General features: G+C 43.4%; 2 protein-coding genes across 3 annotated transcripts; both read right to left on the reverse strand.

Moving 5' to 3' along the window:
* Positions 1-32,069: 32,069 nt before the first annotated feature.
* Positions 32,070-74,376, reverse strand: EFNB2 (ephrin B2). 2 transcript variants are annotated; one of them, XM_026008878.2, is made up of 5 exons: positions 73,562-74,375; positions 51,015-51,298; positions 35,069-35,161; positions 34,221-34,334; positions 32,070-32,888 (listed from the first exon to the last, which is right to left on the reverse strand). In XM_026008878.2, exons 1-5 carry the CDS (start codon positions 73,681-73,683, stop codon positions 32,500-32,502), a joined length of 1,002 nt encoding a protein of 333 aa, XP_025864663.1. In that variant the 5' UTR covers positions 73,684-74,375; the 3' UTR covers positions 32,070-32,499. The 2 variants fall into 2 exon arrangements, with proteins under 2 accessions (XP_025864663.1, XP_072617084.1); XM_072760983.1 differs by lacking the exon at positions 35,069-35,161 and having other exon boundaries at positions 73,562-74,376.
* A 6,744-nt stretch (positions 74,377-81,120) lies between these two features.
* Positions 81,121-106,225, reverse strand: ARGLU1 (arginine and glutamate rich 1). The gene is made up of 4 exons (XM_026008877.2): positions 105,277-106,225; positions 96,901-97,126; positions 94,526-94,609; positions 81,121-81,990 (listed from the first exon to the last, which is right to left on the reverse strand). Exons 1-4 carry the CDS (start codon positions 105,621-105,623, stop codon positions 81,826-81,828), a joined length of 822 nt encoding a protein of 273 aa, XP_025864662.1. The 5' UTR covers positions 105,624-106,225; the 3' UTR covers positions 81,121-81,825.
* Between the last annotated feature and the right edge of the window lie 37,954 nt (positions 106,226-144,179).

Genomic DNA, 144,179 nt, shown 5'->3' on the forward strand with positions numbered 1-144,179 from the left:
AGAGGGAGAAGCATGCTCCATGCCCCGGGAGCCCGACGTGGGACTCGATCCCGGGTCTCCAGGATCATGCCCTGGGCCAAAGGCAGGTGCCAAACCGCTGCGCCACCCAGGGATCCCCGACATTTTGTCTTCTTATTGAGGCTGGAGTAAGGGTAAGGTCCACTCCGATGACTTCATCTTGATCCTGTTTCCATGCATCCATAGGTGCCAGGTTTAGGACTTTGGGAATATCTTACTGGGGGACACAATTCAACCCGTAACACAGGCCTTCCCCTCCTGGGAGTGCCCCATGCTTCCAAATGCCTCCTGAACAAGCATGATGATCTCTAGGATGGTGGCAGCAACGACAACTAACAGAATGAGAAGAGGGACTTCCTGATGATAATGCAGAACACCTTAATGTCTCTTTATTCCAGAAGTGCTCATTCTGAGCAAGTTTGTGCCCGACAATGAGAACAGGAAACAGCTCTACATCTTGATTGTATTCAAGGTAACAAATATTTCTCCTGTAAGGTTCCAATTCCCTAACTTTGGCTACTTGTTGCCAAGGAAAGATTGAAATTTGGGAAAACTGGTGTTCTTATCCAATGATGTGAAACTTTGCGGTAAAATGCTAGGTTTTGCAGCATGAGGCTGGATGGGTGTTTCAGGCACACACCTGGCATTCTGCTCACTATGCCGTGAGGTCCACCACCGAGTCGGCCTGTAGCTGAGGTCCGCGTTCGCAGTTCCTACCGGCTGCTAGTGTCTGAGCAGAGCAAACCTCCAACTCCTCTCTTCCTAGCCTCGTCAGTTCTACATTCCTCAGCAAGTTTAGGTGAGGAGGTAAGATGGCTTCAGGAGGCTCGTTCTACAGGCTTGGGGTACATAGGCTCCCGTGAAGACACAGGTAGTACTTGTCACAGTGTCAGATGTCACAGTTTTTATACATTGAGAACACAGCGAGAGATAAGTAAGCGATATTTCAGCCCCCACCTGCCTCTCTGCTTCATCTGACAATCATGAAGACCTCATCTGTCCCAGTCATATGTGACCCTGTCCTGGCTTTCCTGCAGAGTCCTATATGTGGAAGCTTTTCATATATATTAGCTGGCTTTCACCCCTGGTTGACAGGAAAATTCAGGAAGAAAACATTTTCTATTCCTTTAAAAGAAATTCTAAACAAACTTTAGCACACTTTTAAAAAGGTATGAGAGTCTAGAAGATTGAGAGCATTATACAGATGGGTAAGGAAGCGGCCGAGGCCCCCATCTAGGGAGGCTGCAGGGTGGAAGCCAGCCCAGTGAGAGTCGGGGGGAGAAGGAGTTCCCAGGCAGCTGCCCCGCCGGCCTGAGCCGAGTGAGGAGTGCCGGCCAGGCTGGCGCTGAGGCTCTGGGAGAGCGAGCTCCTGCCAGTGCTGAGAGTCGTGTGGACCTGTGTATCCACATCACGTGGATGTCTCTCCGATCCGATCCACGTATGTAAGAGGGCTGCAGGGAGGAGAGAACACATCACTATTTCTAAGTTGAAATAACTTACTGCTTTTGAAGGAGGTGACCATAAACACCATTAGGTTTTAAAATTTTTATTTTGTTCTGTTTTTACCCGTTTTTCTCTACGTGGGGAGAGCACAGGCCAATTAATATGTGAAAGAATAATGTTTTCACCAATTTAATTCATTCATTTATTCATGCACTGGATGCCCAGTCCAGGATGGGCTGCGGGAGAGCAGGTGGCAGAGCCCCAGGCGGGGAGGGAAGTCCGGGAGCAGCCCGGGGGAGGTCTGTGTCCCACGGGCCACCTCCACCTCGCCCACAGCAGCGTCCTGTGGCCATCCCCGGGTGCAGGGAGGGCCAGGAGACAGAGGGAGACAGAGCTGGTGGCTTCTCCTGCTCCCGCGGGCGTGCAGGAAGCAGGCGTCAGGGCAGGGGTCAGCGAACAGTGTCCCCGACAGGGCACTTGTAAGGAGGAGGTGCCTGAAACCGGCCTGGAAAGCAAGAAGGAAGCAACTTCTCCTGAAGACTGAGAGGAGGAGAGTTCTAGACAGAGGTCAAAGCAAGGACATAGCCCCGGCCTGGGCCTCCGCTTGGCTGGATCCAGAAACCCAGTGTGGCTGGAGCTTGGTGATGGCAGGGAGAGCAGAGGGAGCCGAGCTCTGACAGGTGGTCAGAGGAAGATCAGGAAGGGCTTGTGGGGTAAGGATTTCGGATTTTGTTTTTCTAAGTGTAATGGGAGGCAGCTAGAAGATTTTAAGGACCGGGTAAACTTATCCGCTCTGAGTCTGCGGAGTTCATCCTGGCAAGCTGCTGAGTGGATCGGCTTTGTCAGGGAGCAAAACTGAGGAAGAGAAAGCGATTAGGAGTCTCTCTCAGGACTGGGCTGGAGATGGTAATTCCATGGACTAGAGGAGGGAGAAGGTGCAGAGAGGCAGATGGATTTGGGACTTAATTTAGGGCCAAGTCACAGAACGTGCTGGTGGAGTTGAGTGTGTAATGGATCATCCAAACAGCGACGGTTTTGAGAATGCAAGATGAGCGTGCCTAAGCAACTGTCTCAGGCAAACCGAGACCCAGGGCAGAGGCGAGGAGGAGGGTGCCCATTGCAGGAGGGACAATCACTGGTGACATGGGGCAGGGAGTGGGCCAGGCTGTGAGTGTCTAAGTAAGGCCAAGTTTGAGGAGCCGTTTATCAGCCAGGACCCTCCATCCAGAGAACAGACCAGAAGGAGGTGGGTAGCTACATGAATGGATAGAGAGATACAGAGACAAGTAAACTTCTTTTAAGGAATTCAGTCCAGAGGGCAGGTTAGCAGGCTAGAAATTTAGGCAGGATTTCTATGGTACTCTTGAGCAGACTTCTTTCCTCTCTCAGAGTCCTCATTTTCTGCTCTTCAGGACGTCAACTGATTAGATGAGGCCCACCTGAAATATTGGCCTTCCTTTAGAGTCAACTGATTGTAGAGATTCACTACATCTACAAAATCCTTTACAGCGACGCCTATGTATGCATTTGATTAAATAACCAGGTACTGTAGTCTAGCCACAGTGACACAGAAGATTGCTGCACCTGTAGGGGGGTCAGATAGAGGTGTGGATGTGCCAGTGAGAAGCTAGCTCACAGAAAGGGCTTCAATGAAGACATCCAACCTCTTCTAAAGCCAGGGAAGAGCATGAGACCCTCTAGAGACAGGGAGCACAAATATAGAGAAGGATGTATGTGGTTCAACCCCCACGTTCAATGTCGGAGGCAAGAATTGTGAACCAGCAGATTAGATTAACCTAAGACTGGAAACAAGAAAGGAAACCGGGAAACAGGATTTCACAAAACCAAGGGTAGAAACGGTTTCCAGAAGAAGGAGGTTGGGCCACTTTGTTAAATGGCCCAAGAATTTAGCCTAAGATGGGAAGTGGCACTAACCATTGGATCAGCAACACAGAGGACAGAGAATGAGGAGTTTGTTCAGAGGGAAACAAAGAAGGAGTCAGTTATGGGAAGGGAACAAGACCAGCGCCCATGCCCAGCCCAGGGGTTGGGGAGACTTTCTGAATGAAGTGAGGTGTAAGAACTGTAGGAACGCAGAGGAATTTTCATGACAAGTTAATGATCACACGCCTTAGCCCCTGGACAGCGGGAACCCCAGGAAGCAGGCTCACTGTGGGCAAAGAGGGATCCCTGGTGCCATGGGGTCGATGGCACAATCTGAAATGGTGAGGACACAGCCCTGGCTACTTCGGGAGCTTTGGAGACACACACAGTTTTTGATCATCCAGGATGCAGACTGTGTGGCATGAAATCTGGCTGATGCGGGCAGTTTGGCTGGTTGATGGCAAAGGTACCCATAGGGGAAAATGATTTTGCCTCAGCCAACAGCTCACATTTTTAACTCTTTGTCCCCCAAAGCTAGCCAATATGTGAAGGAAGCATTTTTATTATGCTCCTTTTATTTCTGGCCTTCTGGCTGTGAGTCTTAAGTTACTGGTGACCAGCAGCAGTTTCTATAGCAATGTCAAAGCCAACAGGGTTTAATGCGTGGAGTGTTGCTAAGAGTCATCTACTAGGCTAAGCAAAGTGGATCGTCAGGTGACACACTCATTTTGTATTGCCAAACTAAGAGCAGCCAAAGAGTTGAAAGAATAACCGAGAGATTTATCAGATGGAGGTTTGTTCCTTAACCTCCACAGAGGGAAAAAATGAAGATTTTGATTAAAGTAGCACATAAGCCTTAGTTCTTAGCCTCTCGCATCCCTTCGGCTGCCTGTAAAAGCATGCTGAGAAAGCCACATTTGTCTAAGGCATGGGGATGCTTTCTTGGCATGGGTTCCAGAATCATCCCGCACAGTGTGCTTGGTGGAGAGGTTGGGAAAGTGGGTTCATTTACACATTTTAGAAGAGTGATGGGTACGAAAGGAATGGAATCATTTCTTCACTTGGGCCATGGATAAATGCATCTGACAAGTCTTGATGTTTTTCACTTGAGTCTTAAAAATGTTGCCGTGGATTTGATGGTAAACACGATGCAATTTGAGAATGAAGTATGGGGTGATCCAGAGGGTCGAGATGAGGGGACACTGAGCATTTGCCAGCCCTGACCGTGGGTGGAAGTCCTAAAGTTTCAGGCAATGGGGAAAAGGCTAGTGATACTTTCCAGTTAGCCAGTAGGAGTGAGCTCACTGATGACACCAAGATGAAAAGTTGAAATCCGGGGAGAGAAAAGGAGCTGTGTGCTTTGAAAAAAAACTTCAGGTGGAAGAGGCAACACAAAGGAAAAACACTATTACAAAAACATGGAATTTCTGCAACTATATGAACTTGCCTTTTACGTTAAAAAAAAAACCACCAAAACTTTAGGAAGGTACAAAAAAAGAATAAAACAAACAGGGATACAGCCACTACCCAGATTCAACAAATGCCAACAATTGTGCCTCCTAATTTTTTTTTTTTAGAGAAAATAAGACATTTTGATAATGTGAGCTGTCCCTTCTCTTTTGCATCGTGTGCCATTCATGACCTCCTTTAAGATGATCATTACAGGGATTTGATGTGTGTACTTCCCAGCCATGTTATATGCACACATGTGCACACACACAGGCACACACATGCACATATGCATGCACAAAGTAGACAGTGTTGCTTTTCTCAGTGTACATATGTGTGATATTGCACTGCGCTATATAATTCTACACCTTGCTCTTTTGGGTTCCGTGGTGTGTCTGAGATCTATTCATGATGCTACACAGCCTTCTTATTTATGGCAATGATTGTGCGCCCATTTCAACCTCATTGTATGCATGTACCCAATCTAGTTGTGTCACTGCAACTGTTGTACATTCTTTTTAATCCCATTAGATGAACATTAAAGGTTTGCCGTCTGTCCTCGGTGCCGTGGTGAATACCCGTGTTCACACCTCGTTCTGAGCATCAGCCTGGATGTGTCTAAGAGATACACCTCAAAGCACAACATCAGTATCTGAAATGTTAACAACAATCACCAATTTGCTCTCTGAAAGTATTGAATCCATCTAGCTGCCCAACAAAACGCAGCTCTGGAAACGCTAACAGGTATCCACTAAGCAATACATATTTGTTACGCACCTACTCTGTGTTAGTTACGGTGAGGCAAAGGAAAGTAAACCACGGTGCCCCGGCTTCCCAGATCTCAAAATACACATGGGCAAAATGGATATAAACATATGGAAAAGCCTCTACCAGCACTGATAAAACCAGGGGACAGGTACAGATGGAGAGTGTGGTCGTGGCTTGCCGTGGTCCTTGCACAAGGTCAGATGGCAAGTGGCAGAGACCAGAGTGGGACTTGTGTCCTTATAGCCATCAAACATGGCTTGGAATTTCGAGATGCAAACAGGGGGACCCTGGAGACCCTATGCAACCCACAGACACAGTTCCATTGTTTTTTGTTTGCTTTTTTTGTTTCATAAACACGAGGCAACATGCTAAATTAATTCAGAGCATTCCTATGAAAATTCCTATTTCTGGCGACTGTGAGCACCTCATTCCCGGGGGGCCCCTGGCAGGCTGGGGGAGCAGGTGGCTGCAGCAGACGGAGCTTGTGCCGCCCCATCCACCAACCAGACTCACTGATGGGATGACAGGCAGGCAGCCAGTGCAGGTCCTCGCTGATCCCCCCCACCCGTCTTAGGGGCCCCTTCTGACCAGCCGGCATGGGGATACTATACGGATGTTATCTGCTCCCGGTCTACATAAAAGAAATACCCCACTGGATGCCTAACACTATTTAGTTCCCAAACTGTCAAATGTCACTCAGCCCGCACCTGGCTCCTCGGTCCATTTCTCCCACCCCCTCTGCTACCGCTCTCTCTCCGCCTAATCTCTGTTTATGCCTTCCCTTGTCATTCCAATTTGATGCATGATCCACCTTCTCCTCATCTGTGACCTCAGCTCTCCTCCTGCCTCTGGCTTTCATCTCTCTTCTTCGACTCTTTGATAAAACAAACAACCTTCCCGTCAACACCCATCCCAGGCCAGCCCCCTGGGACCCAGCTCCCATCAACAGGGCCTCACAGGCGGGAGGCCTAACCCACTTTGCTGCCAAAGTGTAATTTGTATTATTTTATTACAACTTAACTGATTTACTTATTTACTATTTTGGCTCACCTATTTGCAAATTATTGTCTGAAACAAATATTCAGAAGGAATGCAGTTGCAGCAAAACCATCCAAACAAGAAAAATAGAGTATAAATTAACTAACGAAGAGGGCAAGAGATAATTGTACCAAAAAAAGCTAAGGCTGACCCAGAATTAGTTCTGAGCTTCGTGGAAAGCATGGCAAAAACAAAAAAAGAACAATAAAAAATAGCTACAAATTAATGTAAGTTAAGTGCCTTAGGCATCAAACAAAAGAAGCATATTAGTCCATTTGGAGAAGAGTTTTTTTTCTGCAATTGCTAAGAAATAAATGAAAGACTTACTGAAGAAATGACTTTTTACAGCAACGAACCCCCCTTCTCTGAGTATTAAATAAAGCAGACTCTTCCCTCTAAGGAGAATTTCAACCCACAAAAACAGAGCATTTTAATGAACTAAAAAGATGCCTTTCCTCTTTCAACCTAAAAGCATTCTCCAGTGTTGTAAACATCAACGAAGCTGGAATGTTCCATCCCTGGGAATGAATGCTCATCCTGACCCCTTCTGTGGGCTTTGACATGATCTAATTTCACTGAATGCTACTATAACTTGCTAACTTTAATTACCACTTAGCACCTGAAAATTGATACTTTGAAGGCCACTAAGGAGGGCTTCCAAGGCTTCCTCTGAAGCGACACTATTTTTCTTGACAGGTCCATTGTGTGAAATAGACTCATCATTTCATTACTTCTGGACATCAGATTGCTGGGAGCCCGCGCTTGTCCCCCTCTCAGCGTGCCCGGGCCTGACAGCTCCTTTACAATGGTTTTGAAATTCCATTATCGCCAGTGACCCCTCTGACCTGCTCTTTGCTGGGCTGGCATCTCCCCTCTGCGGGTGTGGGGCTACCTTAAACCTTTCCCTTTTGGGGCCTTTCAAATCTGTTCTTTTAGAAGCCAAACTAGCTCTGGGAGCCAATGAGCAATGTATGGAGAACGTCTTCTTTTAACTTTCCCTACGTTGTCCAAGTAGACAGCCAGCCACCTCAGTGAATGATTCAGCAGAAAGGTACTGGTTCCAATCAAAGCTTTTTCCTTCACCCAGGAACCCATCAGAATGGGATCACAGGAGGCAATGCCAGATATTCAGTGGCCTCGGGCACATGCCAACCTCATGGCCTTGCAACAAATGCCAGGCCCCTTGCCAGCATGAAGCGGGGCATTCCCGTGGCCCCGATTCCCCGATCCGGGCTGGCAGCATTGACTGATAATGTCATCAGAAGTATCAGCCATCCGGAGGAGGGAACCCAGAGTCCCGGCTGATGCTGGAGGCCTTCAGTAGCACTTCACTCTGGCCAGCCTGTCGGTTGGCATGGATGCCACTCTTCAGCCACCTTGAGGGGGCAACACAGCTAGATCCATGGAAAGAGACAGACCGTTTTATGAGAAGTTAACATGAACCAATGAGAGCAAGGAAATGGGAATCGAGAGAAAGAGGGGCTCTAGGGAAGCCAGCCATCCCCAAAGCTCCTGTCTCCGCAGACAGGTGAGAAGGCACGTTCAGATCCGTCTTTTCTATAAAAGTTGCAAACTCATCATTTTGTGTTCTGATCTTGGCCTTAAATATGGTTCCCTGCACTTTCCCCATATGCCTCTTTCTGAAATAATCACATGGATGCCTTGATAGTCTGGGATCCAAGACCAAACATATTTTAGACTAAAACACATTGATGCATTATTTTAAAAAAAAATTACCCTAACAACTGCTGACATGATTCTCCTCAATTTTCTTTTTATGCGTTGTCTTGGAGACACAACAATATGCATTGAGAGCTCCCCATTCTTCAGGAAACCTTGAAGGACTTTTGTCACTTTTTTATCAACGCACAGTGGAGGATGCAAGTAATCCTCACTCATCCCATAGAGAAAACATGGATTCTTTGCAGGTGTGTGGGCAGAATTCACAGGTGCTTCTGGAAATCTAATCTGGGCACAGGGCTTTCTCTGCGCCGGCACATGAAAGGCATGGGGCCCTTCACTCAAATCCACCTGCCAGCAACAATCCAGCCGTTGGCACCAGCCGAATGAGGACATACCCCCAACACGGGATGATTTTACCAAAGGAGAGATCACTCTGATTATGACTACCCCAATCCCATAATAGTGCGGAAGCTGGTCCTAGAATAATACGTGGCAAAACTTGTGTTTCTGACTTGGCACCAACAGAGCTTTTGAAACCCAGCATTCACCCCTTGAGGTGACATGTTCTGCAGCTGCCTGCAGAGGTGCAACCCTGGGGAGAGTAGAGGGATCCTCCCATATTGGGGGTGAAGAAAGAGCTGGTACTGACGAGGGGTGGGCCTTGCACTCATCAAAGCTGCTCCTGAGTATTCAGCTCTCCCTTTTGCAAACAAACTGAAGAATTGAAAGGCAGAAACCAGAAAATTCCAGAGTAGTAGTACTTATGTTTATTAATGTGAGCGCTCCACCTATGTCACTTAGTAAAAGCCAGTTTTCCTCCGGATTTTTTTTTTTATTTTTATTTATTTATTCACAAGAGAGGCAGAGACATAGGCAGAGGGAGAAGCAAGCTCCCTGCAGGGAGCCCCATGCGGGACTCGATCCCAGGACTCTGGGATCACGACCTGAGCCGAAGGCAGATGCTCAGCTGCTGAGCCACCCAGGTGCCCCTTTTCTCCAGATTCTACAAATCTATACAAATACATCCTTCCTTTTTCTTTCAGAAACCCTCAACATGCAGAAAATTAGTCTCTGCTTGACTGATTGGCTTTTAGGTTTGTTTTTACTCTTTTGAAGAAGAGCGTGGCCCTGGTCTTCCTGTGTCGTAAGGCAGAGGTGCGGGACACGTGCAGGGGCGCAGGAGCCCAGACAAGCCAGGAGGACAGAATCAAAAGTGGAGAAATGGGGACAACCAGCCAAGTTTTTAGTACATCTAGGTTTGATTGGACCTAGGAAATATTTGAACAGAGGGAAAAACCGAAGAAGAATTTTAAAAAATGTTTATTATATGACTTTTCATACACAATCAAAAGTAGAATGTTGCAATGAACCCCCATAGTCATCACCAACATTTAATAATTATCAAGATTTTGTCCTACTTGCTTTATCTGTACTTTTTTTTTCTTATTTTTTTTCTTTGCTCAAGTATTTTTTAGGAAATCCAGAAAAGCACATCACTGCTCTTTGAAGAGCACAGACTTTGAGTCTGACAAGCACATGGTACCCTAAGGCCATCAGGACACTCCACAGTACACATGTCTCTTGCCTCATCCACCGTCTCCCTTGTCCATAAACGAGTTTCACCAACTGTCTCAAAAATGTCCTTTTACAGTTGGGTTGCTCAAAAGAGGTCCAAACAAGGTCGATGCATTATATTTGGCTGTTATGACTAGTAAATCACGTGGCATCTGGGGCATCTGCCCTGTTTCTTCATTTGCTTGCTTTCCTCAAATACTTGACTCATGTGAAAATCCCTCGCTTTGCCTATGAAAGGTCTCACATTTTGGATTTGTGTTTGCTTCCTTATGCTGTTTTTTTTTATTACAGTCTTGAGCCTGGATGACTATAAGAATTTTAAATACATCGGCAGAAATAAGGAAATTTCAAGGAGAATATTGTAGGACAAACGTAGTAAGTTCTATTTTGTTGGTTTTCTTGTACAAAATTTATTTATTTTTAAGGGAGTTTTAGTTCCAAAGCAAAACTGAGGGAAAGGTGTGGGGATTTCCTATAGCATGGATGCCGAACCATGGATCTTTGGCGAATGTTCTCTCCCCATCTGTGCCTTGTCTTTTCATGCTCTTGACAATGTCTTTCACAAAGCAGCACTTTTTTTTTTTTAATGATGTCCAGCTTGTCTGTTTTTTCTTTTATGAATGGTGCCCCTGGTTTTGTACCTAAAATATCCCCGACAAATGACAAACCAAGGTCATCCAGTTTTCCTCCTTGCAGTTTATGTTTTTGTGTTTTACACTTACACTTATGTCTGTGACCCTTGGCAGGTTAATTTTTCTAAAGGTGGAAGGTCTGTGTCTAGTTTTGTGTTCCTGCACGTAGATGTCCACGTGTTCCAGCTCTTTGTGGAAAGCCTATCTTTTCTCCACTGTTTTGTCTCTGCTCCCCTGTCAGTGATCAGTCTGCTGTATTTGTGCAGGCTCCATATTCTGTCCCACTGGCTGTTTTGTCTGCTCTTTCCCTGATACCTGGAGCCTTGAGACTGTGGCTCCATGGGGAGTCTAGAAGCTGGTTAGTGTCGGCCGTCCAACTTTGCTCTTCTCTGATATTAGCCAATAGGCTGGGCCTATTGCCTCTCCATAGGAGTTGGGTTTTGAAAAGGGCTTTTCAGGGGCACCTGGGTGGTTCGGTCAGTTAGGCATCTGCCTTCGGCTCAGGTCATGATCTAGAGTCCTGGGATCGAGCCCCACATCAGGGTCCCTTCTTAATGGGGAGTCTGCTTCTTCCTCTCATGCTCTCTCTCTCAAATAAATAAATAATTTTTTTAAAAGGAAAGAGTTTTTTAGACCCAATCTCCAGAGTTACTAGCTGGTTTATTCAATTCCAAACAACATCTTGACGGCAGAATCATGAAAACAGACAAATAAGAACCCCGCCACATCTCTCCTGATGTCAATGCCATTGATGGTTGTAAATGGTTCAGCCGTGTCAATGTCAGGAAGCAAAAGCTCTGTGGGGCAGGGAGTCCCTCTCCTGTTCACTCCACGCCTTTGTGCCCAAAATATTATGAATTGTTTTGAGGAAAGTCAAATAAAAACACTTTTTCTTTGAATATGTTAAAGCAAATATAAAAAGAAACGGTTAATGCATTATCTTTATAAGCATCCTTTTCCCTATTGCCAGACACTGAGAAACAGAATTTCTCTCACCTCCAGTTATGCCAACGATGGCTGCAGTTTCTCCTCTGCCCTGCTCTTGTGCTCTAACTCCAAACACTGCAGCACCAGCCCCCGCGGATGTCTGAGGTTTCCTGGGTGTCCTTGCCCTCATGGGACCCATTCTCTTCTCAAACTCTCTCTCTGTTCCCTAAAGACCACTCACCCTTGCTGACATCCTCACTGTGAATACTCTAACACAGTTTGGCTAGGCCCATTTCTGTAGAGCACCCACCTAGGAGTTCATGAGCAAATTACAGCCCCTTAACATTCTTCCTCATTGGAATGCATGTGCTTAGTTATCTGAATAACAGACAACACAGTACTAAGACACATTGGGTAGGTAGCAGGTGCTCAGCCATGGGCCAGGCGCCTCGCAGCATGGTCCCATGCTCTCCTCAGAAGTCTTTAAGGGAGTCTCAGGTGAGGCTGGCGAAGGTGGAAGCTTACCTCTGGTCACATCGAGCTAAGATTCCAGCAACCTGTATGACTGTGTAGCCCTTACCTGTGACCAAAACCATGTGTTCAAGCCATTTTTAATATTGCCACATGGCAGCTTTCCTTCTCGAAGTTTTTAATTCGGGAACTGGTGTCTGTGACCCTCCAAAGTGCATCAGCCGCACCAGTAAAATCTCCCCAGGAAGCATCACACGCTCTAGGAGAAGCAGGGAAACTCCCCATCTTCTCTCTAGAAGAATGTGTGGCTTAAGTGTTGCTAATGAAAAGGCACTCATATTACTACTTCACACTTACTCTAATATTTTCATAGCTGTATTTCAAGATACTTGGTTTCCTTTGATACCTCAATTTCAGTATAATTGGTTTCTCTGGTGTCCTGTGTATTGTATTTTATTTTATTTTATTTTATTTTATTTTATTTTATTTTATTTTATTATTTTATTTTTTAATCATAAGATAGTTATCTAGTATATGTTTTTACAGCAACTTATTACTCACAGGTGTGCATCAGAGTGATGTGATATTTTTGTGCTCTATGTATTTCATGTTACTTACAGGTTTTAAAATACTGCTCCTTGTCGGGCCCCTTGGGCTTCACCAGATTGCTGAAGGAGTCCTTGACTCAAAAACTGGTTAAGACACCATCCTTCACTGCCTCTCCCGGGTGCAGAACTCGTGAGAAGCAATCTTTTCTTCTAGGCACCTAGCTTCTCCTTCACAAAGGCAAGCACCTGTCACAGAGATGAGGTGTGGCTTTGTGGCCACAGGGGTGGGGATTCGGTGTGCAATCAGCTGGGTGTCACCTAGAGGGTGGCCCTGCCTGGGCTGAGTCACTATGCCCAAGGCCGTGGGAACTGACCAGCTAGGGACACACGCCTCCCTTTCCAACCCTGGTACATTTCTCCATAACTCATTGTGGCTTCTGGTTTCCCAGACTCAGTTGGACTCCCTGCCCCTTTATCCCCATTTCTTATTCTAGAGTTTCCTTCTCAGCTTTGACTCAGCTTCTGGGGCCTGACTCCTGGCCACCACTGCTCCTGGTACCTGCTCCCTGATGAAGGCGTCTCTCTAGAAATCACCTATCTGACCCAGCCGACCCAACGTGACAGAGAGGGGCACTGGAATAAAGCCATCCTGAGAAGGAAAATGTGCTGCTGACGACAAAAATGCTTCTATTCACAATAGGAGGAAATGCTGTTTCTTTTTTTCTTTTCTTTTCTTTTTTTGATTGACCCCTCTACCTATCTCTCCCGCCCCCATCCCTGGCCTCTGGCAACCACCAATCTAGTGTCTGTATCTCTCAGCTTGTTTAGGTGGTTTTATTTCACAGGTAAGAAAGATCAGATGGTATTTAAAAATAAAGATACAGCTTTTGTTTGATCCCCAAATAATACCCATAAAACCAGCCATGGGCCCGGGTGTCAAACTCCAGCCAAGGATGACTGGAACGATGACTCATGTTACTGGGATTGCTAATCTAGGGTAAACGGGCTCCGGAGGATGCTCATAATTCAGTGTTTCTTGAGCATGGCTACCTCCCTCCTAAGTTTCTTTCAATTTCCCCTTTTGAGTGTAGTTCTCCGGGAGGGTCGTCTGATGTCTATTTACCAAATTCCTCCAGACAACGAGGAGATGATCACTATTTTCCTTCTTCTGTTCCAGCCAATTGTAAAACAGTTGCTGAGTGACTCGGTGTCCACCAAGGTTCCTGCCTTGTGATGGCCTTGCCCATGGTGGGGCCACTGAGGCTGCCGCCTGAGATGGGCCCGGGGTGCTGTCGGCCCTCAGCGTAGAAGGCTCTGCCGCTGGTGCCCGGGGGCTGCCTTCAGAAGCAAGCCTCACATGGTACTTGGCTGGTGGCGGGCTCACTTCGATTTTCTCTGAATTGGGGTGAAGCCTCGTGTTCTCACCAGGCAACAGAGATTTGGGGGAAAATTGCTCTTCTACTTTGTGTGTGGCTTTGACTACAGTCCCTTGCCGAGGCAGGACTCTGATGGGAGCTTGTGAGGGCTGGGCTCTTCAGGGGCAGAGTATTATGCCCAGAACGCACCTCTCCTGGCACCTTGGCACAGAGCCTAGATCACACTGGGGAGCCCACTCTCTTTCTGCTTCTCCAGAGATCCTTCCCCACAGAACTCCTCGGCTCCTCATAGACACGAGCATTGGGCAGGCCAGCACCCCAGTCCCCTCGGTTTCCCATTTTCCCATGCTGCCCAATGGCAGCAGTGACTCCGTGCTTGTCTGTTGAGTTCTGCATATAAATGGACTGTCATGCAGATGGCCCCTCCTCTCTCGCCAGCTGGTTCTCTTTCCTTCTCCCCCTGTCATGACCATGCATGGAAGCAAGCCCAGCAAAGGACTTTCAGATAAAGAAAAAAAATGCACCTAGGATGCATGGCTGTCTGGGATGGGGCTTGGGCACAGGCCTAGATCCGACCTCATGTGAGAGCAACCAAGTGCAATCCTGGATGTGAATTCCCAGCTATCCTGACATTCAGTCAAACAAGACAACAGTGTTGACTAAGCCTTTGGGGGAGGTCTTCATAACAGAGAGGGAGCTTGTGGTTCCTATAAAATAAAGCCATGTCAATATTCTTCCCATTGGGGTGTTGTGCTCACAATAGATTATTTGGAAATGGTGTCAGTTGTAAGTCATCCAGGCAAAAATTATTAAGACAAAACCTGTGCAGGCTGCTCATTTCATCTTATGCGTTATGACTGAAATTTTTCGTGGCTGCTCTAAAAGGAGGAGTCAGAGGAAGCAAAAACTTTAATTCTCCGTTATGTTTTTTTTTAATTAAAAAATCGTTTCAAAAACTGTAGGTTTTGCAATATATGCAAATATGGAATCATTACTTAGGTGAAACTAATACAATGTCACATGTCAGTTCCCAATAAAAATTAAAAAATAGAAGGTGCCTGTATCTTTTCCTCGTCATTGAATCTGCTGGATGTAAACACAATAGAAGCAAACAGTCTTACCATGGACACTATTGTCTTATGCTCTTTATTAGTCCCATCTAAACATCACAATGACCCTATGAGATTGGCATTCTTAGTTCCCTCACTTTACAGATAAGGAAACTGAGGCACAGATTGTTAGGAAGCTGTACTCATCCTGAGGCAAGATTTAAAGGAGGATAGCCACGTGGATGCAAGAATATGGCTCACTTTGTTAGCTGCTCCAAGACCTTAGCTTAATGCCCGTATGACCCTGAACTCCTTTGGAGAATCATATGACTTTTCTATCAGTGATTTTCAACTTGTGCATTTGGACCCAGGAGAATTAGAGGAAATTGTGAGATCATGTAATGAGTTAATTTTTTTTTTTTTAAGTGTAAGAGTAAATGTCGTTCCGTGAAACTTCTGTTTCCGTTGTGTGATGTGTGGGGGTGTGCTAGATGACAGTGTAGTGTGCAACTGGGTTACAGTCAGAGGGGCTTGACAAACGGTGTCTCCGGGGCTGGAGCTCTTGCTGAGTTAACTGGACCCTGCCTGAAAAGCGCTCAGTGGCTTCGTGATCCTGGGCTGAGCTAAGGGATCACATCCCTTGCCTTTGGAGCACAATGACAGCTATCTGCCTGCTTCATTCGTGGTGAGAGCTAAAGGAGCATGTGAGCTTCATGGTATGAGTTAAACACAGCCCCCAAGAGCTGAAGCTGCACACGCAGTGGGATTCGCTTCTGCTGATAATCACGAGGCAGCTATGGCAACGAGGCTTCTTTGGAGGGCCTCCTGTGAGCAGACCTGCACAGGCGTTTTGCCCAGGGTAACCTGCACTAGCCTGGCAGGGAGATAGCAGCTGTGGGGGGGCTCTGCAAGAGTAACCTACGGGGAGATGTTGTAGGAGCAGCAGCCGGAACGGAGGCCCTCCTACACCCTCCCTTGGGCACCCAAGGACACCTGTTCGGAGGTTTGGAATCCTCGTGGTGATCGGTGGACACATTGGCATGTGTCCCTCATGCTCCTGGCTTAGACATCGGCATAGTTGCAGGTCATTGTGTGTTCGTGGAGTTTGCTTTAGGTGTGTGCAGAATTTGAACAGAACCATTTAAAAAAAATTGATGATTACTTCAAAGAAATGCATACAAAGTACGAACGCGTGACCCTGCATGCTTTGAGACTTAGTGCATTCATAATCAGCAGAGATCTGACCTAAGAAATACAAAGCCACCCTGAAGAAGACAAAACTGCTGATCCCGTATGCCTTATTGTGTCAGCCCGATGTCGCCATCTGACCCTCACGCTCCTTTTGGACTCAGCAGTTCCTCCTGCCGCGCTGGCTGCGGCATGGCCTGTCCCTATCCCCAACACTCAGTGGAAATGGCTTTGTGACTTTGTTTTTGTTTCCAAGTTATCATAAAAATTGCAAGTATGAATCATTGGCAGAAAATTTGCAAGGAAATTCCCAGCTCTTATCAGGTTGGGAGATATGAAAGAATCAGACTTCTGGCCATGGCACCCCTTTTCTGCTCACTGTCCTCTCTAGAAATGAGATGTTGCCACCCAGACAAATTGAGGGTGGGGCAAAGCTTTTCCTTCTTCCTTTGTTGCATATGCCCCCAAACTCTATGTGTCTTCATTGTTGTCTTTATAATAATACCTGCCTGCATTTACTTAGCCAGCATGTGGTTCATCATGCTTTGAGAAAGTATGTCAAATCTTTCATATGCACCGCCTAAGGGAAGTACCATCGTCCTGCCTATTTTATGGTGGGAAAACTCAGGACGGCAGAGCTTACAGGAGATGCCCAAGTCACCAACAATAAAAGTTTCATCTGTCGTGCTGGCCAAGATCTGCTGAGTTCCGGTCTCTGTTCTAAGTTCTGTGTCACTCTCTTTGGCTGCCCACATTCCTGGCTGGCACCCATCAACCCAGGACAAAGGAACATCAAAACTTTATTACTGCCACATTAAAACCTTATTATTGGGGCATCTGGGTGGCTCAGTTGGTTAAGCATCCAATTCTTGATTTCAGCTCAGGTCATGTGGGCCGTGAGATCAAGCCCGCATTGGGCTCTGCACCAGCATGGAGTCTGTTTGAGATTCTTTGCCCCTCCGTCTCCCTCTCCCTCTGGTCCTCCTCCCTGCCCCCTAACCCCCGCCCCACCTAAAACAAGCAAATACAAAGCAAAAAATAGAAAGAAAAAAAAAAAACCTTTGTTATTCACTGCCTCGTACACTTGGGCTTCTCAGTCTTTCTGTAGGACAATATAGCCAATGTTTTAATCTGCCTGGATAACATAATCCCTTCACCCAGTGTTAAAGTATCATTTTCTAAAAATAGGTCCAATGGTGACTCTGAAACCAATACAAAAATGGGCACACATTAAAGATTACACTTGACTCATTAATAAGGGAGCTGGTAAGATGCAACAAACAGTTTACCAGAGAATACAAAGGACAGACACAATTTTACATCGGGAATATTGGAATGAGCATGCTGATGAAGGCAAAACCAGCCTCTTCCGCAGCCGAGGAGGAAAGTCCATGCAACTCCTGCCTCTACCAGGTAAAACTGGTTTCCACGTCTTTAGACAAGACTGCTGTGCAATCTGTCACCTACAACTTACAGAGTCATAAACCAGCCAAAAGCATGGGAAGGCATGAACGGGATAAGCTGAGTGGTGTGCTCTACTCCAGGAATCTGCAGACCTGGGTCCCCCCAGCTGTGTCTGGAAAGGTGACTGGGACACAGCCTCTGCCCTTTGTTCACTTACAGTCCACAGCCACTTCCACAGGCCAGCAGCAGCACGGAGGGGCACAGCAGAGAGCTCGCAGCCAGCAAAGCTGTGATGATGACTATCTGGCCCTGCACTGGAAACATTTGCCGGCCCCTGCCTGAGGTTATGTCTGGTTCTCTACTGAAGCATCTTTCTTCCTCATCCTGGCTGAAGCTCACAGCTTCATATGTTATAGAAAGCAGGTGACAAGGAGTCCAGGAATTTCTTTCAGACCAATAACTAATTACGGGACATATTTGGTATATTAGTTGGCTAGAGCTGATGTAATGAAATACCAGAGACAGGGTGGCTGAACAAGAGATCCATATTTTCTCACGGTTCCGGAGCTAGAAGTTCTGAGGTCAAGGTGTTGGCGGGGTCTGTTCCTTTCTGAGCGCTAAGAGGGAAGGGTTTATTCCCAGGCCTCCTTCCCTGACTTGTAGACGGCCGTCTTCTCCCTGTGCATGTGTGTCTTCAAATTTCCTCTTTGTAAGAGGACCGGTCATTTTGGATTAGGGCCCTGCTAATGGCTTCACTTTAACTTGATCACCTCTGTGAGGGGCCTGTCTCCAAGTATGGTCACACCCTGAGGTGCTGGGTGGTAGGACTGAATAGATGAATTTGGGAAGGGACACAATTTAGCATTTAGTTAGAAGAGAATTTTTTTTTCTTAAGATTTTATGTATTTATTCATGAGAGGCACACACAGAGAGAGGCTGAGACATAGGCAGAGGGAGAAGCAGACTCCCTGCAGAGAGCCCGATGTGGGACTCTATCCCAGGACCCCAAGATCATGCTCTGAGCTGAAGGCAGATGCTCAACCACTGGGCCACCTGGGTGTCCCATAGTTAGAGGGGCATTTGTACCCTCATTAAATATACTTTGAAGATGGTCAGATCCTATACCAAGCTGTGAAGATTCCAGTACTGAAGCAAACCCACCACCCACCCACTCATTCTGGAACTCAGTGGCGGTTTGTGAACACTTCCCTCACCTTTACTTATGTTTGGAAACGTTCTGTTCTCTAGCTGTAGCTCCAAATGTGGAATACAGGTGGATGGGCAGGCACAGTAACAGTGATACATTCATTGTACACCTTTATATTATTATGTTATAACTTATGGTATAAACCAAGAAAAACAAAGTCTTACTTTGTTCTGAATCAGTAGCACCTGATTATATATAAAGTATATATTGGTTTTAATAATAGAGGCACAACCGTGAGGGACAAACAGAGTTTGTTCTTTCCTTACTCTGGAAAAATTTGCTGATGGTTTTCCCTTTGTTTAAAGACATCTAAAGATGTTGTATATATAGTGTGACATTAATAGCAGTGCTTTGCATGTCCATTAAGAGGTATGGGCTTAAAATAATCAGCAACACAGGATTGTGTGTGGTCAGAGTAGAACTTATCACAAAGCCAAGACTTCAGATCAGCTATTTGAAATGCAGAAGCACCGTGCAAAGATCATTATTGAGTGCCCGTTATCTTCCGGGACTATTTATGCATGCTATTCCCACTAATCTTCACAACAGCTCTTCAAGGTGGGTGTTAATAGACCTCTTTTCATTGATGAAGAAACTGAGGTATCAGGAGGTTAAGTAGCTTTCTTGAGAACCTTTAGCGAATAAGCAGCAGGAGTACATACATTCCCCCTGCCTTCTCTTGCCAACGCAAACGCACGGTGTTCACCTATCTCTTAAGAAAGCCTTGACGTGATGGCAAAGAGCTCCTTTGCGTTTCAAACCCTGCGTGATTTGGATTGAACAGGAGGGCCACTACTTGCAGATGTTGCCCAGGAAGTAGGGAAGACCTGATGAGCAACATTGCATGGATTGCATTCCACTGGATTCCCAGCTCAGGGGGGGACTGCCCTGGCCGGCCAAGCCTGCTCTTCCTTGCAATGTGATCTTTTTCTAATGTGTTTGGATAATGCTCAGTTTAAGCCTCCTGTGGCTCACATCCACAGAACACGAGCCCTATGAGCTGCATGTGGAAATTGGCAAAAAAGAAAGGGAAAGAGCCCGAGAGAGAACAAATGGACTCCATTTTCTCTCTTCTTGGTTATCGCCATTGTTATTGATTGTGTGTTGGCTGAAATAATTAAAAGCCTCGCCCAGTTTCTCAGTGCCTTTCAGAAAAAGAATGGAAGCGTTCATGGTGTGAAAAGGAGGAAGGAAGAAAAGAAAAATAAATCCTGCTTGTCTTGTCCTCACAGCTCCAGGGAACAACAACCAAGGCCAGTTCTACATCTGGACAGAGAAGGCACAGGTTGCATGTTACGGAGGAGCTTTTATTGCCAAAAAAATAGTTCTCTATTGACTTGCTAGAAGCTGACATTTTATGGAGAAAAGCAAGAAAAATGGGCACAGTTGGAGGCAGAAGTTAAATAAACCATGTGTTTCCTGAGCAAAGCCTTCCAACCTCTAGAGTCTGCTCATCAAATTCAACAGTTGAAATTGGGGGGAAGAACTGAGATACTAACCAGGTAAACCCCAGTGGGTGTGGTTCATGCCAAAGCCAACTCTGTGGTGTGGCACTGGGACAGAGGGGGCCAGCCAGGAGGAATGCAAGCACAGTTGCTGGGGAGGCCCCGGGAGACATGGCCTGGATGGTTGGGAGGGAGGACAAAGCTGAGGTGCATGAAACCCGCTCAAATACAGCTAAACCCTTTTTCTAAGGGTTCATCTGTTGGTCAGCCCATCTGCATAAAGTCCCTGATGCGTTGACCGAATCTCTATTCCCATTTATTCCATTCTATTAACCATCTGGAATCTGTGCAGACAAGTGAGGCCCAGACAGGCATTGAGGAGGTCAACAGAGTAGGTGTATGTCCATAGACAGAGATCTCTTGAGCCTCATCCAAGAATAAGTGGACAACCACACACACAGCCCAATCTAGGGGGTTCCAGCTCTAGGGTCATGTTCTAGCTCTATGACATATATATATATATATATATATATATATATATATATATATATACTCCATGCCTAGCTCCTCGTACTCATTGCTCCTCTTTATCTGATAACTGGAATTATGTTAGAGGGTTTAGGCCCTTTAACTCAAGACACTGAGCCTAAGACATAGAAAACATCAAGCTGTTATCAGCCATGTGTTCGTCAGCAATCTTGCATGCCTGTTGGGAAAATAAGATTCTGGGGCTCACTGTCCCGTCCTCATGGAATCTGGACCTCTGGCTTGGGGTATACAGGAAGTGCTGTTTTAAAATGGAGAATTAACGTTTCTGGAACTGCTTTAGTCAGCAGAGAGATGTAATTCTTAGAACAATTCTGTGTTTCCCCGAAATTTTATTTCTCTTAATAAACAAAATTCATTTTCCTAAAAAGGGATATGTTTCTCTTGAAAACCAAGATTAAAGTCCCAGGCTGCAATTGCTCCTTCAATAGAAGCTTTATCTTCGGTGCTTTCCATTTCTCCCTCCAAGCTTCTAGCACGTTTTAGGCAAATGAGGAGTCATTTGGCGGGGAGTCGCTTAGGAAGGAAAGCCCATGTCTTGCAATTTTTCCATAGAACCATTAACACAACCTCAGACTGGTTCTGGATCCCAGTCCACCTGCCCATAGTAAGAACAAAGACAGAAGGAACAAAGCAATTCACGAGGGAATTACTGCCTAAGTCTTACTAGTTGAAGGTTATATTAGGTCCTGGATACTTAGTACAGTTGCATTAGCAAGGTAACTGACGGTTAGTACCTTGGAGTGTATAATAGCAAGGCATCTTCTCCACTGGGAGTGAAATATAAGTCTGTAGCATGATCTCAGCTCAAGACCACAAGTCTGGATGCATGCACACACACTGGGACCCCATAGTAGTATTGAATACACTAACGAACATTGACACACACACACACACACACACACACACATAGGGGCACCTGGGTGGCTCAGTGGTTGAGCATCTGCCTTTGGTTCAGGTCATGATCCTGGGGTCCTGGGATTGAGCCCTGTGTCAGGCTCCCTACACATAGCTTGCTTCTCCCTCTGCCTATGTCTCTGTATCTCTCTGTGTGTCTCTCATGAATAAATAAATAAAATCTTCAAACATATTTAGATATTTTAATAATCTATTATCTATCTATCTATCTATCTATCTATCTATCTATCTATCTATCTATCCATCTAGATGAGCGTGTGTATATAAATAAACATTTTTAATTCTCAAAGCTTGGCACCAAAGTAATATAGTGTCTTAACAATTGTTGCTTAAAGAGATGGTACTTTTAATATAGTAAATCACACAAACAAAAGCTCCTGTTGCTATTAATCTTTCTCATCCCATTTGCCTCTTGTAGGTTTTAAGGGCATCACAGAATACAAATGCAAACAAACTGGAGAAAAGAGGCAGTGGAATGGAGTTGGAAATTATATATTTAAACTAGAAAAAAAAAAAAGGAAAGAGAAAATCAGAAGGTAATCCAGTAGTGTCTGTCAAAACTCCAGAGTGCACTCCCTTTTATACAGTGACTCTACCACCAGGAATTTACTTAATGGATACACTGGGAAAAATACTGTAAGATATCAAGGCACATGCCATGGTAACAGACAATCCTCCCAATCTTCTGTCTTAACATGTAAATTTGAGTTCTTGTGCGAAGAGCACAGGAAGTGATACAGGTCAGCACGGGGGTGGGGGGTGCTCTGCTTATTCAGTTCCTCAGGGACCCAGGCTGAGGGAGCCCCGCTGTCTTTGAGCTGCACCCTTTGAAACGGAGTTGCAAGTGAGGCTGAGAAAAATAGGAGAGTATGTAAATTATCTGATGAGCTCCACTGTCTCTGCCACTAATCACAAGATACTCAAGATGTATTGTGTGTAGGAGCTTAAAAACCAGACTTTGCTAGTGTGTGATGATTTAAAAGAACTGTGGCATATTACATGGTTGTTAAAAAAAAAAAAAGGTAAATCTGAATGTACCAATGAAGAAAGATCTCCAAGATGCAGTATTTATTTAAAAAATATAATATAGAATAAGGGGTACAGCGCAATCTCTGTAGAGATTACTTTTTAAAAATACATGCAGTTATATGCAAGACTATGTGTAGAGTATTTTTCTGAACACACAAACAAGATTCTGTTTATCATTATTTGAGGGATGGAGGAAAGGCTGGGAAAGTAAACATACATATATTTTTTTTTCTTAAATTTTTAATTTATTATATTTTAAGGAAACATAATTTTTACCAGGTGTAGGTATGGTACTATTTTTGTCCAAAATAAAAAACCTGAAAAGATAAATTTAAGACTGATTTTATCATGAAATCTTGTTAATTTTCTCAAGATTGATAATAGTATTATGGGTACACGAGGGGGATTCATTTTTCTCAGGTGCTAAGATGTGGGAAGGGTCATGAAGTCTGTGACTACTTTTCCAATGCTCAGCTAAAGAATTATGTGATGGAGTGTGTATGTGTGTGCATGTGTGTGCATACATGCAAGTTTGTTGCTCTGGTCTTTCAATTTTTCTGTATATCTGAAAATCCCCCAAGCACCAAGCGAAGGAAAATAAAAGGAAACAAAGTGACCAAAAGCATACACTACTTAAGAGCAGAGAGGCTCAGAGATCTCCTGTCTTTCTACCTTAGGATTGATGTAGATGGAGTCCAGAGGCAGCCATATGAAAATGTCAGAAATCAGACTTCAAAATCTGAAATCAAGACACATCACAGAAAACAGTGGTGACAATGGTCTGTCCTAGAATGAGTTCTCCAAAAGGATTTCTGTTCAGGCCCATACAAAGCTGGGCGGTGTTACTAAGCAGAACCAGACTCTTCCACCTGCTTAATGACCATCATCATCGCAGTACCTGTTTGGCTGATGATGTCACTTAAAAAAATCCTGCTGCTGTATTTGAAGCACTTTTCCAAAATCTGAGTGAGCATCAACGAGACCCTTAAAAACAGTGCAACAAGGGGGCTGAACAGCCATCTGACTTGACTCCATTCTCTCGTGAGTCTTGAGGTGGTGGTGACTCAAAAAGTGTGTCCCTACAGGTCATTCTTCAGGAGGTGAAGTATGCTGCTGTTCTGGCTACAGCCACCTGTCCCTGGGTCGTGAATGGTCACTACACACAGAGCTTTATAAGTCCTGCTCAGGGCTTTATGCGCAGTCTCTGATCGGTTTCCCACACTTGCCAGTTCCTGCAACCCAAGCCCAGGCCCCATGCTGCACAGAGGAAGCTTGAGAGAAGGAGCCACAAGGTGTACTTCCCACTGCCTGATGGAGTACATCACAGCTTCCCCTCTGGAGATGGTGAACAGTGCTTCAGCCACGTCTAGGAGACATTTTTAATACACCAGCATGCGACTGCTACATACAGTGTGAACCTCTGACATCACAGCTGCTCCTGGAAAATGGTGTGTTCTAGTCTCTTCCTGACCATTGGCCAACAGCATGGAGGAATAAATTTGGTGACGTTAAAGTGAGATTAACACAGTCATTATTTTTATCTAAAATATTTAAGGGAGTTGGTAGGAGCTCCTTATCTTCCCTCTCCCCTCTGCAAGCACGACACTTGAAAGGCAGAGAGCAGGGTTTCTGCAGGAGCAGCCCCGCATCTGCTTGGCTGAGACGCTTATGTTGCACGTAACTTGTAGGACATTCTGGCAAACATCCCAGATGCTCAGACTTCTTTTTTTTTCCTGCGTTCTTTGAGCTCAGTGCTAACTGCTGTTCGCAGACAGAAAGCCTGCTGCAATTCTTTCCTCAGAACTGGCTACAAGAAACCTACCAATTATAGCCAAGAAACAGTCTTTCAAATACACATACACATTGTAATGTGGGCTGGTAACCAATTGGAAATGTTTTGATTTGCCCTTTAAGGCCAGAGGCAGGCACTTAAAGCAAACTCCTTGGATGTTTGGAAGAGCAGTTATACTAAATTTAGCATCCTAACCAGCCAGTTGGCATATATGTAGTGAAAGATTTAAAAGGGAAGAACTTCAACCAGCGGGAACAGAAGAGGCAGGTGGATGAAAAGAAGCCTACTAACAGACTAATAATACTTTTTTTAAAGAAGATGCTCCAGGAATAAAACCTGCAATGGTTAGAATCGTTATTCCTTCCTTTCCTATAGAGATGTGAGATGTGTCATCGCTATTCATGAAAGATTAGGGCTGCTTGCTGGAGCATGAGCTCCCCATAATGAGGGGTCTTGTCTTCCACATCACCACTATGCCCTGTACTTAGCACACTGCCATGCTAAGAGATGCATGTGAGATACATGAACAAATCGTGTGTGTGTTCACTGGACAGAAGCTTCTGGGCTTATAGATAAGCACGAGTCTATTTGCACGTGCTACTGGTCAGTGTCTTGCCTAGTCTGATGAAAAGGCTCCCGCTGAGGATGGTGGACACCATGCTCTTCCTGCCTCGACGTCCTTTCCCTCTCCAACCTGTGTGTGTTCACTGCTGAAGACCTACAGACACACTATTTTCTGACTTAAGGTGTTTTATAAGCTGTACCTCAAAACTAGGCACGTATAAGTGAGTTAAAGCACAGCGAGTCCCTACATTGCGACAACCTGGATGGAGGGGCAGCTGTGCGGTTGGCCTGGGGTCCTGCAAGGGCTGGGAGTTCCGGACCGAGGTGTCCCAGCTGCCACGGGTTGTAGGCTTCCTCTCAGAGTCAATGACACTTCATCAAAAGGAAGTAAAAGGATCCAAACTGTGCTAAAGTATACACATAAAACATAGAAACCTGAAGTTATGTTTATTGAAACCTCTCACATCGTTCTCAGCAGCTTGAGTAATATGCAGATTAGCCAGATGATAAAGAACCAAGACACCAGATACTTAGGGACCCAAGTGAAAGGTGTACCAAGCCAGGAGCTCCTCCTGTAGCATTTTGTTTTGTTTCGTTTTTTAAAAAGATTTTATTTCTTCGTTTGAGAGGGAGAGAGCACAAGCAGGGGGAGAGGCAGAAGGAGAGGGAGATGCAGAGGCTGAGCAGGGAGTCCCATATGGGGCTCAATCGCAGGACCCTGAGAACTTGACCTGAGCTGAAGGCAGACGCCTAACTGACTGAGCCACCCAAGCGCCTTATGTTTCATTTCATTTTTATTTTCCCCACTTGCTGAATCTTAGAACTAGACATGACTTTCTACCACTTTTTTTTTAAGTCTTCCTATAAGGTTGCTTTAAGGAAACCATTGCACACAAATGATACACCTGAAGAGCAATCTTGTTGGGTTTTGCTTACAATTTCAGTGAATTTTAAGCAATTGTCTTTGATGACATTTATCTCCCCTACTGTTCTTGGACTTTTTAAGATAGGGTCACCTATCTTTAAAAACAAAGCACACACACACAAAAACTCCAGTCATTATATTAAGTATGAATGGCACTTGGGAAATAATAGTTCTATTATCAAGTAAAAGATGCTTCTTCAGCCATCCAATTCTTTGCCACAGACAGAAGCAGAAGTGTAAGTAATAAGGAGGCATACATAACAAGGATGTCTTCCAGATACCAGCATGGAAAGAATCAAGTGCTACGTGAGCGAGTCTCAAGCCTGTGAGGGAGGAAGACGAAGTGAAGGTGGGCTCCGTTAGCTGGTGGAAGAGACTGCCACCCTTACCCACTGCTTGGCCTGTGGTGGCTTCCTTCAAAGTATTGAAATAGAAGTTGGGGGCCTGCTGCCAGTGACCTGAAAATGTCTATAAATAAAGAAAAAAGATCTACTTGACAATTATGAATAAAGGCTGAAAACGCAAGAGCACGGCTCCCAGTTCTACCAGTATGTACACATCGCTAGTGATTGGATCTTTTTGGATTTTCTTTCCATGCCAGGAAGGGGTAGGGAGCAGCAGAGCCCAGAGCCCCACGTGGGATCTTGTTGGAGGCGGTGGGTAGATGGTCAAGTGCAGCCCCAGGGGGGTGGGGTGTGCCTGTGAACCCCCACAGGTCTTCAGAGCTCAGCCCCCTGGGAAGCCAGGATAAAGAGCAGCTTGCATCAAGGCACTTCCGTACAGCTGAAAGGCTGGCGGCTTTGCTTCAAATCCTGCTGAAGTTAAAAGTGACCTTCTGTGTGTTGGAGGCCCACCCTCTCCCTTTACAGGTGAGGCTGCTGAGGCACAGAACGCAATGGGATGTGCAGAAAGACCAGAGAGTCTGAGGGAGCAGAAACAGAGCCGCGGGCGAGGTCTCTCGCCTTTCCTGCATTTAACACATTGAGCAGCGATCTATGGTCATGAACTGTGTTGGTATGACTTTCCTTGTGCCGTATGTATATATATATATGAGCTTTTTATTGGCTTTTGAGGGCGTTAGTTGTCTTGAAAAATATAATTAACTCTACATAGATAATTACTTAAGAGACTTCATTAATCAATGTATCACAGCATAAAAATCTTGAGGTGGATATATCTTTAGCTTCTGGGGCAGTGTAATCACTAAACAATTGATTCCTCTACCTGATGTGTTTTATTACAAATAAATATATTATTTAATATATTCCCCGTCACTGATAAATGCCTTTCTACCTACAAAAGTGAGTAGAATAGGCAAGACTCTTCTGTTACAACACTGAAAAGTTGTCTTCAAGTGCATCTATAGTGTAAATGCCACAAATACCATAATCCCAAATCAACTGGAAACAAAAAAGCAGCAGAACATGCAGGTTAGTATCCTTTGCACAGTAGTAATTATGTCTCCTTTTGAGCCACTTGAAGACCTACTTGCCACCCAAGCAAACAGGGTAATCATCACTTTGTACACCCGCTCGGAGGGGACTTTTACTCCCCTGGGTTGTTTTTGCCTTTGATCCTTTTCTGGGTGAGATCCAGAGAGACAGCAAGGTGCACGACTGTTAGCTAGCATTGATATTTTTATTTTTTCTCCTTCCCGCTGGGGACCTTTCTCCCACTGTTTGAGCAACAAGTGTTTTACCAACAAGGAAAGTTTCAATAGGGCGGAATGGACCATGGCAGTCTGGGGAGAGCACAGTGGCGCAGGGCAATGACTCTGCAGGGGTGGGTTTATCTTTCAGGCAAAGCATCTGAGCGTGACAACCTCGGCCATAAGTTTCTAGAAGTTTCCTTCTCACCAGTTATAAAAAGTAACAAGATGAATTTTCTGTCTTTTGTGCAGTATGGCCTACCTAATTTAGGGAACTGAGTTTCAAACACAAGGTGGGAACAGTGACACGATGTCTATGGTCATTTAAATTGTAACAAAGGCCACAGTGTCAGTTGAAAAATGCCATACTTGTCTGTTGTTCTCTTGTTTCAGCCCAGACTGCTCATTAGTGATATCAGTGTGGAGGGAGGCACATCCCGCTTAGTCACTGGGCTGGAAACTGCTCTGAAACTTGGACTTGCAGTGATGGGCCAGTTAGAGGCCTCAGAGTAAAAAGATGTAGTGGATGAAATTATCATTCTAGCATTGCCTGAAATTGTAGGGCTCCGGGATTTTTCTTTTTCTTTTCTTTTTTTTTTTTTTTTTTTTTTTTTTTGAAGGAAAGCATTTATTCCACAAACATTTCTTTAGGACAGTATGCCAGGAAGATGTTGCCTAGACTCTTGCTTCACAAACCAGCTTTTCATGGGGACCTCTGGGGGAAGGGCTAAACATAGTCTTCCCTTAGCTAGGGCTGTGATCAGCGGCAGGTCAGCCTGGCCTGGAACACCTGGCTCCTGGGCTCAGGGGCCTTTCTCATCACCCATCCCCAAAGTACCTCCCTCCCAAGGTAAGGATTAGCCGGAGGTAATAATGCAGCCAGCGCTCTGAGCACTTAGTTACCAGTAGCTGTTTCCGCCTAGACTGCGGCTTTACACTCAGTACCTGCAGATGAAGACCTCCCCCAAGGTTGAGATGTCAGGCAAGGGGAAAACACAACACAACCAGTCTTAGCAAGAGCAAGGAGACGCCATTCCCCACCCTCAGGGCGCCGGGGGGAACCTTCCCCAGGAAGACCAGCATTAAAAAGGTGGTTCAAGTCCCCACTGGCCTCTGGCTTGCTTCAATCTGGTTATCACAAAACACGGTTTCATCAGTGATGAAGTTTTACAGAGAACATTTGACTTCTCCCTTTCTCTTGGGATTATTCCGGGAAGAACAATGAAGCTGCCTACAGCTAAAGGCTGGGCTTGAATGGAAACTGGATCAATCTAGAATTAAGTGTTGAGATAACACAAGAGCATCTCCTTCCTTCTCTCTCAACTGAATTAGGTCACTGCTCAGAAGGTGTGATCTGGGTGAAACTAGAGACCTTTTCTGGTCAGGATGGCCAAGACTTTCTGAAACTGGACAATAAAATATTACTTGTGAAATGTGAGTTCAAGTTCTACGGGGAAACCAACAGGCTCGTGGCCCTTTGCAAGATTAACAATTGCATTACGTGCATGTGCCGATTTGAAAAATGGGCACACAAACACCCATGGGCTGAAGGCTCCAGATAACTGTCACTATAGAGAAATGGAGTAGAAAGCAAATGAAAATAACAAGCGAAAAAGAAAAAGGAAAAGAAAAAAAAGAGGAAAAGACTTTGAAGGCGCTTTTTCCATAGGAAAAAAATATTTTATTTTTTTAAGAACAAATTCAGTTTTGAAACAGACGTGGAATGTGACCTCACGGATTTTGTTTCTGGGAGCTGACTGCAATGTGGAAGTAAAGCATACTGAAAACCTATGACAGGCTATTAAAACGAAGAAAAGAAAAAAATATTTATAACTCAAGCATAATACTGTGTTACTTACAAATTGGACAACGAAATTTTAAATAAATATCCATGGTACATAATTACGGCACAAATATGCAGCAATTTGGCAACCTTTTATACCATTTTTTCCTCATTACAGTGCAAAGGGGGAATGACACTGCCGTTTAACAAGCTGTAGCTAAATACATTGCAAAATTCAGATTTTATACAAAACATCTTGCTTAGACTTTATAAAAAACCAACATTGCTCTATGTACACAATCTGGGTAAGAAAAGCCATTTCTGTCTTGTTTTCATGTGTATTTTTATTAAAAAGGTGAATAAGGCTACTGTAACACCCCAAATCCATATACAGTAAAATCTGAACCTATTTACAGCATCTTCACTTAAACATTATGGTGCAAATTCCAAAGTCAGGTGACTAGGGATGATAATACAAGCAAGGCATTTACAGTAACTTTCCAAAGCTGAACCAACTTCAAATAAAGGGACAGTTGGTAGATTGTCATATTCTGCACCAGACACAAAACAGACGCACAGAACACTTTTCAACTGGTTGCAGGTAACTCTTCATCAAATCATCTGATTTTTCACAGTTTAGCATATAACCAAAATGTAGCCAACCGATGAGACACACATTTGATTTCATTAAAATCAGACTATTTCCCATGTTTCCCCTTCTTGCCCCTCTCTCCCCCATCCTCAAGGTTACTTTTTGATGGCTTACAAGAAAATCTTGTATGGATGCACGGAAAGGAGAGGGTAGGGTGATGGAAAGAATCACATATGTACTGTGGCTGGTCGCCATGGCAACCCTCCACAGAACTATGATATAGATATATATAATATATATTGTAGATATATATTATACATATATGTACACGTGTATACCACTCACCCACTCATACAGACACACACGCACTTTGGACCAACATCATTTTCAGGTTCAGGAAATAGAGAAGGAATGATTTCTGTGACAACTCATTTTTGCAGGTACTCACTGGAGGTTTGAGAACCTTAAAATGCTGTTGCTACATTTTTTTTCCTCCCAATTCAGAAAGCAAAATGTTACCATGGTAACGGGACTATGTTAAAGATGTCTATTTTGCATAGCACATAAAAAGTAGGTTTCCTGTTTACTCGTTTTGTTTCCCAGAAGGGAGGGGGTGGGGAAAGGAAGAGGGAGGGGGCTGGAACCAAACTGGCCACCACAGCCCCTGCTCCCCGGGACCTGGTGGGTTTCAGCGAACACTTCAGCCAGTAAGGCAAGGGGAAAACACAACACAGACACGAAATGCCGGGACATCTTGCCACGGTTCAATATGTGGTGCGGTCACATCCATTTCCTGGTGTTTGGGGCTTGCATTTCCTAGTCTAGGTTCCGTGAGATGCCTTCAGAGGACTGGGTTATTTTTGCATTTACTCTCGTTATTGTTATTTTGGGAGGGATGTTGTTTTTCCCAGAAGTAGCTGTCCAATTTTTCTTTTTTAAGCATGGAGCACTGGGACCACGCAGTTGCCACGAGTGAATTTCACATCCTCTGGCGTGATTTGTGTGCAATCTTAAAATATATATTAGTAAAAATCTTTTGCTTTCTATCCCTTGTGTTCTATATACCTATTATAAATACGTGCTATCTTCCTTTTCCCCCTTGACATCATTTATTTCCGTTTTAAGGACTTGAAGAGGTTTGCCATGTGCTTCACCTAGACACAGAGCAGCTGCGCTGGGGCCACGCTCAGTATCACCCCCCACCCCCAGCCGGCACAGCCAGGACAAGGACAGCACCACCATAAACCCAAGTGTTAGGGGGCTTGATGGGGGAGGGGCGGGGAATCTGACCTACCTTTTATATAAGAGAATGCCTCAATAACATCAATGATGATGGACTTACAGCCTGTTTGACCTTTGGCTTTTCAACTTCTAGGTCAGATTTGGCTCTCTGCTATTCTCCTAAATGCTTTCCCTGTGTTTAATAAAATGTGATCAGTATAGCAGCTGAGTCTGCTTTAAACATCATCCAAAGCAGACCGACTCTCCCACAGCCTCAAAGCTGTACGTCTTATTGCCAGTACCACAACAGTCCTGCCCAAATCTGTCATCAGTGGCCCACTTGTCCCCTCCCTCCAGGCCTGTTCCTCTACCAACAATGACCCTTTGTTCTCCCCATTGAAGAGGAACTGTTTTGCCTGCACATTGCCATTTGATCAGAGCGGATTCCTTCAAAGGCACCCTACCCCACTGCGTGTGTTGTTGTGTCTCCTACTCGCCTCTTAAAATCTCAGCCAAACCAAAGTGCTGTGCTACCTAATTGGGTCTACACCCCCTCCTCCGGACTCTCTGCTTCAGAGGCAGTGGCGGCTAACTGCATTTGCAGACAGCTCTTTCCCCCTGGCCCACCCCCGGCCACGAACTCCTCGTCTTCCAGGGCTCACAGCCCAGCCTGGCGTCTGGTTGGGAGGCTCCTTGTTAGCAAACACAATTTCTAGAAGTGTGTTACTGATTCCACTGTAGCTGTGGTTGCAGGTGAGGGGGGCAAGAGACCCCAAACATGAGTGTTCCAGCGGTGATGCAGGGTGTGGAGGGCCAGGTGCTCCCCTGCCAAGTGTGGCAGGGCAGCAGGGGTGGGCCGCAGCGTGGGCTGGAAGCCTCCCCCAGCCAGAGGTCTGTGTAACAAGTCCGGGCGCTCCTCAGGAGGGGCACCCCAGGCCAAGGACAGCACTTCCGGGCGTGGCAGGGCCCCAGGGACACCTGTCTGCCCCCCACCCAGGCTCACCCACCCACCACTCGGCCCCCACCCCCCCACCTGGCCCCCCAACCCTCCCGCACCAGCTCCCCCCCGGCCTGAGTGACTGCAGCGCATGGCTTGGAGGTGGAGGGGCGGGAGGCGAGCTCCTGCAGTCCCGGCGGCAGGGGCACCTTCTCTGCCCGGCTCCCAGCGGCCCGGGAGCGTCCGTCTCCACCGCAGCGGCTGGGGCGCTACACACCAGGTAAGCTGTCCAACTCAACAGGGCTCTTCCGAGGAGACGCAGCGTCCCCCCCACCCCTGCTGCACTCCAGTCCAGGCGAGGCACGGGGGTCCTCACGCCCTCCTCGGGCAACAGCGGGACGGCAGGTTTCCTCCGGGAAAGCCAAGGCACCGCCGAGTCTCAGACCTTGTAGTAAATGTTGGCTGGGCTCTGGGGAGGCATCTCCTGGACTATGTACACTGGGTGCCCGTAGTCCCCGCTGACCTTCTCGTAGTGGGGACAGAACACACTGTCCGCAGTCCGCAGCGGGATGATAATGTCACTGGGCTCAGAGCCATTGTTGTTGCCACCGCGCTTGGGCGTGGCCAGCGTGCTGAGTGACAGGGTGGCCGTGTGCTGCGGTGAGTGCTTCCGGTGTCTCCGCCGGTACTTGAGCAGGAGCACTACCAGCGTGATGATGATGACGATGAAGATGATGCATCCTGAAGCAATCCCTGCGAATAAGGCCACTTCGGAACCCAGGATATTGTTCCCGGAATGTCCGGCACTGCTGCCGTCGGTGCTGGAACCTGGCGGACAGGGAGAGACAGGAGCAGAGTGGTGACTGGCGGCCCTGAGCAAGGCCACACCACAGGTGCCAGCGGCTGCCAGACCCCAACAACACCCGGGACCGGTGGCAGAAGGCAACCCCGGGTCGTGTGCCAGCTGCTCCCGACCACATGGGTTATTGGTCATCCACTGCAGAGACGGGGCTGTGACGTTGCCTGGGGCCTTGTCTTGGGGCCCAGGCCGCAGGGACCACATCAGTGACACAGGAAGGCAGTGGTGGCAGTCTCCCCCCGGCACTGGCTTCGTGGGAATCTCAAACTGCCTGTTTTCTAAAGACAAACCCTGCCCACTGGCACCCTGGCCCAGGAACGCCGAGGGGAGTGCTGGGGCCTGGGAAGACGTTCAACTCGTAACTCGTTTGTATTATTTGATTTACACCTAAAATATATTTGGAAGGCAGCAGAAACGCTCACACTGAACAGGCTGCCAACCCAAATGTTAAGCATGAAAAAATTGCCTGGCATCATTATATTATCCATTTATCAGTTTGTCACAAGAATTTGACACATCTTGTCACTGAAAGTTAGAAATAACAACTCCCCTCCTTGACGCTTGGGAAGAGGGGGATATATCGCTGCAGATGCTAAATTCACACGACGACCAACCGGGCGCACAGATCCCTGATATAAAACTGCTGACGTCTGCCCAGCAACCACCCCATAAAAATTTCATTAGCATGGAAACAAATACATAGCTATCTGCTCAAGGACTGTTAAGAAAATGAAGTTCGACGACAGCCAACTCTATCTGGTATTCTCTAAACTTTGGCCAAGGGATCCGTCTGGTGTTTTATTTTACACCGAAAAGGTGAAAAAAATTTCAATGATAACCACCTGAAAAACACGGCATGATGCAATATTTTAAGATGCTGCCACCTAAAATGTAGGAGAGGATCAATTGGGTTCTTTTGGGATTAGATATAATTAGATGAGGGATTAAGACATTAATTATATATACATTAACATTGGCTTTAAGCTAGTGTTGCAACCAGCACGATTAAGTGTCACCAATAAAAGTAACTTTGGTCTCAATGAGTGGTGCTCATAATTGGCACTGACATCTAATGAATTCTACTCTTCTGAATGCCAACCTTTCATGGGAATGAGTTATTCTGTTCTTACTGAGTAGTTAATAACAACTTACTAACAACTAACTGAGAACAAAGATTACCGACTTTGGAAACTACAAGTTAATCCCACTGGCATCCCAAGTGCTCAGACGCTGTCCTTCCTCTTAAGACATGAGGCGCAGGGGACACCCAGACCTATCCACACACACTCATGCTACTATACCTGGATTTGGTTTGACAAAGGGACTTGTTGTTGAACTTCTTCCATTTGTACCGGCTTCTAGTTCTGGGCGTCGTGTTGGATCATTATGCCTGGCTGACCCAGCGGAACTTGCATCTATATGAGAAAGAATAGATTACTTACAGCCCAGGGACATCTAATGAGATCTAGCTCTAAGAGCTGCTGGATATAGATATCAAGAGGCATAAATAGCAATGAACGTAAGATTCTTTATGCAAAGTACTGTGACATACAAGAATATAATTTTCCTTTTAAAACAAAACGGTTATACTAGTTATTTCAGAGGTTTAGATTGTGAGGCCATCTGTGCAAACTATAGGGATTCTTGCATTTGGCAGGCAGAGCATTGCAGATGACATTTCAATTTAAACGAGCAAGTTGATTGACTACTATACCAATTTCTAATTAGAAGAATAATTCTGCACAATAGGTTATCTGTATGTGAAAAGGCTCTGTGGACTAAAGTCTTCTGTAGTCAAGATGCAAAAATGGGCAAAATGGCAGAAACTTAGCTTTCATTCTGGATATCTTAATTGTTGAACCAAAGAGATGTTTCACTTTTAAGAAGAAAAAAAGTGTATATATACAGATACACATATAAGCAATGGACATCATACCTAGCTGACCTTAGTTTTTAGAGGAATCTCCAATAAAAGAAGTTTGTTACACTGACTTGAGGCAGTCTGTCAGTGGCTCAAGGTACAGAGAGAGGTCTGCTTTCAAAACTAAGCTATGAGTGAGTGAAGGCAGGCATTAACAGCATTGGTGCCACACTCGCTGGGGGCTGAACCAGATTACAGTGGCTTCATGAAGCAGCAGATGGTCTTTACCTTGTCCAACTTTCATGAGGATCTTCATGGCTCTTGTCTGGCACACCCCTCCCTCCTGGTTATCCAGGCCCTCCAAAGACCCATTTGATGTAGCTGATTAAAAATAAAATGGACAAAACAAAAAAATAAAGAAAAATCAGGAAATCAATAAGCCAAGTTTACATGAACATGAAATGTCTGAAAACAATTTGAAAAATAAGAATTCACTCTTAGTCACAAGTTTTCTGAAAGTATGGAATGCTGAAAGCCAAACATAAAAAAAAAATAAAAGAAAGAAAAATGGGTATTGTCAACACTGCTGCACATATGCTATCTGGTTTCAAGTTCACTTCAGTGCTTTCTCCTTCCTTCAGAACCCACTGATTTAGTATTAGTCCATACATAAAAGGGACAGCATCTTCCAAAAAGCTTACTATTTCGGAGTCCAAGTCAGAAGAGCAAAACAGTTAACACAGTCACTTTAAAACGTAATAATCATCCCACAACACCTGTTTCCTCGACTACAGATTTCCTGCTTCAAGAACAATTAGCTCGATGCTCCCTGTTTGCCAAGCATCCAAGTTGGGTAAACACTAAAAGAGGAGACTCCCCTACTTCCCCCTTCCTTCTTTCCCCAGCCTGTCTCGAAATGAAGAAGTATGCTAGTATTCAGGTCTTCAAATTCTGAGGTTTTCCTCCATTCTTCTGTACTCGACCAGAAATAGCAAGTGTGTTCTTATTACCAAGATGGACCTTGGTCAATCTCTCAAGCAGGCCATCCGTTGCAGAACAACGTGGTGGACCCAGGGGACTGCACACATCCTCTGCTCTGTCAGGGCCTGGTGACAACCTGGGGTATGTGGGGAGGATGTCCCCCAGCCACCTGCCTCCTGTTCAGCTTGATCGGCTTCCCACTTCAAGGGGATGGGGGTAGGGGCAAGGAGGAGGAGGAGGAGGAAGGACAGAGCACTGACCACTTTCAGTACTTTCTGAAAAACAGAGTATGCTCTGCTCTACTTAAACACGCTGCTGTTCTGTCTCCTTAGGACAGTGCATCCTCTGAATGGTAACTAAAGCTGTAAAAAGACAGGCTGAGGAAGAGGATTTGAGTTATGGGTCAAGTTCCAGAAGAGAAAAGAAGGTGGAGAGTGCTAGACATTTTCATTCCTCCAAAGTTCAAGGGGCAAGGAACAGAAGTGTTTCATATACATTTCTGCAGTGTAAGTCATTTTCTGCTTTGATTATCAAAGGTCTGTCTACTAACACTGTACTTTTCAAGGCACAGAAACAAGGACAGAATTTCTGGTAAAAATAAATCCAAGACATTCTTTTAATGGGCTGTTTTCCAAATGGCAAACAAGGACTACATGCACACAGAGGAATATGCATGCTCCAGATAATTATATTAGCTGCAAAATAAGGCACTTACTTGTCTTTGTATTGAGTTACCAACTTTTACTTTCACTGTTTTCCTTCAAAAACAATGGCTGCTGGTTGTGCATATAAATATCTCTTTGCTTATCTGAGTGTTTCCTTAGAAGTTTATAGTCTTACAACCATACCTCACTTCTGCTGATGCTGGCACTGCTTCTCCGGGAAAATAGGCAGCATTTGCCATAGTAATTTCTTGGGTAAAAAGTAGACAGTATCTTCTGGTAGACTGTTGAGAAAACGTCTGGACGAGGAGTGAAATACCTAAAAACTTCATACGCCTCAGTGAATCTAATAAAAAGCAAAAAACTTTTCTTCTTCTCCGTTTCTCCCTCTGCTTTCCCTATAGTTTCCTCTCCTCCTAAAGGCAGAAAACAGTGTGGCTATCTAGGACCAGGCACTATTTTGGGAGCAGTGACAGAGTCCTGCTATAATCTTCACTTAATTATTTAAAGTTTTCTCAGTTGATCTGTCTCAGAAATGAGGATATGTTTTCATGCAGAAAAACACAGAAAGCTGAGGTCTTTATTTGGTCCATGGCTTCAAAAGTTTCATTTACCTAATTCAAATGGAATCTCAATGTTTTCTAAGTCATATGCACATCAATGTGCCCACATGCAAAAGTGCCCTCAAATGCACAGTTATAGGACTTAACTTTTTCTGGCAACAGCTTAAAAAGATGTTATAAATAAGATCTAAAGGGTGGTGCACAGAAAAAGGGGAGGGTTCAGGTTTATCTTAACCTGGAGATAATAAGGTCAAAGACTAAGATCTAAAAGGAAAATAAAGAATGCATGAGTATCAGAACAGAGCAGACATGGTAAAGAACAGTCACCTGGGATTAGAATTCAAAAGTGCTGACTGCTTCTCCTTCGTCAGTTTAGAAGCAAGCACAAGAGGTGCATGTCATTTGGGTGATTTTTTTTTTTCTTTTCATTTTAATTGGTAGGTCAATGCCCTTTCTGAGTAGCAATTCTTCCACATAGAGCTCCTTTTGGTTTACCGTAAGTGCTGTCCAAATGACCCCCAAATGTAAAGAGCTCCCAAGTATTCAAATTAAATTGCAATCTATTAATTTAGCACCCAGAGACTATGAGATGGTAGGAGGGAAATTGTGTAGCAGAATGAACCTGCTTTGCATCTTTAACAGGTGAAACATTTTTATTCCTGGGGGTAGGGGTGGGGGGAAGCCTTCTGGCCCTGAGTTGCACAGAGAAAAATGGAAGGCTATGCCTTTGCAGGGTTCTTGGACTACAGAGGCCACTGCTGGTTGAGAGGGAGATGGGGGTGGTGGGAGGAGGGCAGGCCAAGAGGCAGGAGGCTGTGATGTGCATTCCAGACTCTGCTTCATTCCCCCTTTCAATCAGCTTGGGAGCGGCAAAGGTTACTGGAAGATATTGAAAAATTCATAATGTTCACATAGCATCCCCAATACCTGGTTAAGAAGGGGATAAACTATAAAATACAGCTAGATGTTCTGTCATGAAAGATTTTTGCCCTGCCCTACGTTAGGATGACCTGAGCGGTCACAGAAAACCCCCTCTTTGAGATGTCAGCAACCAAAGGAAACTCCCGAAAGTAAACTTCATAGCAAGCACAAAACAACTGAGAGTGACTTGAACTTCTTTTATTTTTGATCCCATAATGAAAATTAACCTCACTCTTCCCTCTTAATCTCATCAGAGAGTGTGGTTCTCATCCTGGAGGTCTCCCTGTCCCTGCCTTGAGCAAGGACGCTGACAAGTGTCCCATCCTGACTGCAACTCCTTATGACAGTGAGCTTTGAAACAAAGCCACAAGATGAACACTCTGATTTCTGCCATAACACCCAGTCGCCAAGAAGCTTTAAAAAAGGCTTAGCAGCTGACTTTGAAACACAACAAGGAATTGCTAATGCTTGAGGATAAAAATCTATTTCCATTTCAAAAAAAACAATGTTGCAGTATTTTTATTGTTGATTAAATATATTAGGAATTTTTAATTTAGAGAAAGAGTAAAAATAGTTACACCTCATTATACTTAGTTTTTCTTTTTATCTACCAGCATTATCTAATGCTCCCACAATTACAGTATTACAAATGGATGAGATTGCATTTATTTAGAAACAGAAAAACATAACACTGTTATACCTAAGCTTTTAGTGCCCAGACATTTATCCCCCTTTGGCCTAGAGAAAAAAAAAGACTTTGTAAATTAAAAATTACTAGAGAAGTTTCTCCATCTAGTTAGAAAATAGGTTTAATAAAGATACATGGGCATTTTATGGCTTGCTTTTAAAAGCTTCTGCTTTGGGGATCTAATTGCATGTAGTAAGTATACTGAAATCACTAGATTGCTCCCCTGGGGCCTGATTTCCAGTGGCTGGAGATCATTGCTCAGCAAAAAAGTACCCTGAGTTCACACTGCCTAAAAGTTTTTCACGTCTGCAAACTGCACCAGCCAACATCTGTGGTTTCCCATGAATTTGCGGGTCTGACTCACTGACATTTGTATGTTGGTTATTGGAGTAGGAAAAAGAGAACCAGTGAATAAAACTGACTAAAGGGGCAAGAATCTTCTGACTGTGTTTTCTAGACTGTGCCCACAGAGAGGAAGTAATAGCACATTTTAACATGGCTTCATCTGATGGCTATTGCCCTGCACCCCAGGGGGCTGCACGGCAGCATCAGATTCTGCCTGTTTTGGGTCTATCACATCGGTAACACTGTGATCAGATAGAGAACTTGCTGCTGGGTTTGTGCCGATATATGAGCTTCATTCACAAAGAGGTCAGGAATGAGGGCAGCCCAAAGAAATTCTCCAGGATAATATAGAGCATCACACTATGAAGGAAAATTCTTGGTTATGCTAGAAAGGATGAAAGACATACTCATGCTATGGAGGATTATTTCAAATTATTTTACAATGTAGCTTATTAGATGGGACTGGCAGGTACCCCCCCCCCCCCCAAGGATGGGGTAGATGATTGACTGACACTCAAAAGCAAGTATTTTTTATCTATTTCATCAAAGCAGTCGACCAAAGACAGACAGGTAATAAGCATATAGGTCAGGAAAGCCAGAGTTCAGTTGCCTAATAAGTATAAAAACCATAATTTATATAAGTTACATGGGGCATATTCGCTCTTATTTGATTATGAAATAAATAGCATTTTCATGACCATTCTCTATGCCCATCATCCTCTCTGTACTGTTCTCTTCCACCATGTCATGATATGCTGGCCCTCCTCTAATTTTGATTTCTTAGGGCCAGTCTTCCTACACATCTCTCTTCTTAAGCTCAACACGGACTCAGAAGAACCAGAAGCTTACTATCTGACAAACAGAGGAACTAAAGGAAGCAGAATCAAGTGAAAAACATGGACAGTGAAGCCATGACATTCAAATAAATACGGCACACAAACCAGGTTACTGCTTTCTACCAGGGCTAGCAACTCTCTGAGTGTCTAAAGGAAAAAAAAAAAAGGTAGAATGAGATCTGTAAGCTGGAAAACAAGGAGCCTGATAAAAATATCATCAGTTACTGTGAACATACAACCCAGGAAACTACCATCTATCTACTTAACACCATGACATCAATTCAGATTCACAATGTGTACCTTGGAAATAGGGATCCAATCTCTAGATCTCAATGCAGATTTTAATGCCTCAAGTCTGATGAGCATCCTTTCAGATACTGAGGAGAAAAATTCCAAACATGGAGATGATAATGTTCACTGAATGCCAAAAATGATTGCCTTTTTTCTGTAATTAATAAAACTTCTGAAACAGAAATAGTTGTATAATGTGCCAGAAGGAGGAAGAAAAATTCACTTCTTCTAACTTCTTTTTATGTATTTTTCTTTAGGATTTATAGTGTAAGAGATGAGGAATGTGTCATTGTGAGTTTCCAAGGGCCTTGTTATTTTCGTTTGGCAGAATGTTCAAAAAAATTCAGCATTATTTCAAAGCACGTGGCATCTCATCCCATAATACCAAATTTGCCTTATCTTTGCTATATAAACACTTCTTAAAATGGCCTCCATTTGAAAAAGGAAAAATGCAAAGGAAGATATTTTCAAAGTGAAATATATATCCACAAAAGCGTTTTGTTTTTGATTTGTTTTAATCTCTACTTGACGAGATAGCTCTCGCTGGCATTTGATTAACTGATTTTAGTGTGTGGGGAACAGGCCACAGTTAAAATACCGTCTAAGTGAGTGGGGAGGTAGGATGTGTGTATTTCTCACCCAAGGAAACATTTCTCCAGTATCATAAGAAGAATCACTTGAATTAAAACCACATAACTATGGTTGTGTTTTGAAATTTTAAAGCAGTAAATCATGCATTAAGAATTAATAACTGGCTTAGCCCCAGTGACTTCTACACAACACAATTAATTAGTTTCTCTGCTAGACAGAACGATTTGGAAAAATGATTTTAAAAATAGAGTCAAAATTTAGACCTTCTCTGTTGCATCCTGCCTTTAAAATATGAGTAAAGATACCAGGTATCAAATATAAATGGATGCTCTTGAATAAAATAGTATAATTTTATTTCCTCTGTTTCAAATGTTCATCATGAACAATGATAGGATATTCTCTTGGCAGCTCAGAAATAAGAGGAGTTTTAACAACCTTGAACAGTTTAGTCAACTGTCTTTGTGCATTTGCTAAAAGACGTAAGGACACATATTGCTTTGCTACATTTTATATTAATTTTGGGGGGAGACAGAGGGAGATAAAAGAGGACACTATGTGGAACTGCCAGTATATTCACTGTATCTCGTATTTCATATGTCACATGAGACTTGGACATCCAGGGAGGCCAGCCTATTGAGAGAATAGTAACAATATAAAGTCATAGTCACCACATCTAGAATATAAATTCTCTCACTCCTTCCTCATAAAATCTTTTAACCATTAAGAACTATATACAAAGATCAAGTTAGTGACAATCATTAAAGATTCTAAGAGCCATAGTTACCTTTGATAACACAGTCATGAAGAGTCCCTGATTACATACAACCAGACTGAAAAGGATGAAGGGAGAAGCAGTGACTGAGTGTGTTTGTGTGTGTGTGTGTGTGTGTGTGTGTGTGTGTGTTGGGGGGGCGTGTGTGTGCGTGTACACATAGGGGGGTGTATGTCAATGAAAGAAATACCCTCCAGGCTCCAGCAGTGCACTGACATTTTTCTGAGAGAGATCAAACAGTCCTAGCAATAAATTACCAGTCCCTCTTTTCTTTTGCTAGAGGCACGCTAACCACATGAGATTGATTATGGAGTGGTTTACTCTATTTCCCCTGAAAATATTGCTTGCAACACCTTAGTGTCCTGATTTTTAATGAATTCTGCGGAGGGAAAACATCCCTTTCTAAGTCTAAGATCTCACGGCTAAAAGTTAGGATGATTTATGCAGGTGGAATCTTTTATCAGGTAAAAAAATTTTCAATAAGATCTCATAAAAAAAGTTTTCATCTACTATGCTTTAAGGGAATTTATCTTATTGTCACAGCAATGCAGACAAAATTAACATCCTGAGGATGCACTAGGCAACAGTAAAGGAACAATTACCTTTATGCATGAAACTCAACCCTACTATGGGCCAAAATATACTAAAAGGAATTCTGTTTTTAAAAAAATAGGTGGGCAGATGACCACTTCAATAGAATGACCAATCTCATGTTTAAAAAAAAAAAATCATGGCAAAAATGATGTAAGAGTTCTAAAGATAAAGCGTTATTCTCTATTGTAATCAGCCTTACGTAAGCATTCAGATTTGGAAGACTGAGACTTCCTGGTCAAGGGAGGGTGATACTATCTCATGGAAACATTTTGAACCATGAAGAAGCATGAATTGGAGTGAATTATTTCTAGCACACAATCCACCACCCACTCTCCCTGGTTTTTAACAGTCCTAATCATTAAAGTATCTGTGAGGAGACATGGAAATGTCTAGATAGCAAAGGGTCGGAGTAAAAAGCTCATGGCGGGGAGGGCGCCCATCGCACAACTTCTTGCTCATTCCACTGTCACTAATCGCATGCAATGATATAAATGGCCCAGTAATTGGAAGTCGGCAGTACCGAAGTGGAAAACAGCCATCTGAGGCAGAGTTCATCTCTGGGTGGTAAGACTTCACTAGTGACTGAATTAATGTTTGCTGACAGTTTCGAATATAACACTGGGAAGGAGAAAATGCTCCACTCTCCATGGCATAAGAGTTTAGATGGACATGATGTTATTTGCTTTGACCATCCAGAGACCAGTGGTAACCCCAATAAAATGCCCTGTCTGAATTTGCCCTACACATGAACCTTATTCCATTCAGGGGACATGTTCTATACTCTAGGAATCCAGAGCAATTTTCCACATGTTTGCTTCAATAAAAGAATACCTTCATCTCCTGGTTGAACATCAGGAACAATGAAATTGGGCTACTTCACTAATGCAAAAGCCATTTTCAAAGCAGAAGTCTCATTAGTAACACACAGCCTGGTTCCCTCTGTAACGTCATAAATTATGATCCTGCCAGAGGTGCTGTCTGCCTGCCCATTCACCCATCCACCTACCTGCCCGCTCATCCATCCATCCATCCATCCATCCATACATCTCAACTGTAGCACTTGTATTTGAGACTAAGGAAATCTGAATTCTCATTGCCTCAGTTTGTATATTTGAGAAATTTACGATTTTTTAAATTTTGGTATTTAGTAACTTACCATGGAGGGGCTTGAAAGGATAACATTTTTAGAACCCCAGTAGCATAGTCTCATTGAGAAATGGAATTGATGAAAAGATCTAACAATAAAGAGGAAGTGTGGAAGACCTGACACACTGTTTACAACCACTTTTCCCCAGTGGCCTTTTCTCCTTTCTTCCTGCTCTGTAGGATTTTTTTTCTTTCTTTTTTAAAAAAGTATTTTACTTATTTATTCATGAGAGACACACATAGAGAGGCAGAGACATAGGCAGAGAAGCAGGCTTCCTGTGGCGAGCCCGATGCGGGACTTGACCACAGGACCCCGGGATCATGACCTGAACCAAAGGCAGATGCTCAACCACTGAGCCACCCAGATGCCCCTCCATAGGATTTTCTTAATTCAACTCTGGGGCCAACGTCTGAAGTTAGTTCTAGGTTAAAGGATATAAAACAGGGCGCAGGCCCAACATGTTTGAACAAGCACAGAGATCACTGGGTGTCTCAGTCGTGTGGGCTTCTGTGTACTGCTGTGTATGTGCTGTGTGTACACGTAACACTCTGCTGTCACTGTGTACAAAGCATGCATGCCTGCCAACTCCCTCGAGGTACTATACCAGCCACGTGATGGAACACATATGTTTGACCTTTTGTCTCACGAGGTATGCATCTGCATGCTTGCTGACCCTGGAGCACTGTCACAGACTAAAGATGCTGCTCTAATGGTCTCATAGCTCTGGCTTGAGTCTTGACTCCTGCATTTATTTCATGGCTGTGTGAACCAGACGTACATGTAGGAACCACTCAGACTTTCTAGTTCTTGTTTTCTTCACATTGACAAAAATTTCTCTACCACCCATTCTTGAGGCTGCAAAGTGACACACAGTATGTGAGGCCATAGCACTTCCCTTTAAGTGATACCTAGCCTGGGAGCTCAGAATTTTAGGAACAAATGTGTGACTCTTAAGGATCACACAAATATGTTTTCTCAGTGATCTTTTTAGGTCTGTCTCATGCCTTTCGGCTATTTTTTTTATAGTGCTTTATTTTGCTTAAGTTTTGATCTTCAAGGTGAATTTTTAAAGGCTATTAAGAAAGAAACTTGCTCTTTCTCATTCTCCAGAATTACTTGATTATTTATAAGGCTAAATGAACTTTTAAAAGGCTATAAATATGGGCACTAGTGATATGAACATGTATTTTATGTAATTGTAAGGGTAGTTTTATTCTGGGAAATTCCTAAAGAATACCCTTTTTTTTTTCCTCCCCTAAGTAATCTATCTTCATGTCTCATCTCCTCTTGCTTTGCTATTATTTGGTCCAGGTTTTAAGTCTTTCCTCTCCTTTGTCTTCCCTTTAAGAATTAGTCCTCTTATTCTTTCCTCAGTGATTTTGGGTAATAAGGAAGAATGTTCACAGGACTCTGTGTCTCACTTTAAGTGAGGTAAGCTGTCACTACTGCCTGGGTGACACCACTGGATGTGAAGAGAGTCTCATTCTATGAGAGCCACATCCTTATATAGCCAGAGTGACCGATCAGGGATAGATATCCCAATGGCCATGACCCCATCAGGATTGTGAGCTAGAAGTTTCTCATTTCTCACTACAATCTCCAACTAAGCAGAAGCCGAGACTTTATAACTTTCGTGTAAAGAATGTGAGCTCTATTGATAGGACATTCAACCAGGAATCTTATCGATACACTCTGGAAGAGCCTTCAGTACAGAGGAGGATTTCACATTATGTTAAAAAATAATAGAAACAACGCTTCTAATGATCAGACTAATGAAAGGTTCTTTCCCAGCTAGTCTCAGTGACAAGGCAACCCTGACACACTTTTCTCCACTACATTAGGATGATGCTGAAATTATCAATAAAAATACAGTGTTTCCTTTGTGTGCTGGGGAAGTGAGAAAAAGCCCTGGCAAGGTTGGGGAAATGACAAATGGGGAAATGATTATATGTACAGAACACTCTTCCCGATCTGTCTCTTTTGGGTCTTAAAGAGGAACTGTTAACAAGCTCAGGCAATTCCACCAACAAAAAGATACATAAATGCATGTTTCTTGGTAAAGGAAGCCCAAGGACAAAAGAACTTTTATAACACTCCAAGAAGACAAAGAGAAGAGATCTTATAATTAAGTTATGCAGCATTACTGAAACTTGTAAACTCTCTCGAGTTTCATTTTATGGACTGTTCGCAAATAAATTATGCTTTGCGAGTACATCATCCCCGCCCGCTAGCTTGCAGGAAGGCATTGCTTTGCCCTTGGTCTTTTGCATCGCACACTCTGCTCCAAGGAAACCCCTTGGGTGTACTAATTAGGAGCCAACTTTGGAAATGAGCACTTTACATGTATCACCCATTTAAACCCCTATCAACCTATAAAAGCAGGGAATGTCACCATCCCCAGTTTACAGATGAAGAGATCAAGGCAGAGACCGGCAAAGTTACTTTTGAAGGGCATTCAAGAAACCCAGATCTTCTGGACTCCAGACGCCCACCTACCACACTGATTTGTTGCTCTAAGTATTGTGTATAGATAATCCTCCAAACACCCAAGTCTCTGATGGATGTTTTATTAAAGATGACAGCTGTAGGTTGGATATAAAAATGTGTTTAAACACTGGAATTTGGCAATCATATACAAGGTATAAGACATAAATCCTCACCTCAAAGTCAGGGATATAACTGACAGGCTGATATTGTCGTATCACTAAACTTAATGGAAATGTAGCTTTTGCTACATTTATCACATAAATTCAGAAAGGGGGCACCTGGGTGGCTCAGTGGTTAAGCGTCTGCCTTTGGCTAGCTTGTGATCCTGGGGTCCTGGGATCAAGTTCTGCATCAGGCTCCCCGCAGGGAGCCTGCTTCTCTCTCTGCCTATGTCTCACTGTCTCACCTCTCTCTATGTCTCTCATGAATAAATAAATAAAATCTCAAAAATAAATAAAGTAATTCATGAAAGAAAACCCATAATCATTACACAGGCCACACATTCTTATATACCGTAGAAGAAATCTACATGTAAAGGATATTTGAAAGCTCCCACAACTATTTTTCCTGGGGAAAGGTTACAAGTAGAGTCAGTATATTTTATTAATGCCAGGTGCCATACCTACTCTCCAAAGTAAGTAAATCAGAAACACAAAAGGAACATAAACATAATCAAATAAATATAAATTAAAAAATATATACACACACATATATATTTGACAAAAATGCAGGGAATGGAATCTCTTCCTGTTTTGATTCTTCAAGAATAGTGTTTTGTTATATTTGTATGAAAGCATTTTAATTTATTTTGCAATTTTGCTCAGAAGTGAAGTTTATGCCTAAGAAACAGCAAGCAAGGCTGACTATGGAGCCTTCCAATTTCATATGCTTTGGTTTTTTAAAAATTGTTTTAGAGAACTAAGCCAATGGCCTAGGAAATTGTGACTCATTCAAATTCGTCCGGTGCTCCTCAAGGAAGACTTTCCCAAGGCAAAGAATGGGAGGGGCAGCTTGGAAAGGACCCCTGGGAATATGGCAGGGGGTACATTCAAGGACAACCTTTCACCAAACAATTGTTAGAAATGATGACTTTCAGAGGCACCTGGGTGGCTGGCTCAGTGGTTGAGTGTCTATTTCAGCTCAGGGTGTGATCTTGGGGTCCTGGGATGGAGTCCCACATTGGGCTCCCCACGGAAGCCTGCTTCTCCCTCTGCCTGTGTCTTTGCCGCTTTTTGTCTCTCATGAATAAATAAAAAAAATTTAAAAAATAGTAACTTTCAGATTATTACTATTCCACAAGTCCAAGTCTTGGCTATAGACTTGAAGGAAAATATTGTAGATATTGTATTGCATAAAGCTGACTTGGGAGGGGCCCTGTGCTTGTGGCTTTCTTTGTCACAGAGCCTGGCTGTGGCCACTGTTCACTTAAAAAGTGTTAACATAATGGCACCCATTTTTCATCCATTTCAGACTCACATAATTTTGATGGAGTGACAAAAACCTCTCTGTAGGTATTTTGCAAGGTTCTGTGCTGAGGTTGGATAACCAACCTGCAGAATCTTCATCAGGTTGGATGTTGCAAAGAGCCAGCACACCAAGATTGCCGATTCATTCAGTGCTGGGTTATCAGCTCTAAAGAGAAACTGTAAACCATGCACAGAAAGGGTCTAACAAATGAAGTCTATGACACAGATATGGATGAAGGCTGGGAACACAGTTAAGAATGCAATCCTCCCATTAACTGGAGGGTTTACTAAGGTAGACCTTCCCTTGCAAATGGGCACTTGAGAACAGATCGTTATTTCATAAGCTTTTAAACATTTTAAAGACAATAAAAATAACTATAGGTTATACAGAATGCTTACTATGCTTTTAAGACAATTAAGATTCTGAATGTCATAAAGAACAGCTGGTGGGGGGGCAGTTTCAGAGGAAATGGCACTAACCTCCCTACTTTTGGATCATTTAAGATTAGGAGGTTTGATGATGCAAATCAGGCCTAAGGTTAATTACTGAAATAGGTCACTTGAACAAGTCAATTCTAAACATTAAGAAAACCTATATATATCATTTTGCCACATGTCAAAGCAAATAATCATCTATGAGAAGAACTAATGAGGAAGCATATCATTTTGTCATGTCATTTTCTAAAGGAATTTAGTGGATACTTGGTAGGTTTAAAAATACACTTCCAATTAAAAATTAATATTTACTTCCTAAACTCCAAAGTATGATGGCTATATTCTAAAAATCTAGTAACCCTGTAAATCAAATTAAATGTCTTAAAGAATTCATAGCAGACCCTGTCCATTTCAATTGGCAAAGAGACACACTAATAAGAGATCCTACCCGGGATGTAAATACCCAACCATAAAATGGTTTGGAACTGCAGACCGCTATCATTGGCTATAACATCAACAATGATAAAAGAATGTTCTAGAAAAAAATTCAAAGAGCTATAAAGTGAGTTTCTCCTCAAGCACCAGCAACGGAACTAGACCTCAGGTCTCCAGGCAGCTGGCCAGAGCTCCCGGAATCAGTTTACCTAGGGAATTATCCAATACCTGGGCAGTCCACTGGAAAATCAGACTGTGCCCCTTGGGCATAGCACTACTCCACACCATCCTGTCTGTTTCCTTCCCATGACAAGGAATCAGCACACAGTGATGAAGGTGTTAATACTCATACTCCTAGCACTGCAGGTGCTTAGACAGTAAGATTCAGAGTTGGACACATGTTGTATTGTAGCATCTCCCATAGTGACACTATTCATGGTCTCAAAGTGAACTGATGACCTGAAGTGTTAAAAATAACATTTGTAAATCTGAGTACTCTCCACTATACTATCTTGAATCATACTATTTTAAGTCAAGTGTGACTTTTGTTTGGATGTATGTGAGGGATCATTTGATGTGGAAATCAGTTACTTTTAAAAATCTTGGAATTCTTGAAGAAGCAATGGAAAGACTCTTTAAACTATTTTAAAATGTTTTCTGCTCGTCTCTCATCTTCTTTCCAGGGAAAGCTGTCTATCAATGAGCTCTACTGGCTGGGGGCGGGAGTGAGCAATAAGCTTCTGACCATTCCCCGGTATCTGTGGTATCTTCCTCTGTCTGTGACCCGACAGGATTTCTCAGCGGTCTGTTGAGAGTCTCCCAGTTCCTGGCCAGCCCCTCAGCCCTGGACACTCCCCACACCAGCAGTGTTCCAACAGCCTCTCACGGTTTCACACTTGAAACTCTTGGCTCTATTTTCAGAAAGATTCTTTTGTCCCAGGCTACCACGAGGTTTTACATTAGGATTTAATAAATCCTAACTCTGAGGGCCAGTTCTGGAGGCCAACTGAGCTCAGCTACCTGCTACTGAAATAATGAGTTTTTACAAGAAGAAATCTAAGAGATGTCATTACTGTATAGGTTAATGTAAATTAAATCATGCTTCTAAATACATACCTGTCACATACTAATGCCATGTAGTTACTAAATGCTCATTTTGTTGAACACACAGATGTTAACATCAAGCACATGCAGTATCTGCATTCCTGAGTCCTACCTCAGATTGAAGCTAAACCCAGCACATTTACTGCAACACCACCTGCACTGGGGGGGGACGCAGAATGTGCGAAGCCGTCTTCATGAAATTATAAATGGAAAGAAGAGGACAGAATCTATGTCTATTGCTTTATCTCCATGCAAGCCAGCTTGTGGACTTGGGTAGTACACACAGTTCTAGTGATAGGACACCAAGCACTGCAGGAGAAGTGGGTGCCCTAGGGCGTCCCCCCCACCCAGGCACAGTGTGTGCTCTCTCTCCACCTACCCAGGGGGACACAGTTGTCCGTGTGGATTCATCGGGTCCCAACACTATACATCAGTGTCCCTGGTAAACAGTCTAACTTAAAGAAAGTCTTTCAAAGAAATAAGTAAACCACTAGGCTTCTAAAATCTCCATTTATTTCACCTAATAACTATTTTATATTTTCAAAGATTTCTCTATTATTTTGTATACTTTACCACCCCATCTGCTTGGTTCATCTCTCAGAATACTTTCACTTTCATTTTATGATAATTATTCCTTTAAGTCCATAATTTACCACTTTCTGTTTCTTTGTTGTACATACTCTTGCTAAGGTACTCTGTGTCAAACTGGCTTCAAAACAGGTTTTCAGGCTCTGGTGTTCCAGGTTTGCAGCAAGGACAGGATAATTAGACCACTATGGCCATCTCTGTTTTCATAGCTAATGCAGTAAAGAAACAGTGTATTATTGGGTACTAAATAAGTATTTAGTGAATTCCTGACTTTGTACTCTGAAGAGCGGCCAGTAAGCTGAGAAAGGCAGTTTCCACTGGGTCGCCAAGAGATGGGACAGCGTGCCCAAAGGACGGCAGTTCTGCATTCCCTGGTGAACTGAAGCCCATGGTAACAAACAAGTGGACACTCTGACCCAGTTATGAGCAGTTTTAAACCAAAGAAACTTAGAACAAAATATTTCACTGCTTGAGTGATGTAATCAAGGATGTCAGTCACCCAGACTGCACTCTGACAAAACCCTGGCCCTGGAACAATTGTACCTTTGTGCCAACCTGCTTTTTGCTATCCTAGTAGGCATGTGCTTGGATGTGTGCACCCTCTGACTTCACAGCTTTATGAAGTGGGTTGGCTCTGATATGACCTGTAAGACATATAGTATCAGCTTCCTGCAACAATGTGTCATATTATTATGTAGATTTAAAAAAATGGTAATTCACTGAACAAACCCAAGTTTTTGTCTTATTCTTCTAAATCTGGTTTTAACACATGCCAGTGTGTAATTGTGGGTTGCCTGTAACCCCCCCTATCCTTTGGATCTAATGAACTCCACAAGGAAAGGATACCATTACACTACCTTGCTCACTGTTGAATCTCTAGCACTTACACACAGTTTCTGGCACAGAGTAAATACTAAATTTCTAAATGCGTGAATGAACAGATGGACAGATGGACGGATGGATGGATGAAGAGAAAAGTCATCGCACAAGATTTACCTATGAGATCTCACCAATGGTCCTTAAAAATGTTTTTGTCAGTAGAGATGCTGAGTGTGTGTGTGTGTGTATATATATATATATATATATATATATATATATATATAGTATAAAAGTATAAAAACTCTAGGAGGTTTTTTCTTCTTTGGGTATTTATATTATTGAGTACTATTGGTACAGGGTCCCTCATTCAATTAAGGTTTCATAAAAAAAAAAATCAATTTTCAGCAAAGATTCTCACCAAATTATTTGCCACAGTAATAATTTAAAAAATTGATACAAACCTATTTAGCTTATCCTAATTTCTATAAGATAAATTAAATTATACTTACATATAATGTAATAATCTCTGTTCTTCTGAAATTCTAAACCCCAGAGGTTAGGGCTGAACTCTTGAAACTTGATAGTGAATTTTACATCTTGGTCTGGTCTGGCACAGTTGAGAAGAGGGGTGTTTTCTTTCTTAATAGTACATCGGTCTGCTTGGTCTTTATCAACCATATAAACTTTATAATATTCATACTGGCCAACAGTTTTAGAGTCCACTTTGGGGCAAATAATATCCAATTTGTCTCCTATCTGTGGGTATAGTACCAGTCCTTGTCCAGGTAGAAATCTAAAAGCATAAAAAAAAAAAAAAAAAGCCATTGAGTCGATTAACAATGAACAGTTTTAATTAAAGATAATTACAATATAGCCAGACAACATCAATCATTGCAAAGTACAATTTTATAAATCCACATTTGTATTTGCCACGAGTATCTCAGTTCAGATCAGCATGGGATGAATGTATTTAGGAATCACGCTTTAAAGAAAAAAAAAAAAAAAAGAGAAAGAAAGGAACCACTCTCCTTACTCTATGCAGTAGGATCAGTCAACCTCCTGACACTGCTTTCTACCACCCCCTCGCTTGTAATATTTCAGTACTCCTTTGTATAAGTTCACAGTAACTTTTCCTAGGTGGTGAGTCAGACCTTCACACCTGTTTGTTATTTTTTTTTAACCATCGGCAGCTTTAGTTTATTGGGCATGTTGCAGAAAGACGGCGTCAATGCCAGAGAAGAGTGGGTGCACTCACACTTCACTGTCCTGTTAGTTTCCATTTGCTGCTGATGTTAATTAACAGACAAGTTTCATCAAGAATGTTTCAAATTACTTATCATAATTAGTCAGCCACTGATCAGACAATGGATTTTTTATTACACCGAACAAAAGAAATGTCTTACAAACCCATAAAAGATAACCAGAAATAATTCCCTGTAGTATTGATTCAGCTGCACGATGAAGAGCCCCCAAGTGCAAGGACAGCAACTATCATCCCTGCTCCACAAACCTTTTTTTCTGCCTTGTGATGTGTTTGCTCCAATTAATTCTCAGAAGCAAATCTTTAGAACTAGGATGACTGATACAATATCCCCTTAATGCTTTACAGCTAAAAGCTTCCCTCTCTCTTTTCTCTCCCTTGCTTGCCATGCCGCTGAAAGATCTTTCCTAATGGGGAGTTTCTTTGAGAAACTGAAACAAGAGCTTTCTAATGAACATCCATCTACAAGCGCTAACACTAACAACACACTCAGAAACCCAATCTCCGTCCTCCCTCTGTGAGCAGCCAAGCCTGCAGGCTCATTAAAATATTAAAGCCCAAGAACAAAGCATCACGTCTGAATCTTTCCAATCCTATCCCTTTATTTAACCAGGGAAGCCCACCAGCCATGACAATTAATGGGTCATAATTCACTGAGAGAGAGCAAGCGAGCTCCTGGATGATGGGGCACCCCCAATTTCAAACACAGACCGAGGAAAGAGGTTATGATTTATGCTAATGAATAGTATTAATTTTCTGAAAAGTGCATGAGGTTGTGATGAACTGTCACAGAACATAACAAATCATAGTATAGATTTATATTAAAAACCAATACTCCTTATGGTAGGAAAAATGCATGCTGCATAGTGGTTTGTGATCTTCTATGGGAATATATCATTTATAATCCCAAAGAGAGTGTGGTCGCCTTCTCCCCCCTGCCCCCACAGCAGCTCCTTTAGCAAGGACACATTCACTGACAGAAAAAAAGAAACAAAGAATCATTTAAAAAATCCTTCTCAAAATGAGTATTTTTTATAACAATGACAAATTTCAAACAACCAAGTGTGTACCCTTGAAATCTTTTCTGAAACTTTTGACAAATGAGGATCACCACTACTGAGAGCCTTTCTGTGACTCTCTTGGCCATTTATACAGTTTTGTGGGGGGAGAATGCTTCAAAAATTCAACTCCCAGGGTTCAAATCCCAGACTCCACCCCGAGTGCCAGTATAGTCTTTCTAGGCACATCTGTTTTTCTTACAGGTAAAATACAACTCTGGGTTCTGAGGGATGGACTGAAGACTGAATCAGAACATTTGTGGATGAAGCTTTGTCATCTTTACTCCTGCTCCTCACAGTGATTCTGTGCATCCTTACGGTTAAGAAGTGGGGACAGGATGCCTGGCAGTCAGTCCAAAGGAAATGTGGTGGACATTATACTGCTCATCTTCCTAACATATCCTTTCCCCCATGTTTTATTCCTTGACCTTCTTAGGAAATCTTCACTGCATCTAAGAACCAGAGGCCAATTCCTCCCTGGGGGTGCCCACCCCATGCCACACATTTTCTTTCTTAAATCTGTTCCTTTGGGAGCTGGCAGCAGAAAAAGCAGCACATGTGAGCTGTGTTAGAAGTATTCCTAGACCACAGCTGAGGTCTGCAGCCTGCAGACCTGCGTCTGCCTCCTCTCAAAGCTCTGATCTTCACACCCATCAACTTTTACCTTGGACCTTTTCTCCAGGGGCTTGCCCGGGCTTTAGAGATCAGGATCCTTCTCAGCCAGATGGACCCATTTTCTTGTGCATCCAGTCAATTTCCTTAAGGAAATGCATCAGACCTGCCCCATTCCCTCCCAGCCACATACGATGTCTGCATATCTTAGAACTCTCCCACATCACACCCCATGTGTTAACGTCTGGCTCCCTAAGCTCTTTCTTCATTCAAAATGCTCCTTAGATCCTGTTTCCTTCATGAGAGGGCTCCCCCGCTCCCGCCCCCTGCTCCCGCCCCCTCCTCCCTCCCATTTAACCAAAAGGTTCACAGGAGATCTCCTCCCCACATAGAAGTAACTGCTTATGACTGTCTCTTCACTCACCAAATCTGCGTTACAGCTTCTGCTGCTGCTGCTGACAGGGCTGAGGTCAAGAATGTCTGACACATCGCCAGCCCGGCTAGGAGGACCACTATGTTTTAGACTATTTTCAGAAGACACAAATCCCTTAAAAAGCGATAACTGTCAGTGATGGGGGAGTGATGTATGGGGAAGGTAAGCCATGGGGTGGCTTAGCAAAATGAAAGGGAAGAGGAAAAATCTCAAATTTCAATAAATATATATGATATGCTCATAAAATAAATCCCAATGAAACCCACTGTTTCAAATGCTTTGCAAAGTGTCTGTTTACTTTTCAGAATACATTCTGGCAAAAAGTAAGGCAAAGATTTGATGCTTTCCCCTGAAAAAGTAATTGTTTCAAGAATTCCTTAAAAAAAGAACGAGCACTTGAATGCTTTAAAGGTTTACTTAAGCATATATATATACATATATATAAAACATACATGCTTACATATAACCTGGTTTACATATGCAATATGATTTACATATAATATATAAAATATATATAATATATAAACACACACGTACAAACTTGTAAGCACACCAGTCATTCAATTGATGAGATTATAGTTTTTCAGCAGATAAAGACTGTGGCTGAGCTGAGAGCCTGATTCATGAATTTCTTGCCTGCCATTACCACTGTGCACAGTCAAACCCCTTTGCTTCCCAGGAACCTTCAGTTTCTAAGGCAACATGAAAGCAGAAAGACTCAAGCACGTAATAACAACTAAAGCAATCCATTTTGTGCCGGATGCTCTGAAGGACCAAAGTATAAGATCCTCATCGTCAAGAGCGTACAGTCTAGCTCCTGAGGGCAGGCAGGTCCCATGTGTCTGGTTCAATACTGAATGCCCAAGGGCTGACATATGGTAAATGCACAATAAATAATGTATTCATTGAAAAAAATATGGAAGAACAAATGGAAGCTAAGATATACACAGATACATTTAAGTCAAATTATGTGCTATAGGCCATTTGCAGATTATAGGCATGTAAGAATTCTGTAGACAGGACCATCTAGTGTTGGGCCAGGGGTGTGGGGGAAGAGACAGGATTTCTAAGACATCACTCTAGGGCATGATGGGTGTTTCTGGAGAGCAAGGACCAGTGCAGAGCTCTTGACCGATTCTCTCTGGAAGGATCTGAGAGTATGGCGGTTTTCTACAATCCCTTCCTATCTAAAATGCAAGGCAGTTAGCCCCTCCAGAACCACTAAGAAAAACACTGCTGCTTCAGAGAACTTATTCTCAGCTAAGCACTGATCAAAGCCCCTTCTACCACATTATCTTGATTTAATCACTGCACACGTACATAACATGCAAAACAGATGAAGACCCGCTGTGCCAAACAACAGGAGACACGAAAGGAAAAGCCCCCTTTCTTTGCACACTTTTCAGTTCTCACTGCATCACATTAAAGCATAAATCTGGTTTTGTGAAATGCAATTTTTTTTTCTAAATTGAGCTTTGCATGGATAAGCCATGACGTTAAGGAGAATGAAGAGAAACTCAATGGACATGCAGGCTTGCAAACATCACATAGAGTCTAACTCTATGCCAACCATGTGCCTACAGTGGAGGCTGCTCCAGAGACAGTCACCTGAGACCACTGCTCACAAAGGTGGCCATCTGGTAACCCTACCTTGCCCCAGGAGGCTGAGAACCAATATGTGAGGAAGAAACTGACTAACTATACAAAATCTGTATTTAGTGCTACAGATGGTCTTCTGACAATTTATGAGAATTCAAAATGTAAATGAAAATAAAATGGGGTGAATTTCTTAGTAACACCACTTTTTTTTTTTGAGTGGAAGACCGTGTGTCCTACCTATGTTGTTAAAACCAAGTCAGTAACCACAGACCTAAAACATAGACAAATCATAACTGTTTTTGAAGCTAGGTCATTCATATTGGGATTTTATTACCTCAAGATTACTGAGAGACCTTAATAAGCCAACTACACATTATAACTATGCCCTGAATATTTTGTAACATTTAGTAATACACGTATCCTGTTTTGACTTAGGAAGTATAAAAAAAAAAAAGAATAATTATGGTGGTGACTACTGGCTAATTTCAAATTATTAACCTGGCTACCCATGGTGGGGGTAACATACATTGAAATAACATTTATCTTCTAACCAAAAGGAGCAGAGTTACAACCCATACCACACAGGTAAGGTTGTTTTTGTCAAATGCTACCTAAACAAAGAGCAGCAATAGGCATCATTTCATAATATCTGCTGGTTTCCAAAACAAAAACCAAAGAAGACTTAACAGTGCTTCGTGTCCTGTCTAGGCCAGAGAAAAGAGCCAGGCCAGTTTCCTTTCAGAGCCAGACTACTGGAAGGCAGGGCAGTCACCCTGCTGCTGTCCTGAGAGGGAGAAGCCATATCCTCCTCTCTCTATCAGGAGATGGTGGCTGAGGGCTGCTTCCTGGAAGTTAGTGCTGTGACTTGGCTGCTCACTGCAGGGCCTCCCCTGAATGTAAGAGAGAATTAACTCCTATGGTTTTCCCCAGTGAGTCATTTCCAAGCAAGACAATAGATGGGATGACTCTGAATCAAAATATAGAGACAATGTGAAATAAAACAGTTAACCTGCCTAAAATCAATTGATCGGACATCAGAATGTTTTTATCTTCTGATTACCTATCAAGTATAATCCAAGTTTTTAAAAAAGTTATTCACTACACCACACTCTAATACTTCCCCCGGGGAAAACTTTGAATCAATCTAATAACCTAAATTAGACATTAATATTTAGTAATCTAAATTAGATCTCAAATAACCTCAATTAGACATTTCAACTTCATATTCATTATTGTAGCAACTATTTATAATACAGTCCTTATGAGTGATATTCTGTAATTTTTTTTTTTTTTAAGATTTTATTTATTTACTCATGAGAGACACACACACACACACACACACAGAGGCAGAGACACAGGCAGAGGGAGAAGCAGGCTCCATACAGGGAGCCCGACCCGGGACTCAATCCTGGGTCTCCAGGATCACGCTCCAGGCCAAAGGCTGCGCTAAACTGCTGAGCCACCCGGGCTGCCCGATATCCTGTAATGTTTTAATCCATACTAGGAATCCATGCTGTACAAAACAAAAACAATAACCTAGCACAATGCATTTAAAGCATAAACTAGCCACTGAGGAGTTCACAGATCATAATATATAATTTTCTCTGACAGACCAGAACATCACACGTGTGATCTCAGGTCCAGATTCCTCTGTTGACTATCACTGCATTACCAGGTCTTGGGGTGCTTGAGAAATCTGATGGAGGCAGTGGGTGCTCCAACAACTTCTGACCCTCGAGCCAGAAGCACCCGTACACTTTCGAATGTGTACTCTTTTCAGTTCTCACTGCATCACATTAAAGCATAAATCTGGTTTTGTGAAATGCAATTTTTTTCTAAATTGAGCTTTGCATAGATAAGCCATGATGTTAAGGAGAATGAAGAGAAACTCAATGGACATGCAGGCTTGCAAACGTTACATAGAGTCTAACTCTATGCCAACCATGTGCCTACAGTGGAGGCACATTCCACATGTGTGGAGGCACATTCTCCTCCTCACAGGAGAGAGAATCCATAGGAAGCCAGTAGCTGAGGTGTTTAGGGATCACGGTGTAGGGGGGGACCAGAACTGCACTCCCAACCTCACTAAAAATGCCCCATTTCTTCTCCTACCCACTCCTGCACCTCAGGACATTCAGTGACTTCTTATGCGTTCCTTTAAAGTTGTCCAAAATTAACCTAGAAGAATGGCCAGATTGCTGAGGGGCTCCCTGGATGCTTGATGCAGTCAGTGAAAATGTACAGGAGAAACAGGAGGCCTGGTTCTCCTGAGGAAAGGGATACACGTGGAGGTAAGTGATTGAAAGATAAGCCAGATCACCATATAAATAGGAGCAGCTCAGTTAAGTGGTAGCTGAATGCAAAGTATCTTGTTGACACAGGATAAAAAGAGATCAGAAGAAGACCTGGACAGGAATGACCCATGTCTGTGTCCAAATGACTGAGTTGGGCACACTCCCCTTTAGCCAGGCATGATGACAGTGCTTCTAAGTGTCAGCTTAGATCCAGAGCCATTTCTATTTACTACTAGGTACATAAAAATCTAAGTATCTAATATTTCTGCAAACTTATGGCGGGTATCATGCATCTGAGAATAGGACCCTGGTCTCCTGTAATAGGACAGTGCAAATCCAGCCAATACGGCAGAGACAGGAGACTCACCCCCATGTTCTACCTGTGGAGCAAACTGTAGAGCAAAATAATTCATAAATGAATAGACGCTACTTTTTTCCATGGAGGATTGCTTTTATTTTTCCTTTTCTTTCAAAGTTTCATCAGAGCACTATTGTAAGTACGTGGCTAATTTCAACTGAAAACATACACATATAGACGATACGTGGTGACTGCTTATTTTCCCCATGACACAGAAAAACATACACAGATGATCAAACTTGAGACCTTTACCTGAGACTGCTTTGAGCTACTGGATGGTGGACGTAGGGTGATTTTTCACTTTCTGCATTTTTCAGAATTTTCTACAATAAACATTAAATGCTTTTGTGATAAGACAGAACAGAATCTTTCATGTACAATTTCAAGAACAAACGATACCACGTTCCTGAGCAATCTTTAGAAATTCTGGTTTTAAAAAGAAGCACTTAAAATAGGTAAAACCTGTAGATGTTTTAACTTTTTTGCTGCAATTCCTTAGGAAGCAACTAAAGTGATTATGATTGAAACTGTGGCCTACTTAACAAATCAGCTCCCGAGTTCACAAAACCCTAGTAGATTACTGTACAGCTAGTTTATTTGAATAAGTGAGAAAATATGGGATGGATACAGTTTAGGCCTAATCACTGCACTGCAAAAATCTGGAAATTGGCTAACATTTCAGGGGATCTGAATTCTAGTTCTAGGAGCAGGTTTACCCTAGCAGTTGGCACCAAAAATCACGTCCTACCACAGAATGGGTTTATTTGCAAGCCAGTGTTCTATATTAAGCACACTCTGAGTTTACTACATTTTGGAAAACATGCACTTTTCCCATAAAATGCTTCTATTTTTATTTTAATTAAATGTCCAAGGCTGCAGGGAAGAGGAACAGTCGGTCTGTAAATCAGTCCGAAAATTATCAATGAGGAGGACTCTGCAGGCTTGGCTGTCACCGGTTGGGTTTTCTGGTTTCCTCCTGACAAAAGACAAACATTGCTCTGGATAAGCCCAGAGCCACGACCAGAACCTCATCATGCACTGGGGGCCTTCCTGTCTCTACGGGGCTAGAAGAGAGCATGAACACAGAAGCCCAAGGTTCCTTTCAGAAGCACCCTGTGCACAGGGGAATTAGAAACACTGCAGAAGCAGGACTTGAATTTGCATGTGCATATCATAAACAGACAGGATACCCCTCTCCTCTTACTTCCGTTGAATGCTACATTGCTGCCACAGCTTCTTAAGATCATCTAAGTGCCCCCAAAAGAAGAGTTTGTTATAAGAGGAATAAACAGAAGCACGGCCCACAACAGACACAGGCAGTGTCGACCCTGAGAAATACTTGGAAAAAGTTTCCTTTTTGTGGATAGCACTTTACTGCCCCCTTTTGCACTTTCCCATCAGAACAAGATTCTGCACAAACTTTCTCTGAAACCAGAGCGAGAGTGGGGTGTAGCTACAGGGTGTCAGCTGTATCCAGAATCAGGTCACCAGATACCACTGCTTAGAGTGGCAGGTAATTACCTGAAAACTTGAAGCCAGGGCACCACCATCTTCTGAGTGGCTCTAAGAAATAAGGTCATAATTGGAGCCTTTAACTGACATTTTTTGCTTTAATTCGAAAGTGTACGGGTGCTGGTTTGCACAGGTGCCCCTTCTTTCACACTCTTCACAAACAAATATCTGCAACATGAACCTGATTTATTCAAGGGAAAGAAAAGGGGCATAAAAGCAGGGTATAGAATCTGAGACCATTAACGTGTTATAAATCTGAGAACTAGGGGGTGTAGGGGGGGGTGCGTTTCAAGCTTCACACCAATGACAAGCAAACTCTTCCACAAAAAGAAAGATGAGAAGCACAGAAATTCAGAATGCACTGTGAGCAGATGGGTGCTCAAACCAGTTTAGCAACTTTGCAAGGTGAGGCGCGACAGTATTTGTGCCTCTTCACCCAGGCATACATTTGAAGAAGGTATTAAACTCCAGTCTAAAGGGAAGTTTTATTTATAAAATCCTAATCTGCAGAGCCAGAGGCCTCACTCTGGCCAATGACCTCGACTTGCAATTGACAGTCTGCGTGTAGCTGCTGTGTACACTTGTATTTAAACTTAATCCATTTCCTTGTCATTCTATAATTACTGTACGAGTCAAAATAATATTAAGTTTCACAGCCTACAACGCTGCACAACTGAATGAAAACTGACTCCTTTTGATGTTAATCTTTTTTTTTTTTTTTAATTTGCGACATAATGCTCAAACATTGTTGGCTTAAGCAAGTTTTATTGTAAAATGCTCAGAGACAATATTCTCAGTAGTTTTAAATTTTCATTGCCACTGTGGTCCATGGAAAACAACACAAGTTCTTTAAGTTTTATCTGTTCTGCTGTAAAAACAAAACAAAACAAAAAACAAAAACCCCTCCAATTCACAGAACAGCCTACAGCAAGCTGAGGTTGAAACAGCTTCAAACACTGGTCATGAGGAGCGCCGAGTGCTCTACAGAACTGTTGAATCACGACGACAGTGTACACCTGAAACCAATGACACTGATAACTATACCAGAATTAAATAAAAAACTTAAAAGAGCTTTGCATCTGTAAGTCAGATGTTCAGTGCATGATGTACATATAGCACTATTTTCTTTGCACAGGTTCACAGAGACTAGGTGTTCTCTGCTATGCAATTAAAAACAAAAAACAGAGGTTTTTATTTACGGAACCGATCTAAGCAACCCTCTTTCCCCTCAACACTTCCAAAGTGAAGTTCATTGCCACATAAGGCCAAACCGGGGGCTTAAAGAAGAAGGCTGGGGTGCTAGAGGCGAAGTGGGACGGCAAGAGCGAAGTGAGCCACTTGGGCCAATTCCATCATGCTGGCTCATCCACGCTGGCCCCATTATCAAAACAGATATTTCATAACCCGTGGAGGCTAGAGACGCTGCGAACTTCTTTCCCAACTCTGAGTTGTTTGCACCTGTATGGTCTTGTTCCCAGCCATGCTTTTAGCAAGAGTCTATAAAGGAAGGTGGAACTCTTGTTATTTATAGGTGAGGCACCAGAGAGAGAAAGGTGGCTTTCATATAGCAGGAAATGCAAGGGGCACTTCCAGCTGGTTCTCTGTTGTTTCAGATAGAAATGAGCAGATCCCATTTGCTCATCTGCCTGAGTGGGAACATCACAGGGCTGAAAGGCACACGTAACTCACAAAGGGAGTGGGCTGGCACGCTTACACGCTGGAGGGAATGGCACTGTGATCTCCATGCACAGCAACGTCACACTAGAGTTTGGGCGTCTCTTTTCTAGCCAGTCTTCCCATTCCTTTCATTCCTATCATCACATTTTTTTTTTTTTAATTCCAAAGAATCTTGCCAGTTTAGAAAAACAATTCAGCCATGTTTTATGGGTGAATGAAACCTCTCCCCTCTGGTGGGGAAGCCAGCACTGAAATAAAGAGGCACACTACAGGGGTCCAATTCCTGCTCCTCAGGCAGGTGTAGATCCCTGGGAAGGAGCCTGAGTGCTCCCTGCTGGACTCCAAGGTCCCCAGACCTTGCACACAATAGGTGGTCCGTGGATGTTAGTGCACTTATAGAATGAACACTTTGATAGGTAAGGTTGAAGAAGAGACCAAACTGTTAGTTCTCTCCTGATATAAGAACAGATTCTCCCTGCCAGTTGAGGATACATCTGCCAACATAGTTTACAAGGCTGTGTGCAATCCCTTTATAACCAACCACCTAATCGCCTGCATCCCCCACATTTCCTTCTGGCTCAGGGACGGGACTGCTGTGGGCATAGGACAGAAGACATTATTCTGCACCTCTCATGGCTTTGGGACAGCCCAGAGAGTAGGGAATAGGAGAAGGACGAAAATTAAGGAGGCTATACAACAGCCAGGTCAGCCCTGCTGACATCACAAGAGTCAAACCTAGATACTTCCACAGAGATTGACCCAAAGCTGTATCTTATAAAAATGTGCATGGTGTACCACTGTAACTGTGGACAGTATAGCTCCTGCTCGGTCACCAGAAGCAGCTTTGATAGTTTCACCAAAATGCAAAAATGCACAGAAATTAACACTCTTAAGTTATTCAAACAGGCTGTTACACAGATGTGGAGAAAATAGGAGGAATGCTGTGGGTCCTGAGCTCTAAAAAGAAGGAAGACCTGGTTGAGCCCTCCAGCTGGCTCCTTAGTCAACAGGTAAGCAGACACTGAGTCCCGGAGAAGATGCAAGCAGAGAGGCTCATTCTGGAGTCCAGAGAACCCCAGGCTGCCTGGCTTCCTGAAACAAACTGCTCCAAACTTGCAGAACATCAAAAGCCAGATGGGATATACTGAATGAATCCACAGGCAAGAAGCCAGAATCCCAGTTTGCTGTAGAAATAGGCCTGGACTTGATTTGAGTCTTCTCAGCTCTGACAAGCTGGAAGCTGGCAAAGATCCCAAAATCCAAAATAAAATGGCATTTAATTGTGACTAGACTCTAAAAAAGATGTCATACTATCTCCTTAGTTTGACACATGCTCAGCACCTAACCAAATGCAACTGTCCTCGAAAATCTGACCTTTCTTTCTCCCAAAGAAACGATCAAATATCTAAAAATTTAAAATGAAAATGTTAACAAAGGAATCATACTCAATAAATGCATTAATACTATATACCTTTATAACTGTCTAGTTCCCATGGGGTAAAACCTTGTTATCAAAGATTCAAAGGATCCATTTAAAATTGCATATTCATCATAGGAAAGGTTATAAATCACAATTGACAAGGAAAGGATAATACCTCAAGCCCCCCTTTTTTTTAAACCCACTTGCTTATGCACCGTTTTCAGTAAACCATATGCTTATTTTAGTTATTCGATTTCTAATTACTCCGTGCAATAGCATAAGAGAGAAAGGCAAAGAATTAAGAAGACGGCTCCTGGAAACAGAGTAATCAGGTTCAATCACAGACTGTACCACTGATTAGCTGTAGGACTTTGGACAAGTTAATTAATATGACTTGGTTTCCCCATTGATACTTCTGGAAACATAAAAGTACCTCCCTCAGATGGTATTTGTTAAAATGTTAGATCAGCAGCTGGCATACAGTAAGCTCTCTATATGACTTGCTAAATAGTGTCCACCAGGTGAGTAGGTTTCTATATAAGAAATAACATGTAACGTTAATACAAAAAATGCTACTATGCCGATCCCTACAGGCCGCATTCATATAACTATTCAACACCACAATCTCTCACCGTATCCCAACTATAACACACAAAGTGGATTCAGCCCAGGCTCTCCTCAGTCCATGGTGGAGAAACAGATCTCTCCAGTGTTATGTCACAAAGCATCGGGGGCAGTGAACAGAGCGAGAGCGTCCAATTTGTAGCAGAGGGGAAAAGAGAAAAGTGCTTCACCTAGCAGAGAACTCTTAAAGATTAAGTGTGGCAGCTGAACAAAATACAACACAACAAACTTTAAAAGGTGAACATGCCATGTTGTAATCTTTATTAACATGTCATTTTTATTTATTCTGCATCCGTATATGGTAGGCAAAATGAACCATAGCCAGGTGCACAGATATTTAATTTTATTAACAATAGCTGACATTTATTGCTTCACTACACCAAGCACGGAGCTAAACTCTTTTAATCCTGACCACAATTTTATTACTCTTTTATTCAATGCTGTTAGGTTACTGCCCCCATTTTAGAGATGGGACAAATAAGACCTAGGAAGTAGTCCTCCTAGTTACACAGTAAAAAACAAAACAAAACAAAACAAAACAAAACAAAAAAAACAGCGATGCTGGGATTGGCCTCAGCCAGATTTCAAAGCAGGTACTCTTCATCAAACTAAAATAGCACTTGCCTGGTCGTCTTTGCAAATCAAATTGCCTGACCTTTCCATTACCATCACGTGCATCTTAAAAACCAATTGGTACTGCTAATTCTCAAGAAAGGTAGCTGAGATCACTGGGTTAGCTATCCCACAGGATCCATCTGCCTCATTTGTGGGATCTGGCTTTTGAGCTATGCTCAGACGTATGAAATAATGTGGAAGCTTACCGACATGACATACACTTGATAGACACAGACTGCTCTTCGCTGAAATGTTACTACCTTGAGTTGCTTATTAATGTGCATTTCAGAGATCTAGTGTGATGGTAATTCCACCAGGCCTTCCCTGTCCCCACCTTAGGATTTAAGTCTCTTGAGGGTAGAGATTCTTCTTCTATCATCAGAGCCTAGTAACCGGCCTCACAATTAACAAATGCTTGTTGAATAAATCAATGCTTTATCTGCTGTCAATGACCTAGATGATCCCTTATGGCTTCCAACAAGGCAAGAATGGGGCAGAAAAAAGAGACCACAGACTTCTTCAGAGATCCCAAAAACAGCCTTACAGGTTGATGAGCTAATGCTGAGCTGTTAAAAAAAAAAAAAAAAAAAAAAAAGTTAATTTAGAGCAGTGGTTCTCAAGGTGTGGTTTCAGAGCAGTAGGCATCAGCTGAGAGCTTATCAGAAATGTCAATTTCAAGTCCCACCCAGACCTCAGGAATCCGGAACTGGGCGGGGAGTGGAGCCCACCAAAACCGTGTTTTAACAAGCCCTCCAGGTGATTCTGTGCCCTAAAGTTCTAGAGCCACTGATCTGGGCCAGGGAGATCTCTAGTAACTGGTGACAGGTTAACACACCATGGGTAGCCATAATTATACATCTAGATTGTATCTGTTCACCAGACTAATTTCTACTGGATGTTACCACTACCTAGTAGGAAGAGACTGGCAGAATGCAACAGCTCCTATCCCTGCTTTTTAGGGACAGGACGGCAATGATGGGGATTAAGCCTTGCATATGAATCATGACGGTGCAGTGTATAATGTTCTTTCTATACTCTAGGTATTTAACTAAAGTGCTGGGGGATTACAGAAAAAAGATTTAAAGAAATTATGTTTGATCTATGTCATAAAGAGGGCACTTATCTAGGGGAATCTGTAAACTTTATTAGACAGTCCATTATAATGAAGATTCATTTTCACCAGACAAGAGGGGACATGTGGCTTACAAGAGCTTATTTTCATCTAAAATGTACCCCAACTTTTGTCCTGGTTATGTGAAAACTGGCACTTTCTAACTTGTTTGGCAGGAAGATACATTCTGAGCTGGCCCTGAATATGATTGTCCCAGGCCCACTCATACGACAGTTCTGGTTCAGGCCAATGTTGTCAGGCTACAGTGAACCAGCTTAGCTCACAGGAAGAGCAAGAACCAAGATTCAGAAGCACTTCATCATGCTGTGCCTCAGGTCCTCAGCTGAAACAGAGGAGGCTGGAGAGATGCTGGAGAGGAAAAGGCACACTTGAGACACTGATAGGTCTCAAGAGGTTAGGTATCCTGCAGGGAGTGTGGCTGGGGAACATCAGGACAGTGGGCAGACAGTGGGTGTTGTACCTCACACACACACACACACACACACACACACACACACACACACACACACACAGTAGGGCACTGCACCTCACGCACATGCCCCAAACTCCCAAAGAAACCAAGCCTTAGGACCATCCGTAATCACATTCCTCCAATACAAACACGTTGACTCTCCTGGTTTCAAAGACGAGAGTAGCACTCATAATTATTCTGGGGTGATATGGAAGGAATCAGTACATAAAAAGCACAGGGTAATGCCTTCGAGGCAATAGGGACTTGCCCAGCAAGTATTGGAAGACCTATATAACCAGGACTGTAATCAAAGGATGCAGCTGAACTTAAATTGAGAAAATATACTGGATTGTTTAATCACTTTATACAGGAAATATGAAGAATCTATAGTACTGAAGAAAACCAAAGTTTTCAAAGCAAAGCAGATCACCAATGGTTCATCTCAAGCATCGTGAATGTCTGCCCACGTCTAAGTTGTTAAACCTTTACTTATCCATGCGTTTAGAGAAACAAAACAGCAAACTATGAATACTGCACTAAAATCCCTTTTCCTTCATATTCTGCGTAGAGAACTACCAAAGGCAGAAACAACTTTTCTTTAATGCAGCGTTCTCCTACTATGTTTTGTTTTGGGCTGTGTGTCTGTGTGTCCGAGTGTGTTTTAATTGAGCAAGTATGGACTCACCAGCCACAAAATGCTGTGAACTAGAATTACATGTTTGAATTTATATAGGAAAAGTAAGAGAAAGAGCCACTACTGATTCTCTGAGGGCACAAGAGAAATAGGTTCACCCAGCATCCAGCGTACATGGAGAACACTTCACCGCCGATCATCTACTTTTTCCACTGGTGCCCCAGATCCAACCATCCTTATCTCCAGCACTTCTGCAGTACGTTTCCGCAGGTAGAACGAGAAGCTGAATGCTGCAGGATGGCTGTAAACAGGAGGCAGAGCTCCCCTGCTTCTTTCTCTAATCACTTTAACCCCGTTCCTAGTAGAAAGCGGGAGGCCAGGCCAATTCAGCTTCTTCTTTTGTCATTTGCCTGCCATAAATATGCACCAGTCTGCATTTGAAAAGCTGAAGGAGGCCGCAAGCTTGCTGGACATTTATCATGCTCTGTTCCCTGTTAACAAGCAAATACTTTAGCTGAATGGGCCATTAGCAATCATTGTCAAATGTAGAATGCAAGGTGCTTGGATGTGACCAGCTTGTAAATTAGGGGGTGTCCCTTCTCTTTGGTGAATCTAGATCAGTGCTATGGATCTTTTGATACAGATTACTGAATCAGACTCAGAAGGAAGGTAACGTCGCAGGCACTGGATGTGGCTAGTGCATGTGCAATAATTTTTAAGTGTTTTTGGATCTATGAAAGCTACATAGTAACGAGCAGAAAAGCAGGCAACAAAGGCGCTAAGTCCTAGCACCAGAGGGTCCAGTCAGCAAGTCTACAGTATTAGGAACCAAATCAAACCAACGAGTCTGCAGGAGAATATTGAGGTTTTGGTGAAGATCTCACTCACTGAACAAGTTAGTCTAGAAAGGCCCCATGTCACTGTAAAGAGAACAGCATGGAACTCCCATGGTCTACTCTATCAAGAAAGATCCTGGGGGTGTTTGTAGCGTTCAGTGTTGTCAATGTCTTAAAAGAGTTTCCAGGCTCTCCTAAAGAAATGCTGAGACTTTTTTTTAAATGCCAAATAGGAGGCAATAGAGCACATATTTCCTTTCTGGCTTGACCTGATGGCGGATGTCACTCCACATGTAACCCAATCGGGTTTCGATGGCTTGTTTTGCTTGATGACTAAAATGGAAAACGTGGAAGGCACAAACAAGTCTAGTTTATTCGAAAGGTTGTTGGAAGACAGGAGGCTAATCAGTAAGATTGAAGGGCACAGTGATTCTTTTTTTGCCTTTTTTTTTTTTTTTTAAAGTGGAGGCCGGGCAGTGCTTACCTTCCACAATCCTGTCTTTACGTGACAAGCACCCAACCCATCCCACTCAAAAGTTAAGACTCACATTTATGAGTAACGTATTATCTAAAGAGAGCCCATTGATTTGGTCATACTGCATTACTGCTGATTGGAAGAACAAAATCTCCCCCTCAACTTTATTTATTTTAGTATACATTCTTTTGCAGGGTGGGAAGGACAATCCTCGCAGAAGAGCTCTCTGGTGAGAGGACAGGTAACATTCAGCTTTGCTTCTCCCACGCGATGAGAGTGCTGGGTCTGAAGCATGACTACCAGCCAAAGGTCTCTTTCTCTCTCTCTTTGCATGTAGCTCCAGCCCTACCTTCCCAGCATGGCCCTGCCCAAAACCCAAAGAGATTAAGGCGAGGACCGCCAAGTGCAGTTAATCCTACAGAATGGTTGTCGCTGTCAGGCCAGGAGTTAAAAAGGAAAATCTTGCAGGCCTTAACAACCACAGTGATCTGAAGTTTTAATCAGCCCCCATATCTCAACCTCTAAAAAAAGGCAGCCAATGAAATCCACCTTTGCCATATTATCCGCCACCAATGAGCAAGAACTGAGCAGCTTTTCTTTCCCGCTTGAACCATCCCGGGCCACAAGTAGGGCTTTCATACTTTCTAATCCGAGTTTCCAAGTCTGTGTGGTTCTCACATAATAGCCAAAAGCCCGGAGCAAGGGCCTTCGCTCCTACCCCCTTTTCAGAGACGTGTCATTTCCAACATCAAGCTAATCTATATGTTGCCATGGCTTCCCCCCTTTATCTGCCTTTCCATCTTATGAACTGCATGGATTTACCGCATTATTTTTATCTGAAAGACAGAAAATGGTGGTTTTATTGCCATACAATCAGATTACTGGTGCAAGTTTCTCTATGCCTTTTTACCATACTTCAATCAAAAGGGATCAGTTTCTTTATACTCTGCCCTTGATTTACATTACATCTGTAAAGACGTAGTCTGGGTTGTAATCCCCTTATTAACTATGACCAGGGTTGATTTGCCTAAAAATAAAAGCAAATTGTGTCAGACCCTTTCACTTTGTTTTTGATTCGGAACTACAAAATGGATTACTAAGGAAATCTTCAGAGTTCACACGGCTGGCGTAGCCCTGAATTTAAAACAAGAATTAAACAAGTTAAACAGGGGGCCATGTCAATGGTTTACGTTTTCCATCATGGGAGAAGGGCTGAGTTGCTTATGTCTTTGTATTCTTTGGCTTTGCAGAGACAATGAAGCCACAGGAGTTTTTCCAAGCTGTTCGAACACTGTCCCATTCGCCATCCTCCCTTCTTTCCTTTTCTTCTACCCTGTCCCAGCCTCATGCTAATCCCACCCCTTAAAAAAAAAAAAAAAAAAGGGTAGTGTGTGTGTGGGGGGGGAGCTCTTCTCTGAAAGAGCTAATTCCTGGCCAGAAGCTTATAGTTCTATGGGTTCTGCATATTTTAATCAAAATATTTTAAACAGTTGAACACTCCCATTTAGAGCTCTCCTCCGCTACACAAAAGCTGAGCTCATAAGCAAATCTATGTAGATGTATGATAAGTGACCTGAAAAACAGGCTCTTTATGTCAGCAGCTAAGGAAAGCAGAGATTAGGTAGACAGGAGTACCATTTTCATCATTATTTTTTTCTTACAAGAGCCCCGCTTTGTGTCTACTTTGTGGTGGAACAGTTTAAGAATAAAGTTTTCATAAAATGTTCAAGGAATAACCCTCCCTACAGGAAAAATTATGTCCCTTTCGTTGAGGGTCTACACTCCGTATTTCCTTTCTCTGCCACTCCCATTCCTATGACGCATCACTGCAGTCATGCTGGGATCTCAGACCGTCTCCCATCAGGCACACGCTCTGGGAAACATCACAGTACGGTAGATGCCACACTCAACCTCCTGGGAGCCACCCCCCCACCCCACCCCCGACCAAGTTGGTGGAAAGCAAAGGTAGCAAGGATTTAGTTGCTCCGACTGCAACGTCCCTCTGAGCATAATCACCACACTGATCCACCAACCAAAGGATCTCTCTCAGTAACTTTACTGACAAGAGGTTTTGCAATAAGTAATCAAAATATACTGATTATTCTTCAAGCTAACTCCATATGGAGAAACCATTCCAATCTGTACTCTTTAGATGGTCTGGGGATGATGGCTAATTCACCTGTCCTAACACACTTTGGCCTAGACACCAGCCAGAAACGGTTCAAAATTTGCAGTCATTTGCATTTCTTTACGTCTGTAGGACAAGTGTCAACAGCTATGCTTTGTGAAAGATTTAGAACCAAGTACTTAACAAATCATCTTAACCTCCAGCTCCCGTTCCTGAGGCTTGAAGCTGTAATTGCCGAGGTTAAAAAGTGCAGTCCCTAGACACACGATTCCCAAATAAATTCTCTTCTCGCCTGAAAAGAGGGCGAACAAGCCTGTTGTGAGATATCGCTTTAGCTCCGTCTTTGTGCTCTCCCTGGCTCGGTTGTCCTCTGAAACAACGACAGTCCATTACCTCTAGTTTATCATCCTGACAAAATGTGAGGAATGTGGATGGGAAAGCAGTAACAATTCCACCCCTGGTGCTTTGTGCTTTTTTCTCTCTATATTAAAACCGACAAGATTAACCCAAACGCAAACTGTGGAGCATAGTTCAAGGGGCTATTCAATCAGTGCTGAATGTGCATTTGTTTACCTACAAAAATAAGAATTTCAGACACAATGGAAGGCAGGCTGGCTTATATATGGTGTTGAATGGGCTGTTTAAACAGCACTATCCATTGTAGTTTATTTTATCAATCTCTGACAGGTCCGTATTTATTCAGAGCCTAGCTGTGGTGGGGCCCACGTATTATAGGTTATCTGGATATTATCCAGCCATTCTTTTGTATCAAGTCAATCAATATCAGGAATTCCGTATTATGCAGGGAAAAAATGACATGGGAAAAGCAAAAACGCTTTGTTAACTAACTAGTATATGGTGTACAGGGAACAGTACCCCCAGACAGAAGAAATTAACGCTCCATTGAAATTTCCAGCAAAGTCAGTGCAATTCGTTGTAGAGCATCATACGAATACAGCCTTGCTCACTCGAAAATGGATTTTTTTTCTTTAGAAGGGGCAACTATTCATCATGCTTGGAAAAATTGTTCTACTGAAATGTTAATTGGAAATGAAAGCCAGGCTTTGCTATTCTCTACTGAGTTGAAAAGTGGGGCGGGGGGGGGGGGGGGAATAAAAAAGAAAACAGCTTCGGCAACCTAGGACTACAACTGAGGCAACACCACCGGAGCCCGTGGACGCGATATGAGTAATCCACCTCATAGGGTAGTTGCTAATGTTTCAGCACACAGAACTTCTTTTGATTGCTGCATCAACTCTCTGGGATGGGAGCAGCAGACAGTGTGATTAAAGTAGTTATGGAGACGGTGAATTTACAAAGGATTTTCTGGACGCTGCATCCAAACATCTGCTCCTGTTCCCTACATCGACCACCTGCTAAAAAAGCTGACCTTTGAATGAAACAAATCTAATTACTGATGGCTGCTTCATTACAAATGAATTGTTCCACAGTTCCTATGAACTGGTGTGAAACCTCAATTGCCTCTGATCACCCTCGTGCCACATCGTATTCACGGACTGCAACTTTTCCCTGGAAATAAATATGCAACTTCCCCAAATAAAGCAACCCCTTGGCACTAGGGGTTTTTATTCATTCTCCAACTTAGAAAAGGCTCTTTCATATCACTCCTCCAGGAAGAAATCTTTCTGATCTCTCAAGCTAGCATTCAGCTGCATACTTTCTTAAGTAGACCTTTTCCAGGGACAAATTATCCAGTCCTCCGCGCAAGTCATTATCATGAGAATTTTAAAAGAAATTCTACTCTTGAGGACCAGAGCAATCACAGCAACAGAAACCTCATCAGTGCAGGGAGGCAGCCGTCTCCAAAATGCAGGCCTCCAGCAGGTCTTCAAATCTGGGGCCGCCACACAGAAAAACGGAGGAATCCTGATCATCAGGATGGCAAGTAAAACATCAGTCTCCCCCCCCCCCCCCCACACACACACCACAAATGCATTAGGAAAAGAAGATACTAACGTGGTGGAAACAGTTACGGCTCTACCTCTTCTTCCAAGTGGGTATTTCTAATCTTCCTCCTGATTACACACCTAGTAGTAAGTAGTTAACACAGAGATACATATACTGAGTTGTGCAATGGACGGGTTAATGGGAATTTCTTCAAACAAGATTTAAATGTAAATATTAAATCCTGGCGGAAGGGGTGGGGGCAGGGAATCAGGCTCCCTAAACAATCCGTCAGCGAAAGTGTAAAGTGGAGCGGAGCAGACGGCGGCGGGAAGAGGTGAGAGCGGGCGCCGCGAGCATTGCGCGTGGAAGAGTGACCTCTGTAGGCGCAAAGCGAACACTGGCTGGCCCCTCGCAGGCCCGCAGGCCCGCCGGCCCGGGAGCCCCGGAGCCCCGGAGCCCCGGAGTCCCGGAGCCCCGGAGCCCGCCTCGCCCGGACGTGGGCTGCTGCGCGCAGGTCCAAGCCCCGCGCTTCCCCGCACCAGCTGGTGCCTCACAATTCCGCATCGGCGTTAACGATGTCACTGCAACTACTTTTTCGGCAAATACAGATCTTACACCAAGGAAAAAGGCTAGTCCATGCGAAACCGGGCTGCACGGAAGGAGGTCGCATTAAGTAACTTTTAAATATGAGCGGTGGTGGAAAGTACCATCCAGCATCATGCTAAGGCTGCATTTAATCCGATTCAAGACTGGGACGTGTCTTGCCCCTAGCACAGGGAATTCTCCGTAAAGCATGTTGGTGAATTTGAAATTTACAACTTTTTAAAGGATGGATATAAGTCTTTAATTAACATTTGACTTGTAAATCAATTCCCCGTCTCTTTACTACTAAATCCATGGCCAACTTACTTGTCCTCTAAAATTAGGCCATTGATTTTCCTTCTGATCTCCAACGCTTACTCGAGGAGCCAGCCAATGTCTGCACACTTTTTCCAAGTTTCTCAAGTCTAAAATTCCACGAGTCCGTAAAATATTTTTGGACCTGGCTAAAACTGTATTCCAACAAGGAGCCAAGATGCAAAACTGAATGCACAGGTAACTAACTAGAAGTGACGGCCGTACACACTTAAGGATGAATCGCCTGTTCTAAATGTTCCACGTATTGTCTGGGTAGCTCACACCGAAAGTTCTTCTCCACAGGCCTGGCTTTCCCCTGGCTACCCTGTCCGATAAGCGCGAGTCAGACCCAAGGCTCCCATTCCCGCCCAGGCTCCCCAGACGCCAGGCTCCAGCGGTTGCGCGGACCGGGCGGGCCGTAAGCTTCAGCGAAAGCCGCCCTCAAAATCCAGTGAACTACGCGGGCCGCACGGAGTTCAGCGCCACCGGGTCGAAGAGAGAGGCCGACGTGCAGAGCGCTCTCCGGGGCACCCCAAGGCCCGTGTCCCCGCCCGGGGGGGGCCGCCGCCCGAGGTCTCCCCGCGCACACTGGGGCGCCGAGGGCGGCCGCGGCCCCGGCCCCCCCCCCCCCCGGCCGCCTGCGGGTCGGGCCGCGCTCGGGCGCTCCTCGGGAGCGCAGCCCCGCGCCTCCCCGCGCCTCCCCGCGCCTCCCCGCCGCCGGCCCCGCTCGTGGCCCCGCTCGTGGCCCCGTTCTCCGTCCTCGAAAGGGAGGGAGGGAGGGAGGGAATCGCCCCCGGACACCTCCCGACAGGACACCCGGGCCGCCAGGGGCTTTTAATTAAGCGCCCAGAGCTCGCGGGGAAGGCAGGCGGGAGAGGGCGCCGCTTAGAGCCCGCGCTCCGGCCGGAGAGCTGGGCGCAGAGTTTCACCAGGAAAAACGTGGCGAGGGTGGGGGACGGGGAACCCGGGCCGGGGTGCGGGCCAGGGTGCGGGCCGGGGGCCGGGGCGGGGGCGGGGGCCGGGGCCGGGCTCCAGAAACGGGCTCCGAGGCTCCGCGGCCCGGGCCTTCCTCCCACCCGGCCGGCGCGACGGGCCCAGGCGGGGGCCGAGGGGCGCCGCGGACGCCACTTACTTGGAGTTCGAGGAATTCCAATAGATGGGCTCCAGGACTATCGACCTGGAAATCGCAGTTCTGCATAAAACCATCAAAACTCCCCAACAGTACTTCCACACGGAGTCCCTCCTCGCGGCCATGGCCAAGCCGCTCCCGGCTCCGCACGCCCCGGGCGACCCCAGTCCTCCGCGCAGGCGAGGGGCGGACCGCACGCAGCTCCGGGGCGCGCCGAGCGGCTCCAGCCGTCGCCGGGGTCGGGGTCGGGGCCGGGGCGCTCCGCGCGGGGCCCTCCGGGCGCGGGGCCTCAGGGCGCGGGGCGGGGGCCGGGGCGGGGGCCGGGGCGGGGGCGCGCGCGCGGGGCGCGGCGGCGCGGCGGGCTCGGGGCTCCGGGGCGCCGCGCCGGACGCAGCTCTGGCGGCAGGCTCCCGTGCGACTCCAGGGTGCCGGGCGCGGGCGGCAGGGAGGGCGCGCGGCCGGGACACAAAGACCGGGAGACGCGTCGCGCGGGCGGCGGGCGCTGCGCTCCGAGCGGACCGCCTCGCACTATAGATCCAGGGGGGCGGGCAGCGGCCCGAGCGCGCGGGCGCCGCGTCGGCGCGGTTCCATGTCCCGGGGCGAGGGGCGCAGAGCGGCGAGGGGCGCCTCCAGGCGCGCGGGAGCCTCCTCGGTCTTCGCGGCTCCCGAGCCGAGGAGCGGGCGGGGGCGGCTCGGTCCCCGCCGCGGGCGCCGGACGCGCGCGGGCCTTTGTGTGCGGGGAGGGCGCCGGGACCCTCTGCGCGCGGCTGCTCGCTCCGGCCGGCGCCGCCGTCCCCGCCGAGGAGAGTCAGCGCGGCCGGCGCGCTGTCAGAGCACTATAAACGCGGGGCCCCGCCCCGTGCCGCGCCGCCCATTGGCCCGCCGCAGGGCAGCCGCACGCCGGTTGGGCGGCAGGCCCGTCCGTCACCCGCCCCCGCCCGACATTGGGCGCCGCGAGGCGGGGCGCCGGCTGACAGGTGAGCCCCGCCCCCGGCCCCGGGCCCGGCCCGGCCCCCGCCCGGGCCCCGGGCGGTGGCGCAGGGGGGAGCTCGGCCCCGGCCGCCGCCGAAGGCGGGTGGGGGTGGGGGTGGGGGCGGGTGGGGGCGGCGGCCAGCGCGTGGCCCCGGCGCCCCTCCGGCAGCGGGGTGGGGGTGCCGTGCAGGACGGCCGGAAGGGCAGCGGGGACACGCGGGGCCGGCTGCGCCCGCGCCCGGCCCGCGCCTGCACTGCCCGCCAAGCGCTCCAACTTCGGCAGAGGGACCCCGTCGAGGGCGAAACTTTCCCTGCGGAGCGGAAGGCGGCGGGCGTCCCCGCGGGTCCTCCTTTCCGTGCAGCGTCCCCTCCGCGAGGCTGGCTCACAGCCCGCACGCGCACCCCCGCGCTGCCCGCAGCCCAGCAGGCCTCGGAGCGAGGTGTTCGGCACCGGATTTCGGCTCCTGAGCGCGGCGGGGCCCGGACCGAAGTCAGCGGGCCGAGGGACGCCCGGCTCTGGCGGGGCTGCCGACACTGGGGCGCAGGCGTCCCGGCCCCGCGCCCGCGCCCGCGCCCGCGCCCGCCCCACCGCGCCTCCCGGAAGGCGGCACCCCCGCGCCCGCCGCGGGGCCTCCTGGCCTCCTCCTTAATTAGCCCCGGAGACACGCTCCCACAGCCCCTAGCCCCAAGGTGACCGGGAGTCTGGGGGTGACGGTGACAAATAGCGCCCAAAGGCAGAGGTGGCAGGAATTCTTCACTTGGCTTCTCGGCAAGTGCGGCCCAGAGGACGCCTCGGACGAGCGCCACGCGACGGCGGCTTCCGCGGACCCACAGCGCCCACTAGCGGCCGGCCGGCCACGCCTGCGCCCAGAGCACCGCGGGAGAGCACCGCGGGAGAGCACCGCGGGAGCCCACCCGGGACCCAACCCGAGCCGGGAGCCCACCCGCGCCAGGTCCCGAGCAGAGCCTTCGGAGATGACGGACAGCGAGAGCGTCTGGCAGAAACAAGTTGCTGCAACTGTTTGTACGTTCGCACAGTTCAGTTTGAAAAAAAATAATAAAGCACGTCGTATACACTACAACATGCTTGGGAGAAACAAACCAAACCAAACCTGTCCCCTCCAGGATTTAACGTTCAAATGCACTGAACCAGACAGTATTCCTACAAAGTGTATTTCTTTAGCTGAATTACCTAGCTAAACTTAATATTTGGTAAAATATCTCATTTAGATAACTTGTCTGTAGAACGTTTGAAGATTTTTATGGCTAAGTATTCCGTTGTGGAAATCTTAAACATAAGCTAATGCACGTTTCAACCGCGACTGTTAAAATTTTGGCCGGACTGGTTTGCTGTGCTCACAAACAGTGAGGCACGGGAGGTACCCAATACATTCATACGAGTCCAGGTAAATCTTTGAGAAGAAAACAACTTCATTTTCCCTAATTGCTGGTTTAAAAATAAGCGGCCACTTTTAGGAAATAATTTTTTTAAAAGGCTCAGATTGCAAACCCGTTTGAAGTCAGGGACAGATTCCCAGGACAACACCAGGAAGGGGGGCAGGTGGCATTATTCATAACTGTGTCACAAGGGTAAAAAAAAGGAGTGGCTTTTAATACGCCTAAAACATTTAAGGAATTCGTTTGAAATTTAATGTAAAGCTAACTTAATGAGGTTTTAAAAGAAATAAAATGGAGTATCTCAATACCGTGTTTCATATTTAGCAAACTTACTTTGTGAAGTTTAAGTTGTGACCTCTAAGCTCCTACATCCTCTAAGTAAGCTAGAGGAAATAAAGGAAATTTGCATTGTCTGAAAATAACTCGGCTTCCATTTTTAGTAAGTCAGATATTCACACACCCAAAGCTTTTTTACCTTGAGGAAAATGTAAATGTACATGCAAAAACTGCTTCTTTTTAAACAAAGTGTCTATTTGATCAAAAAGTAAAATCCTACACAAGGATTCCTACTGTATTAACTTCAGTGTGAATATTCATCAGCTTACTTCCAGTAAATAAGGATTAATTTATCTGTAAAAACTTGGTGAAAAACAGCAGCAACAACTTCAAGATGATAAAATGTTCCACTATTGTTTAGATAATTTCAGTTTGCCTGACCTGTGAACTAAGGAAAGAGGGAAGGAGCACCAACCACTCCAGTCCAAATACCGGTAACTTCAGACTCCCCCCAAACTTAACTAAGTCTGTTACAGAACTCTTACCAATAATGTAAAATCAACACATATTTTGTTGTTATAGGTGTATCTGTATTCTTAAAGCAAGCTCAAGAAATTGTGAAAATCTAAAAATATTTACAATATTGTATTTATTGAAAAAAAAATCCATATGAAATGGAACCACACAGTTCAAACCCACATTCAAGGGGCAACTGTAATTAAAAGCATCACCTCAAGCCATTTATGTCTACTACTGCAGGTATAATGCCAGGCAAAAACTGTTAACGTCAGCATGTACAAGACAAAGTTGAAATTTTAATGTGTGCCAAACCAAAACGAACCTATACATCAGTTGAATACGTGTTTGCTATTTGGACTTCATTTTTATGACTAAATTATCAGGAGAAATGTGGTAATTTCTAAAAATTCATAATTTTACCAGCACATCTTTAACCACACATTAAAATAATGGAGTTTCATTTCATTTCAGCTAAGCAAGTTACTTCAACTGTTTCTAAATTAAGGAAATTTCTAAAAGTCAGATTAATAAAAATTTGGGGAATTTCAGATAATAGTTGATAGAAATATAAATTTGAATAAATGTATAATGAGGTAGCAAATGTAGTGAATTTCAGTTTAAAAAAATAAGATGGCAACCAATTTTGCCCTACTAAATGCACCTTACTGAAGTCATACTCCTCCCCCTTTCAATTCCTAAGCATGCTTTTGGTCTTTAGACCTTATGGTTATTTCTTATATGTTCCTTGCACAGTAATGCAGTAATTCTTAGATGTACTTTGAAAGACATCTTTAACCTAATTTTTCTGTAAAAATAAAGAACAAAAGCCTTATCTAAATGCAACATTACAGAAAAATTACTGAAATTTGATATACATGGTAGATGTTGTCCAAGCCATGAGTTATGTAGCTGTAAGACTACTGTTTCCTGGTATTGCATGCAATTTATTTCATAAATCACTGAAGTTTTCAGGATTCTCCTGCAAATGCTACTGCTCAAATTCCTCAAAGGGAAAAGTCCTTTTAAAAGAGTAAGTCTTTTCTTCGTAACCTTTGCCGTACACTCCTGCATCATCTTTCTGCTTCTAAAATTCAGGTTACACGTTGAAACATTTAAATTAGCATCTACTTATACTTATGAGTTTGGTAGGAATAGTATTAGTTACCACTTTGGGCTCTTGGTCAAAAGAACATTTTTCCCTTTGGGGGAAGTTTGGTGACAAGTGACCTTATAGATTCTAACGAAGTATTTCTTATGAAACTAGAATATCATTTTCCACTACAGTAATAATTTAAATCTCTATTTTTATAATCCATTGTTACTTCTGTATTATTAATGCAAAAGCAGCATCTCTGGAAAGAAAGTTATGGCTCCAACTATCTCAAGCACTTGGCATGAGTCTCATTTCCTTATTTACAAACCAACAGGTTTTAGAGGACTAGCCAAACTCCCATCTCCCCTCCAAATTGGTTTAGGTAGTTTGGTGGAGATAAATAGGTAACAGCTGTGCAATTGTGGTTTTACCACTCATTAATACTAATACTTCAACCTCCCTAAACAGGATTGCCACTGTGTGGACTGGTGATACAGATATACTGCTATTATAAGAACATATAAGGTATATTGCTAACAGCATCATAAGGAGATTAACAGATAATGGGCCATAAAAACCATTTTTGTTCCCTGTATCCCACTTTATATTTATAGTACGACATCCAACACCTCTTAGAAGATGCCCCATTATGTATTCCTTTGTTAATTCCTTGCTACCTGTTTTTCAACCCATATTGCATTTCCATAAACCTGGAAATGAGAAGAAAACAATGATCATCCAAACATATACAAAAGAACCAACCTAACCTGTTTCATTCAAATGCCTGTAAGCCAGGTTTAGTTGTACTGACATTCTTACACACACAACACATAATCCCCAACCAGGAACTCCTGAGTGATAGCAAAATTGTTGGATCACTGAAAATTTTACTCTTTAACTTACTGGATTCAAAGTACATATAAAAAATACAACCGTTCCAACATCCTCTGATCCAACCACTGGATGCGCTGGAAAAGAACAGTTACTCTAGTAACTACATATATAAAATCACACAATGTGATCTCATCATCTGAAAATCAATGACAAAATCTGCTTCAGAATGTATCGTGCAGTGCATGAGAAAATGCAAATCTTCTACATGACTGCACCAACAGCAACTCTGTAATTACGGACAACTGATTGTTTTAAAAAAAAAAAAAAACAAAACCAGAGGAGTAAACAAAAAAACAGGACTAAAAAGTTGATAAAGACTAGGCTAAACGGTCAATTCAACAAATGAGAAAAAGCAGGACCTATTGCTTGGGCTTCAACACCCACTGGAGACTCCTAGTTGAGGCCTTCTCCCTTCCGTGATCCTTGCACTAACTAATAACTTTCTGGCATGTGAGTGTTCCTAAAGCTCCTACAGAGGGGCAAGTCTCAAACATTAAGATATCCTGTCTTCAGAAATTCTCATGGCCAATAATCCGAAACGGATGGTTCTGTGTGTAAAGGAATAGAAAATTCAGATAACTGAAATCAGGAGCTCTAGTTTATAGTGTATAGACATACACTAGGCACAACTACATGACAGTTAGTTACTAGAGAGAGCTGACTTTACAACATCTTCATAATGGAAACGAGTGAGCAATAAATCTTTTAACTACAAACCCCTTCCCCTCTTTGCAAGCATTAAAGAGTCCTCACACCAAGCTAATTTAAAGGTTTTGTTTATACAATGGATAATTCTGCAAACTCCACAAAAATCCAGTAACTACATATTTTAAATACTGTAATAAAAATGAACAAAGTCATTGGTTAATTCTATGATGTATAAGAATAACCTAAAAAACAAATTCTGAATAAAGGCATAATTAATAAATTAGGGAACATATGAACTGCTAATAAACTGGGAGAGATTTTGAACCTTTATAATATGTACAAAAAGGCAGCTGGAAACAAATGAAGAAATCAAACTACTACACATTGTTGCAGCACAGAAAAGATTGGGTGTATTTTATTAACAATTACATCCTCTTTCCTGTAGCCCGGCACAGGAACAATTTCGATATCTGATGAGAGTTTCCAACAGCAAGCAGATACTGTGATGTCACTAAGCAACTTACTGTGATTTCACACCATATGCGGCAGTAAGAAATTCTTTAAAAATTAAAAGGCACGCATAAGCTAATTTCAAATATTAAGTCCAGGCTACTCTCTTAGATACAATGTTTATAACACTTGTAGAGCAAAACAATTTTTAAATAAACATTTCCCAAAACTTGAATAACAGAACCTAAGAACAATGGATCTGCAGCAAAAAAAAGTTACATCAAAAAAAAAAAAAATTAAGAAATAAGAGCTAACCTATAAAGGTTTTTTTTTTTTTTAAAAAGATTCATAAGCAACCTATATTCTTTAGGTAAATAAAGTGATTGTTTTAGAGTAATAGGTATGTTTATAAGTCCGTTCTCACTATAGTTCATGCCTACTTAAAATTCTATCTTTAAAGATATTTAAACTCATAATTTGTTCCTTACCACAATTAGACTCACTGAAGAGCTCAAACTAAAGCAACAGCATTTTTCGCAGCATGCACACACAAAATAATCTACCATTTAGTCATCTCATTAACTTATGTTTTCACTTGGAAAGATTGATCAAATGGTCTCAAAAATAGTGGAGAACATTTTCTCTACTCTGATGACATGTTTATGCATCTCAGGTAGCATTTTTATATCCATATCGTTTTCTTCAATGTTTTAATACCAGTAGACTTAAAACAAACATATGTAAAGATAAATGAGGCAGATTCTAGTGTTTAAGAGTCATCCATAAAGTATCACATGCAGAAACAAAACAAAATCTTGTAGGAAGTTTAAATGTGTTTGTCCTCAAAATAAACGTGCAGGTACCCTACAACGAAGAGGATTTGACTACCTTAGCCTTTTGTGAAGTACAAAGCTAAGTTCTTTCTGATGGCCCACTTTGAAAGTCATCTAAGATTTTCTAAGTTTTCAGAAGCATTTTTCTAGTCTTTATTAAGTATAATTTGTGGTAGTAAATACTTATATCCTAAAACAGAGGCACAGGATTGAGATTTTAATTCTTCTGGGTGCTTAGTCTTTCTTAAAGGTAATACTGATGTCTTAATTGCCATAGCAGCATAAATTAGGTATTAGGTATTTGTAAAAATAGCCATTAAATACTAGTTCATGAGTATATTTAATGTACATATAAATCCTATGTTAAAAGTATAAATGAGGAAATATAGCATAGTTCTATGATTTCTAAACTGTTGACCATCAAAAAGTAAACCACCCTCAAGACTTAACAGAACTTTAAAAAAAATTGCTTCGACATATGAATTTAAGACTTTACTTTATTCAGCAAAATCATTTATTTACACAATGGGGAATGCTGGTTTGACTTTGTCAATGAAATAAAAACAAACTGAACAGAGACAATACTGAACTGTATATATATCTTGTACCAGAGCTGACCGACTGTTTCCTTACCTGTATCAGGAACATCAAGAGCAACGGTATCACAAGGACACTGGTTAACAATACACCACACAGGTCCAGTAACACCCTGGGAGCTTCCAATGCAATTTCCAACTTTTTCTTTTTTTATAAATATATAAAAAAACAAAAAGTCAGCAAAACCAGCATTATGATGTAATAGGCAGAGTATAACTCTGAAGTCAATGGGCCAGTAGAAACTTATCAGACCATCCACAGTTTACAAAGTGATCTGCTCTTCTGCGGATCACTAATGAAGAATCCAAACAGATGAAAAATAGATCACTTTCTAGAAGACAATAATGATCTGATAAGGATCTGACTTAATGGAAGTTAAAGGGGGGGGGGGGGTGAGGAATGCAGAGCACAGCCCCTATTAGAACAAGCTAAGTTTTCCAGATTTTCCAAATTAAAAAAACAAAAACAAAAAAAAAAAACAAAAAAAAACAACAAAAAAAAAAAAAAAAAACAAAAAACCACTTCAACATGAAGCTACCATACAAAGTTTTTCCATTTTTCTTTGTAAAAAGTTCAGAGTTTGCAGTTTAATCCTGGGTCTTTAAAGAGAAGGACAGTTTGGGCCTGGACTTGCCCTTGCCCAGGATAATTTTTTGTTCTTCTTTTTGTTGACGTTGCCGCTCTTGTTCTAGTTTCATCCTTTCCTCATGAATCTTTCTTTGTTCTTCAACAATTCTCAACTGCTCTTCAGCCTGAAAGTTAAAAGTGAACATTAAAACTTTCTCTGAATATCATGTCTTGTACTAACAATACTGGGGGATGACAGCTTACAGACGACACCATGTTGAATGAAATCTGCCTTCGTGCACACACAAAGCGATAAAGCGATCAAGGACGAAACAGAGGAATTAGAATAGAACTCCTTACTAATTCTACATATAGTTTCTGATGTGGTTTTATGAAAATATGTTTTAAAAAATCACAAAAAAGCACATACTTTGAAAATGGAAATTTCTAAAATCCTGTCTTAAGATCAGAATAGATTTTGCCCAATTACCTATTTTATCTACACTTTCAGTGTGTCAGATGAAGACTGGCAATTACGAACCAAGGCATCAATGTCCTCAAAGAACAGGTTATCTACCAATTATTAGATTCACAGTTAAAGACAAAAAATTATAGGAAAAAACCTCTACTGGGGCTACATTACATTGTCAATGTATAACCAAGAAATACTAAAGACCCCTTTCTCTCAAGACAAAAAAATTCACAATCTTTCAACTCGCTGACTAGAGAATGCTTTTCCGTTTCAGCAGCAGACACTGGTGTAGTTAACTTTGGCAGTGCCTCAACTACCTCACAAGTCCAGGGAACCAACTCTTTTCCTGGGCTGTCTATGCATTTTCCATCTTTATCGAAAAAAATGTAGGCCATTCTCATTCTCCCTCCTCAAGCTTCTCCTTTGGCCTCCCAGAAACTCCATGCTCACTTCCTTATTTCTCACGGAGGTGTAGCTCTATCCCTATCTAGAGGGCAGAGGACAGGCATGTTATTAAATATTAAACATCCTACAATGCACAGGTCAGCCATCAGAACAAAGAATTATCCAACCCCAAATGGGCCAAGGTTGAGAGAAGCTGCTCTAACCTTGAGTTTTTAAATCTCAGTGATCACTGTTTTCCTTTGTTTCCCATCTGACCTTCATCTTAAAACATTCACTGCATCCTCTAAATGCTTTCCTATTTTCAAAAGTCAGATTTTAAAGTCATTGCTTCCATCTCCATTATTTTACTAAAATTATTTTCTAGATGGTCAGAACTACAATGCTTAATGATCTCTTTATTCATTCTTCTGTTCACTTGAACTTATTAGTTATTAGGTCTTTTAAAAATTTTCTCCTCTCCCACATATTCTTGAATATGAGATACTGGCTGTTCAAAACATTCAGGTTCTCCAACTCATCACTCCTGTTTGTCTCCACTGATACGTTTTTCGCTCAGAAATAGTAACATTCGATGTGACTGCATTACAGGCTTTATGGTGAAGATGGGAAAAGCGATGGACTCTGGTATACAACATGAAGTATTTTTAAAAACCCTGGCTTTTAAAATACGTAAGTAACATGAAGAGGTTTATTTTACTTTAGGATGGTGGTGATGTAGACAAATAGGTAGAAGACAAATGGTGGTGGGGCAAATCCACTGTAATCAAGTAAAGGTCAAAGATGAGGAAGATCAAATCTAAAGAGAAAGAATTTGGTCGGCAGGCAAGATGGAAAACCCAACAGAGAGGTGAAACAAATCTTCCATCTCTCAGAATCTTTTCCTAAGCTACAGCTGTCGAGTAGGTATAGTTACTGGACAGAGACCAGGGAGACCTCCAGGTGCCTTCGAAATTCAACATGTCCAAGATACCCCTCAAATCTAACCCTAAAATAAATCAGCTCGTTCTACTACCTTCCCTACCACCACCCACATTCTGTAACTTGCTTCTGTCTCCTCCCTCTGACACAAGCAGACAGCCAACCAGTTGGTTAATCCATCCTTTATTTTCCCTTTTCCACTACAATGTCTCATCTGGAGCCCCATACCCATGGCCACCACACCAGTGCAGGGTCCCACGTCCCTTAAGAGACCTCACTGAATTTCCTTGTTCCCATCCCAGTCTCCTCATTCACCCTGCAGAATGCTACCAGTCCTCACCATTTTTGGAACATTGTTCTATTCTCACATGCCCTTAAACTTCCCGTGACTTCCACCATGTATAGAATATGGCCCCACTTCCCAAATGAGCATACTATTTAAGACTTTCTATAATCTGGCTCCCACTGTGTATAATTTCTCAAATTATGCTTGCTTTTCTATCCTGCCTCCCCCTCTCCTTTTGCTCACGCCATTCTTTCCTTCTACTGAAATCCTACCTGTACATCCGTTTCAAACCACCACTTTTGTGCTTAGACTTCCACTGATAATCATTTAGTGAATTCATGTGCCAATTACTTATCCAGTTTTAACAAATCATCATACATTTGGAATAAGAGCTTGGCAAGTGCAATTAAATCAAGGTAAAGAACCTTACTGTGTGTGTCCATGTGCCTGGGAAATGCTTACAAATATAAATACCCAGATTCACTGTTCCCTATTGTTCTAACTAAGCCCTTAGGAAAGCAGATTAGAATCTTGAAGAGGAAAAGGCTTGGACATCACAACCTAACTCTTAAGAGAAATCTAATTAAAATTACACAGTAGTTTTCACCCTATCATGTTGACAAATTGAAAAGATACACAATACTATCTTATGAAAAGTACTTCAGCACTAATTACCAAAGTTCTATCTTCATTATAATGCTTTTACCCCCAGCAAAAGAATTTCCTGGAATATATCTTATAAATAACATTTGTGTAACATGCAAAACTGAACAAAGTTTTCTAATGCAACATAGCTTGCAAAAGACTGGAAAAAGCCAAATATTCCCCAGTATGGGACTATTAAGTTGCAGAACATCTGTATAACAAACACACACACACAAACACACAGACACACAGACACACACACCAAAAAATAGGAATCCCTAAATCTGAAATGGAAAAATCCCCAAGTTACACTGTTAAGAAAAGCAAAGTCCCAAATAGTATATATAGTACACGGTTTCTCTGCAAAAAAGGGAGAATAAAAATACACCTATTTGTATCTGCCAAAATCTCCATTTTAAACTCTAAACAAAGGCAAAATTGAATATACCTTTGGACATGGCAGTGAAAAGTAGGTGGATAGGGAAAAAGAGATATAACCCCTTTATTTTTCTAAAGAATAAATTTGATGTGATTAAATTAAAAACAAACAAGATTTTTTAAAGCAAACTCATTTCAAACAGATAGGAAATACTAATTCTGCACTGAAATTAACTGTAGATTGGGTAAAGAAAAAGAAAGTTTCAAATTCATTTAGGTCTACAAATATGTGCGTGTGTGTGTGTGTGTGTAGAAGGGGAGCTTTAACTTCTCTGGTTCACCCTTAGTACTACTAAGTATATATTGCCTATTGAAAGTATCTGATAATGAAAGGATTTTTAAAAATGAAGCAAGCAGGGAAATATCCTATCTTTATGTACAAACATTTGTACTTTCTTCCATTATAGCTTTAAATGAAGCATAAACGCTATTCAATCACACTGGGACAAAAACAGACTAGTTGAGCAAAACCCAAAGCCATCTACTTTATTAATATAGTGGCTCTCAAATGATGAATATCCATCTAGAAGGTCTGACCTTCTACCTTAATTTGCTAGGTAATCTTCTAAACTCCAGCATCACTCTGTAATCTGTCTGACATGCCATTTCCTTTCTGATGACCACACTTGTCGGAATATCCACTACTCCTCTACCCTTGTGTTGTTTCAAATGTGTGTAAAAGAACTATTCCAATGGGATGGGGGTGGGGGAGACACATATGTGCATGTCTATCCATACATATGAACAATACTAAGTTCTCCTACAAGGATTACATGGGGACCCAAGAGAAGCTAACATCCACAATACGAGAGCCATGAAATTAGAGTGGGCCTTTCTAGCCATTAAGTCCAGGACCCTCACAAAGTTGACTTTTTACCCCTGCACCTTACTCAAAGAGTGATTGGTGAGATTCAATACTATAACCAAAATATACCATTCTAGCAGAAGATCTACTCTCCCAGTACCTTTTGCCCCACCCTGCCTTTACCCAGAGGTCCTAGTTCTGTTATTAAAATTACTCTTTGGGGTGGTGGGGTGGGGTGAGCACCTGGGTGGCTGAGTTGGTTAGGTATGTCTGCCTTTGGCTCACGTCATGATCCCAGGGTTCTGAGACTGAGCCTGCCCCACATCAGGCTCCCTGCTTAGCTGGGAGCCTGCTTCTTCCTTCTTCCTCTCCTTCCCACTTGTGCTCTTTCTGGCTATCTGTGTCTCCCCCTCAAATACATAAAATCTTTGAAAAAACTTACTCTTTTCCAAGCATTTCTTTCTTACACTGTCTATAACTATACATCAAGGTGATCCTTAGTAGCAGTTTCTTTCAGCAAATAAAGATGCTGAAATCTACTACTCTCTACTTAAAATATATATGGATATATATTTCACAAAATTTTAAAAATACAAGGAGAGAAATATTTATCAGAAGTGATTACAGAAATGATAGGAAAGAATGAAAAATATTTCAATTAGGAAATATTGCCACTACTCAGAAATGTGAATTTCTGCATTTTAACCTTCCCAGAAACACATCCTGTTCCACTCTGACATTTATAATTTTAATTCTTTGATTCATCTTTCCTTCTACAACTAGTGTAATGTATATCTACGTTATATAAACAATGAAAAAATATTTAAAATTTTGATATAATTAGTTCTGATGCTTAGCAAACTATGGACCAAAAAAATTTTCTAAAGTTATTAATGTACAAGGTTAAAAAAAACTTTCGAGAATTAAAAAAAGCAATCCCCACCACTGGTGATTTGGTTATTCTGACAGTTACCTCCTTATAGTATATACTATCCTTATGGGATATTATTTGCTATCACCTAAAGAGAATTCATACCACCAACTCCTCCTAGCCCCTTTCCTTCTCAATTTAGTTACCCAATTGTTAAATATATTTATAATCTTGAATATATTTTCGGAACTTCAACACTGCATAATGTCTCCTGAGAGCCGATATTATCTGGAGTGGAGACAACAACCTCAAGAAGGGACTGACAGTTGAGATCAGCATGGGATAATCAACACAAGAAAGAACCCCTGTCCTCCAGAGCTCTGGAGATAATGCTGCCAAAAGAGCAATCTCATACCTTCAGGATTTTATCATTTATGTCCCAAAATTTCAGAAAAAATGATCTCATCCAGATATGGTTCTTTGCATCTTCTATACCCTAAATTTTTTTCTTTCAAAAAAGTTGTTTGTCTCGGGCATTCATTCCCTTTGATGGATATTTTCCTAAATGCCTGCTGACACTGGGTTGTCAGCATGATGACATCTTCTCTGGTTCCTATACCAGATTTTCTCTCCATGCTCTTTCCTCCACTTTCTTCCTCTATACTCCCCTCCTCCTTTATCGCTCACCAAGTTTATACTGTCTCTAGTTTCTACTTCCACCTTACCATTTAAGCCCCATCTTCTGACGGGCTTTCAGTGGGTTTCTGGTTGACATTCTTTCCTTCAAGCCACCCTATACAATGCCAATACACTAACATCTAGAAAGCTTAAAAAAAAAAATGTTGCCCAAAATACATTAAATGAGCTTATCTTATCAATTGAAAACAAGCCTCTCACTGACTAAACATCCTTCCGTAACTTCACCACCATTTCATTTCAAATTAAAATATTTAATGAACATTTACAGTTGGCGCCATGCCATATTTGTCTGTTTCTTACAATGTGCACATATATCAGAACTAACCACCCTAAGTACTGAGCTCTTTCAACTTATACACGCTCACTTTAGTATAAATGCCCTATTCTTTTCCTGGTTATATTAGTTTCCTATAGCCACTGTAACAAAGTACCATAAACTGGATACCTTAAGAGAACAGAAATTTATTCCAGAGACAAAGAAGTCCCAAATCATTATCACTAGAACAAAATCAGGGAACCTATGAGTCACATGAGCAATCTCTTCAGCCCTAGCAAATGATTGTCCAGCCATACCCTTGGCCTTCTTTCCAGAATTTTTCTAACACTAAAACTAACTTTAGCATTTTTTGTAATCTAGAAAGGATAAAATTTTCTCCAAACATAAAGTGCTCATTCCTTTATACCTATCAGTTATTTCCCCTATTTATCTCAATAGATCTCAAATTTTACTATAAACAGCCAGAGGAAAACAGATTGTACTCCACAATTTACTTAGAAATACTTTCAGTTACACATGTAAATTCAACACTTAAAAAAGCACCTTCCACACAACCATAGGGCACAATTCACCTGGGTTTTCTACCACTAGACAAGGACCTCCTTCCCTCTAGTTTTCAGTACCATCCTCATTTGTGTCTAAGCCCTGACCTTTAAAGTCCATATTTCTATGAACAGTCTTTTTTAAGGCAGCCTAGGTATTTTCTATCATGTGCCTCAGAATTCTTCCAACCTCTAACTATCCAACTTCAAAACTACTTCCACATTTTTAGGCAAAAAATTTCCACGAATTATATAGTTCAAAATAACATAAAATTATTCTGGAGGTTGGAAGTTCGAAATCGGCATCACTGGTCCACAATCAATGTGTCAACAGGGCCATGCTCCCTCAAGAGGCTCTAGGGGAAAGTCTATTGCTTGCTTCTTCCAGCTCCTGGTGGCTGCCAGGATTCCTCATCTTCTCACATCATTCCAATCATTCCAATCTTCAAGGCCAGAATCTTCAAATCTCTCTCTGCTCTGTCTTCAGCCTTCTCCTGTATGCATTGTGTGGTTAAAAAAACAAAACAAAACAAAAAACTCCCTCTGCTTCCTTCTTACAATGGTATGTGAGTGAGGTTGTTAATCCAGGATAACCTCTTCAAGATCTTTAACCTAAAAAGGCCCTTTTCTGGGGGCCACATTAGGTAACAATCAAGGTTACATTTATATATATATATATATATATATATATATATATATATATATATATAATATTATATATATATATAATATGGACATATACTACATAAATGGTTACCTTTATATATATATATAAATAATATGGACATATATTATATATATAATATTTATATATAATATATATAAATAATATGGACATATACCACATAAATAGGTTTTTTTGTTTGGGGATGGAGGGGCATTCTCCGGAGATCCAGAGATATCTCTTAACTGCCAAGTGAGATCTGGTTTAAGTATGTGGAACACATTTCACATATAGTCCACTTGGAAACATGGTAAATCTTCCTATTTGGCAAGTGGGTAAGGAGAAAACTATTTTCAATAGTAAAGAATAGAAATACACTGTAAGTCTCAAACTTATGATTTGCTGATAATTTAAAATTTCAGGGACAGCTGTGTGGCTCAGTCGGTTAAGCGTCCAACTCTTCATTTCAGGTCAGGTCATGCTCTTGGGGTGGTGAGATCAAGTCCCACATCAGCCTAGTGCACAGCATGGAGGCTGCTTGGAATTCTGCCTCTCTCTCTGTCCTTCCAGCTTGTGTGCTTACACTCTCAAATAAATAAAGAAAACTTAAAACAAAACAAAACAAAACTTCAAAGAATGTTTCCCAGTTAAGATTAATTTTACCTTATCATTATAATGTAAACTTTTTAATTTTATTAGAAGTTGTCAGTCTCTGATTATAGTTCAGGTATTTAAATGCAAATTAACCAGGTTCCATTCTACTACCACCTTCATTCACCAATTCATAGTTTGAGGATCATTTTTTCCTACTGATGCAGCCTCCTGGAAGGACAATTAACTCCACAACACCTGTTAACTTTTCTTAAGTCCGTCTCACTTTCTGAGTAAGTAATATTCTTATACATACCACAATAGTACCTGTGCTTGGCTTTTCCCAGGCACATCACAAAAAAAACTTGTGTGGAAAAGAGGAGCAAAAAAAAAAAAAATTTTTAGATACTATTTTTAACTATTTAAACTATTTTTTAATTTTTTAAAAATTAAAATTCTCTATTGTATTATTTTTAACTATTTTAACTATTTTTTAATTTTTTAAAAATTAAAATTCTCTATTGTATCAACAACAGCCTCTCAAGTATTTGAAGATAGTTGTGCACTGCCAATACTAACCCAGAAGTATAATCCAATCTGCCAAAAGGCCAAGTCCACTCAAGCCAAACCACATGTGAATTAGTTCTTGTTTGATTTTCTAAATTAAGCATGTCTGTTGATTAATATTCTTCTGCCTCCTTTGGACAGATAAAATCAAGTATCTTTACAAACAATTTGGCATGTGAGCAAAAACTACCTTTGATCTGGAGCACCTTGTAAGAATTCACATCTGAGAGAGCCCATGTGGCTAAGCTAATGCATTCCTTATTACGATCATCACTGCCATCAATCTGAACTTTTGTTAACAAGGACCAACTTAAAAGTCCATTCAAAGTGTGGTTTAAATTTACTTTCTGTACTAATTATTTTTATGTGATCACAAAAGTGATGTTAGTTGTATTAAAAAAAAAAAACTAGAGAAAAGTATAAAGTTACATATAAGTCTACTACCAATTAGAGATAACTATTTTTAGCATTTTGGCATATTTTCCATCTACTAAAATGTGCAAATATATTTTTCAAGTTACCAGGATCATAATGTATACATAAGTTTTGTATTTAGCTATTTCCCCTGTATTACCAAATACTTTTTGACTACAGGAAAAACCAGCTGTAAGCACATGTTATAATTCATCTAAAAACCTTCACTACTCTAAATTATATTGTGAGAATTTTTTTTTGTATTACCGTACTTGTATCTGATTCAGTTTTCACCAGATTCTTAGAAATAGATTTAAGGTTCCAGATATTTACTGATACAGTGTCATTTTCTAAACTGGTCATAGCCATTATAAACTACCTCCATCACCATATAAAAAAGTCTTCTTTATACCTTATTCTTGCCAACACTTGGTGTTAATGAGGAAAAAAAAGTCTTTCTATTGGTATGTAGTATTACAGAAAATGAAAAGGAAGAGATCATTTCTTTGTTTTCCTACAGAAGTTGGGAGACTGGGATATATTTTCAAGAATTAGAGCACTTTTCACTTGTGTGAATTCTCTTCTACATCTCCCACTTTTCTTTTTCAATTAGGGAGTTGGGTCTTCTTTACTGACTTGTAAGAAACTGTTGTATTATACTTCCATGGTTGTAATGTTTAAGAAATCTCCCTCAGGGTACTAACTTTTCTAACCTATCTTTAATCTGCTTTCAAACTGCATCCACCATTACTTATCTCACAAACTTCTTACTCTTACAGAAAGCTGGTTTACTACTATAGCTACTACTGCCTAGCCCACCATCCTGAGAGCACCTACACTCTTGCCTTTTTTCTAATGCTATGAAATCCCAGAAAGGCCTTTGCCAAGCTTCCTCACAGTCCTGCCCCCATCATAAATTCAATTCCTAACTGGCCACTGAGGCTTGGCTCATGGGCATCTCTTCCAGGAAGATTTACCAGGCATTCCAGGGCAATTATGTCAATTACCCCACAACATCCATACCACTACCAAATACCTCCATATTACTTGTTAACTTTTCTTTGGATTGTCCTTGGGTCTACCATTAATACATTAAATACTTTAAAAACTTATCGTCTTGTCAATTTTTATCTCCAAATTGTTTTACATATAATAACTTCTCAATATAGAGTATGTGAAGTTAAGGTTGGCTACTCCCTCTTCCTCCTTTGCCTTCTAGAAGTTAAGAATGCATCACATGAACCAGTCCACATTTCTAGCATATTTATTATGTCATAAAGCAAATAAAACTGCTGTTGCAACAAGATAAACTACCACTACTGACATACTCAGGACAAGTCCCATGCTTCTAAAATACTAGCATACTTCCCTTCCTTTCTTAAATATTCTTCTAAAGGAGTATTCAATATATTCCACGTAATATTTCCTAATACATGTGTAAAAAGATTAAAGAACTTGCTCAAAATTGAGAGGATGAGGAATGAACAACAAAATTGAAAGAAATCTCTGTATGTGCCTGGCATCTTTATGCAGCAACATTTTCTTGACTTCTCTGACTTCCCTGCAAGTATATGGACTCCCTACCAATAGAACCAAGTAAAAATTAATTTTCTCTAACATGGACAATAATTTCTTAAAACTTCCAACTTTATCATACACAGGAAAAAAATGAGTTACATTCAAATCCTTACCAAATATTCTCAAACTCCTTTTCTTCAAGATATCTTTTCACTAAAGTCTTACTGATAAAACATGCAGTCAAAACAGTGTCACTGTACAATATAGTCTATCAAAGTCAAATGTTCTAGAATAGAGCTAGTCTAAGTATGGCCCATGAATCAGCAACAGTTTGCAAACCAGAATGGATCCACAACAAGATATGCAGAAACCAGGAGTGTTTTAGAAGCTTTTATAGCCACTTGACCTCATTTTTCTAATAATTCATCTTAATTATATCTTGCAAAAGTAGAGGTCTGAGACAAATCAGGATTAAAAGAACAAAAATTGGCCAATTACCACCACTCGAGAAGCACTGCTCTAGAATAAGCTTGCTAATCTTTTCCCAGTAATGACACACAGAAAGTCCTATTTTTAAGGTCCACGTGGGTAAACAAAAAAAGCTGCCAAGAGGAATATAAAGTGCCCAACCAAGTTTCTCTAGGCACCCTGACAGTTATCAGAAAGGATCAGAAAGGATCTTGGCAGGGCCTAACAAGTTGAGGAGCTCTCTTCTAGAAGTCACAATCTTGGCATTTCCGGCCACCCAAAAATTGAACTACTGTGCTACCCAATCTTTTATCATGTTCTAAGAGAAATTCTATTCCACCAGCTTGGAAATTCTAGTTCAATGTTTCAAATACCAACTACACTGTTCCTCCCTTCTGGAAATATCTATGCCTTAAAAACCCACACTGTATTTATCTTTCAAAGCTCAACCTTCTAAACTAAAATTAAGGTTCATACTTTTCATTTTAATTCCTCCTACCTGCACTGAGATTTTCATCTTATGCAGAATCACTAAAAAAGGGATTATCACATACTAATTAATGAACATGTAGTGATATATCTTACAATGACTCCTCATCCATTCATAGTGCATCATCATTCAGAGTGCTTTTTCTACCTTAACAGATTTTAAGATCTTTTCATGGGGAAAGCAGGATTAAGTCTTTCCTTTCATTACGGTCGTTTACAATAGGACAGCAATATTAGCTAAGAATCCACAGTGTCATGCTAAGCTGTTTAGGGTATTTCCGGTATTGCTCTTCCCTGGGGTAAGCTATCTTTAAAAATATCATGCTTTAGAACTTATTGCCCCATAATTTTAACTTTTTACATTCTTATCAACTACAAGACACATTACATACGGTCTACCTTTGCCCTTGTTCTCGCTGGGATCCACTGTCAATTAATTCTTAGACCAATTCAGATCGTTTCCTGTGCCTTTATAAACTCACAGAACTTTTTTTTTTTTTTAAATCGTTTACCTGGAGCTTACAACTTGCTTTCTCCCTGGCAAAGTAGGGCTTAGCAGCAAATATCTTCCTATGACTGTATCTGTATTATTCTCAACATATTTCTAACTAGACAAAAGTTTTCCAAGATGTCTAGAACCAAGAGTCGCACCCTAGGTCATGTCTCTATTCCTGGGCACTAAATAGCACTCATCTCCCATTCAACCTAAGTACATTTTCTTCCATCTCTGACTTATATTCTGCTTGAGGAAGCAGAATTCCTAGATGGTACCTTCATAGGGAAAAGAAAGCTTTTTCCTTCCAAAGCCTATCCTCCTTTTGTACTTTGGCTTCTTTATATCCACAGTCCTTTAATTCTAGCTTTCTTCATCATACCAAGACTGCTTCAAAATACATACTCTTAAATGGAAAACCCTAGGACACCAAAAATCTTTTCTTCTTTACTATACTTTAAATGCTAGTCTGTGCTAAAAACAAAGAAAACAAAAACTCAGAAATACTAAAAAACAGAACTGAAAAGAAAAATGGAAGCAGCAGATTAGTTTTTTCTATTTTAAAAAAAATCACTTCAGTATCTTACATTGGCTTCCTTATTAAAATGTTTAAATTAATCTCTGCATCACCTTTTATATCCCTAGAACATAATTGCTTCAGCCTCTGTACTCCTTACTAGATTACAGTCTCAGAATAGGAAAAGAGCTTATTAATCTGGTACACTTATTATCAAACATATGCTATCTACTTTACCTAGTAATTAGTAAGTAATAAGCTAACTAAGGTAAAGCGAAATACTGCATTTTAGTTTAAATACTTCACAACTTTCATTGCTATTATTTAGGCATAAAAATGTAAATGGGGTTAAGACAGAAAAATCTCTGGGATGGGGAGAGTACAATTCTCCCAGGAAACCTGTTTTAAACCACCGCAAATTTTAGAATTTTCTCCAGATTAAGTAAATTTCTGGATTACCCCAATAGAGTCCTCCAGAAGACACAGGCTAAAATCTAGTCAACCATTCCTGCTCTTTTCTCAACTCTCTGAAAATAGACCTGAAAACTTAGAAGTCAACCATTGAGCACAAAATAATTTCACAAATTCTGAAAAAGTAAAACAAACATCAAATACTTTTCAAATGTACACTTCATACACACCAGTTTGGCTTGTGCTTCTGCAATTTTTCGGTTATTCTCTTCCAGTATTCGCTCTAGCTCCTCACGTTTTGCACGTTCTTCCTCCTAAAGGGGAGGACATGTTTAGATGTTAGAAAAATAAAATGTTTATTTTTACTGATAAATATTTACTAATCTTCCTCTGAACTTTTTTGATCTGACTTAGAGGGTAGCTTTATAGCCACCTTCTGTCTGACAAATGATAAACTGTGCAGCCACTAAAATTTGTTTCTAGCACGAAATTTAAATCATCCCTCCCAGTCCAAACAGCAACCGACTAAACCCTCCCTAATGATAGTTTCCTGGCAATTATTACTAATACTTTAATATCACACAAATCAACAAGGACAACTACAAAACTGGATAGTATTTACCAAATTAAAAAATAATATATAAAATATAAATAAAGTGAATATTTGTCTCACCAATTATGTATACCTACGTATTCTTTACCTATACTCCTTTAATCAGCATTAAAAGTTGAATATTTACTGTCTTGTCCAGTGTCCTGCAGAGTGTGCTCCTCGGCTGCCATACGCGCCAGCTTCCTCTTTAAAATGATTTGTACTGTTAGCTTGGCAATACCTGCATCAGCAGCTCAACCATTTATAAAGAAACAACATACAAGGAAGGCTGAGCTGAGGAATGCAGATGTTTATGGTAAGAAGGAACAAAAAATGTAATTCATCATTCCTAAGGCAAACAATTAATAAGAAAAATACATTTACTGTTAGTGAAAAATACAAATGGTAATCCATACTTCATGGAACTAAGGGCTCTTCCATGGGGAAAATGGACTTAACATTCAGATGTTGACAATTTCTAAAGGCAGCTTATCTTGTCATCTACAGTCTGAACTGAAATTCAGGAATCCAAGGGGTGCATGGTCCGGAAATAAAATTCTGTAATTTATTTTTTTATTGGAGAATTTAATGAGGTTTTATAATGCAAACTATATGAAGATTGCTTGATGGTTTGGGCAGTGTTCAGATCACAGCATACATATTCAAATGATTTTAATATTTGGAAAGACTGTCAGAGGGTAGTGTCCGTGTTAAAAAAAAAAATTGTTAATATGAAACAAAAAGCAAATGAAGAGAAAAAAATCTTCCTATGATTAATAACTCGCTACAAGACAGCACCATTACTCCAAAATTATCTTCATGATTAAAAGCACTGATGTAAATAAAATTTCATACATTCAATTGCACAGTCTGTGATAGCTACCAAATATAGACACGTGTATCTACTTAAAGACAGCACAAGGGAAAATGCATTTAGAAAAGCTAAACTTACTGGAAAACAAGAGAGATTTAATATGATGCCAACTTGTCCATAATACCAAGATTAACAATGATGAGAGACATATTTTGAGTCAAATATTTAAGTTCAAGAAAATGTAACTAGAGGATTTTCTATGGCACACACCAATGGAATCCATACTCATTATGCAAACTATGTCAAGGGACACTCAGTGCCATAAAGTAATTTGCCTTGAGTGTTTCAGTGACTTTCAATGAGTTTTAGGAACCTGGAGTAATCAGTGCAAATAAGCCAGAAAGCTTCAGTAGCAAATTACTGTCTCACAGAAAGACATTTTCAACTTCTGCTCCAGCTGCTGATAAAACAAATCATGTGTTTAGCTTGACTCCAGACAAGGACAACCTGTTCCTTCATAACTCTCTAGAGAAAAAAAGGAGTTGTTAGTAGATACTAAAAAAGTGGATGAATGATCTGGACATTTTTCCTAAAAAGATTCTTTGAAACACATTAGGAAAATGGAGGGCCTTATGATCAGAGTGCTAGAATTAGTCCATTGTGTTGAGGCAGGATTCGGGGTAAGGGGTGAGGATAGAGGAGGACAAAAAGAAGAGCAAGAAAACCTAAGTATCAAAAGCAGGTGCTGTCACTCAATGTCAGGCCCTGCTCTTTGTAATCTGACTGAAGGCAAACAGCCTCTCACAGTCTAGGCAGTAAGAATGATACACAGAAAAGAAGAATACATATCCACAGGTGGATTTTAACCATCTCCCTTTCACCACTCCCTGTCTCCCCCAACCCTCCCAAAAAAGAATTTAAGTCCTGCAGCCATGGCAAAAGTTTCAAACACTTCTCAAATATGTAAGCCAGTTCCATTAAATCAAAAAGTATCCTTGAATACGTTTTATGAAAATAACTTTTAAATATCAGTCAACACTTCTCAATAGGCTAAAAAATTAACTTTCGCAGCAATGTTAAGTTTAGATGAGAAAGGAATGAGTCTGTATTCCATCTCTTTCTGAACTGAGCAGGAGGCACACCGAACACTGAAAGTTTTGCCATGGACTGTCTCTACTTTCCAAACGACCGAGCGTTACCTCTCTGGCTTTTTGTGCTGCAAGCTCAGCTTGTCTCTGTCGCTCGAGTTCTTCGAGCAACTGCTTTTCCATGATGCGCTTGGCTTCCTCCACCCTTCGGAGAACTTCTCGCTCGATTTCATCCTTCCTTTTCTCCAGTTCTTCCTCTACCCTTTTTGCCACTAACTCTTCCACTCTTCGTGCTGTTTCTTCCTCGATGAGTTTTTCTTCTATTTCCTGCTGCCGACTAGCAAACAGAGTGGAAAAGAATGACTTAGATAATATAAGTAAACCGAACAATGAAAACAAAACTAGCTGTAAGTCTATAAAGCCTTCAGCATGACTTTGTATTTTATAATTCGTTTTCATGCAACATTCAAGGAAATACTAGATATCAAGATGTTAAGGGATACAGAAATTCAAATGAGTATGAAATATTTGTTTTCTATGTCTTTTTAAATACAAAAAGACTAGTATATATACATACACAAAGAGCTTAATTAGTTTTAATTTAGGAACTATAGAAGAGATCTGAAACAAGAAGTCTATTTTCTAGACTGTCACAATCAACTTTATAATCAAAGAACAAGCTGTTAAGTGTATGGATTTATCATTTGCCAATGCACTCAGTACAAGGGCTGAACTACAGAGAAGTCAGGAGAAAATATTATATAGCAAGCAATTCAGATGATAAAGTTCACCCAACCCCACCCCCACCAGCAAAATCAACATAAATACAGACTTGAAGAGATTCAGACTGCTAAGGCAATGCAGTGTAGCTTTTATCGAAAATACAGACCAATGTAATTCAGGTTCTGAACCTAACACCTTTTACTGTAGCTTTTCTTTCTTTGGTTAATTGATTTTCAATTAAAAACTCTTCAGGAGGGGATCCCTGGATGGCTCAGCGGTTTAGCGCCTGCCTTTGGCCTAGGGTGCGATCCTGCAGTCCGGGGATCAAGTCCCGAGTCGGGCTCCCGGCATGGAGCCTGCTTCTCCCTCTGCCTGTGTCTCTGCCTCTCTCTCTCTCTCTCTCTCTATCATGAATAAATAAAAAATAAAATCTAAAAAAAAAAATTAAAAAATAAAATTAAAAAATAAAAACTCTTCAAGAAATGGGAAAATGGATGAAAATATATCACCAGTTCTAATAAAAAGTTCAATGAAGCATGATACTGTTTTAACTATTTTAATCACATTTAGATATTATAAAACAACTTCATCACTCAAAATGAAATTCCACACTGAAAATACTGACATTAATCAAGGCGCAGGTGAAAACCATGCACATTTCATACCACTGATACCCAAAATGATAGCTACTCAGTCACATGTGTCTAGTCTGAATTGAAGATTAACATAATGAAAAATATTAAAAATATCTTACAAATATTTTTATTTGGTTACATGTTAAAATGATATCTTAAGAAAGATTGAGAATACACTAAAATTAATTTCACTGGTTTCTTTTTAATGTGGCTACTGGAAAATTTTAAATTACAGATGTAGCTCACATTGTATTTTCTATTGAACTGCACTATTTGAGACAATTTGTGCTGAACTAATAATAATAAATTCAGAGGCTCTAGAAGTATATCTAAATCCTAAGAGACCTATTTATTAGTTATGCTTCAACTTCCTCACAATCCACAAAATTAAATACAACCTGTAACCTTTATATCTTTTGATGACTCATAAATATGTATGAGCCAGTCATTCAATTTATGTGTTTAGCAAAGACTTTATAGTGTCTAAGTGACCTTTAAACACCCCAATCCACTTCAACTAAACTCTATTTTGGGGTTGATTCAATTCCCACTCAAGTGCTTTTATTCTCAACTCCTGTTATGTATTCACAGAGATACCATACCAACACCAGTATTTCTAACATTCTAATTTATTTCAGTTTCTGCATTTATAAGCTGTTTTTCTGTTGAGATAGTAGCTATTTGAAAAAACTATTTTAGGTTCTAGATATATGCGATACCTATTCTGCAGATTCTGTTGCTTGTTTCTTAAATATTTCCTCCCAATACTACATTATTGGTGATTTTTTTTTTTTTGGTGATTTTTATTTAAAAAGATACGAAAGCCTAACTATGCTTCTTTTCCTTTTGAACTTCCAATAAAATGCAGTTTAAGGTAGTTTCAAGGAGCCTTTATCTAATTGCATAAGAGAATAGCTATCCACTCCAATACTAGAATGAACTGCCAGAAGTAACTAAAAGAAATCAGGCAGTGATTTCAGTAGAAATCAAACTACATTTCAAATACAGAAATTTTCTCTATTTCATCCAAAGAGAATATAAAATATATAATACCTATTAACCAGATTCAGCAGACCAGGCTCTACTTCTGCATACGTTGGAAAGTTTACATAACAAAGTTTTAGGAGTATACACCACCGGCACAAATATACTTTTGCTAGTTGGTTTTTACAACATTAGTAAATGTAAAGAAGGCGAAAAAGAAACTTTTTTAAAAGGTCAAAAATAGTACAATTCAACTCTGAAAGACAATATATAACAGTTTCAATTAAAATTTTCAACACAGGGACAGGACAGCCCAGTGGCTCGGCGGTTTGGCGCCGCCTTCAGTCCAGGGCCTGATCCTGGAGACCCAGGATCGAGTCCCATGTCGGGCTCCCTGCGTGGAGCCTGCTTCTCCCTCTGCCTGTGTCTCTGCCTCTATCTCTCTCTCTCTCTCTCTGTGTCTCTTGTGAATAAATAAATAAAATCTTTAAAAAATAAAATTTTCAACACAAAGCAAAAAGGAGCAAAGAATGGGATAAAGCTTTAGGGTTAGCTTATCAGTAGAAAAGTTGCCAAACAACTTAGGAATATGGTAAAGATGCAAGAGACCTGATTCATATTCAGGGTTTTTTCCAAGCAGTGCCTAAGTAATAGCAGTAGAACAAAGGCTAATAGGGCCACATTTCCACAGACTTGGTCAGTAAGGAGAAAACAAGCCTAAATAGTTTATAACTTACAGCAAAAGCCAGGTCAGCATGGTGTGAGCAGTCACTGGTGCCACCCCTGGACACCAAACCACAAGGGCCAGATGACACGCAATAGAGGTATATTCAGTGGGCTGCTCTGCTGCTACGCAGTCAAATCTAAGGACAGCTCAGTGGTTTTATAGCCCAGAGGGGAAGGCAAGTGGAAAGTCCCAAGCTCAAAAGAAACTGGGAGGATGAGAAATGCCCTAGTGGAGTTTCTCACAAGGCTGCTTATCTCCCTTTGTTCCCAGAGGAACCACAGGACATAGCACCATGATTGTAATTGCTACTGGGTCCCACGTGGAGACAAGCAAGGTCAGGATGCCACAGCAGATTTGTTCTCCTACAAGTTTATCAAGAATGTAATTTTCTGCTGTTGCCGTTATTCTTAGTATGGTTAAAATTACTTCAGTAATCAGAAAGAAAGTTTTACAGAAATTTTTCAGTTTCTGCCCTGAAAAATTATGCTCAATAATGCTTCAATTCCCCTCTCCCCACACAGAACAACAACAACAACAACAACAACAAACACTTTGGGTCATTAGCACCTGATAGAAAGAAGACAAACATTTAATGTCACTGCCTATCCACTCCTTCAAACTTTTCCCACAAGAGCTGTCACTTTAAAAGATGTTCAGGGTCCCTAATCTTTTCCTCAGACTCCTCTGCTGAATATATTCCCTTGCCAAGAATTTTTACCACCAATGAATCTTCAAGTTTTCAATGGAATCAGTATATATAACATTAAGCCTCCATTTTCTCCATATTTTCAGGAATTTTAAAAATACTGTCACAATCCATTTAAAATGGCAACTATTAAAACAGCAAAGGCCCGGCAATGCAGCAGAGTATGATATGACTGTACAGCAACTGGTAATATTATTTTAAATATATTAATATACATAGAAATATTTTAAAATGTACAAACTCAACCCTAGGAGATTACTTCTAGAAAGTACTTCATAACATCAGCAAACAGCATTAATTCCTTATTACTTGGTACCAAATACTGTGCCAACAGCTTTATACACCATGTCATTGGCTACATCCCTGATGGTTCCTCTGGCATGGGAATAGTTTACTAGTTGGGCTCCAGCACATTTCATTTTGCTGAGATGACTCCCAACCTAAGTAGACTCTTAAGCACTATACTACCCTAGATGGTTTCTCCAGGACAAATATGAAAGGCAAAAGTATGCAGAAAGATGATTTTTTTTTAAAGATTTTATTTATGGGGATCCCTGGGTGGCTCAGCGGTTTAGCGCCTGCCTTCGGCCCAGGGCGCGATCCTGGAGTCCTGGGATTGAATCCTGCGTGGGGCTCCCGGCATGGAGCCTGCTTCTCCCTCCTCCTGTGTCTCTGCCTCTCTCTATCATAAATAAATAAATCTTTAAAAAAAAAAAATCTTATTTATTCATGAGAGACACAGAGAGAGAGAGAGAGAGAGAGAGGCAGAGACACAAGCAGAGGGAGAAGCAGGCTCCATGCCGCGAGCCTGATGTGGGACTCCATCCAGGGACTCCAGGATCACGCCCTGGGCCGAAGGCCAGGGCTCAACCGCTGAACCACCCAGGGGTCCCATGCAGAAAGATTTAAGTATCAGAATAGTCACTTTAAAAACTTATCAGGTTCTTATTAACATCAGGTAGATCTTACGTCCTAATACATGGTCTTAAAGTCCTAACTTTCATGAAATACATAGTTCCACATACTGACTTTGCTCATAAAAAGTGCTTTTTGCTCTCACAATGAGCTCTTCAAGTATTCTAGGAATCACTCATATAGATCCCAGTTCAGTTTAGATACGTTAATTTAGAAGGCTCTCAGTCTGTCACGCAGTTAAACCCTAAGCATATTCACAAACTCAGATTATCACAGGCTACAGTAAAATTATACCATTAACATTTCCTGATTTGCTGAAGTCATTCACAGCTGCTCATTTTTTCGATATGCACAGAGCATCTCAAAAGAATACATAAAAAAAATGATAAGGAGAGGGAACTACACTGAATGGCTGGGACACAGGAAAGAGAAGAGAGGTAGAACTTTTTGAACTCAATTTTGCAACATTATGCATTAGCTATTCAAAAATGAGGAAAAGAAGTGTTTTTAAATGTTAAGGTCTGCCTTTCACTGTCTTAATGTAGCAACTCATAAGATCACTTCTTAAATTCAACCAGGCTCAATCTGGCTGCATGCACATAAAGTATATCATACAAATTATTTACTAATGCCCATTATATGCCAACTATGTCTAGATACTTCCAATGCACTATTTCTGATCTTCATAATAAGCAAGACCCGTATCTCCATTTCAGGAATAAGAAACCAAGCTTACAGGTGATTTATTCAAGGCCTCACAACAGTAAAGAGCAAAGCAACTGGTTTCTAGTATTACTACAAACTTTCTAATTGGTTAAACCCAAGAGAATATTTTAATTCTGCTGTCTCACCATCTCTCATCTCATACTGAACCTCTTTCAAGGTACACTGACACTATGCATTCTTCTGAAATCCCTTCTCTGCTTCCTCCAACACACATTCCCTAAGGTTCTTGCAGTCCTGTATACAAACTGCTCTTTTGCCTCCATCTAATCTCAAGATTTCCTCTAGGCTTCAGTGTCCCCCATCAACCTTTGATAAACTCACCATATCCAAATGTAAGTGCCCACGGTGCAAGTAACAAATGGAAACTCCTTTGTGTCCATCCACCTTTTCTGTCATTTTAATCAGTCTACCACACAAATAGTTACTTGAACATTTTGGTAGCTGAAGTGCAACTGCCACAACGTAAACATGATTACCAACATTAATGTTTAATTTCCTTTATGTTCCAATTCAGTTTTATTTGCACTAAACCTTTCTTAAATTTGTCCCTCTTTTCCATTCCAATAACCACCCCCTCACTACTCCTGTGTAGCCTTACTCTAATAGCCATCCTTTTAGAGCATTCTGTGCTGTTTTTTTTTTTGGGGGGGGGGGGGGGCGGGGGAAGACAACACTGTTTACTTCCTTACAACTTTTCCTGTTTCTAGGATGAAATCCAAGCTTCTTAATATGGCATTTGAGACTCTCCTTGTGATTCCCACCATTTACCTCCCCAGTCACTCCATGATTTTTGTACTTTTGTAACTTCATCTTCCAGTCAATATTCACTGTTTTACCCCACTTTAAGGCCATTCTGCCCTCCTCCCTCTCTTTATTCATCTAGGGGTGGAGGGAACTCTGCTTTGGGCCCCATGTAACTTCCTATGCCTCGCCTTACAGTCTCTTAATCTACCAGCCATTCCTTAGGAGAACTAAGGTGCTTACCTAAGATCTTCCTTTTTACAGTCACATGAGCATCACTGAATTTACCACACTGTATTATTATGTAGCTACTTGTAAGTCTTTAAGGTTCTCAGAGAACTCAATTATCTTTAATATTAACAGTCCCTAGCATCTTGCCCAGCACTTATTAAATGTTCAATAAATATTAGCTGAATGAAATGAGCTAACCCACAGAGAGAGACTCATAGACATACAGCCATTTATGCCCATTTCTGTGGCTCCAAAACCTGTAACTTTCCATGGTTTCCTCTGTGTTATTCCCAAAACATTACACCGTATTGAGAGCCTTACTGCATGGCACAGAGGAATTCAGTGTATAGGTGGCTGCTGGCTCTGCCCCCTCCTCCCTTCATTAATGCTAATGGTAGTTTGCTGCTTCTGTCAACTTGGAACTGTACAGCTGCCTGATTTTCTCATGTAATCCCTGGGTTTTGTCTCTGCTATTCATGTGTAGCTTGCTAAACATTTCTAATTATTCTTTGCATACCAAGGTTCCTTTCATTTTTCCTACAAGTTTTAGCTTTCCAGTGAATGGCAAATCATTTCTCTTTGGACATCTGTTTTCACGTGGAAAAATTATCTCAGAGATGCCTTAAGTAAGCTTCTAAACGTTCATCTGTTGAGATTTATTTAAAAGCTACATTTTCACAGTTAAGGATCTTGTCCCAGACCAAAAAAACCTGAATTCTATATAATCAAGGTTTGTTCGGAAACTATTACTTGTATTTGGTTTTCATATGTTGATCACCAACAGCTCTACATAAAGGAAAAGTATGCAGCAAAATAGCTCTCCTGGTATTGCTTCCTCCGTAATATTGTTAGTGCTACAGTCTTGTGCCTTACTTTGCTTCTTAGAAACAAACTCTGCTGGAAAATCTAGAATACACAAATCCAAACATGTAAAAATTCACATGTATTTGTCTCAGGAAGACCCTAAATTCAGTTACTTTCCGCCTCACGTGCGCTTTCTAAACATGAACCAAGGAAGACGGCTGGTTTAAGCAGTGAGAGTTGGCAAACCAACTCTACCTTTCCACCTGGCTTTGGGAAATGAATACCCAGAGCATCACACGACCATGGTCTTAAACCAAAACAAAACCTGCATTTTAAAACCAAAAGATCCTGACTCTGGAATTATTTACACCTACTCTTGAATCTAAAGATACCTGGGAAGTGCCTCTTCCAGAAATACTTGTGCTCAGTCACTTCAAGTTGGGAACCTTACTATGTATGACTGATTTTCCCTCCATTAAGGGAGCATATACGAGCAATGCGAAAATAAAAGCAAATATTCAAACGTCTTCTAAACAAAAGTGTACTGAAAGGGAAAACGAAGACAGGATTGCACTTAAGTTTGCACTACAAGGGAATATGAAGCAACGGAAAGAAGTATAAAAATGGAGTAGGTTTTAACTGGGATGGTGGTGAAACAGGTGAACTCAAGTACCAAAACTCATCGGACTGTAAGCTTCAAGCGTGTGCATTGTTTGTACAGCTCACAAAATAAAAAAAAAATAAAATAAAATAAAAAAAAACGACCAGCGCTCGAAAAAAGAAACGCAACCGCGACATCTTTAACAAAAGGAATGTGCTAACGGAAAATGCATTCGGCCGGGGAGGGGGGGGGTACAGTGAGACCACCTACATGTCTTACTCCCGAGGGGGCCCGCTCCGATACCAGATACCCGCACGCTCCGGGCGGCGGCAACCCGCACCCCGGGGGTGACTTCCTTTGGGCTCTGCACCTGCGGGCCCGCCACCGCTGCCCACCCCGTCTGCAGGCTCGCGCACCACGCGCCCTCAGCGGCCCGGGCAGCTCCCCCACCCCGCTCTCAGCCCCACCTCCTACTTCCGGCACTCCGCTCCTCTCTCGCGCCAAAATCGCTTTCCCCGCTTCCAGCCTCTCCTGCGCAAGCCCCGCGGGGTTCCCTCCCGGCCGGCTCCCGCGTCCGTCCCGCCGCAGGCTGCGCCCCCGCGACCCCTCGCCCCACCCCCACGGCGCTCCGCCAGCCCCTCACTCCCCCCGCCCTCCCCGCGGGCGTCCCGCCCCTCCCCCCGCGGGCGCTCACATTTTTCGCTGCCGCTCGAACTCCGCTTTCTTCTCCTCCTCCTCTCGCTTCTGCTTCTCGTCCAGGCTGCTGCGCTTGCTCACCGTGCGCCCGAAGATGTCGATGCGGTCGGGCGGGGACGAGGCGCGCTCCCGGTCCCGCTCGCGCCGGGACACGGCCGTGTTGGTGGACCGCGAGCGGGACCGCGACTCCCGCCGCCGGTTCCGTTTGCTCTCCCGGGATTTGGAGCGCTTCCGCACGCGCTCCTTGTCCCGCGACCGCGACCGCGACCGGCTCCGCTTCTTGTTGTGTTTGCTGCTCTTGGTGTGTTTGGAGCGGGACGAGCTCCGGCTCCGAGACCGGCCCATCCTTCCGGGCGACGCTCGGACTAACCGCTGGACTCGGGCCCCGCACGCGTCCCACTGCCCTCGCTTCCTCCTCCGGACGCCGGCTGGCCGTGCTGTCTCGGCCGCGGGAAGGAAAGCTGTCAGCCAGCTGAGTTTAAACCGCTCTCTGAGGTCGACGGCCGCCACGAAGGCCGCCTCCAACGACAAGGCCGCAACGCCAGGAGTTGCTAAGATGGCAGCCGCGGCTGCACCGGCCGCCCTCCCCACAATGCCCCGCGCGGGACGCGCCGCTACGCGGGCCCCGCCCCCTGACGATGGTCGCCGAAGGCGAAGCGAGCGCTTCCGAGCGCACTCGGCTCCTTCCGCCAGCCCCGCGCCAGCCTGACGCTCGGGAGCCGGAGTCCCCACCTGAGCTTTTGGTGCACTCCTGCTTTCCGGCGAGATGCCAACACCGTCCGGATGAACCCGTCGCGTTTTGGTGAGAATGAAACCCTACCTCGGCAGGAACGGATGCATTATTTTCCAGGAAGCTGGATTTCTCTCAGGCAGCCCTGTATTGTATCAGAGTGACCCTGAGCAGGTTCCTGGTTTCTCTGAGCTTCCTCATTTGCACAATGAATGAAGTAGTTGTGAGGCTTATAGGAGATGACGTGGACTTTGGTAAGTGGAAGCCAATGCTTGATATAGGGCTCCAGGTGCCGGGAGTTGTTCCGGATGCTTTGCATTTATTAACTGGTGCTTGATCCTCATTTTAGGGATGGGGATGCTGAGGTCCAGCAGGTAGAGAAGTTAGCAGGTGGCAAAGCAGAAGTGTGTGTATGTGGTGCAGAGCCCTTGCACATCACCGGTAAGACCCTCTAAGTCCTAGCCAGGGAATCTCTCTGTTCTTGTATGGTATACAACAGGCTGCCACTGTCAAGCTCCCCCCCCTCGCCCCCACCAACAAACAGGGACATTACTATTCATAGATGATAGAAAACCTTGAAAATCTAGGTGCCTCAATTTTAAAACAGTCTAGTAAAAGGCTTAAGTCGATAGAGATAAGAAAAGGAAAAATTTCCGTTTTGAATAAATAATAGCCTATTAAAAATGAAATAATAGATTTTCTCCGGAATGGCAACAAAAAATATAAAAGGACTTAGGAATAAACATTAACAAGTTAAAAGATCCTCATGATGAAATCCCTCAACCTTTGCTGAAAGGCAGAAACAAGACCTGAGTAAGTGAAAAATATACACCACATCTTTGCATGACAAGTCAGTATCAAAATTATGCCAGTTCTCTCCAAGTTAAATTATAAAATTAGCGCAATTCCCATCAGAGTCCCAAGTTCTTTTGGGAATGTGTTAGAAATAACCAAATAATTTTAAATTTTATACAGAAGTTTACATTTTGTAAATTATCAGGAAACCCTTTAAAAAAGAGTAGTAAGCATTAGGCCTATAAAAAATTAAACTGAAAAGATATTGGTACAGCAATAGGAAAATAATCAATGGAATAGAAGGATAGATCTATTATTTTTCTTCAGACATTCAAGTAAAAAATTTTTAATAGTATAGATTGTATAGCATTATCCCCATGACAATGTAAATATTTTGTCAATCTAATATGTATACACACAAACATGCATGTGCACCCCCCCACACACACCTGTGAAATAATGCCCAAATCACGTTAAAAATAGTTATTTCTGATTAGTTGATATATTGGTTTCCTAGAGCACCATGAACTGGTGGCATAACACGAGAATAGTACTCACTTAAGGGGTCCAGAGGTCTACAATCAAGATGTTGGCAAGCTTGGTTCTTTTAAGGGCTCTGTGGGGTGGTTGGATATCTGTTCCATGCTTCCTCACTTCTGGTGCCTGCTGGCAATCCTTGGCATCCTGTAGCCTCCATTCTCTGTCACTGGCTTCATGTGGCATTGACTGTGTGTCAGTCCTCTTATAAGGACACTAGTGATGGAATTAGGACCCACTCTAATCCAACATGACCTCATCTTAACTTAATTACATCTGCAAAGACCCTATTTCCAAATAATACCACATGTTCAAGATGGACATGAATTTTGGGGGACACTAGTCAACCTGCTACAGGTTGGATTTTTTTAAAAAGTTCTCCTTAGTGTTTTTCTACATGTTGTGAATTCTTTATAAATATATGATATTTTAGGGGAAAAAAAGGGATATTTCTTTTACAAACTACAGGGATGTGAAACTCTACAATATGTGATAAACATGACACTTTAGTAGAAAAAATGGTTTATAAATGCTATCACTATAATTAAAATAAGATTAAAAATAAATTACAGTAAATTTAAAAATTTTGCCTCACAACAGGAGCAAAAGTAAATTTAAGATGGATTAAAATCTAAATATATTCAAAAGCATATGCTTTTTTTTTATAATCATGTAAGATATAAAAATAAGACAATGAAACAATGGTTGGTTATACCACTTGGAGATTTGAGAAGACACACAAAATCCTGTGTCTTATCCTAAAGGTTCTCATACAGTGCTTGGGCCCTCCATTTTTAATAAGCACTCCACATGATTCTTTTGCAGGATTCCACTAACCACAGTTTGAGAAACACTGGTGTAAATGATTAATATATTTGTCTATTTAAATAAAAGATAAGACTTTGGGAGAACACATTTACAATATTTAGCAAGCAATGCATTAATATCTCTACTGTATAAAGAGTTTCTAATAATAAGAGAAAAACAATTCAATAGAAAAATGAGCAAAGAATATACACCTGCAATTCACAAAGTAAATACAACCAATTAAAAAAAAAAACTGGTAAAAGAATCTAAACCTCACTAGTAACCAAGAAAATGCAAATTTAAATAACAATTATTTGTGTGTGTATATGTTTTCTTTAGGGTTGATAGTTATTTAAAAAATTACTAATAAAGTATTATGGCAAAGGGTTGAGTTAGCCAGGCCTATCAGCATTTTAAGCATTTATATCCTATAAGCTGGCAGTCTAACTTCCAAGAATTTGTCTCACAGCTATAATAGCACAGTATGTATGATATACTGATGTGTAAGAATATTCTTTGGGGTGTTGCTTGGATGTCAGACAATTGAAAACAATCAAACATGGGAGGATGAGAAGTCTGCGGTACATCCACAAACACAGTACAGTACATATTTATATGGACTTACTTGTAAATATGTTCTTAGTATAATTATGACTGGTTGGTGAAAAAGGAAATTTATAGAGAAGAATGTGCAGGTTGCAATCTCATTTTTGTTTCCAAAAACATATCTGTGTGCTTCTATTTCTGCATGTGAATGATAGCTACATAGAAGGATCTAGATTGGAGCAGCAGTCTAAAAATTTAGTCTGATTGCTTGCAAAGCATGTTATCTATTTTATTTAGATTGCATGTATTCTGAGGTTGGCTTAAAGATAATTTATGGAGCTTTATATTCAAAATTTCTTCATTAATATACTGTAAAATATTGGTTTCAGGAGTAGAATTCAGTGATTCATCACTTGCATACAACACCCAGTGCTCATCACAAGTGCCCTGTAAATCCCCATCACCCATCTAGCCCATCCCCCACCAACCTCCCTCCATCAACCTTTAGTTTGTTCTCTGTCATTAAGAGTCACTTATGGCTTGTTTCCCTCTCTCCTTTTTTTCTTTTCCCTCTTGCCATATGTTCATCTATGTTCTTTTGTAAATTCCACATGAGTGAAACCATGGAGTATTTGTCTTTCTCAGACTGACTTATTTCCTGTAGTATCATATACTCTAGCTCCATCCATGTTGTTGCAAATGGCAAGATTTCATTCCTTTTGATGGCTGAGTAATATTTCATAATATATAGAATTACCACCTCTTCTCTATCCATTCATCAGTCAATAGACATTTGGGCTCTCTCCATAGTTTAGTTGTTGTTGATTATGCTGCTAATTCGTAGAACTTTTAAAGGAAGATGATTTATAGCTCACTCAAGCCATGTCTTTTTGCTACCCCTCGAAGGAAAAACCTGCAAAAAAAAGTGTGTCAAGCCCCATCTCCCAAGTTACTAGAGGTTTTCTCTGAGAGCTCAGGGAAGGAATGAGCATACATATTTCATGCCTCTGCTTTAAAGTCTAATCATCAAAGTCTCAGCATTTCACACTCCCTGAATTGACCTTGTTTTCTTATATATTTACTTGTTTATTGTTTGCCTTCTGCCCCTGGAATCCAAGATCTAGGGCCCTTTGCTGTTTTATGTTCACTGACACCCAGAGGTTAGCATGCGGACCTTGATAAATATACACTGAATACATGCTGAATGACGAGCATTTGAGTGATTTTTACTTTGAGTGTGATTTTGGTTTTGTTTTGCTTTCAGCTTCTGTTTAAATTTCCAGATACCCACCCCTCCAATCCCTTCTCCCAAAGTGCTCCCTCAGTTCATCTTTGAATAATCACAGTAGCCAAATGTAAATAACAGATCTTTTAGAAGCAGATCATTCTGAAACACAATCCCCTAATACAAAAGAATACCAAGGAGCTGCCTGATTATATTTTTCATATATTGAGTACCCAGTATGTGCAAAATATTGTGCTTATTACTTATAGATTCATACCTACATTTGAAGTATAAGCAGAGCCCAGAGGCACCAGGTGCAAATCTCTGCACAGTTTGCATAACAACCAATTAGTTTTCTTTGTTGTTTCTCAGAAGATCATCTCTCTAATTTTGCCCTATGCTGACACCCATACTCAACTCCTTACCTTTGGGCAGGTTAGTTCTCCTTGGCAGAACTTTACATATTTGTAATAAAAAAATTGTTTAGTGAGCTCCTCAAGGTATGTATGGCGGGGGGACCCACGTCTGATTTGTTTTTTGCTGTTTTCCCATCACAGCCATAGGACCTCACACAGGGAAGGCATTTAACAAAACATAATCTGAATGAGTAGATAAACGTGGGATGCATTGTCTGGTCTCTCCTAGCAACCTTAAAACATGGCTTCTGTTAAAACTGCTTTTGACAATTCATAATTACAGAATGTTACATAATTTGAATATAGAATAAACTGATTTAATCATAGTTCTGGTAATAAAATCAGTAGAACTGTAGTAGCTTCCAAACACTATCCTTTGATTCAATTAAAAATGTTCAGTTCTATACAAAACATATAGCCTTTTTTTCCCTTAAACAAATGCTACTCTAATTCTCTGCCTAAAAGTATTGTCAGGAGGCCCTATTCTAGGCACAGTTAATTGTAAAATTGTAAGTGCAACTCTATGAGAAAAAAAAAAGCAAAAGTTTGCCTAAGAAACAGAGAGGGATTTTTTTTTTTTTGCTCAGAAAGAAAGAAAAAAACCTTTCAGACTAATAAAGCACATACAGAGAGTCAGCAACAGCAATAGATGCAGAGATCTGTGCCTTTCTGCTCAAATGCCTAAAGAGCAAGGTGGCAAAATGTCTCGGTGTTGTGAGCACATAAAGGCAAAGAAAGCCTGTCCAGAAGCTTGTCCAGACTGGACACTGACTAGAACTGATCTCTGAGAGATGGGAGCATGAGATTGGCAAGCTCTGACATGAAGCTAGTGCAGAGCAGAGGCCAAATTTCATGTCACATAAGAAACAAGTCTGGACTTAATAGGAGAGACTTTATTCAAAAGGATTATTGCAAGGCGTGGGGTGTAGCATGTGGGGAATGAAGCCTTTTGCGATTGGGGGATGTGGGGACCATGGAAATGGGGAGAATGTCATGACCATAATATTTGCAGGTGTCTCCAGGCTTTCTTTGATAAAGAGAGATAAACAAGGATATTTGAAAGCCTGGTGTGGAGAAGTGAGTGAAAGGGGAGCACGATCATATCATACATCAGAGAATGTTTTCCTCTGAGGCCAGCCTGTTCTCACGAAGTGTTGTCGACTGGCTCATGCTGTGGATGGGCTAAAGTTCGGGCACCTGGAGGCAGAAGAGAAGCTTAACCAAAGTTTGATTAACAAGCGTTTTGTTCCCATTGATCAGTGAGAACAAAATAGTTCAGCTCATTTATGAGGCAAAGAATGAGACTGTAGGATCTATGTCTGGTCTTGTCCTACTTAGGTAATCAAGGTTGTGGGAGGTGGGGGTGTCCTGTGAGTCTCATCAAAGTCATATGTGGAGGAGAGTTTTTTGGCAATATGCCATTTCCTGGAAGGCAAAGCATAGATGGGATATCTCTTACTCCTTGCTGCTTTCCAGGAGTATGGGGTTCAGTTCAAATTCAACATTGTTGGTGGTATGAGCTTCCAAGGACAACCTCAGAGTCTTCCTTTATTCCTTCTCTGAGTCCTTCTTTCTCTACATAGATCTGAGTCCTGAGTTTCTGATTCCTTTATCCATTTCCTTCTCTTTGAAGAAACTTTCACATCTCTTGCAGTGTATTCTACTGGTAGCAAATGCCTTGGGTTTTATCTGAGAAAGTCTTTATTTCTCCTTTACCTTTGAAGGATAATTTTACTGGGTACAAAATTTTGGAGTTTTTTTGTTTCTTTTAAAATTCTGAGTATTTCTTTCCACTCTCTTGCTTGCATGGTTCCTGAGAAGAAGTGTGGTTGTAATGCTTGTCCTTGTTTCTCTATATGTGAGATGTTTTTTTATTTCTTTGGCTTCTTTCAAGATTTTGTCTTTGTCTTTGGTTTTCTGCAGTTTGAGTACAATATGTTTTGGTGTAGCTTTTTTGGTATTTGTCACTTTTTTGTTTGTTTTTACCTTCTAGAATCTGTGTTTTAATTTCTTTCTTTCTTTTTTTTAATTTATGATAGTCACAGAGAGAGAGAGAGAGAGGCAGAGACACAGGCAGAGGGAGAAGCAGGCTCCATGCACCAGGAGCCCGATGCAGGACTCAATCCTGGGTCTCCAGGATCGCGCCCTAGGCCAAAGGCAGGCACCAAACCGCTGCGCCACCCAGGGATCCCTAATTTCTGTCAATAATATTGCAAAATTGCCTTATGTTATGCCTTTTGTAATTGCCCCACAGTTCTTGGATATTCTGCTCGTTTTGGTTTTTTTTTTTCATTCTTTTTTTCTCTTTGCAGTTCAGTGAGAGGTTTCTATTGAACGTCTTCAAGTTCACTGATCCTTTCTTCAGCTGTTCCCAGTCTACCTCTGAGCCTATTAAAAGCATTTTGCATTTGTTTGAGTTGTTTTGATTTCTCTGATTACCTTTGAGTTCAAGTCTCGTCCCTCTGCTTACATCGCCCATCTGTTCTTGCATGCTATGTCCTCTTTTTATTAGAGTGCTTAGCATCTTTATTTATGGTTATCTTAAATTCTCAATCTGATAATTCCACAATATCTGCCATAGCTGACTCTGGTTCTGATGCTTGCTTTGTCTCTTCAGATTTTGATTTTTCTCTTGGCTTTTGGCAGGCCTTTTAACTTTCTGCTAAAAGCTAGATGTGGACAGCCCTGGTGGCTCAGTGGTTTAGCACCACCTTCAGCCCAGGGCGTGATCCTGGAGACCTGGGATCGAGTCCTACGTCAGGCTCCCTGCATGGAGCCTGCATCTCCCTCTGCCTGTGTCTCTGCCTTTCTTTCTCTCTGTGTGTCTCTCATGAATAAATAAATAAAATCTTTAAAAAAAAAAAAAGCTAGATGTGATGTACTGGGTAATAGGAATTAAGTAGATGGGCCTTTGTTGTGAAGTTTATTTTTATCTGCCTACGAGTCAGGATGCATTTATTGTTGCTGTAGTTATCAGAGACTTCAGTTTCCTCTAGTGTCCTGGTTTTTGTCTCTCCATTGTCTTTGGGTTTCCCTAGGAATTCCTCCTTTGGTAGAGTTTGGTCCTTGCAGTTCTTTTAGCTCTACCCCCATTACTGTACAGCGAGCTTACTGATTTGGTGGTAAGGGGGTAGAGAGGGAAATCAATATATAATCCTATAATTAGGTCTCAGTGTTTCAGTGAGTCTGTACCCCTGGCTGTGAGTCTGGTAAGATTTTCTCAGCTAATTTTCCTTCCCATGAGGTGAGATGAGAAGGCTAAAGGGGGCTGGCTGGATGTTCCTTTCCCCATGAAGGCTCCAGGGAAGTCTTTTCTCTTGCTGGGTAGGTGTTTGTCATGATTTATTTCATAATGGCTATTCCCCTGCCTTACCCATTGTCAGACATGAAGGGACTTTTCTCCTTTATTCACCGTGAGATCCCACTGAGGGTGCTGGAGGTAGAACTCTGTGAAAATGTGGGGGATCCTTGCTTAGACTGGGTCTCCAGGATCTTTTAACTCTCAAGCTAGTCCATCCTCAGCTTCCAGCAATTTCTAAAGCACATGCATGTTCCTGCCTGTTCTTGTGCTAGCGGCTTCTGCCTCACATTAGCTGGTCTGTGGTCTCTGTCCTCACCTATCTCTCCAGTGTTCAGGGTACAGGTTTATCCTTTGACCTCATTTCCCTTGTAAATGTAAGAAAAGTCACTGATTTCCAGTTTGTTCAGCTTCTTTGTTGTTTGGAGGGAGAGAAACATGACTATCAAGCTTTGGGTTTGTTTTTTGTTGTTGTTTATACTTTTAAATAATTTTTAAAATTTTCACAAGAATTACACACCAGTAATCTCCAAATTCACTGTTTCTTTCGGATAACACAGTCTTCTTTCTAATTAAAAAAAAAAGATTTTATTTATTTATTAAAGAGAGCACAAGCAGGAGTGGAGGTGGGGGTAGGGAGGGTCAGAGGGAGAAGCTGACTGCCTGCTGAGCAGGGAGCCCGATGTGGGGCTTCATCCCAGGACCTTGGGATCATGACCTGAGCCAAAGGCAGACGCTTAAGTGACTGAGCCACCCAAGTATCCATTAGTTAACACAATCTTAAAAATGTATCTGAACCCTCTCCCCTCTCTGGATTTCTTTTTCCTGTTTAATGTGAACAATATTTTCTTAAACTAAAAATATATTTTTTTAAATATTCACAAAGAATCCTAAAAGTTAATATCTCACTACCAGCCTATTGCTAGTTAACCAATTTCTTTTTGGATAGTTGGAAAATGGCCTACCCCCATCCTTTCTCCTTTTTTTAATTTAGTCCACAGTTATTAAATATTAACTCAACTTTAAAAAATATATTTTATTACTTAAATTCAATTAATCAACATATAGCATATTATTAGTTTCAGAGGTAGAGTTCATCAGTCTTCTATAATACCCAGTGCTCATTACATCCTGTGCCCTCCTTAATGTCCATCACCCAGTTATGCCATCCCTCCACCTTCCTCCCCTCCAGTGACCCTGTTTCCCATGACTAAGAGTCTCTTATGGTTTGTCTCACTCTCTCTGATTTCATCTTGTTTTATTTTAACCCCCTTCCCCTATGATCTTCTATTTTTTAACTGAACTGCTTTATTGAAGTGCCTTTATAGCATTTAGGGGGTAGCATTTATTGGCAAAATGTTATGACCCAAGGACTGTGCTAAGTGCTCTTCAAACTTCACTGTGCTTCTGAGTCATCTGGAGATTTAGTTTAGATGCAGACCTCAGCTCAGTTGGTCTGGGCTGGGACCTGACTTTAGCATTTCTCATGAGGTAATGCCCAGGCTGCTGGTCTGGGGCCACACTTATCTCAATTAATCCCCACTTACAGATAAGTCCTCTGAGACTGAGGGGAGAAAGAGTTTTTGCACAGCTTCACAACTAGTCAGTATTTGAATCCAAGTTCTCCAGACTACAAAAGAAGTAGCCATGGGATGTCCTGCAGTTAATTACCCTACCATCCCCACAACCACAGCCCTCTATTTAGATCTCTGTTTAGGACACTGGTACAAGTTGAACTGTGTTTCCAAAAAATCTGTTTCCAAGTCCTGACCCCTGGGATCCACAAATATGGCCTTATTTGGAAATAGGGTCTTTACAGATATAATCCAGTTAAGATGAGAGCACCCTGAAATAGAGGCCCTAAATGCAATCTGATAGGTATCCTTGTGAGAAATGGAAAGAAGACGCAGACACACACACAGAGAAGAATGCCGTGTGAGGACAGAGGCACGGAGTGAAGTAAGACTGCCATACCTGAAGGGACATGGAGGATTGTTGGCCGGACAGCACGAGAAGCCGGAAAGGCCAGCAAGGCTTCTCCCCTCGAGACTTCAGGGAGAATATGGCTCTTGCCTACACCTCCATGGAGGATTCTAGTCTCCAAAACTGTGAGAAAATAAAATTCTGTTATCTTAAGCTTCCAAGTGTGAGGTAATTTGCTAGAGTAGCTCTAGGAACCTAGTAGAAACACTTAATACAATACTTTGGTTTTCCATGTTTCTGGATGAATTGTCGTCAGGCAGGTTCAGGGGCAATTGAGGACACTTGAGACCCACTCAAGACCTCACCCTGCTTCCCTGTTTATTTTGCCTGTGAGAATCAGGAAAAAGAAATCACGTTTACATTACGGAAGTAAATTGGCCATATTGCACTTCAGAGCAGAGAGGCCCCTGGTTTGCTTTTCTTTTCAAATACTTTTTGAAGCAAAGCTATATTTTCCAACAACAACAAAATTTTCTCCACAGGAAAAGTTTTGTCTACATGTGATTAATTGCCTAGCTATTTGCTTGGGAACTGGATTGCTAATCAAGTGTTTATTATCTGAAAATCTCCTGATCTTTTAAAAAAGAACAACCTCTAGGGACTTCCTTATGTTTGTTCCCCCAAAGAATGTGTGCTGCAGAAAGTCAAAATTTAAAACTAGGTTTTATTTCATTATCTTCCCCAAGCAAGTATAGTATTTTGACTTTAGTTGGCCTCAAGTGACCATAAAGTAGTCCAGGAGTGAGTTGTTTTTTCTTCACTTCCCATCTCAAAGTTGTTAGTAGTAGGAAGGAAACGTTGATGCTGGTGGTTGCCTGGAGGTGGCCAGCTGCCCCACCCACATATGGCCTCCTCCTGTGGCCTTGACTTCCTTCCAACATTGTAGCATCATGGTAGCTCAGTGCTCTAAGGCGAGCAACCCAAGATTGAAGGAAGCAGGAGCTAGCAAGCTTTTCTCACCTACCTCCAGAAGCTGTGTTGCTCACTTCTGCTATGAGCTATTGATTACAAGGGAGTCACTAAGGTTGGCCCGGATGTAAGGTGAGAAACCTAGCCTCCACCTCTTGATGAGAGTCTGAGGAGTGTGCAGGTGTGTGTACAGATCATCACACCATCCTTTACGAATAATAAATGTTTTATATAGTGTGCAATGACAATGGTGATGCATTTAGCCGAGGACATTTAGCAGTTTCTGTTTGAGCTGTGCAAGATACTGCACCTGTCTGGCACTCACATTCCTCAGTCCTTAACTGCAAACAAAGGGCCTGCAGGAGGCCAGCCCCACAGCTCCTTTGCAGAGCTATGATTTTATGGTACTTTCTATAATTTCATCAGCCAAAACCTTAGAGGTTCTCATTTGAATTTTGCAGCTGATGTTTATCTGGTAGAAAGCTGTTCTGCCACCTAGAGCTGTCCAGGGCAGAATGAAGCAGAAACACATCCACTCTCAATCCTTCAACTCTGCTTCTTCCTATGGTGATTATTAGCAGATGTAGCTGCTGTTTATTGCAAGTGCTGGAGGCTGCTTCTTGGCCTCCATACTCATGACAACTCCAGCCCCAGTATTTCTTGAGAGGTGGGTCTGCTCAGGCCCATCCCTCACCATGGAGGCCTCCACTCAGCCAGAGATCTAAGGCTCTGAGCTCATAAAGCCCAGTTAGTGTGGTTATCAAACTAGAAAGTGGTCAGGGTAGGAGGCATGGGGGCTGGAGGGAGGGCCTGACCTGTGTAACTGAAGTCCCATGTGAAGTCTTTTTTTTTTTTTTAAGATTTTGTTTATTTATTCATAAGAGACACACAGAGAGGGAGGCAGAGAGAGGGAGAAACAGGCTCCCTGCGGGGAGTCCAATATGGGACTCCATCCCAAGACCCTGGGATCACGACCTGAGCCAAAGGCACACACTCAACCACTGAGCCACCCAGTTGCCCTCCTTGCCTCAAACTTCTAACCAAAGGTACTGAGAGTATGTCACAAAAACTACAGGGGACATACTTATTGCAGGGGACATTCGTCTACTAAAATAATGCATTGTTTATCTGAAATTCAGACAACGGGATGACCTCTATTTTTATTGCTGAATCTCATTAACACTAACAACACATCCTTTCTTGTTTTCTTTCTGTCAGGGCAGTTCTTGCTGTACCCGTGAACTGTGGGGGCCACCTGAATATACTTCACGGACCCCATGAAAATGCCTTTGGATTTGCCAAGATGACCTCCTCCACCCGGAGCATTGTGATCATTCACACACCATCAGCTCTGTAAGAGAATCGCAGTCCTGCAGTGTATTGTAAAAGTTGGGAATCTGTTTGCTGAGAAACTGTGCATCTTAGTGCAATATTTTTTTTAGACATCTTATTTATTTGTTTATGAGAGACACAGAGAGAGGCAGAGATATAGGCAGAGGGAGAAGCAAGACTCCATCCCAGGACCGCAGGAATCATGTCCTGAGCCAAAGGCAGATACTCAGCCACTGAGCCACCCAGGTACCCCTCATTATAATTTTTATAACTAGTTTTCTTCTCATGGGTTAGGTTGGGCATTCTTTCATATGTGGAAGGGTTATTCGCATTGGTGTTTCAGTGAGCAGTCTATATCCTTTGCATGGTGTTTTTTTTTGTTTGTTTGTTTTGTTTTGTTTTTTAATTAAGTTTTTGCTTTTCCCCTCAATTTCTAAGAGCTTTTTTGGTATCTGAAGCTCAGTATTCTGTCCCAGACATAATGAAAATATTTTCCCCCAGTTTATTGATATTACTGTGTCTTTTGATTTTGATGCTTATTATCCTATGAATCTGTCATATGCTTACAGGTGAATTAAAATCTCTCCCTGCTGTGGGTTGTGTCTGGTTCCCGTTCGGTCTCCTACAGTTTCCTTGGGAATATTGCTGCTGGGTATTTAGATCATAACAAAGTGCCCTTCCTGTCATTTCTAATGGTTTGGGGGCAGTACTCTACTCTGTCTGACTTTCCTATCAGGAGCACAGCTTCCTTTTTATTTGTATACGCTTTGCTGTACTTTGCTCATCTCTTTAACTGAATTGAATCACTTTTATGAGGTGTGTCTCTTGTGCATAGCATAGAGTTGGGTTTTGCTTTGTGATAAAATCTGAAGATCTTTCTCTTTTAGTATGTGATTCAATCCCATTTTCATTTAATGATGAATGTATACATTTGGTATTAGCTCTGTCCCATTATTTTCTGTTGTATTTCAGTTTTTGGGGCATTTTTTTTTAAAGTCTTTATATCGTTTGTTTTCTTTGCTTTTTGTATAGAGTTTACGTTTAAGGTATGTAACCTCATTTTACTGGCTATACTTGTATAAATATAGTATTTTTTGAAAGATTTATTTATTATTTGAGAGACAGAGAGAGAGAGAGAGTGTGGGGAGGGGCAGTGGGAGAGAATCTTCAAGGGGACTCCTTGCTGAGCACAGAGCTGGATGTGGGCTTCCATCTCACCACTCTGAGATCATTACCCGAGCTAAAACCAAGAATCAGCCACTTAACTGACAGAACCACCCAGGCACTCCTTGTATAAATTCAATATTACCCTCTCTTTTACTCATTAATTTTTAGACAGCACTGATGACGTTAGAACCTTCTCCCTCCCTCTTTTTCTTCTATAACCTGATTTTATCAGTCACATATTTTTCAGTGTTTACATTTGAGCAGCATTGTCTGCTCATGCAGACTTTCAGTGATTACCAAGGGATTGCCTGTCCCTCCCATTCTCATCTACGTGTGGCCCTCCATCACATGACCTCTGCATCAGTGTGCGTAGTTTGCACATTCCTGTCCTTGCCCTTTGTCACCCCCTTCAGTGCCAGTCTTGTGGCATCGCAGCAGTGCTTTGGGTTGACTGTAATTCCTCCTCTGAGAGATCCCCAGGAATGTCTCCTGGGGGTCATGGTCTCTGAATTTGTGCAACTTCAAAAATGTTTGCTGTCTGTTCATTTGAAGGAAAGCTTGGTTGGAAATAAAGTTCTCATGTCATGGACTTGTTGTTACTCTGTTTTTAATCTTAGAGTTCTTGCTCCACTGTCTTCAGAGTTACTACTGCATTGTCTTCAGGTATCGATCATTGCTGTGAAGAAATCAGAAGCCAGGGTACCTAGGGGGCTCAGTTGGGTAAGCATCTGCCTGCAGCTCAGGTCATGATCCTGGTGTGCTGGGATCAAGCGCAATGTAGGGCTCCTTGCTTAGCAAGGAGTCTGCTTCTGCCCCTCCCCCTGCTTGTGCTTTCTTGCTCTCTCATAGATAGATAGATAGATAGATAAAACAAACCTTAAAAAAAAAAGAGGAAAGAAAGAAATCAGAAACTAGACCATCCTTTTGCCCCCAAAGGAGTCTGTCTTTACCTTTAAGGCTGGGTAACCTCACTAGGATGTGTGTGTCCTTTGAAGATTCTCATCAGCTTCTCAGACATAGTATGTACTTTTCTCACTTAGAATCATGCATGCTTTTACATGAGGAAGTTTTTATTTTTTTTTTAATTTTTATTTATTTATGATAGTCACAGAGAGATAGAGAGAGGCAGAGACACAGGCAGAGGGAGAAGCAGGCTCCATGCACCGGGAGCCCGACGTGGGATTCGATCCCGGGTCTCCAGGATCGCGCCCTGGGCCAAAGGCAGGCGCCAAACCGCTGCGCCACCCAGGGATCCCTCATGAGGAAGTTTTTAAAAAGTTTTTAAAATCGTATTTTAAAATCATATTCAAGTATATGCCCCGTTTTACCGTTCCTGTTATTATTGTCGTTACAAATAGGGAGAGCCTAGCCACGCAGACTGTTTTATGTTGTAGTCTTCAATCTCTTTTATCTTCTCTCTGATTATTCTAAACTTTCAGTCTCCATTGTTCACTTTCCTCATTACTACCTTCTACTTCTCTACATTTTTGTCGATTATCTCTTATCCTGTGTATATCTTCCAATTGATCTTCATTTCTGTATGATCTTCCCATTTCTTTGTCTGTTTAATCTTGCCATTTCTTACTTATGGTCTTGTGTTTCTCTTATAGAGTCTTTCTTCATTTACTTAGAGACTTTTTCTTTAGAATTTTTTCCTAAGAACAAGAATGTTCCTTAGTTATTGGTATTAAATAATCTCTAGTATATTTTAAGTGAAGAAAGCAACAGGCAGAGCTCTGTGTCACTGATTATATAAAAAGGGAAAAAGAAAGAAGAAATATAATTGTGCCTGCATATGCATAAAATATTTCTGATATAATATTCAAGAAATGGTGACATTGTGGGCCTCCACGTGGGAGGAAATGCATATTCTGGAAACATTGACAAAAGAGAGAATTTTTTTAAAAATTTTTCTGCTTCTGGTAACTTTGGAATTTTGAACCATATGAATGTATGATCTCTTCAAGTGAAATGAACTTGATACAAATACAAATAAAATAAAAACAGGTCAGCTGGAAATGTATGTGTTAATTTTTATTTTTATATATTTTTCTGTGTGTTAATTTTTAAAATAAGGACTAAAAATAATGTTAGCAAGGTATCTCCTCCTTTATCAGACATTAAAATGCTCCATAGAGTTAGAGAACTAAGTGGGTTTAAGGCCAGCATTAGAGCCACAGATGAATGGGATGGAATGGAAATGGAAGAAAGGTCCTTGCACAGCTCAGCCCCCTGCTGGGTTCAATTCCCATCCCCTCTTATCCCTGCCTTTGTCACCTCTTATCCACATGGTTAATTTCTTCTTTTTCCTGGGTCAGTCCATCACTGTACAAACATGATGAATTAGCTTCCACTAAAAAAGCAAAACAAAGTTCCCCAACTCCATGCACTTCTCCACACACTTCTCCAGATGCCTGTTTCTGTTTTCCCCATATCTGGATCTTCACCCCTACTCTCTTCAACTGGGAGCCTTGCTCCTCCATTGTAACAACTCTGGCCAGTGACGAAACCCAACGGTCCTTTGGCAGTGCCCATCTTATCCCTCAGCAGCTTTGCAGAAGCAGACCTCCTCTCCTTCTTAAAGCACTTTCCTCTTTGGGGTTCAGGGCACTGTCCCCTGGCCTCCTGCACTGGCTGTTCCTCCATCTACATTTTCCTTCCCTTCCCCACCTCTCAGCCTCCCATTTACACTTCCTGTCCAGGAGCCCCTCCGTCCCTGCACACTCAGGAATGCTAATGACCCTCCCAAACTTGTATTTCCAGCCAGAACCTTCCTCCTGAGAAGGGTCCCACCACCTGCTTAATGCCACCACGTGACAGGGAGAAAGAATCTCAGCCATAGCATATTTAAGACCAAGCTCTGGATGTTCCTACCTGGAACTGTGTGCATCACCAAGTTTTCAACACCTCAGTTACCATATCCAAATACCCTTCTCTTCTCTCCAGCAAATCACCAAGTCCCATAAGCTGGAACATAGCTACACATCTTGAGGTTGATCGATCCCAACCATACTGGGAACTACTGCCTCACCCCCTCTTGGATGACCCCAAGTGCTTCCTAACTGGCCTTCCCAGTCCTGCTCCTGTTTCTGTGTCTTCCCTCCATACAGTGCTCCATGAGGGTGTTCTTTCTAGCAATGGGAATTTGACCACACTCCCTAGCTACAGAATCTTCATCTCATGGCCTGCAAAGACCCCTCTCTAAATCTCTGAACTTCTGCCCACTGATTTCCATCTAGCTGCTTTAGGCTTTTTTTGCTCACCCTCGCCTCCAAATACCAAACCTGTTCCTGCCCCAGTATCTTTGCACTTGCTGTTCTTCTACCCCTAGACTTTCACAAGTTATTTTTCTGTACTACACTGAGACTCCCTTGGATTATTCATGTTCTTTTTGCTTCTTTCAGGTGTCTGCTCAGTTATCATTCTTCACTGAGGCCTGTTCTGACTACTTTAGCTAAAATATCTGTCCTCCTGTCCACACTGTTACTCTACTGCATTATTTGGTATTGTTTCTCTTTTTCCTACTTATCACAGTTTGTTCATTGCCTGTGACTACTTGTAGAACAAAAGCCAGAAAAGGCAGGTATCTTGCCTGTATCACTTGTGCCTACAACAGTGCCTAGAATGTAGTATTTCCTCAACAAAAATTGGTTCAATGAAAAAAGGAGGGAATGAATGAATGAACATTCAGAAGTGAACTCGTTTATGTAAAAACTTGGTACATAATGAAAACGGTATTACAAAACAGTAGATAAATAAATGATATTTATTTACTGGTATCAGGATAATTAACCATGTAGGGAAAAAATAAATTTCACTTCCTGTATGCATATAAATTAAGTAAGTGATTCCAGGAGAATTAAAGTCTTTATGTTTTAAATTCATGTTCTTATGTTTTGTGCACACTGGCATATTTTTTTATTTATATCTTAAATATTTAAAGGTAAAAATCAAAACTATGCTAGTGCTTTGAGAATTTATATTTTCTTACTTGTATATTTTGGGTTATGGTTTAAAAATGACCCTAAGGAAAAACCAATAAGGGAACATATTACTTAATTTTAATAAATAAGAACTTAGAGCTTCTTATGAACAAAAGAAAAAAAAGAGAGAGAGACAATGTTTAAAGTTATAGGACCTGGTAAAAAAGATTTCAATATATGTTGTGACCTCATAACCTTAGTATATAATGAAAACTTGTAAATCAATAAGAAAAATGAAAACCCAGTAGGTAAAATGAATACCCATGAACAAGTACTGCCCTAAAGAATTAAAGACAAATATTAACATTTTTTATTTATACCTAAAGAATGATACATTAAAACAACATGATTTTATTTCTCTCTTATCATATAGCAAAGGGTTTTTTTTAATGCTAAAGTGATTCCTTATATTGATAGGGGAACATGAATTCATATACACTACAAATTTAAATTAGTACAACTTTCCTGGGTAATAACTGACATTACTATAGCTTTTTTAAAAGACATGATCTAATTAAACCCAAACTTGTACTTCTTAGCATTTTATTTTTAAAAGTAGACTATAACACAAATATCTAAATATAAGAGATTATAGGATTTTAGTATATCTGTGCAAAGGAATAGGATGAAGTCATTATGAATACTGACACAGAAGTATGATACACGAAAAGATCTAGTATTTACTTTAAAGGTATGCAGATTGAAAATAGTATATTTAGGGGCACCTGGGTGGCTCAGGTCATGATCCTGGGGTCCTGGGATCAATTCTGCATCGGGCTCCCCAGAGGGACCCTGCTTCTCTCTCTGCCTATGACTCTGCCTCTCTCTGTGTGTCTCTCGTGAATAAATAAATAAAATCTTTAAAAAAATAGTATAGTTCAATTTTTGTGAATAGGTGTGTGTTTATTACATAAGATCACAACAAAAAAATTAGACACATTACTTGTTGCAGTAAAAATATGTTATCAACAAGTGGGAATTACTAACAACTAATTTTAAAAAAGGTAAAGTAAAAAATATGAGAAGCAAACAGGAAATTGAAAAAATGAATAAAAATATGAAAACTTACCACAAGTACACAAAACCTAAAAACATCAGCTGGCAACTGGAAACATTTATTTATCTACCCAAGTAATACGTGAATGCCCTCTTGTTAGAAATATTGAAATAACGAGGATGAAACATGGTCTTCTTGGCCTTTCTGTTTCCAGAGATAACATTTATTATATCCGCTGCATGGGCCTCTGGAACTTTACTTATGTTTATCAAATACATATTTTTGTTTAACTTTTTAACTTAACCATATATGTGTCTTATAGTTTTTGCCTGCCAGTGCATAGAGATTTAAGTCATTTTTTAAAACTACATACTATTTCAGACCATATAGACAGGCTTGTTACTTAACTATTTTCCCTTTACTAGTTCTATTTATTCACACAACAAAAATGCATCCTGGACTCAGCAGACAGAGCAATGTCAGGAAGGACAAGGCTCCTGACCTCAGAAGTCATTCTGCTCTCAGAGTTCCATGATGGGGAATGCTGAGTCCTCATCTAAGTCCATTATTTTTTCTTTTCTTTTCTTTTTTTTTTAAATTTTATTTATTTATTTGAAGGAGAGAGAGAGAGAAGGAGGAGAGGGAGCATCAAAGGAGAGGGAGAAGCAGACTCTGCTGAGTAGGGAGCCTGAGATCATGAGCTGAGCCAAAGACAGATGTTTAACCAACTTAGCCACCCAGGTATCCCTAAGTCCATCATCTTTTCAAAAAAAGATTGAAGTTTTGTTTTGTTTCCCCCTCCAATTCCTTGGAAACTCTCTACAATATCCTCTTCTCCCACTAATTCTGCTTTAAAAATACAAAACAAAAAACTTTGCGTTTCCTCTCAGCAGCACCACTAAAACAAATGTCATGGGCTCATCAGCACCTTCTTTCTGGTATTGCTGAATGTGTGTGTTTGCAGAAGGGATGGAGGGCAGTGGGTAAGGGAGGAAGGTGTGAAGTATCTGAGTAAGAATGTAGTATCGGTGGCATTTGAAGGCTGACAGTCACTTCACCCTTAGAAAGCCTGGCATATGGCAGAAAGTTTCACTTTAAGGATTCATCTGCAGGAAATACTACTTTAAAGATTCACCTGCGTGGTGTCTGAAGGCTGCAGCAAAACCAGATGCTATCAGAAATTTAAGTCTATGATTTTCTTATTTGTTTGGATGAGTAGGGACTCCAGCTCATTTTTAAATAAGTGACTTTTCTTTCCATGGCTTAAGTTTGTTTAATGAAAGTTGGTTCCACTGGATAGTGAGAGGATTAAAATGCAAAGTCATGCATGCTTAGAGTCAATTTATATCTGTGTGGAAAGTTATTATTATTTCTGCCTAAACAGACTGTATATCATGCTGGGCACTCCTACTGCCAAGAGTCTGAGATCATTTTATTTGAAATGTGGTTCTCCTTGGTTGGTCTCAGAAGCTCTGCAGTGGACTGGGCTGTGGGTGGGGGTGGATATGCCAGTTAATACTTTTGTGTACATTTATTGGGAAAAACTTCAAGGTTGGAATAAAAGCAAAACTTTATCTCAGATGAGAGGAAATAAGGTTAATCATTACTATTACCCAGACCCCTTTGTCATTTCCACATTTACAACTTAGTTCAGAGACTTTGTTTAAACACTGAGAAGTCAGCATAGGTCATTAACAGTCCTTAACCTCCCAAACTCCAATAGAATGACAGAAAAGTCACATTTTAATGAGAAGGTGGGACGCCTGGGTGGCTCAACAGTTGAGCGGCTGCCTTTGGCTTAGGGCATGATCCCCGGGTCCTGGGATTGAGTCCCACATCAGGCTCCCTGCAGGGAACCTGCTTCTCCCTCTGTGTCTCTGCCTCTCTGCGTGTCTCTCATGAGTAAATAAATAAAATCTTAAAAAAAAAAGAAGGTATAAGTGATAAACACAAAAACAAATAGAATAGGAAAGGGAACAATATCGAGTGAGTGATCAGAGCATTTTTAGAAGCAGGAAAATGGAGGCCAAATAGTAACTAGCTGAGTTAGGAGAAGGGCAGATCTGGAATCTTGGTATTTCTAGAAGGGGACGTCAGAGGAAGCAAGCCAGGGGAAGTGGCAGGTGTGGTAGCAGATGAGACAAGTCTGGCCCAGAGAGGAGGAACCGTTGACAGTAAAAACAGTCACTCTGCTGGTTTCTTCTCTTGTCACAGACTCTGCAGGAGGCACAGCCCCGCAGAGAGGAGGGAGGTGTGGGAACATGGCAGATCCAGACACATACCTTATGACAGAAATATGAATAAATTAAGTTACATTACAACCAAATGCAATTTGTCCATAATATAACTTACTTTGGATCAGAGAATTAGGTGTTTCTTTTACTTTATGCATTTGATGTGTGTGCTGTATGTGAGTGTATGCATTGTGCGTGTTATGTGTATTGTGTATGTTGTGTGTATTGTGTCTATTGTATGTATGTAGGGTGTATGTTATGTTTGGTATTTGGTGTGTATTATGTGTATGTGGCATATGTACTGTAGTGTGTGTGTATTGTGGGTGGAGTATGTGGTATAAATGGTGTGTATGTTGTATATGTTGTGTGTGGTGTGTGTACTGTGTCTGTTTTGTGTGTTTGTATGTGCGTGTAGTGTGTGTGGTTTATGTTGGGGGTATGTGTGGGTGTGGGTGTGGTATGTGTTGTATATATTGTGTTGTATGTGCTTGTATGTGGAGGTGTGGTGTCTATGTTGTATGCAGTATGTGGGGTGTATTTGCATGTGTGTATGTTGTGTCTGTGGTGTATATGTCTGTAGTGTGTATATTGTATGGGGTGTGTACATGGTGCATGCCGTGTGTGTGTGCGTGGTGCCAGCCGTGTGTGTGTGTGTGGGGGGGTGTGGTGCGAGCCATATGTGTGTGTATGTGCTGCGAGATGTGTGTATGTGTGTGTGCGTGGTACGAGCCGTGTGTGTCCGTGTGTGTGCTGCAAGCTGTGTGTGTGTGCGTGGTGCAAGCCCTGAGTGTGTGTGCAGTGCGAGCCCTGTGTGTGTGTGGGTGGTGCCAGCCGTGTGTGTGTGTGCGTGGTGCCAGCTGTGTGTGTGTGTCTGTGTGCGAGGTGCGAGCCGTGTGTGTGTGTGCGTGGTGCCAGCTGTGTGTGTGTGTCTGTGTGCGAGGTGCGAGCCGTGTGTGTGTGTGCGTGGTGCCAGCCGTGTGTGTGTGTGCGTGGTGCCAGCCGTGTGTGTGTGTGCATGGTGCCAGCCGTGTGTGTGTGTCTGTGCATGGTGCAAGCCGTGTGTGTGTGTGTGTATGCGGTGTGAGTCGTGTGTGTGTGCGTGGTGCAAGCAGTCTGTGTGTGTGTGTGCGTGGTGCGAGCCGTGTGTGTGTGTGTGTGTGTGTGGTGCGAGCTGAGTGTGTGTGTGCGTGGTGCCAGCCATGAGTGTGTGTGTGCCTGATATGAGCCGTGTGTATGTGCGTGGTGCCAGCCGTGTGTGTGTGCGTGGTGCGAGCTGAGTGTGTGTGTGCGTGGTGCCAGCTGTGTGTATGTGTGTGAGTGTGTGAGCCGTGTGTGTGCGTGGTGCGAGCCGTGTGTGTGTGTGCAAGCCTGTGTGTGTGTGCGGTGCGAGCCGTGTGTGTGTGCGCGTGGTGCGAGCCGTGTGTCTGTGTGTGTGCGTGTGGTGCCAGCCGTGTGTGTGTGTGCGTGGGCCAGCCGTCCGTGTGTGCTCGTGGTGCCAGCCGTGTGTGTGTGCGCGTCGTGTGAGCCGTGTGTGTGTGCGCGTGGTGCCAGCCGTGTGTGTGCTCGTGGTGCCAGCCGTGTGTGCGCGTGGTGCGAGCCCTGTGTGTGTGCGCGGTGCGACCTGTGTGTGTGCGCGTGGTGCGAGCCGTGTGTGTGTGCTCGTGGTCCCAGCCGTGTGTGTGTGTGCGTGATGCCAGCCGTGTGTGTGTGCGCGTGGTGCGAGCCGTGTGTGTGCGTGTGGTGCCAGCCGTGTGTGTGCGTGTGGTGCCAGCCGTGTGTGTGTGCGCGTGGTGCGAGCCGTGTGTGTGTGTGCGAGCCGTGTGTGTGTGCGTGTGGTGCCAGCCGTGTGTGTGTGCGCGTGGTGCCAGCCGTGTGTGCGCGTGTTGCCAGCCGTGTGTGTGTGCTCGTGGTGCCAGCCGTGTGTGTGTGTGGTGCTAGCCGTGTGTGTGTGCTCGTGGTGCGAGCCGTGTGAGTGTGCGTGTGGTGCGAGACGTGTGTGTGTGTGCGTGGTGCGAGCCGTGTGTGTGTGCGAGCCGTGTGTGTGCGTGTGGTGCCAGCCGTGTGTGTGTGCGTGTGGTGCCAGCCGTGTGTGTGTGTGCGCGTGGTGCCAGCCGTTTGTGTGGTGCGAGCCGTGTGTGTGTACGCGTGGTGCGAGCCGTGTGTGTGTGCGTGTGGTGCGAGCCGTGTGTGTGTGCTCGTGGTGCGAGCCGTGTGTGTGTGCGCGTGGTGCCAGCCGTGTGTGTGTGCGTGTGGTGCCAGCCGTGTGTGTGTGCTCGTGGTGCCAGCCGTGTGTGTGTGTGGTGCGAGCCGTGTGTGTGTGCGCGTGGTGCGAGCCGTGTCTGTGTGCGTGTGATGCCAGCCGTGTGTGTGTGCGTGGTGCCAGCTGTGTGTGTGTGTGGTGCGAGCCGTGTGTGTGTGCGTGTGGTGCGAGCCGTGTGTGTGTGCGCGTGGTGCCAGCCGTGTGTGTGTGTGGTGCGAGCCGTGTGTGTGTGCGCGGTGCCATCCCTGTGTGTGTGCTCGTGGTGCGAGCCGTATGTGTGTGCGTGTGGTGCGAGCCGTGTGTGTGTGCGCGTGGTGCCAGCCGTGTGTGTGTGTGGTGCAAGCCATGTGTGTGTGTGCGTGTGGTGCCAGCCGTGTGTGTGTGCTCGTGGTGCCAGCCGTGTGTGTGTGTGGTGCGAGCCGTGTGTGTGTGCGCGTGGTGCGAGCCGTGTGTGTGTGCTCGTGGTGCGAGCTGTGTGTGTGTGCGCGGTGCGAGACGTGTGTGTGTGCGCGAGCCGTGTGTGTGTGCGCGTGGTGCGAGCCGTGTGTGTGTGCGAGCCGTGTGTGTGTGCGCGTGGTGCCAGCCGTGTGTGTGTGTGTGTGTGTGTGCGTGGTGCCAGCCGTGTGTGTGTGTGTGCGCGTGGTGCGAGCCGTGTGTGTGTGCGTGTGGTTCCAGCCGTGTGTGTGTGCGCGTGGTGTGAGCCGTGTGTGTGTGCGCGTGGTGCCAGCCGTGTGTGTGTGTGTGTGGTGCCAGCCGTGTGTGTGTGCTCGTGGTGCCAGCCGTGTGTGTGTGTGGTGCGAGCCGTGTGTGTGTGCGCGTGGTGCGAGCCGTGTGTGTGTGCGTGTGGTGCCAGCCGTGTGTGTGTGCTCGTGGTGCCAGCCGTGTGTGCGCGTGGTGCGAGCCCTGTGTGTGTGCGCGGTGCGACCTGTGTGTGTGCGCGTGGTGCGAGCTGTGTGTGTGCGTGTGGTGCCAGCCGTGTGTGTGCGTGTGGTGCCAGCCGTGTGTGTGTGTGCGTGGTGCCAGCCGTGTGTGTGTGTGCGTGGTGCCAGCCGTGTGTGCGCGTGGTGCGAGCCCTGTGTGTGTGCGCGGTGCGACCTGTGTGTGTGCGCGTGGTGCGAGCCGTGTGTGTGCGTGTGGTGCCAGCCGTGTGTGTGCGTGTGGTGCCAGCCGTGTGTGTGTGTGCGTGGTGCCAGCCGTGTGTGTGTGTGCGTGGTGCCAGCCGTGTGTGTGTGCTCGTGATCCCAGCCGTGTGTGTGTGTGTGCGTGGTGCCAGCCGTGTGTGTGTGCGCGTGGTGCCAGCCGTGTGTGTGTGCGCGTGGTGCGAGCCGTGTGTGTGCGCGTGGTGCGAGCCGTGTGTGTGTGTGTGCGTGTGGTGCCAGCCGTGTGTGTGTGTGTGCGTGTGGTTCCAGCCGTGTGTGTGTGCGCGTGGTGCCAGCCGTGTGTGTGTGCGCGTGGTGGGCGCCGTGTGTGTGTGCGAGCCGTGTGTGTTTGCGCGTGGTGCGAGCCGTGTGTGTGTGCACGTGGTGCGAGCTGTGTGTGTGTGTGCGTGTGGTGTGAGCCGTGTGTGTGTGCTCGTGGTGCCAGCCGTGTGTGTGTGTGCGTGGTGCCAGCCGTGTGTGTGTGTTCGTGGTGCGAGCCCTGTGTGTGTGCGCGTGGTGCGAGCTGTGTGTGTGTGCTCGTGGTCCCAGCCGTGTGTGTGTGTGCGTGGTGCCAGCCGTGTGTGTGTGCGCGTGGTGCGAGCTGCGTGTGTGTGTGCGTGTGGTGCGAGCCGTGTGTGTGTGCCCGTGGTGCGAGCCGTGTGTGTCTGCGAGCCGTGTGTGTGTGCGCGTGGTGCGAGCCGTGTGTGTGTGCGCGTAGTGCGAGCTGTGTGTGTGTGTGCGTGTGGTGCGAGCCGTGTGTGTGTGCTCGTGGTGCCAGCCGTGTGTGTGTGCGTGGTGCCAGCCGTGTGTGTGTGCGCGTGGTACGAGCTGTGTGTGTGTGTGCGTGTGGTGCGAGCCGTGTGTGTGTGCGCGTGGTGCGAGCCCTGTGTGTGTGCGCGTGGTGCGACCTGTGTGTGTGCGCGTGGTGCGAGCTGTGTGTGTGTGCTCGTGGTCCCAGCCGTGTGTGTGTGCGCGTGGTGCCAGCCGTGTGTGTGTGCGCGTGGTGCGAGCCGTGTGTGTGTGCGTGTGGTGCGAGCCGTGTGTGTGTGCTCGTGGTCCCAGCCGTGTTTGTGTGCGCGTGGTGCCAGCCGTGTGTGTGTGCTCGTGGTCCCAGCCGTGTGTGTGTGTGCGTGGTGCCAGCCGTGTGTGTGTGTGCGTGGTGCCAGCCGTGTGTGTCTGCTCGTGGTGCGAGCCGTGTGTGTGTGCGCGTGGTGCGAGCCGTGTGTGTGTGCGTGTGGTGCCAGCCGTGTGTGTGCGTGTGGTGCCAGCCGTGTGTGTGTGCTCGTGGTGCCAGCCGTGTGTGTGTGTGTGCGTGGTGCCAGCCGTGTGTGTGTGCGCGTGGTGCGAGCTGTGTGTGTGTGCGCGTGGTGCGAGCCGTGTGTGTGCGTGTGGTGCCAGCCGTGTGTGTGTGTGTGTGTGCGTGGTGCCAGCCGTGTGTGTGTGCGCGTGGTGCGAGCCGTGTGTGTGCGCGTGGTGCGCGCCGTGTGTGTGTGCGAGCCGTGTGTGTGTGCGCGTGGTGCGAGCCCTGTGTGTGTGCACGTGGTGCGAGCTGTGTGTGTGTGCTCGTGGTCCCAGCCGTGTGTGTGTGTGCGTGGTGCCAGCCGTGTGTGTGTGCGGGTGGTGCGAGCTGTGTGTGTGTGTGCGTGTGGTGCGAGCCGTGTGTGTGTGCGCGTGGTGCGAGCCGTGTGTGTGTGTGCGAGCCGTGTGTGTGTGCGCGTGGTGTGAGCCGTGTGTGTGTGCGCGTGGTGCGAGCCGTGTGTGTGTGTGCGTGTGGTGCGAGCCGTGTGTGTGTGCTCGTGGTGCCAGCCGTGTGTGTGTGTGTGTGTGCGTGGTGCCAGCCGTGTGTGTGTGCGCGTGGTGCGAGCCGTGTGTGTGTGTGCGTGTGGTGCGAGCCGTGTGTGTGTGCTCGTGGTCCCAGCCGTGTGTGTGTGTGTGTGTGCGTGGTGCCAGCCGTGTGTGTGTGCTCGTGGTGCGAGCCGTGTGTGTGTGCGCGTGGTGCGAGCCCTGTGTGTGTGCGCGTGGTGCGACCTGTGTGTGTGTGCTCGTGGTCCCAGCCGTGTGTGTGTGTGCGTGGTGCCAGCTGTGTGTGTGTGCGCGTGGTGCGAGCCGTGTGTGTGTGCGCGTGGTGCGAGCCGTGTGTGTGCGTGTGGTGCCAGCCGTGTGTGTGCGTGTGGTGCCAGCCGTGTGTGTGTGCTCGTGGTCCCAGCCGTGTGTGTGTGTGTGCGTGGTGCCAGCCGTGTGTGTGTGCGCGTGGTGCGAGTCGTGTGTGTGTGCGCGTGGTGCGAGCCGTGTGTGTGCATGTGGTGCCAGCCGTGTGTGTGTGTGCGTGTGGTTCCAGCCGTGTGTGTGTGCGCGTGGTGCGAGCTGTGTGTGTGTGTGCGTGTGGTGCGAGCCGTGTGTGTGTGCTCGTGGTGCCAGCCGTTTTTGTGTGTGCGTGGTGCGAGCCCTGTGTGTGTGCGCGTGGTGCGAGCTGTGTGTGTGTGCTCGTGGTCCCAGCCGTGTGTGTGTGTGTGCGTGGTGCCAGCCGTGTTTGTGTGCGCGTGGTGCGAGCTGTGTGTGTGTGTGCGTGTGGTGCGAGCCGTGTGTGTGTGTGCGTGTGGTGCGAGCTGTGTGTGTGTGCTCGTGGTCGCAGCCGTGTGTGTGTGTGTGCGTGGTGCCAGCCGTGTGTGTGTGCTCGTGGTGCGAGCCGTGTGTGTGCGTGGTGCCAGCCGTGTGTGTGTGCGCGTGGTGCGAGCCGTGTGTGTGCATGTGGTTCCAGCCGTGTGTGTGCGTGGTGCCAGCCGTGTGTGTGTGTGCGTGGTGCCAGCCGTGTGTGTGTGTGCGTGGTGCGAGCCGTGTGTGTGCGTGGTGCCAGCCGTGTGTGTGCGCGTGGTGCGAGCCGTGTGTGTGTGCGCGTGGTGCGAGCCGTGTGTGTGTGCGTGTGGTGCGAGCCGTGTGTGTGTGCGTGGTGCCAGCCGTGTGTGCGCGTGGTGCCAGCCGTGTCTGTGTGTGCGTGGTGCCAGCCGTGTGTGTGTGCGCGTGGTGCGAGCCGTGTGTGTGCGTGTGGTTCCAGCCGTGTGTGTGCGTGGTGCCAGCCGTGTGTGTGTGTGCGTGGTGCCAGCCGTGTGTGTGTGTGCGTGGTGCGAGCCGTGTGTGTGTGCGCGTGGTGCGAGCCGTGTGTGTGCGTGTGGTTCCAGCCGTGTGTGTGCGCGTGGTGCGAGCCGTGTGTGTGTGCGCGTGGTGCGAGCCGTGTGTGTGCGTGGTGCCAGCCGTGTGTGTGTGCGCGTGGTGCGAGCCGTGTGTGTGCGTGGTGCCAGCCGTGTGTGTGCGTGTGGTGCCAGCCGTGTGTGTGTGCTCGTGGTCCCAGCCGTGTGTGTGTGTGTGCGTGGTGCCAGCCGTGTGTGTGTGCGCGTGGTGCGAGTCGTGTGTGTGTGCGCGTGGTGCGAGCCGTGTGTGTGCATGTGGTGCCAGCCGTGTGTGTGTGTGCGTGTGGTTCCAGCCGTGTGTGTGTGCGCGTGGTGCGAGCTGTGTGTGTGTGTGCGTGTGGTGCGAGCCGTGTGTGTGTGCTCGTGGTGCCAGCCGTTTTTGTGTGTGCGTGGTGCGAGCCCTGTGTGTGTGCGCGTGGTGCGAGCTGTGTGTGTGTGCTCGTGGTCCCAGCCGTGTGTGTGTGTGTGCGTGGTGCCAGCCGTGTTTGTGTGCGCGTGGTGCGAGCTGTGTGTGTGTGTGCGTGTGGTGCGAGCCGTGTGTGTGTGTGCGTGTGGTGCGAGCTGTGTGTGTGTGCTCGTGGTCGCAGCCGTGTGTGTGTGTGTGCGTGGTGCCAGCCGTGTGTGTGTGCTCGTGGTGCGAGCCGTGTGTGTGCGTGGTGCCAGCCGTGTGTGTGTGCGCGTGGTGCGAGCCGTGTGTGTGCATGTGGTTCCAGCCGTGTGTGTGCGTGGTGCCAGCCGTGTGTGTGTGTGCGTGGTGCCAGCCGTGTGTGTGTGTGCGTGGTGCGAGCCGTGTGTGTGCGTGGTGCCAGCCGTGTGTGTGCGCGTGGTGCGAGCCGTGTGTGTGTGCGCGTGGTGCGAGCCGTGTGTGTGTGCGTGTGGTGCGAGCCGTGTGTGTGTGCGTGGTGCCAGCCGTGTGTGCGCGTGGTGCCAGCCGTGTCTGTGTGTGCGTGGTGCCAGCCGTGTGTGTGTGCGCGTGGTGCGAGCCGTGTGTGTGCGTGTGGTTCCAGCCGTGTGTGTGCGTGGTGCCAGCCGTGTGTGTGTGTGCGTGGTGCCAGCCGTGTGTGTGTGTGCGTGGTGCGAGCCGTGTGTGTGTGCGCGTGGTGCGAGCCGTGTGTGTGCGTGTGGTTCCAGCCGTGTGTGTGCGCGTGGTGCGAGCCGTGTGTGTGTGCGCGTGGTGCGAGCCGTGTGTGTGCGTGGTGCCAGCCGTGTGTGTGCGTGTGGTGCGAGCCGTGTGTGTGTGCGTGGTGCCAGCCGTGTGTGCGCGTGGTGCCAGCCGTGTCTGTGTGTGCGTGGTGCCCGCCCTGTGTACCCTCCGAGCCGTGCCACCCTCCCTCCCCCGGCGCCTCTGCAAGGGCCTCGCTCTCACTTGTGTTTTTCCCAGGGCAGCGTCCGGTCCTGTCGCCCTGCGGCGCCGCCGTGCCTGGCCTTTCAGTCGCCGCCATCGCTGGCCCCTGGCCCCCGGCCCCTGGCTCCTGCCCCCGGCCCCTGGCTCCTGCCCCTGTCCCCCAGCTCCTGTCCCCGCGGCCGCTCGCCCCCAGCTGAGCCCGCGCTCCCTGGGGCTTGGCGCGTGTGCGTGGCCGCCAGCCGTCGTTCTGCCGGGAGTTACGGTGTTTCTGTGTCCAGCCGTCAGGGTCATATTTGATCTCACTCCAGGCTGCAAGGGGATTCTGATTATTTGCCAGGTTGCCCAGAGCGTGGCAGACCTGGAGGCAGTCACCTCCGCAGGGGCAGGCTGCGGCCCTCCCGGATGCCAGGCCTTCGGGCGGGCGTCTGCGCCTGAGCATCGCAGTGCCGGTGTCTGCGCCGCGCGGAGTGGTCCAGGGTTTCACGTATGGAGCTCATCTGCCCAGCAGGTCAGTTGTTTCTCTTTAGCAGTTTTATTTTGAAATAATCTTATATTTGCCTCAGAGTTGCGCAGAGAGTGCTAGAGTTCCTTTTTTCTATTTAGATTAACACCTAAATGTGTGTGTGTGTGTGTGTGTGTGTGTGTGTGTATAATTTAAAGTCATATTTTTATTTAAGGAATTTTACCTGGAATGCCTTCCGCTGCCAATCACCTTAGTTCTGCCAAAGTCAGAATCATAGTCTTCAAAATAGCCCTTTTGAAAAGAACTTTTGATTGGTTCACAGTTGTCAACATGAGTCCGCAATCCTTTCAGGGGAACTTCTTTGAGCGAGTAAAGGAAACTGAGGCATTCCCAACACTGTAGAGACATCCACAGAAGAAGCCCTGTGGGGATAGACCTCAGCAATAACATAAACATATTTTTAACTAAAATAGAAACTATATGTTGTTTTGCAGCTCCTCTTTATTCTAAAATATACGTGGGTATTATTTGTGTCAATAAATACACACCTAGATGATTATTCTTGATGGCTGTGAAGGAGACAAGTAGGCCATAATACATTTACCAAATCTCTTATTTAGGTTGTTTGGGCGTCTGTGCTGTTTATAATTCTTTACTATTTAAAAGAATGGGGTGAACCTGATGTGAAATATTTATATATGTCCCAATGTATTTGCGGACTGGCGATTTCTAGAAGTTACTAAATTAAAGGGGGAACATTTTTAAAGATTTCCAAAGTTCTCGCAAGATTGCCCCGCAAAGCTTTTGTCTTCCCACGAGCTGCACATGAAAGTGTTTGTTTCATTTGACTCCTAACCACGCTGGGCATTCTCTGGTTCATGTTTTCAAACTGGTTGCCACACACTGGGTTTTCCCTTTCCATTAATTTCTATGTGTTTGGTGACTAGTGAGAGTGAATGCCTTTTTTTTCCCCCCTAACATTCAGAACTTAGTATCAGATGTTAAGTAAGTGAAACCCTGATGCCTTGGTGAGTGACACAGTGTTAGGTGGAGAGGGCATGGTGACCTAGGGGTCACTGGGGAGAGTAGGGCTCTGGTAGCTGGGGTCCCAAGAAACAGTAATAGAAAAATACAGGAGTGGACTTTGGGGAACATTACCAACTGAAGAGCCTCCTTCCAGCCAGCCTGAGTATGACCCTGGTGAACCCCTGGACCCAGCCCTCCAGCTCTTCTGCACCTCTACCTGCCGGAGGTTACAAGTCATCTGGGAGAATTATACACGGGGCAGGAGGAGTCAGTGATCGCTCATGACCACAAGCCCCACGTGGGCACGCAGCACTCCCTCATGGTTCTGCCACACTCTGCAAAATGTTTCCCACTTTCCTAACACTTCTTGAAATTCTTATATCCCCTCCTCTCCACTTGCCTCTCCATAGAAGAAGCCGCTAGCCTTTGACTTCCGAGTAATGAGATGGGCAACCCCTCATCTTGCCTTCCTTTCAAAGTCCCACACCTGTCTGGCCCTACACACTGTTGTAAAAGTGAGACATCCATGCTGTTCTGGAAGGGCAGGCTCCTCCCCATCCCATCTGCCGGTGGTAGGCTTCTACTGCCTGAGGCTAGTCTGTCTCTGCTAGGTATCACCTCCTGCTTCTGCTTTACAGGCGCATTCCCAGAAGCACCTTAGCAAGGGCTGTTTGGTTTCCCATCTTTGGAGCCTGGGTGGCTCAGTGGGTTAAGCGTCTGCCTTCCGCTCTGGTCATGATCTCAAGGTCCAGGGATCCCTGCTCAGCAGGGAGTCTGCTTCTCCCTCTGCCCCTCCCCTCTCACTCATGTTCTCTCTCTCTCTCTCTCTCTCTCTGTCTCAAATAAATAAAATCTTTAAAAGGACCTATAAGGGCACCCAGGTGGTTAAGCATCTGCCTTTGGCTCAGGTCATGATCCTGGGGTCTTGAGATCGAGTCCTGCATCAGGGACCCTACTTCTCCCTTCACCTATGTCTCTGCCTCTCTCTATGTGTCTTTCATGAATAAATAAATAAAATATTTTTAAAAAGAGAATAAGGACCTATTATTGACCTGTCCTACTCTACTAGTTACAGCACCACTGCTCTGCTCTGTCTCATAGCAAAACTTCCTGAAAAATGTTGTCTGTGTGGGCTACTGTAGCTCTTCATTTGAGTAGCTATATTCACTTGCTATTTGCTTTTCGCTTTTTAAAACCTGAGATATATTATGAAATAGAGCAGGCCTGTGAGAGTACATAAAACATAAATGTATTGTTTATATGTAAATGTGTTATTTGTGCAAATATAAAATAAGTTTAGAATCCTGTGTCTAGGGATCCCTGGGTGGCGCAGCGGTTTGGCGCCTGCCTTTGGCCCAGGGCACGATCCTGGAGACCCGGGATCGAATCCCACATCAGGCTCCCGGTGCATGGAGCCTGCTTCTCCCTCCGCCTGTGTCTCTGCCTCTCTCTCTCTCTCTGTGACTATCATAAATAAAAAAAAAAAAAAAAAAAAAAGAATCCTGTGTCTAAACTAGAACATCACCAGCACCTCAGAAATCCACTGTGTGATCAGTTCCTGAATTACATATCCCTGCCCCCGTGGAAATAACCACTTTTCTGGTCTCTGTGATAATCATCTCTTTCTTTATGGTTTTCCCAGCATGGTATGTCTTCCCTAAACTACATTATACATTTTCTAGTTTGTCTGCTTTATAGGACATATTATTGTCTGCATCCTAAGCTAGTTTTCTTTTTTGTTTTGGGTTTCTTTTTTTTCCCCACAACATTATTGAATTTCTATTGTGTTGATGTGGGAAGCTGAATTATGTTCAAAGTATAATATGGCCTTACATGAATATATTCAGACTATCTTTTATACATTTAAAGGATATTTATGTTGTTTCCAATTTTTTCCACTTTTACTGCTAATACAAAACATGTTGCTATGAATATTATTGTATGTAACTTACTACAAGAGAATCTCTAGGAATTTACATGGTGGGTAGTAAGTCTCTCCATTCTCAGGCTAACTAGATAGTTCCATTTTCTCCTGAAGGTAGTTATTCAAAGTACATTGCCCAAAGCATTCCAGGAGGGTTTCCACTGCTCTGTACTCTTAATAACCTTAGTATAGTCAGACTCCCTGTCGGGAGCCCGATCTCAGGACCCCAGGATCACAACCTGACCTGAAGGCAGACACTCGATCACTGAGCCATCCAGGCACCCCAAGCTGGCATTGCTTGCCTAGACACCACAATAGCCTCATAGTTAGTCTCTTGACTTCTGTCTGGCCTTCGTCTGGTCCATTCTGTCTTCCAAAAGCTGAGTGAGTTTCTCCACACACAGATATGATCCTGCTGCCATGACTTTAAATCCTGCAATCGTCCCCACTTTTGACCACAGACCCTCAACAACCTGCCCCGCCATGTCTTTGCTTCATCTCCTACCTGTCCCTTCTCTCTGTGAGCATCGGCCATGCAAGCTTCCTGTGGGCTTTGCTCAATTAACACATACTCTTCCCTCTGAAACACTCTTACACCTTCCTACTTTGCTCCATTAATGCCTGCTCCCATTTCTTATAAAATATGAAAGAGAAGGAAAGAAGTGCAGGGTACATTGAGACAGTTAATATATGTTTAATTGGAGCTCCAGAAGTAATGGGGAGGGAAACAGTGAAGAATAAGAATATCGGGAGACATATTTACTAAGAACTTCCCATAAAGCATCTTCTATATATATATATACATATTTATATATTTATATTTATATTTATATTTATATACACACACAAATACCTAATACATACAAACCCCATAAATAAAAAGAAATCTACATCTGGACACATTATAGAAAAACCAGAACAGCAATGACAAAGAGAGAAACATATTTTAAAAAAGAACCAGAAGAAAAAAAGACACATTGTTTTTAATAAAGTAGCAGTTGGAGTTTCAGATGATTCCTCAACAGCAACAAAGGCCAGAGGACAGAGAAGTGGTATTGTCAAGGAATAACCATCACCCTGAAATTGTAGGCCGGTGAAAATATCTTTTAGGAGCAAGGGAGACAGTGAAAACATTTTCAAGGATGGGGAAACTGCCACTGGAAGCCTAAAGGCAGAAAAAAGTGATCAAGATGGAATATTTGAGAGGAAAGAATGAAGAGCAAAGTGGCAGTACATAACTCAATGGGGAAACTGGTGACATAAGAGGATAACAGTGATGCTGGTGGAAAGATATCAAATCTTCTGAGCCGTGTTATTTTCTTGCTGTAGGATGAGGCCATTGATTAACTTCAGACCCTACAATGTAAGCATGTGATTGGACTTATAAATTCCAATCTTGGTATTTCACCTAGACCATCTGCCTCATCTGCATTCAATTGCTAAATTAAAGCTTAGTTGTAAAAGGCAAAATTGTGAAACATGAAGAGAAATATGGAAGATATTTATGGCCTCGAGGTAAGCAAGGATTTTTTTTTAAACAAGTCACAAAGACCATTTATTATAAAATACAAGATTGATAAATTGGACTATATTAAAATTAAGGACATTTGTTCATAAAAAGATGCCATAAAGAAGGTATAAATGCAAGACATGAAGTGGCTGAAGATATGTACAATACATACAGTATCATGGATACTACAGGATAAAAAAGAACTCTCATTATTCGGTAAGAAAAGACAACAAACTGGTTCTCGCTTCAGCAGCACATACACTAAAAAAAAAAAAGACACAGGGCGCCTGGGTATCTCAGTGGTTGAGCATCTGCCTTGGGCGTGGGTTGTGTTCCTGGTATCCTGGGATTGAGTCCCATATCAGGCTCTCCACAGGGAGCCTGCTTCTCCCTCTGCCTGTGTCTCTGTGCCTCTCTCTGTCTCTCATGAATAAATAAATAAAACTTTTAATAAAAAAAAAAAAGAAGAAGAAATGCCAGCTTGTCCTAAAATGCTAGGAGTTGAGATGAAGAGCACGAAGTAGAATGAGAGATATTTAGGAGACAAAAGCCAACACGAATCTGTGTCTTGGAAGTTCTGGCTAGAGAACAAGAAGGTAACAGAAATAAAGGTCATACTATGACACAGAAAGAGTATGAGAAGTCGTTAGTGTCAGACCGTCTCCCCAGAGAATTTCAAATCAATTCAAAATCTACTTGCATTAGGGAAGTTATTCATGACCTCCAATATTCCTCGTCCTCCTCACTGTCTAGGTCCCTATTTCCTCTCCGTCCTCTCCTCAGACCTCCACCACTTTTTGTCTCTTCCTCAGGCCCCCATGAGCATCGCTGTCTACTCATGACCATGCTTTCTGGTCCAGAGCAAAGCCAACAGCCACCCCATCACCGTGGCCACCCACTCTGGTAGGCTGTCTCTCACCCAGTTCCTCCAGATGCCCTATCCGCACCAGGGCCACACCCTCCACCTGTGCACTGCCTTCTTTCCCCTTTGTCCCCCTCAGCTCTCCTCTCTCTCAGCATCATTGTTTTCCCACTCTATTAGATTATCCCTATCAGTATAGAAATACAATGTAATTTTGTTCATTGGAAGAAGACCTCTGAGCCACGTGCCTCCCCAGCCACGACCATCGTCTCTGCTTTCACTTGCTGCTATACTTCTCAAAAGAGGTGTCCATACCCGCTGCTTGCAGTTTTTCGCTTCCCGTTCTCTCTTGAATATACTCAGTAGGTAGGCTTGTGCTTCCACCTTACCCTTGGACCCAGTGTCATTAAGGTCATAAGTGATAGTTGTGTTGCTAAATCCACATGGACTGTGGCCAGTGATGGAATGAATGGCCCAGGGATAGAAATCAGTGCCCCTTCCTCACAGTAGAACAAAACCCCAAGCCTCCCTGTGGGACCTGACTGGAGCTTGTCTCCCGTCTCCAGGAAACCACGTTCTTGCTTTGCTTTCTTCCTGCTCTATCCTGCTTCCTGTGCTCCCCTTCTCCCAAGATCACTAAACCAACCTCGTAAACCAAGATCCTCTCCTCAGGCTCTGCTTCTAGCAGCGCAACATAAGACAGCTCCTCTGTGTCCCATCACTGAATGTCCAGGGAAGACTTTCCACATCCGTGTCAGATATTAAATATTCCTACTATCATGATTAACCTTGACCAAGATGTCAGCCTATCACATGTCTGAAATTTGCAAGATTAATTAAGAAGCTCTGCCTGGATCCTTCTGTGTCCCTCACCTAGTTTCAGGCAGATGAGGGTATCTTGCTATTAAAATTTCAACTAGCTTCCGGGACAGTGCCCAATAATTAACACAAATCTGGCACATGGAAGGTATTCAATAAATATTTTGAATGAAGGAATTATTTCGCTCAACCTTCTGATGTGCCGAACCCATATGCCTCATGTTGCCCTGGCTTTAATCTGTACCTTCTGCTGCCCAGGATCTATAAGCTTGAATAGATGCTGACTTCTGCTTCCACAGAAGTGGGACATGAACTAGAAAGACAAAGCTTCTCTTCTGAAAGATAAGCTCCTTGAGAACGCAAAAAAGCATTTAGTGCAGATGTCTTCTTACAGTAATCTCTTGTGGTTGGGAGGAGCCTTAATGGCCCTTCATTCCAGCCACTTCTTGTTCTAATCTTTCCATCACGTGATGAGGCCTCACAGGCATGGACCTGAGGCAGGCACACAGTGAGATAATAAATATTATTTGAAGCCCCTAAATTTTGAGGTAATGAGTTACTCAACAGAGATATTAAACAGTCTGCAATGAACTGGCGAGATGCTTGCAGCTGCTTCTAGGGAAGCATTTGAATGTAAGAGATAGAAAATCAGAAGGCATTCTGAACAGAAAGTTCAGGAATGGGAAAGAGCAGAGATCTGAGTAAATGAACACTGATTAAAAACCAATGTTAGATTAGAAACTAGTTTTAGGAAAACCAGAGCTATTCCAATGTTGACAAAACAAAAACAAAAACAAAAAAACAGCCCCTTGACAGCTGAGCAATCTTCATGCCATGTATTCTAAGTTGAAAAACTAACAATGAGAGCCTTGGATTTTGCTTCCCTGGATAAGCACTGTGATTTATTTATAGAACTTAAGTGTTTTCCTGAATAGATACTGTAGTCTTTTAAAAATGCATATTTCTAATACTCATTTAAATTCCTTTTTCCCCCCTCAAATGTATGCAGACTTTTTGCTACAGCTGCATTTTTTCCTATCTGCTGGGCATCAGGATGTCCCATCTTCCCTATCTGATAGTAGGAGGCTCTTCCCTGATGACCAGGGGAAAATCTTGCAGGAGCCTCATATCTATGGTCTTTTTCTCAAAAGGGCATAAAATAAGAGGATGAGGGAAATACCCTTAATTGGAGTGGATACGTTGATAACATGTCAAGACACATTACAGACTCAGACTCTTAGAGTGAAAAAATGAGGAAGTATGGTAATCTTGTAAATGAGCTCAGTTTTATTATTTGTAAGCGTTAGGGACAAAATGATTTCTTTGTTATGATATGGGTTAGGGGTAGTGACAGTATCACAGAAAATAAATCTCTTTGCAACCCATCTTGTTGTAGAGCATGTACTCAGGCTTAAGTTTGGATGAGATGTATGGAAATTGTGCAGGACTCAGGCCTGTTTTCCCTTTGCAAGCTGCCTTGTATTGGGCAGGATATCCGGCATCCCTGGCTCCTGCCCACTCAATGCCAGTAGTTCCCCTTTAATAATTGTAGCAATCAGAAATGCTCCCACCAATTTCCAAAACTGCCTTCTGAGTGGCAGCACCCTCATTGGAAATTACTGCTCTGTTACTTCTTTAAAATTCATCATCAAATCCTGTGGACCGTACTGTCAAAACAAATCCTGCTGTTCATAGTATGTGATTAGTCCTTGATCAAGACTCCACCCTCAGCTCAGGAAAGGAGCATAAGACTTAGTCTGAGTCAATCAGTGCATTGTATTTTCCAGGGACAATGGCTAATTTGGGGCACATGAGTCAATTGGAGCCAGTGACACATAAAGGAGATTTAGCCCACCATCTTGGGAAAAGAGACTCTGGTCTTCCCGGGGAATCTGAATGTCAGAGGTTGTAGGGTATGGAGCTGCTAGAGTCATTTTGCATCTTTCAGAGCCCATGGTAAAAATCCACACAGTGGAATGCATAGTTGGCTCTGGGTTACCTGTAGATGGTTCTTTCCATGCTATCACTCCTGCTAGCTTTGAGAAGGAGGAAACTATATTTCTGCTTTATGGTTGGGTTAGGGGGTGCCCAACACCACGGTCCAGGAAGAACTTAGGTATGCAATCTGTGGTCCTGGTGCTTTCATAGAATATTTTTCTTGTACTGTCTCCATCCCTGAACTTGTTATGTATCACTAAGATTCCGTTATGGGAGGGAAGGAATGACAGGATCAACACACCGGTGCACAAAAACAGTTTGTCAGTCCTAATTACTTTGTTCACTGTCTGTCTCCCTCCCACTAGAATCTAATTTTCATAAAGGACAAGAATTTTCATGTGCTTTGTTCACCGCTGTGTCCCCAGAGCCTAGAACAGTGCCACAGAGAGATGATGAAAAGGTAAGTCTTGGTTACCTGATTTTCTTTTTCTTTTTTTTTTTTAAGATTTTAAAAATTTATTTTAGAGACAGATAAAGAGAGAGTGAGCACATTTGTGCAAGCAAGGAGGAGGGGCAGAGAGAGAGACAAGCAAACTCTGAGCTGAGCCTGGAGCCAATGTGGGACTCATTCTCACGATGCTGACATCATGACCTGAGCTGAAATCAAGAGTTGGATGCTTAACCAACTGAGCTACTACCCAGGCACCTGGGTTTCCTGGTTTTCTGTATTTGCCACCTAAATGCTGTTGATATCCACTCATATTCACTCCCTTTCTGTTTAACTTTTTATTACAGCATATTTCAAATATATATAAAGGAAATAGAAATGAGACTCCTTGTGGCCACTACCCAACTTCTCAATTACTCTAGCCAATCCAGTTTCCTGTCTACCTGCCTCCACTTGGCCTCACTGCCCTCTGACTAGATTATAGTAAATAAAATCCCAGGGACTTGCACACACTCCTTTTAGCAACTTCTCTTGTTTCTGGGATACTACTTCCTTGTTATTTTATCTTTCCTTTCTAGCCACTCCTGTTAGTCTCCGATCTCATGGGGAGCTCAGGAGTTGGATGGGTTTTTAGAGTTGTCTCACCTTGAGGTCAGGGGGGTGGGTGTTTGTTATTTCCCTGCACTCCTGGACCAGTCATGGAGTCAGGCTGCTCCCAGGGAAGGCATGCACTTGGGCGATGCTCTCTTCAGCTGACACAGGGTGGCTCTGCAAGACTGATAGCACCCAAGATTGTCCACTCCTCATTGATATTGTTTCCATTTCAGCCTTAGTTAGTATGGACCATAATTTTCTCCAAAGTTCCAAGAGTCATCCCAGCAGCAGAATGCAACCGTCTCTTGGAGTCCTTACCAGGGTGGCAGACCACCTACGGTAGAAGACAGTATCTGTATAAATAAATTCTCCCTACCAACCTTTGTCTCCTGCCCCCTTTGATCCATCACCCTCAAGACCCAGCCCTGT

Source organism: Vulpes vulpes, chromosome 6 (assembly GCF_048418805.1).
Source record: "Vulpes vulpes isolate BD-2025 chromosome 6, VulVul3, whole genome shotgun sequence".
In the NCBI taxonomy this organism is placed as follows: Eukaryota; Metazoa; Chordata; class Mammalia; order Carnivora; family Canidae; genus Vulpes; species Vulpes vulpes.

What these genes read in the sequence shown, in the direction of transcription:
- EFNB2 (XM_026008878.2), bottom strand. Translation starts at nt 73,683, where the DNA reads ATGGCCGCGAGGAGGGACTCCGTGTGGAAGTACTGTTGGGGAGTTTTG. An exon ending in TGGAATTCCTCGAACTCCAA is followed by an intron (nt 51,299 to 73,561) that starts GTAAGTGGCGTC and finishes TTATGCTTTTAG; the next exon opens with ATTTCTACCTGGACAAGGAC. An exon ending in CCTCATGAAAGTTGGACAAG is followed by an intron (nt 34,335 to 35,068) that starts GTAAAGACCATC and finishes TTTCTCATATAG; the next exon opens with ATGCAAGTTCCGCTGGGTCA.
- ARGLU1 (XM_026008877.2), bottom strand. Translation starts at nt 105,623, where the DNA reads ATGGGCCGGTCTCGGAGCCGGAGCTCGTCCCGCTCCAAACACACCAAG. An exon ending in CAGCACAAAAAGCCAGAGAG is followed by an intron (nt 94,610 to 96,900) that starts GTAACGCTCGGT and finishes CCTCCCCTTTAG; the next exon opens with GAGGAAGAACGTGCAAAACG. An exon ending in CAGAAGCACAAGCCAAACTG is followed by an intron (nt 81,991 to 94,525) that starts GTGTGTATGAAG and finishes TTTAACTTTCAG; the next exon opens with GCTGAAGAGCAGTTGAGAAT.